This window comes from Vipera berus (genome assembly GCF_964194415.1).
Source record: "Vipera berus genome assembly, chromosome: Z".
NCBI classification, from domain to species: Eukaryota; Metazoa; Chordata; class Lepidosauria; order Squamata; family Viperidae; genus Vipera; species Vipera berus.
In genome coordinates this window covers 30654287-30798465 of record NC_138205.1, presented here as the reverse complement: position 1 = coordinate 30798465, position 144179 = coordinate 30654287, and the positions used below count along the sequence as shown (strand labels likewise).

The 144179-nt window shown below is 41.2% G+C and overlaps 3 protein-coding genes across 4 annotated transcripts in view; all 3 read left to right on the top strand.

Annotated features, from left to right (window-relative positions):
- Window positions 1-5856: 5856 nt before the first annotated feature.
- ARL5C (ARF like GTPase 5C) lies at window positions 5857-31349 on the top strand (the record flags this gene model as incomplete). Of its 2 annotated transcripts, XM_081344603.1 has the most annotated exons (6): window positions 5857-5902; window positions 14931-14991; window positions 16967-17114; window positions 26307-26390; window positions 28995-29146; window positions 31152-31349. In XM_081344603.1, the coding sequence occupies 6 exons, from the start codon at window positions 5857-5859 to the stop codon at window positions 31198-31200; spliced, it is 540 nt and encodes a 179-aa protein (XP_081200729.1). In that variant the 3' UTR covers window positions 31201-31349. The 2 variants fall into 2 exon arrangements, with proteins under 2 accessions (XP_081200729.1, XP_081200728.1); XM_081344602.1 differs by lacking the exon at window positions 31152-31349 and having other exon boundaries at window positions 28995-29337.
- Window positions 31350-39948: 8599 nt separating this feature from the next.
- Window positions 39949-114639, top strand: PLXDC1 (plexin domain containing 1). Its single transcript, XM_081345704.1, has 14 exons — window positions 39949-40106; window positions 59037-59200; window positions 81707-81850; window positions 89683-89752; window positions 92060-92182; window positions 93151-93269; window positions 93439-93529; window positions 95746-95841; window positions 99244-99325; window positions 102883-102943; window positions 105243-105381; window positions 108853-108885; window positions 111867-112030; window positions 114340-114639. Exons 1-14 carry the CDS (start codon window positions 40001-40003, stop codon window positions 114448-114450), a joined length of 1503 nt encoding a protein of 500 aa, XP_081201830.1. The 5' UTR covers window positions 39949-40000; the 3' UTR covers window positions 114451-114639.
- A 25855-nt stretch (window positions 114640-140494) lies between these two features.
- Window positions 140495-144179, top strand: part of FBXO47 (F-box protein 47) — a gene marked incomplete at both ends in the record, with an annotated part of 16677 nt that continues 12992 nt past the window's right edge. Inside the window, 2 exons of the mRNA XM_081345703.1 lie at window positions 140495-140672; window positions 143925-144092. Coding sequence (XP_081201829.1) covers window positions 140495-140672; window positions 143925-144092 — 346 coding nt within the window. The remainder of the gene's footprint in view (window positions 140673-143924; window positions 144093-144179) is intronic.

The following is a 144179-nucleotide window of genomic DNA, read 5'->3' as shown; positions in this document are numbered from 1 at the left end:
TAAGAAGATATCGAGCTAGGAAGGAGTTCTGCTCAAGTTCCTGTTTTGGTGCAACTTTGTCTAATGTTTATTTCTGTAGTTCTCAAAAACTTCCACATGTTTTATAACTCTGTAGTCCCAACAGAGTTACAATCCAACTGTTTTGTCCCCTTAGGAACCAACCTTTGTTTTTATAGGAAATACCACTTGATTCATGTACTTGCTAAACTTTAGCATAGTTGGTTGTGGCTTACTGTATTGCAGGTTCTCAGGTATTATGACTTGTAAAACATGATTTGTGGTTTAGTATTGTGCCGGAATCCAGGCAATTACTGCTTTTAAGCAACAAATTATGTTAAATTTGGTCTGGTTTTTCATAATTTGTGATTCCTAGTGTTCGGGTATACTATACTTCAAATCCCATGAATCTCAGCATGCATTGCCTAATTGGAGAGCTACATATGAAGGAATTTTGGATTTTATTTCACAGTATTGATCTAAGAGTTTGAGCTAAGAACTACTTGAACTGAAACCAGTTTGAAATCACAGTCTTGACACAAATATATTCCTAAATCTGAACATTTTTGGTGAATATTTCTTGTCCCAATCATTTATGAGTATGAAGCTGATTCTAAAGCATTGTAACTGAGTCCTTTTCTCCTCTCTTTTGTACGTAGTCAAATGTGTGCAGTCCTGAAACTGATTGTCCTCTGGGATTCTTCTGTGACCTCCACTTTGAGATCTGCCTGCCACTGAAGCGAGAAGGAGAATACTGTCGCCAAGATACCCATTGTGCCAGCGATTTGACTTGTATGTTTGGGAAATGCCTCCAAACTCCACCTGGGGGTCATGAAGGTAAGCCATAGAAGGGTGGGCTGTTCATCAGTGGCAGAGGAAGTCTGAAGACCCTAGGCTAAAAGGTATAAAATGAATAGCTTGTTACTGTAAGATGTTAAGAGTGCTATTCTTAGACCCATGCTCTTTTTTAAACCTTTCTGACCTGGAACTTTCCAGAGGTATTGGGACTATTGTTCCCAAGTTCTCCTTCCCATAAATTTTAATGGTCAGCTTGCTTTTCAAAATGAGTTTGCTTTTCTTCTTCTGTCAGTATGCCTGTAAACTTCTGCTGTGGTGCTAGTAAGCCCTGGGCTAAGGAGCCCTCATATAGTCTGTCTATTTAGGCATTAGGAGATTGGGTCAACTCAATCGTGTTTACTACAGTAAATCATATTTAGACAAATTATTGCTTAACCCAGTGCACAATACAGTCTTGGATTAGGGTTTCAAACTGTTTTCCTTTTCACCCTTCCAGAAAGTACTTTATCTGATAAAATTCTGCACATGCCACTGTAATCAAGATGCTCCTTAAGGACTACCTACTTGTTCACACTTTGCTTTTTCATTTTCTTTTATGCAGCCTTCCTTAATCGCCCATGCCCAGCAATTGTAGACATCAGGTTAGAGAGGGCTGGTCTAAATATGTCTGTTTATTCTTTGAGGTGCTAAGCAGGCCTCTTATTTCCATTCTTATCTTGATAACATAAATATATATTATCAAACCGCAAGCAACATTAATGAAGTAAGGTTGGATGTATGATTTGCCTATTATTTTCTCCCGAGGTTAGAATTCGTGCTAAACTTAATTTAGGAAGGGAGATTCTCAGATTCTTAAAAGGTTCCAAATATCAGTGGAAAATGCTTGAGAAAACGTGTGAAGATTTGTTTCATTTTCTGATGACAAATTTAACTTGACTATGCAAATTCTTACACTATTTAATTTTCACGTTTAAAAATATTTTATCCATGCTAAAATTGTGCCAATATTTAAACTAGTTTTGGATTGAAACCATTGCTGAAATCAACTTCACTGAATTTACAGTACACTAAATATGGCCAACACACAATGGGGTCAAAATCCTTTTCTCTCCCCCCTTGGCCCAGATCAGCTGCGTTCCCACATTCATGCCTCCTTGCTTGCCCCTCGTAGGTGCCCGCTGTCATCACAACCAAGACTGTTCTCCAGGATTCTGCTGTGCCCGTCTCCACGGTGAAATGGTTTGCAAAAAAAGGCTACTTTTAGATGAGAGGTGCCGTGTCCCACAAGGAGGGATTGCATTCAGCATGAACCAGGTGTGCCCCTGTTTAGAAGGACTGGTGTGCAGACGGATGCAGCCCAAGCGAGAGTGAGTATTGCGTCACTTGGAAATAGACATTCAGAGACTGTCTTGGTGCAGCAGAGATTATGGGCAAGCACAGGTTTGCCCATATTGTATTTGATCACACATAACTGCAGGGCCTATTTAGGTTTATTCCTTATGACCATTTTTACTTACTGGCAGTTGAAATCTTATTTTTTAAAAGTTCCTCTTTTTCTCTTTTTGCAGGAAACCATTTGAGTACGAGGTGAAAAAGGATGACTGGAGATGCCAAAAAAAATAGATAACTATGAAACAGAGTTTTTGAAACAGCTGTATTTATACCATGTAAATACTATTTTCTACCCTCTATTTTGATTGTATATTTGCAAATATCTGAGATTTGTAACCAATTCATGAAAAGATGGAACTAAAAATAATAAATGGATTGTTTTCAATGGTTGGGATCAAGAACTGTTTTTTATATGTGTATAGGTCTCCAAGAGAATATCCAAAGACACACTACAATCGGTGGGGTTGAACAATTCTGTGTGTGTGTGTGTGTGTGCACGCGTGTGCCTGTGCATGCATATATATGCATGTGCCTTTTATTCATCAAACAGTACTGCAAACATTGTACCTCTGAAAATCAGTGGTACCATCCAAAGTATCTGGAGGAGTGGAGTGTACATAGCCTATTGACTGTGGGTTAGCTTCTCCTGCATGGCTGGCTGGGGGATTCTGGTAGTTGAAGTCCACACTTCTTCAAGCTGCCAAGATTAAGAAACACTGGTCTGCTCTCTACCATATTACAGCTTCCGACATCTTTTTGGAGAAGAAAAAGATCAGTTAACCCTGGCATGGACAGCAATATTCCCTAGATGTGACCCCTGCAGACTCTTGCATAATAAGCAGATCTGCCCCCCCAAAAAGTCTATTTACCAACCTGCATATAACTTCCTGTCCTTGAAAATGGCCTATCTTTAAGGAGATATAAGGTAGCTTTTAATCTATTATATATTGGATGTACTATCTTTCATTTAAGCGCTATTTTATCATCTACATTTTTGTGTGTTATTTTAAATAGCTCTCTTTCAATCTTTTGACTTCCTAAGTCTTGGATTACAAATAATGTCCAGCTAATGTGGCTTTTTATTATAACAGTTAAGGCTTGTTGTATGTGGAGAGGATGTAATTTATTATTTTAAAATATGAATAACCATTCTTAACTAGTAACTTGAAAACAAAACAAATGAAACACTTGTTGTTCAGTCACTCCTTTTAGAGAAGAACATTCTTATCTCACATGAAAACTAACATAATTCACAGAAAAATCTTCCAGCTATATTTCAACACAATGAGACAAATGGGCGAAAAATGCCAGCAACAAACAAGCTAAACAGATGGGGATATAGCTCAGTGGTAGAGCATTTGACTGCAGATCAAGATGTCCCTATTTCAAATCCAGGTGTCCCTTTTTTCATTTTAAGAAATTTAATTTTTCAGGTAGCAAAGGGACCTATTTCTACTCCAAAAATAAACATTTTGCATCCTACAAATGGCATTAACCCCCTTCAGAGATGTGAATCAGACAGGACATACCATTGCTTAATTTTAAAAGCTCAGATTCTAAGTAACAGGCTGAAATGATAGGATGATTTAAGTGGGATCAAGGGGCTTAACCTTCCATCCCAAGATATGTTACTTTTCAATAATATGTTCAATTTCCTAAAAAAATATATCCATGCTATCTTTAAGTACCCATTACCTTACTGCAAAGCATTTGATCAGGCAACAAAAAACTTTTTGCTGAAAATTATATTACAGCAGCACCAGGAACAAAGAAGCAACGAGCTTCAAATTCAGAATTTCAGCCATGAATATCCATTGAATAGCATTTATAAGCTAATCCCTCTCAGTCTTCAAAAATCAGACATTTACAAGAAAAATAATATAATAATAATAATATTCAATAATAATAATAATAATAATAATAATAATAATAATAATAATAATAATAATAATAATAATAATAATAATAATAATAATAATAATAATAATAATAATAATAATAATAATAATAATAAATAGAAATAACCAAGTCTAAGGCAGTCAAATCAAAATGACTTGGTCTTTTTAGGTTTTAAAAACCGCAATTTAAGTTTTGGAAAATAAAGTTATGTTTCTTACAAGGACAAGATCTTTATATCTTGCAATTGGCCAAGAACTGTGGATTGTGTGAACATACCCCTTTGAGAGACTGTGGTTAAACAAAATAGTCTATCTAGGGGCATCTGCAATTAGATATCTCCATTGGATTACAGGGAATGGAATGCTGGTTTTCAGATCATTTAGATCACTCCCCCACTTTCAATAGCCCTCCTCAAAGTAGCACATGTTACCGGTATTAGGCATGTGAAGGTAGTCATAAAACACTAGGAAAGGGCCAATATACTTCCCACTACAATACTGGGAGGAAGTGTTAGATCTTCCCGCTTTCCTGCCCCTTCCAGGCCAACCTGCTTCTGCTTTAAGAGAAAACAATTGCAGGGGAAGAAATAATAAATCAAGGTAGGAAAAGATTCTTGGATTTTCGGAAACCTTCTTGCTAATGCACTTGGCAATCTTCAGATCTGTTTTTGGTCAGAGACATTTCACAAATCCTTGGCTGGAGTCCCAAGCATTTAAGTTCCCAAATGGGCAGACTCAGCAGCCTGACCTAGGGCTTATTTAGCCATGCTTTATCCATTGCCTGGATCCAGACTGCAAAGCACTGAACCATAAGCTAACTACCCTGATGATTAGACTCTTTCACACTGACATGTTAATGTCTCTTTCTCTGGTTTTTGAGTCAGAAGAAAGATATGCAAGCATATGTGCACTTTCCTGATAGCCAAGAACCATTTGCACCAGTAACTAGACTTACAAGTGAACCTATCCGTATCAATTTACTGTGGGGAAAATTAGGAAAGCAACTACTAGATTCCTGTGGCTTTGTTTCCCCACTCATCCCAAGTTACCAGCCAATGGGGAACCATCACCTGTGACATATTGTAGACTGTGGGACCATAACTTTATTCATCTTCTAAAATGATTCAGTGACAGGTTGCTGGAAGAAAGATGCTCCAGATTATTGATAACTGCCACATAGGCCGTTTCTGAAGGTGGGCTACTGGTCTCCCAGAAGTCTAATAAATCTGGGTAAATAACCCAGCTCAGCTGACAAGTCAGTGAGGCAGACATGGATTGTGGGGTGAAGTAAGAGGAAACTCATGTGGTCGTGGAGAAGATGGGACCATCTCCAGTGGCAGCTGTCCACTCTAAAACTAGCCTCAAAAGCTAGTTCAGCATCCCTTCCTGAACCTTTTCAAACACCGTCAGTTCTGCTCCCAAGCCAGACCAGCACCAAGCGCCAAGCACCCGCTTGCCTCCCTCCCTCCCGTTCCCCCTCCCCCTTTCCCACAGCGCTCCTCCGGAGTTCCTCGGAGTAAGAAAATGTGGCCTACGGTCCCAGCCCTGTATTGTCCCCAGGTCCTCCTGCCCGATTTCTATCCCGTTTCCACCACGCATTCTGACGTCACTCGAGGGCTCCGCGGAGTCCCCCCTGTCCCCCCCCTAGAGAGTTTTCCAGCCAGAGGGAGGAGCTCGACGGGGGAGGACTTCGCTTCTGACGCGCCACCTGCGGAGTCTATAAAGCGGGGCGGGGGCGAAGGCGTTCGCCGACGAAGCTGCGAAGCTCGTGATGGGTCTGTTTTTCGCGAAACTCCTGAACATTTTTGGAAGCCGCGGTAAGAAGTCTTTGAGCGCGGCGCGCCCGCATTTCCTCCTTTCTTATGACACAATTCCCGGAATGCTAAGGGTGGCTGTCAGTCAGATCGTGTTTACCTTCTTCTAGGTGGTTGTCCACCAACTTTCCCCTACTTTCCCCCTCTCTCTTTCTCTTTAAATCCCACTTTTACTTTGTCTCTCGTTTTGCACCGACCATGCCTTCACGCATTGCATCCTTGCCTCTCATTTCTTTTGTTTCTCATTTGTCTTTCATTTTTAAATTCATTTATTGTCTTTCTTTTCATATTCGATTCCTTTGTTCATTCTGTTTTTTACCTTTTCTTCCTTTCACTTTGCCTCAGCAGCATTTTCATTTTCATTTCCCAACCTTTTCTTCTTTTAAATCTTTTTTTTTCATTTTTCTCTCTCTCCCTTTCTCTCTTTTTACATATTTTCCGTTTTTCACCCTTTGTGTTTCTAAAGTTACAATTTTTATACTTGTCCCGGTCCCCTTTCTTCTTTGATTATTTTATTCGGAATTGTGCTTTCTTTGCTTTTAGCGATTTCACTCCCTATTTTTCCTTACAATTTCTCTGTTTATATTTCCTTTTTTGTTCTCTCTTTTAATTTCTTTTTTCTTTCAAACAATTTTGTGCTATGTTGGAGGGCTAAATTTGGGGTGTGGAGCCTGATCTTTTCAGCATATCAACTAGTAGCTGGTCAGGAAATCTTTTGTGAAGATAACCAGAATTTGCCGTTGTTGTGTGAGCACACAGCCTGTAGCGAAAAGCATTTGTGTACATGTGTGCTTTAGAATGACAGGAAAGAGAGATGGTGTGTGTTGAGGAAGACTGAAACAATGAGGGAAGTTTCTTGGAAAAGACTAAAGCAGTAGTGAATTCTAATGCTTCTTTTACTACAGCGTCTATAATAGGATATTTGTGTTTTCATTTGTAATGATCTTTCATTTTGTATATAGGGCATCAAAGATGACTTAGAAAGTCAGTCTGAAAAGTGTCTTCTGTGTGCACTTGCTTGGGGAAGTAAGTGAACCATCATTATTAGTTATTTCAGGGAGTGCTAGTAAAGGCAGAAGGCAGTGCCTGGGTATCTGATGTTGAAGGGCAAGGGGTGTGTGCTTGGGTGTGAGAACAAATGAATGGGGGGGGGATGTGTGTGCATAGAAATGGGAGAGTGATGGAAAAGTTAGGCTGTAAAGCAGCAACAGATGAGAAGAAAATGTTAAAAGCAGAGGAAATTAAAGCTGGCAGTAGCAGAAAGCTTAAACTGCTATAATATTTAAAGGAAGCGGCTAAGGGATAAATCTTTGAATCCTTATGGTTTGCACACTTTTTGTTTACATTTTCTACTACACACTGGTATCTGAGACAGTAACAATTTGGTCGTTGCAAATATTTTCTATAAATTGGTCAAAATTTGCCCCTTCCATTGTTCTCTGGGAGTCTGGAAATTGCAAAAGTTTTTGAGTGGGTGGGAATATTGAGGATGTTTATGTGGAATTTCTGCCTTTCTTTGGCATGGTTTGTTTGCTTAGGCAAATATTTGGTTGAAAGAACAGTTTCCATCCTTTGTTCTAACTCTCATATGTTCTAAGCAAAATACTTTACATTCCTTAAAGCCTGGAACTATAAAGCCCTGTGCATATATAGCCGCTTTTATATATATCCTGGTTTCACACTCCTAAATATTGCTGAAATGCATACTAGGGGTTTCTTTCTTGGTCTTGGAGTTTTGCTTCTAGAAAGAAAGAAACTCACATGAATATAATATGTACATTTGTACGTGCAGACATGTATATAGCTTCAGCATTGGTTCTCAATCATGTTTTCATGATAAGATGTAAATACAGTGAAAGCTGCCAATATATGAGGCCCCTGCTGGAGTCCCCTTTGCTCTTTGTCCCATGCATTCAACATACCAAAATACACAGGGGGGCCTGCAAACATCCAGGTGCCAGGCTAAATCTAGAGTTTTCTTTATTTTATTGTTGCAATGTGAACTAGTTGTTTAGATTTGTGTACTCTAGACATGGCATCCCATGCCTGGAGTCCCAATAAGAGCTATAGCTAGAGTCTGGGGAGAAGGGAGGGAAGGAGGGAGGGAGGGAGGGAGGGAGGGAGGAAGGAAGGAAGGAAGGAAGGAAGGAAGGAAGGAAGGAAGGAAGGAAGGAAGGAAGGAAGGAAGGAAGGAAGGAAGGAAGGAAGGAATCTCAGAGAGCGATGGGTGGTTGTTTACCATCCAGCAGTGATGCTGGGTGGGTAAGGAAATGAAACTTGGGGAATCCACCTAAAGGTTTCACTATTTTGTCCCACATTACAACCGTAAGGACAGCACCAGCCACATTATTCCAGTGGAGGGATTGGAAAATGTTACGCCAGCAAGTTGGACAATGTTGTGCTTCAGGGTTTAATGGCCGTGGTCTAGGGCTACAGATGTCCTGACATTTTGCTGGCAACCGTGCATCTTCAGAGGCAACGTATTGAGCAAGCATTGACTGAGCTCCTGTCTTTATAGCTAGGTGACCTGCTTGGGTCTTTAGCTCAGCTGATTTCTGATTGGTGCAGAGTCATGAACCCTAAAATGCAGTACTGTCCAACAGATACTGGCCATGGAAGCCTACATATTATGCCAGTGTGATTTTCTGTCACTGAGAGACTGGTGAAGAAAACTTTAATATGGCCAACTGGCTATGACATGTATGGAGAATGAAAACCAGGTTTTACCTCCAAACAGGCTATCCAAATACCGTCCCTTGTGGATTCTGATGTGTCTAAGCTTGCATATACAGCACTGGTTGCATTGGCCCTGCAATATGTAGGCATTCCTTCGTTACTTCCAAGGTTTTCTCCTTATATCAGTCTGGAATATAGCACCAAACTTCTTGATTTCCCGATACATTCATATACTATAAAAATGGCTAAAGTCTGGCAGATTTCTACAAAGAAATAACCATCTTTAAAAATTAGCTAAGCACCATGCAGATGTGTTTTGTTGTTATTCTTTTTTGACATATTCATATGTGCTAAGATGTAACTTACTCCAATGTACACAAACAGGAACAAGCAAAATCAACTTTGAGTATGTGTGTTTTTCTTCCCATCCTGCTATGGGGCCTAGAAGAGAGCTTTGGAAGTCTTAACCTACATTTACAATGGACCAAAACTGTGATCAGCATTAATGATGGCTTGTTTAAATTAAATGAGCTTCCAATTTCAATTTGAATATTATCACTAGTTTGAAATTATGGCTACTTACATCAAAAGTTGATCCAGATAATAAACTAGGTTTCCACAAGTGAGCTCTCTCCCAATGTGTAGGCTTTAACTCCCAGAATTCCAAACTATTCATAGCTACTGATAACCATAGGATGAGAATCTGGTTCAAATGGAAGTGACAGGAATCTTCACTTTTAGTCAAATGGGAGGAGAAATGGACAGGACTCACAATGAAGATTCATTAAGTCTCAACCTTGCTTATCTTATGCCATAAAATATAATACATATGTAGTCAGAAGTTGTATTTGGACATTGGTTGTAGGTGCTCTCTCACTAGAGGTCTCAAAAAAAATGCTCAACCACATGACTGTGATGGTATGAGATTGCTGCCTTGAGCAGGGGTTGGATTATTAGAAGATCCCCATGGTTCGTTGCAGCCTTGTGATTCTATTTTCTATGAAATTATTTTAAGGCAGTGTTCCTTAAACTTTTTGTGGGCAGGATCCCTTCCCACTTTTAAAAGTTATGGAGAACCCCAAAAGAGCTTTTTCTTGAATGGCTATATTTATCAACATATACTGTATTAAAAATTTAAATTGATGCATTCATAGAATATTTGCTGAATGCTGTAAAAATAACAATATTGAATCAATTCGATATTAAATAAAATCTATTCATGAAAAACATTTTTAACAAATAAAAATTATAATGAGAAGTATGAGATTGTTTTAAACTTTTGAAAATATTTTCAGTAATGGACAAATAATTTTGATTTTGCTGACCCCTGAAAGAGCCCTGGGAGAACTCCAAGGTCGTTGGACCACATTTTTAGAAATACAGCTTTTAGAGATAGATGAATGTATTTATCTTATTTTAGGCAGAGGTTGAAACCCAGAAAACAGTAGATAGAACTGGATCCAGCATGATTATATTTAATGTTGAATAAAAATTACATATGATTAATCTAACTGCAATATTTGAAATGCAGCCGTGTATTCAACCATTTCTCCTTTTGTATCATGATACAAATTATAATTTGCATCAAAGTTTTCATCAGCCTTAGGTTGTATATTTCTGTTACAAATTATACATTACAAATTAGAAGACTTCGTTCATATAGAATGAGCCAAAAATGAAGAAACCACATTATAAGTTAATGTTATATATACACACATTCTTTGAGTCCGTATATGGAATTTGAAACAATGCTTGCTAATGCTACTCTTTTGAGATCATCTTGGGATTTGTCTGTATTTAGAGGGAACAAATTATGCCATTGTGTTGTTTTTTTACATTTAAGTAGAGCTTCCTTCCTACTCTGCAAAGCAAGCAAGTTTCATGTAATGACGCTGCCAGCCTTGTTCTTAGAAGAAACAGATTATTTTTAAAAATAGGGCTGTTTGCCAATCGAAAAGGTAAGCTCATTATCTTATTTTCCCATATATGGAACTCTTAGACTACCGTAGGAAAGGAAGGGTTATGATATACAGGGCTGCAACTTGAAACAGTTTTTCTGAACCTTGACATGAATTTAAACAACTGTGTCTCAGAGAGGAAAAAATGTCTTTCAAATGTCCTGACCTACAATCTGTGTTTAAATCAAGTCCACTGCTTAGGTTTTTGTTTTGATTTCTTCCATATACAGGTAAACCTCAATTTACAACCAGCTATTTAATGACTGTTTGAAGTTGTAGTGGCACTGGAAAAAAAGTAACTTTCAACTAGTCCTCGCACTTATGACCCCCACAGCATCCTCACGGTCAGATGATCAAAATTCGGGCACTTGGCAACTGGCATCTATTTACAGTGGCTGCAGTGTGCAGGGATCACCTGGTTGCCTCCTCCACCTTCCCAGTCAGTATCTGAGAAACAAAATCAGTGGCGGAAACTGGATGATTCCCATAACAACTGCAGTGATTCTTTTAACAACCGTGGCAATAAAGGTTGCAAAAATGGGCGCAATTCACTTAATAACCTCTTTGTTTAGCAATGGAAATGCTGGTCACAACTGTGGTTGTAAGACAAGTACTGGGTAAAAAAATCCCCTGGGGAGAAGTGTAAGAAAAGAAAAAAACCCTTTGTTAACATAAAATGAAATGAAAGAGTACTTCATGATCTGTGCCAAAACTTAATTATTATTTTTTCATTCCAAACTGCTCTCTCTTTTTTGTTATATTGCTTGGAGGTCAGGGGGAATGCCATACTAGCAGTAATAGTGGTAGTGGTAGTAATAGTAGTACTAATAATAACAACAACAAATATGATGATGATTATATTTGCTTCTGAATTTTGCTTTGATCTAGCTTTGGTATGGATTCTGTTTGAGCTTCCTGATACCTATGCTTAAGCAGCATGCCTCAATATGGGAACAGACAGCGCAGTGAGCATAGCCATTTCAGCCTGCACAACAACAATGGAGGAGCAGAATGGGACACCTCGGTATGGCCAACTTGGCATGGCAAGGTCACTGCTGCCAGCTCGCCATTGCCAAGTCACCTCTGTTAAGTCAAAGCCTCCAAGTCATCACTCAACATGATCAATTTGCTACAGGGACAAGTTGCCACGGGGAACTGGAGGGAGATCTGGTCAGCGGGCGAGAGAGTGGATGGGCAGAGTGCAAATTAGCAGCAGCAGCAACCAGGGCTTCACTCCCTAGTGAGAGCCGGGCAGGCTCATGAATAAGCGAGTGGGCAGAAGAGCAATAGCGGAAGCCTGAAGCGTCCCATTTTCACACCCCTGCTGCCACCATTGTTGCCACTGCGCCGAGCTCTGGGCCATTTGGAGTTTGGGTCATTTGGCAGTGGTGGCTGTGTTCAGGCCATTTAGTGGCAGTTCCAGTGGGCAGGGCAGGTGGCAGGGTGCATCTCATTTTTACATCCTCTACCACTGCACTGAGCTCCCATCCTCCCACTGCTGCTGTGGCACAGCCCAAGCACTGCCAGCATCAACAATGGCAGCAGGAGTATGAAAATGGGACATGCCTGGCCCCTGCCACCTGCCCCTCCCACTGCCACTACTACTGAACAACCATCACCAGCAAACGGCCTGAACTCCAAATGACCTGGAGCTCAGCACAGTGGTGGCAGTGAGGTGTGTGAAAATGGGAAGCCTCCAGCTGCTGCTGCTCTGGACTCTGCCCACCTGCTCCACCTGCCCAACCAGCTGCAAGCAACAAGTTGTCCCCATTGTCCGAAGTTGTCCGAATAGGCTGTGTTGAGTTGTCCTTCTACAACTTGGCGGTTGTGAGCATGCACAGGTGAATTGGTCACGCCAAGTTATTGGTTCCAAATTGTCCTAGACCCTAGAGGAGTGAGTGTTCGGGGTGTGTGTGGGTGTGTGTGGGTGTGTGTGCATGCGCATGCGCGTGTGCACCCTATCTTTTAGATATCTAAGAAAAATCATTGTACATCCCTGGAGTCTCCCAGCACATACCAGGAATGGTGCTCTTTTAGCTTGCACCAGAAATCTTTCATTGGTAATTCCTACTGTATTCTTTTATTAATATAATTTGTATCAAGAATTCTAATTACAGTAGTAAAACCTAATATGAACTAAACTTAGATAAGGAGGAGCGAATGGAAGAAAAGAAAAAAGTATGGGGGAAAAAGAAAAATATAATAAAAAAAGAAATACATAAAGAAGAGACTTCCAACCTTGGTCACAACAAGTACAAGTGCATTTTATAAGTATTCGTCCCTTATAGCGGTGTTTCTCAATCTTGGCAACTTTAGGATGTGTGGCATTCCCCAGGCAACTATGACTATAGTCCTAGCTATAGTCCTAGCAACTATAGCCCATCTTAAAGTTGCCAAGTGTTGAGAAACACTGCTTTATAAGATTAAGCAGCTATTTTTTCGTTCCACATCACATCCCTGATCTATTCACAAACCCATAAAATCCCAGCTTTTCAATCCTGGGGTTAGCAGAAAGTCCATAAAGGGTTGCCAGAACATTTTCAAAAAGTCTAGACTTTAATTCAGTGAAATATTGTGGCAGGATATGATTTCTTTTCAATTCTTCTTTATTCTTTATCTTCATAGATATGCATGTATAGTCCTTGATGTACAACCATAATGGAGCCTGCTCATTATGGTTGTAAGTTGTGATGGTTGTAAAGTGGGTCATGTGACCAACCCAATTTTACAGTCTATTTTGCGGCAGCCATTAAGTGAATAACCACAGTCATTAAGTGAACACAGTGGTTGTTAAGCAAATGCATTGTTTGCTATGGGCTGTTTTTGCCAAAAAAACAAGTTAATGTTGGGTTTCAACAAACGCATTATAAATTGTGGTCATGTGATCATGGAATGCTGCAAATGGGCATAAAACTGGGCCTCTTGCCCAAAATGCAGTTACATGAACCTCAGAACCAGATCCTCAGTACCTTTTTGGAGAGCTGTTGTAATTTTGAATGGTTGTGATAAAACCTATATATGTGTGTATGTATCTATGTCTCCACTTTCTTAAGAACTGGACTGAGTCTTAACCTTTATTGCTTCGTAAATTTATCTGTGGTAATAAAGGGGTTCTACCTTAGGGATCACCTGCTGCCGGCATCAACTTCCCTCCGCCCTGTGTGCTCCCACAGAGAGGGCCTCCTCAGGGTGCCACCGGTCAGAGAATGTCACCTGGTGGCCCCCAGGGGGAGGTCCTTCTCTGTGGGTGCGCCGGAATTGTGGAACCGTTTGCCGGTTGAGCTCCGGATGGCGCCCGACCTTCGCTCAGTCCGATGTATGCGTATTTCATCTGCACTGGTTGTGATGGTGCTGCTCGGCTTGTGGCACTGCTCAGTTTGTGATTGGTTGTGTGGTCGTGCGCTGAGTGCTTACTGCAGGTGGTGACCATTACGTTTCATTACACAACTGACGTGTGGGTGTGTTTGCAGTGGTTGACTACGTGCAAAAGGTAAATAATTTATTTTAAAAAATCATTGGTGAATTGAAATTTTTTTTTTAATTTTTAGTGTAAAATTTACTATGAACATTTGCCTTAAATACAATAAATTAAATTTATGTTAATTGAATATATAATTTTTAAATAAAAGATTAACAAGATGTGGGTTCCGGCACCTTTTTTCTTACAAAAGAAGCACTGGATATGAGTAAGGATATATTACTATCAAGGATACTTTCTCCATGTTCTATACATGCTAGCGCACTGGCTTGAAACCTTCACCTGCCTAGATCTAGATAGTACCAAATAAGACATGGGACTCTTAGTCACATGGATATGTGATTCTAGATTTGTAGATTCTAAGAATCCTAATTACCTCAACTTGAGTTTGGAGCCTCTAGCAAGGGAATTGTTCTTCCAGGACATATTTGCCAGGGATGTCTGATATACTTGTCAATGAAAACTCCTCCAGTGTGAGGCAAGATGAAGGGTGAGATAAAAATATTAAGCTGTAATTAAGTCAACTTAATTGGTGTAGTTTCAGACTTGTAGGATTACTGGTGGTTTGATATAAGCAAGCCTTGAACTAATGGGTTCATAATACATGGTAAGTTCTAAACTAGGCCAGATCATTATTCCTGCATTGCTCAAGAATCCCTAATAAATCCACAAGCCAACCAAAGGATTTGAGAAGAGGTATGAAATATAGAAAGTATATCAGTTGCATGCATATTTGTTTAGGTATGGATGAAAATAACAGATTCAAATTATTTCAGTTGATAGTCTTGAGCAAACATTCCCTCCGTCTATTCCTCAATTGCATTGTTGCAGTAATAATTCAGTTTATAGGTGAATTAAAGAAATAGCAATTATATTTTTCTACATTAACTCTGACATATTGTACTTTCTCTTCTTCTAGAGCATAAAGTGATAATTATTGGACTGGACAATGCTGGAAAAACCACCATCCTTTACCAGTTGTGAGTGTCTCGTCTTTCTCCTTTCTCAGTATCCAGTGTCTAGTTTAAATAAATCTCTTGTTTTGTTCCCTTTGTAACAGAGTTTAATCCAGGACTAGGTGGCTCATATGCTGTAAGTTGCATACATTTTCAACCTTTTTTTTTCTTTGCAGTTCCCAAACTTTCCAGAGTCATGCCATCAAAAAATTGTAGCAAACCTCTTACAGTGCAACAAACTTAACAGTAAATCTATTAAAAATGAAAGCCAAAGCTCCAAAGTTAAGAAACACCCACCTCTATTCTCTAGTGATATCATTGTGTCACTACTGCATATGTCTTCTCCAAAGTTTTCAGCATTTGGAGAACTCATGTTAAAAAAAGAGTGACTTTGGCCACAAAAAGACCAATTGCCTTGCTTTAATCTAGAGTTGGACTTATAAAATGGAACCTTTTTAAATGCTGATTTGGGGAATTCTGAGAATTGAAATCCACATATTTTAAAGCTGCCAAGTTTCAAAAACACTATATTAGAACATACTTTGCATGTTACAACTAAATTGTGGCTCTTTTGTAACACAGTAGTCTAGGAAATATTCAAATTCTAAAACTATTTGATGGATTACAATTGAGTGTCTGTTTTATATATATATTGCCTTTAGGATACAACCATCAATCATGTATGAAACACATACAGTATGAGCACATTTCTCAATTTGGAGGGGGGGAATCCTAAAAAAAGATAAGACCTACTTTTTGCCATTTAAAATAATAGTAATAGCCCTGATGATACCACTCTAATGGCAGAAAGTGAAGAAGAACTAAAGAGCCTCTTGTTGCGGGTGAAGAAGGAGAGTGCAAAACTTGGGTTGAAACTAAACATTAAGAAAACCAAGATTATGGCATCCGGCCCTCTCAATTCCTGGCAAATAGATGGGGAAGAAATGGAGGTAGTGACAGATTTTATTTTCCTGGGCTCCAAGATCACCGCAGATGGGGACTGTAGCCAAGAAATTTCCTCCTGGGGAGGAAAGCTATGGCAAATCTAGACAGCACACTAAAAAGCAGAGACATCACCCTGTCAACAAAAGTGCGTATAGTCAAGGCTATGGTCTTCCCAGTTGCAATGTATGGCAGTGAAAGCTGGACCATAAAAAAGGCTGAGCACCAAAGAATTGAGGCCTTTGAACTATGGTGCTGGAGAAGACTCCTGCGAGTCCCTTGGACTGCAAGGCGATCAAACCGGTCGGTCCTAGAGGAGATCAACCCTGACTGCTCTTTAGAAGGCCAGATCCTGAAGTTGAAACTCAAATACTTTGGCCACCTAATGAGAAGGAAGGACTCACTGGAGAAGAGCCTAATGCTGGGAAAGATTGAGGGCAATAGAAGAAAGGGGATGACAGAGAATGAGGTGGCTGGATGGAGTCACTGAAGCAGTAGGTGTGAGCTTAAATGGACTCCAGAAGATGGTAGAGGACAGGAAGGCCTGGAGGAATGTTGTCCATGGGGTCGCAATGGGTCGGACACAACTTCGCAGCTAACAACAACAATATCCCTGATAGTTGGCAAGGACTTGGTAGATGGATAAAAATGCTAAATTTAGTTTAAACTCTGGCTATACGAGAAGGAATGGCAGAGCCAGGGAGAGGGGTAAAAATAAGGATCAGTATAGAGTTCTTATGTAGCCATGAATGAAATAGGTCCAGTTCCCTTTGATTGCTGTTGAATCTGATCTAGTTCTAACTAGATACTGACTGTTAGTTGAGAAGATTCCTGTGCCTAGGCTTTTAGCAATAAATCAGTTACATTAAACCTTCACATGTGGACCTGTTTTTCCACATCTGACATGGCTTGGCTGTGGAACAAACAAGAATCATAATGTTATTTGGGTAATTTGAAGCTTAACTGTCTCAAACACCTAGACCTTTATCTGAAGATGGAAATGTATGGGGAAGGTAGGACACTAACAAAGCAGCGAATGGTTCTGGTCTTCCATCAGCCTAATGAATGAAGTTGTGCATACATCGCCTACAATTGGAAGCAATGTGGAAGAAATCACCCAGCACAAGACACATTTCCTGATGTGGGACATTGGTGGTCAGGAAAACCTGCGGTCAACTTGGAACACCTACTATTCCAACACAGAGGTGGGTTGGCTATACTTTAGTAAATAAATATAAGGAAGTTAAATTAATTAATTAATTAATAATACAGTTGGAAGATATCTTGGAGGTCATCTAGTCCAACCCCCTGCTCAGGCAGGAAACTTTATAGCATTTCAGAGAAATGGCTGTCCAGTCTCTTCTTAAAAACCTCCAGTGTTGGAGCATTCACCGCTTCTGGAGGCAAGTTGTTCCACTGGTTAATTGTTCTATCTGCCAGGAAGTTTCTCCTTAGTTCTAGGTTGCTTCTCTCGTTGGTTAGTTTCCATCCATTGCTTCTTGTGCTACCTTCAGGCACTTTGGAGAATAGCTTGACTCCCCTCTTCTTTGTGGCAGCCCCTGAGATTTGGAACACTGCTATCATGTCCCCCCTCGTCCTTTTCTTCATTAAACATACCCAATTCCAGCAACCATTCCTTATATGTTTTAGCCTCCAGTCCCCCAATCATCTTTGTTGCTCTTCTCCGTACTCTTTCTAGAGCCTCAACATCTTTTTTACATCGTGGTGACCAAAACTGGATGCAGTATTCCAAGTGTGACCTTACCAAGGCATTGTAAAATGGTATTAACACTTCACATGATCTTGATTCTATTCCTCTGTTAACGCAGCCAAGCACTGCGTTGGCTTTTTTGGCAGCTGCAGCACACTGATGGCTCATATATAAATGATTGTCCACTAGGACTCTGAGATGCCTCTCACAGTTACTACTATTGAGCAAGGTACCACCTATACTATACCTGTACATTTGGTTTTTCTTGCCTAAATGTAGAATCTTACTTTTTTCACCACTGAATTTCATTTTGTTAGATAGCGCCCAGTGTTCAAGTCTGTCCAGATCCTCCTGTATCTTAAGCCTATCTTCTGGAATGTTGGCTATTCCTGCCAGCTTGGTGTCGTCTGCAAATTTGATGAGTTCCCCATCTATCCTCTCGTCCAAATTGTTGATAAAGATGTTGAAGAGCACTGGGCCTAGAACAGAGCACTGGGGCACCCCACTACACACTTCCCTCCATGTAGATGCAGTTCCATTTTGGACCAGATGCTGAGTACGGCTGGTTAGCCAGCTACGAATCCATCTGGTGCTGTCTAACCCACATTTTTCTATCTTATCAAGTAGTAGGTTGTGATCTACTTTATCAAATGCCTTACTGAAGTCCAAGTAAATTATATCCACAGCATTCCTCTCATCCACTAATTTTGTCACTTGTTCAAAGAATTCAATAAGAGTTGTCTGGCATAATCTGTTTTTGACAAACCCATGTTGGCTTTTAGTAATGACTTTGTTTGCCTCTAGGTGTTCGCTGATTCACTGTTTGATTATCTTTTCCAGAATCTTCCCAGGTATTGAGGTCAGGCTGATAGGTCTGTAGTTTTCTGGATCTATTTTTTTCCCTTTTTTGAAGATGGGAATTACATCAGCTCTTTTCCAGTCCTCTGGTAGTTCCCCAGTGCTCCAGGATCTTTGAAAAATATAGTTCAGTGATTCTGAGATAAACATCTGCCAGTTCCTTGAGAACCTTGGGGTGTAATCCATCTGGTCCTGGTGATTTGATATGGAATAGTGGGAAGGCTAACGATCCAGAGTTGTGTTTCTTGAGCTCTCATATTCTGCTCTTTGGCCATTGGTTAGTGGGACACCATGCACGAAATATACTGCTATCTAGATACAGGCTGTACCTAATCACAGAAGGGGCAAAGTCTATGCCAGAAAAGATAAACATGTCATTATGTATGTAAAGTTCACTTTTAACTGCTTAAAGTTTTTGTTCCAGGTGCAGATAGTCCTTGACTAATAACCATTCATTTAAGTAACCATTTGAAGTTACAACAGCACTGAAAAAGTGACTTATAATAACCAGTCCTTACACTTACAACTGTTGCAACATACCAAGCTCACATTATCAAAATTTGGGCATTTGGCAACCAGAGATGATCGTTGCAGCATCCCAGAGTCATGTGATCACAATTTGCAACCTTCCCAGGTGGCTTCTGATAAGCAAAGTTAATTGGGAGAGGTGGGGAGCTGAACTTGCTTAACAACTGTACATTTATTTAACAACTGCAGTGATTAACAACTGTGGCAAAAAAAGCCCCCAGACATGGCTCACTTAACGGCCTTGCTTAGAAATGGAAATTCTGGTGTCAAATTGAAGACCTGGACACCGTTTCAGAAATGCCCATCGTACATCCGCTGTTTCTTCTCCTGTTTACAACTAGCTTCATAAGCAGCACATAAGGTTGTAAGATTTGGGCAATAATTTTGGGAATGAAAGTTTGCGTAAGCATAATCCGCTTATGGTAAGTTAAAACACAAATGATATTACAGTCTTGCACATGGGTGGAGTATTTTTAAAAAGAACTTAAATCCCATTACCATAAATATATATAATTAATACACTACTCTCAGTCAATGCTTCATAAGGGTTAAATCTCAACTCATAGTTCTGGATCAAGTTTATATGAGTGCAATGCTTAAGAAAAAGCTCTAAGACCTGCCAATATTAACCAATATTGAACTGTCCAAAGTCTTGTGGCTATGTCAGTCCCCCTCCCTGTAAGTTGATAACAAAAGCAAAGTCAAAGGTTCAAAAGACATCAGCTTACAACAGGGGTTTTCAGCCTTGCTAACTAAGATGTGTGGACTTCCCCAGCATGTTGGCTAGAGAATTCTGGGAGTTGAAGTCTATACAGTATATCCTAACATTGCCAAGGTTGAGAAACGCTGATTCAGAGGCACCACTTTGGTGAAAGCTAGCATGGAATTATGCTATTTAGAAATACTGTTCAAGTAGTTTCTAGGGCAATGTTTCTGTGTTCAATGGACTTGCTTTTTAACAATATTTTTTTAGTTTCCAAAGGTCATTTGTATGGCACACATTATCCTGATATAAAAGGAGGTTTGTGTGCCTGTTCTCATGTTTGTTTTCAAATGTGAAAACCAGACAACTAGAAATCTAAAATTTGCCACTGAATTTCAGGGGAACTTGATTGGAAGAATATTCTTTGATCTTATGTTTGGTTTTCTCTAGTAGCTGTTTTCTGCCACTCTATTTCCTCTTATGTATTGATATTCTGCTATTTCATGCAAAGTTATTGCTTACGTGTGCATTTTGTGAGGGATGTGAATTACCCGTGAGTCTTGACTGTATCATAGTTTCTGTTTTGGTAGAACAAAGGCAAGCTGTGAGTCATTCTTCATATGCCAAAACTGCATTCTTGACAGTTTTACATATGAAATGTGATTTTCTTCTCTTACCTTTTCCTATATGCTTTCCAGACAGTACACCATTTGCCAAGTAGAAATTTATTCGTACATTTTGATTACTGTAATGTATTGGGCTTGCTTTGTTAAGGGAACACCACGTGGTAATTGCTGGAAGGCTGTTTGAGCAGGGAAGCTGGCTAACGGCTCCCAGATCCTCAGACAACCTGTCTCCAGCGCCACTATTGGTTGCCTCTAGGGCGGCAATGGGTTGCTTCAAACCTATTGGCCGCCACCTAGAGGCCAGGGTATGAATTGCTACATCTGCAGCCCTGTTCCTTAGTTCAGATCCTGCCAGCAATAAACCATGATTTTTGCTGAACTCACTCACCTCATCTTCATTCCTGCACAATGAACCCAGTACACAACACTGACAATGAAGGTGGGATTCTGCTTCTCCTTTGAAGCTGAATGTCATTAGGGGAGAGGCAGCGCACGCCTGGTAGGAAAGCAATACCCCCCCCTATGGTCGGCTAGCTCAGCCACACTAGCGACCACGCGCTCAGAGGACCAGTCCCTGGGCAACGGGGGAACAGGATTTGAAGACGCTGAGAACCATCCGCGAAGACCAGCAGAATGCCCAAGGTCGGAAAGCTGAGAGAATTCAACATCAAGCAGCCAGAAGAGTGGCCCTCGTACCTGTCCCAGGTTGAGAACTACCTTCGAGCGAACCAGGTCACTGGACAGACTGAAGGCCGCCACACTACTCTGTGTGTGCAGCACAGCAACATTTGATTTAGCCGAGAACCTGTTCACGCCAACACCGTTGGAGTCCATATCCTTTGCAGAGTTGAAAAAGAAGCTTGGAGAACATTTCCAGCCAAAGATGTCGGTGATCACTTGGCGCTATACCTTCAAGCAAAGAATACAGCAACTGGGAGAAACCGCATCCGAGTACATCGCGGCCTTGAGGCAGGATGCATGCCTGTGCCAGTTCTCCGACCTTGAGGAGAGACTACAAGACCAGCTTGTCTGTGGCCTCCACAACCGAGAGCTACAGCAGAAGCTTTTCGCCAGAGAGGTCCTATCATTTTCAGATGCACAGAAGGAAGTCATGGCGGACGAAGCCGCTGGCGGAGCCGTACAAGCTATTCGGCCTACCAAAACTGCACAATGCAAAGAAGCCATCCACCATGAGGACACCAAACACACAGAAGGCCCCAAAGAAGACACCAAAGTCAACAAATTACACAGACAACCCGACCAACAGCGTCGCAGCAACAAGCAACAAGAGACTATTTACAAGGCAGATCCCTTTCTTAGATGTCCAGGTTGTGATGGCCGCCACCAACGTTTGGACTTTAGGTTCCAGACAGCCATGTGCCAGGCCTGCAGGAAGACCGGCCACATCGCATCCATCTGCAGAGGTCGCCAGAGGGACCAGACTGCGAATCGCCAGTCAGAAGATCCGACCAGGAGAGGTACTGGGGCCCTGGGGCCGTATAGCGTGGGGTTTTGCTCCAGCCGCAGAAGCGTGTGCCGTACCAGGTCCCGCCGCCTGATTAAGCCCAAGTATAGACTTCAGGTGGAGCTGCAAGGGGTCCCCTGTAAGATGGAGCTGGACACAGGCTCTGCCATTTCTATTATTTCCCTTGAAACATTTAATTTCACTTGTAGTCACATTAAGAGATGGGCAAAGCTGAGGCCTTCTGACATTGTACTAACTGATTTCCAGAATGCCAAAGTCGCAGTCAAGGGTGAAGCCACTCTAGCTGTTAAATTTAAGGGGTTTTCAGGGCACCTGGATGTTGTTGTAGTAGGGGGCCAGAGAACGAGCCTAATTGGGCTCAATTGGTTTGATGCACTAGGCATCCAAGTAACTGGAATCAACCGTACACAAGTCGTGGGTCTAGCAACAGTATGCGAGGAATTTGCAGATGTATTTGATGCAGCTCTGGGAACATACACGGGCCCACCAATAGCATTCAAACTAGACTCGAATGTAGTGCCAGTCAGGATTAAGCCTCATAGGGTCCCATTTGCCCTCAAGCACAAAATAGACACTGAATTAGATAAAGTTGTTGAACAGGGCGTCTTGCAACCAGTAGATGGTGGGGAGTGGGAAACTCCTATTGTAACACCACTAAAAGCCAACAGGGAAGTCAGAATCTGTGCAGATTATAAATGCACAATTAACTGGGCCTCAAACAACATGCATACCCAGTTCCAGTAGTAAGCCACATCCTGGCATCCTTGCAGGGTGGCATCATTTTTGCGAAATTAGATTTGGCTCAGGCCTGTCAGCAACTGCCTGTTGATGAGGTCACAGCCACAGCACAGAAAATTGTAACCCACAGGGGGGCATTTAAAGTAAAGTGCCTGCAATTTGGGGTCAGTGTAGCCCTGGGCATTTTTCAGGGCATCATGGAACATACACTCAAGGACATTCTGGGGGTTTTCCCCTATTTTGATGACGTGCTTATTGCCAGAGAATCCACTGAAGTGCTAGCAAGGAGGCTCAGAGCCGTCTTGCAAAGGCTGCAAGAAGCAGGCCTCAAACTTAAAAAGAATAAGTGTGTCCCTTCAACTGAATTCTTGGGGTTTCACATTGATGCTGATGGCATCCACCCTCCTGAGTCTAAAGTAAAAGCCATTCAGATGGCACCTAGCCCTAAAACAAAAGGAGAACTGCAGGCATTCCTGGGCCTCCTCAATTTTTACCACGCGTTCCTTCCTAACAGACTCTTAGATAAAAATGCTCCATGGAAGTGGAATAGCATTCACGAAAAAAAGTTTTTAGGAATTGAAGTCACTTCTGTCGGTCAGTTCCACCATCACTCATTTCAAGGAGTCTAAACCAGTTTGCTTAGCGTGTGACGCATCCCCATATGGGGTGGGTGCAGTCTTAAGTCACTTAGAGGAAGATGGAACTCAAGTTCCAATTGCTGTTTATTCAAGAACACTGTCCTCTGCTGAGCGTAATTATGCTCAAATTGACAAAGAGGCATTGGCCATTGTAGCTGGGGTTAAAAAATTCCACGACTACTTATACGGCAGGGACTTTATGGTCTTCACAGGCCATAAACCGCTTTTGGGGTTATTCACTACAGACAGACAGACACCCCATATATTATCCCCTAGAATGCTGAGATGGTCCATTTTTTCATCAGCTTATACGTTTAAGCTGATTCACAAACCCAGCAAAATATGGGCGATGCAGATGGCCTGAGCAGGCTTCCACTGCCACAAATTGAACCATAAAGCATTGGCTAAAAGCTATTTATGGTGGCCAGGATTAGATAAAGCCATTGAGGCCCAGGTGCATGTATTGTGTAGTGGGTCCGACGCAAGGAAGAGACGCCAGCCGGAGTACGTGTTCAGCTCTTTATTGGAAGGGGGTAGCATACTGAGGAGTGAGGGTTACCTGGCCTCCTTAAATACCTAGCCAGGTGACTGGACAGCCAATGGGGTTGGCCCTAGGTTTCCCGCCGAAACTGGGTTTCCTGCCAAAACCGTTCAGGCCAACGCCCCCTGGTGGCTGTTGCTATGCAGGTGCCTGCATACATAACAGCATGGGTGTTATACATGTCAGCAATCAAGGCCTGAAATGCCACATGCTCCAGTTCACAGGTGGGAGGAGACTCTTTGTTATAGTGGTCGACAGCCCCTCTAAATGGCTAGAAGTTATACCAATTGCAAACATGACTACTGCTAGGACCATCCAGGTGCTTAGGAAACTCTTTGCCACACACGGGCTGTCGGACGTTGTAGTGTCCGATAATGGGGCCCAATTTGCTGCGGCAGAATTTCAGGCGTTCCTGAGAGCAAACCTCATTAAGCATGCAACGTCGGCCCCGTTTCACTCATCTACTAATGGTCAAGCCGAAAGCATGGTGCACACCACAAAAGAGTCGCTGAGGCGTATAGCGACTGGGGACTGGCACCACAGAGTGGCCGATTTTTTGCTTTGCCAACATTCCACACCATGCACGGCTACTGGGAAAAGCCCAGCAGAGCTGCGCTGGGGGAGGCGACTGATCACAAAACTGGATAGATTGCACCCAGACTGGGTAGCAGCAGAAGCCTCTCACCCCAAACCCCTGAGGGGTCTGCCAGTGGGTGATGGGGTGTGGGCCAGAAACTACAGGCATGGGAACTTGTGGGTGCCAGGAAAAATCACTAAAATGTCAGGCCCTCTCTCTTATGAAGTGGGCCTAGAGGGCGGGCGAGTTGTCCATCGCATATATCGATCAGCTTAGGAAGCGTTTTCCAGAAAGGCCACAAAGTGAGGACTTCGTCATAAGTCCTTACCAAGGGCCATCAACCGGCAGCCAGGCCGATCCATGCATAGACTCTGAAGGCTCAAACAGCCAAAGCAACGGGGAGTTGGCCGTAGGGGAGGAAAGCCTGGAAGTGCAACATGGGTCCCCTGATGGAGAAAGCCAACCTGAGTTCTACAGCCGCTGTGCTAACTCTGCTGAACAAACTGACTCTGGGGTGGGCCAACCTGAAAAGGCCAGCCAGAGATCACCGAGCCATCCTGAATCGCTTGAACTGAGAGACACTGGTCTACCCAGCTCAGCGGGCAAGCTGGTAGGCCAGGAAGTGCCTCGGTCCCCCAGGTGTTCCACAAGGGCTCGCAAACCTTCTGCTTATCTGCAAGATTTTGTCCTGAAATAATAAAGCTATAATGTTGTATGTACCTTATTGTACTGCCTGCTTATCTACAAGATTGTCCTGAATAATGAAGCTATAATGTTGTAAGTACCTTATTGAGCTGCTAGCTAGGAAACACCTGTATTAGCTAAGAGGAAACCTGTTTTCTCACACCATTGTTATACCTTTTGTAAAATTGTATTGCTGTAATTACTTTCTGTTGTTGCTATAATGTTTGTTCATTCTAGGGGGGAGGGTTGTAATGTATTGGGCTTGCTTTGTTAAGGGAACACCACGTGGTAATTGCTGGAAGGCTGTTTGAACAGGGAAGCTGGCTAACGGCTCCCAGCTCCTCAGACAACCCGTCTCCAGCGCCACTATTGGTTGCCTCTAGGGCGGCAATGGATTGCTTCAAACCTATTGGCCGCTGCCTAGAGGCCAGGGTATGAATTGCTACATCTGCAGGCTTGTTCCTTAGTTCAGATCCTGCAAGCAATAAACCATGATCTTTGCTGAACTCACTCGCCTCGTCTTCATTCCTGCACAACGAACCCAGTACACAACAATTACCTTTTAAAAATCCCCCTGGGAAGATGTTTAGAGAGCTCCATGTCTCTTTCAGTTGGTTCTCATTCCCTCTGCAGAAATGCCCTGACATTATTTTATTCTCTGGCTTGCATGAATTTTGATCTGATGTTAGGAATGTATTGTGATTATTTAATTCTGTTGTTCCTGTAATGAAGACAAGCTTAGTAGTTGTGCAAAATAATGAACCTTGGTTTAGTACACACTCATCAAACCTCTGCGCTTCCTGACCAATGTATTTAAGATATAATATTAACTTAAATCTTAGACGTTGGCAAGTAAGACATTCCATTGAGGGTGCTGCTGTTAGATTTCTAGTTCTAAATATTCCTGTTTAGTCCTATTTCCATTCCCTCTCCTGCTTGGTCTTTTACTTCCTCCCATCACACAGGTAGTTTTCTACAGCCATCAAGAATGCTTACTTTTCTTTCTTTTGAAGTTTTCCTGTGTGATGGGACCTTTCTTCCAAGCCTTCTGATATTTCCTCCTTCTCCAATGTTTGGAGCATACAAGGGCTGGAACTCAAAAACTAGGTTCACAGGAATGGTTTGCTATTGAGTAAAATAAAATTGCTTCGCTCACCCAATGTGCTGTATCACAAACATGGTTTACAAATCACAATTTCTGCAATATATTATGCTTGTAATGTGTTGTATGAACTCATCCACTGCTTCAATTCTGTTCACTTAGTCTTGATCAAGTTTATAAATGTGGTTCTTTTTCCTTTGATCAGTTTATCATCCTTGTGATTGATAGCACGGATCGTGAGAGGCTGACAGTGACAAAAGAAGAGCTGTATAAGATGTTAGCTCATGAGGTGAGTTGGCCTGCTACCACATGCAGAGGTATATGTTGTGTGAGATTTCAGATGTTGCTCCCCAGATGTTTTGTACCTTTTATGTTCCTGGGCATCTTTTATATTTGCTGTTACAATGCTGCTTGAATCAATTACAAGCTGGTCCAGCCACGGCACTAGAACTGGCTGAATTTCATTTCTAAGTGCTTGGATGGAAAAATCTCCCTCCAAGGAGAGAGTCAGCAGAGAACAGGCTATGGCAGAACATTTTATTTTTTATTTCTTTTTAGAGATTATTTATATGAGAAGTCATCAAAGTGGTATTTAGTACTTGAATTAATTCCATATATTCTACCACTCCTCCAATATTTATAGACCAGGTCCAATTATAAGATCTGTTGGCCACAAACTGAATCACCCAAAGAACCTCAGCGCCGTGAGAACACTAGCTGGATCTGCTTCACAAGCCACCTGCTAACCAGCTCATGTCTGAAACGTGTGAAACTGAGATTACTGCAGATCAGTAGCAACAACTGAATCCTAATAGATCTTCCATCATTACAGATAGACTTTGACTTACAACAACAGATCCCAGAATTTCTGTTGTAAGTCATGATGGTTTTAAATCAAGGCACCCAGGTGACAAGACCCAATTTTATGTCTTTTTGTGGCAGGCATTAAGCAAACACTATGATTATTAAGTAAATGTGGTGTTCATTAAGCAAATGCCACAGCTGTAAATGAATCCATGGATTTGTCTGTGCAGAAACTGGCAAAAAAGGTCAAAAACTGGCAAAAATCATTGTAAATCACAGCTATGTGATTGTGGAGTTCAGCAACTGGCCATAAAGATGAATCAGTTGTCAAGTGCCCAAAACAATGTACAGCAGCGGTGTCAAACTCGCAACGTCGCGTGACGTGGGCACAGTTTCAGCATGATGCATCTGGCCCCTGTTGTACAATCATGACTGTGAGATGTGTGTGTGTGGGGGGGGACTGGAACTTCAGAACTGGGTCATAAGTAATATTTTTAGAGCCATTGGAACTTTAACTGGTCACTACGTGGCTGGTCATTAAGCGAGGATTACCCGTATCTTCCTGGAGCTCTCAGTACACAGCACTAGCCTAGGCATCCATAGCTAATATTACAATGACACTAAAATAATGAATTGTGATGTCACAATGCAAGCTGTTCTGTTCCTTCTGAAGTAATCCTACATTTTCAATTATTGCCAGTGAATTATTTTAAATGTGAAGATTTTCTTTAAGTCTTTTCTGCCCTGAGACCAGGGAATTCTTACCAATATCTTAATTGTTCAAGATAAAACAGACAATTAACAACAATGAACATTCTAGGACATTCTGGACAAAGATGAAAGGTTTATCCTGCATATGAAAGTAAGAGCTACAGGCTATTCAATGAGAGCAACAGGGAAATTTCAGATGTTGATATCTGAAAGAAAAAGGATCCAGAAGTTGGAGATTTTGGAAGAAGACTAGAAGGAGCCTGATTACTAAGTTTCTGCCCCAGAAATACTGGTTAAGTGCACACAGCACAGGAAACCATGCTTTTGTTCATTAAACTTTGTTAAATGAACCACATTGTTTGGCCTCGCATATTTTATCATCATAAACCATAATTACAATGGTGGTTTGCTAAATAAAAACTAAATTACAGCTACATGATTCATATTTCACAGCAATCTATTTCAATGATGGTTTGTAGAATAATGGAATGTAGTCATGATGCTAAGCCATAATTAATGGTTTATTAAACCACAATTACTGGATTCCATATCATGCTTAAATTTGTTTTTTATTTGTCTTTTAAATTTACATTGCCACCCATCTCACTTGCATGTGACTCGGTGGCGATAATAATAATAATAATAATAATAATAATAATAATAATAATAATAATAATAATAATAATAATAATAACAACAACAACAACAACAATGTTGGAAGGGATCTTGGAGGTCATCTAGTCCAACCCCCTGCTCAGGCAGGAAACCTTATACCATTTCAGGCAAATGGCTGTACAGTCTCTTCTTAAAAACCTCCAGTGTTGGAGCATTCACCACTTCTGGAGGCAGGTTGTTCCACTGGTTAATTGTTCTAACTGTCAGGAAGTTTCTCCTTAGTTCTAGGTTGCTTCTCTCCTTGATTAATTTCCATCCGTTGCTTCTTGTCCTGCCTTCAGGTGCTTTGGAGAATATATGGATAAAGAAAACTAACAATTACAACCTACCGTTATTAAGATCAGTTAAAACTAATTAAAAAGTATGAAAGGACAAGAGGGAGTGCAGTCTAAATGAGTGCAGTGCAATTATTTATAGGATCCCCACTTCCATGGGATTCTCAAGCCCAATGGCATATCCAGGTTTTGAGGAGGGTTCACAAATTGCTTCTACAAATAAACTGACCATGTTCAATCCACAAATAAACATTGACCATGTTCAATGTCTGCTAAGCCACAGACATTGTACTGGGAATTACTTTTGTGACTGTCTTCTCTTCTGAGCTTTATGTGATAGCTTTATGTGTTACTTCTCTCATTTTGAATGAGTCATGAATTGATGGAAACTGGAGACAAACAACGTGTTCCCTTTTTTCTTTCCCCAGGACCTGCGTAATGCAGCTGTGTTGATATTTGCCAACAAGCAAGATGTAAAAAACTCCATGTCTACCTCTGAGATTTCGAAGTTCCTCACCCTGAGCTCCATCAGAGACCACCCGTGGCATATTCAAGGGTGCTGCGCACTCACAGGAGAGGGGTCAGAAAACCAGAATTACACCTCCTGTATACTAGGAACAGCTGGAGGCTTTTCCCTCTAGAATGGGGGCCTTAAACTCAAATAGGGTGGTGGGGAGCACATGACATTAAGTGTGCTAATTGGTGCCTTGCATTCAAATGTGCAACAAATATTAAATACGAATAGCTATCAGTTATGTCAATTTCATCAATAATTAAAATGGTTTATTATTTATAATTAATAATAATCTACAAATTAAATGCAAATGATGCTCTTGATGACACATACAGTAAAAGCAAAAATATGCTATCTGCTATAACAGTAAACTTGTATGCCTGTGGCTGCAATTGTCACCCCATGTCATCCCACACATTCCTGAAGCCAGCTAACAATGACGAATGGTCATTTCAGCAGCAAGAGTCACTCTACACCTGAAGGGTAATTACATGCCATCACCAGACCTGCGATGGTTCAAAACCTTCAAAAACCCACCAGGGCAGCTCACTGTTCTTTGCTGCTGCCTGGCCTGCGTGGGCTTTGTTGTGGGACAACAGTCAAACCATAAATTTGACACCCCTGCTATAGAACTCTTTGCTGTGTGAAATGAATGCCAATCTTAAAAGGTATCAGGTTTTTCTCTCGATAAAGGAACATAACTTGAAAGTAAGTTGGCTTAGCAGGCCAATAAATTCAATATTGCACAACACAGCTTTCTGTCTCCTTGCCAATCCTGGACTGGAGCCCTGGAACACTTTTAAATGGATTAAGGCTATTTTCTATGGTTGAAATACATCATGAATGGAAATGTTTGTGGTCAATAACTCATCTAATTTAAATTGATTGATTTTTAATAATGGTTCTTAGAAACATTGAAGATGGCCAACACTGTTTTAAATGTATGAATGTGGAAGGGGTGGGGAAAAGAGGAAAATATTTCCTTAAGCTGTATCTGATTAATATACTGCTCAAAAAAATAAAGGGAACACTTAAACAACACAATGTACTGTATTTAATAGTAGGATGTCTTATCTTGTGTTCCCTTTATTTTTTTGAGCAGTATATATCCATGTATAATTTCTCTAAAGAAAAACGTATCATATCATAAAGATTGTCCAATCAACCAGAAGTAATTGAGAAAATCATTTTCACTTTGGACAGCCTTAATTGTGCCCTGTTTAAAAGGCTGGTTTCTGGTTGTTTCTACATAATATGTGCTATCCTTTCGATTCAACCCAAGTTTAAAATTAAGGAATGCAGAAATACATCCTTTTGAAAGTTAAGAACATATCTGGACCCCTTAGAGCAGGGGTGTCAAACTGCCGGCCCGCAGGCCGGTTGCTTCATGTGGAAGCTGTGCCCACCCCAGCTCCAGCAATGTGAAAAAAGTCACAATATGTCACAACACATCACATGACGCAGTGAGTTTGACACTTAGACATATCTTGGGTACTCTTCCATAATTCTTGCTTAGGGGTTGATGGGGCTGGTCAGAAAACATCCATTTACCAGTAGGCAAAACAGTACAGTTACATTAGCCTTTTAGATGCTGACCATTAACCTCAGTTTATCTTTTTTATATCCTGAGCATCTGGTTCAGGGATCTCCAAACTTGGAAACTTTAAGACTTGTGGATTTCAACTCCCAGAATTCCCCAGCCAGCATGGCTGGCTGAGGGATTCTGGGAGTTAAAGTCTAAAAGTCTTAGAGTTGCAAGGTTGGAGATCCTGATCTAGTTGAAACCATCTACTTTTTTTCTTAGCTGATATCTTTCTTAGAATGCAAGTGGAGATCCAAGCAAAACCTAGAAAGTTTTTTGAAAATAAAGAGGCCAGAAACTGGAGCAGTATGTCAGGTGCCCTCCAATACAATTTTTTAAAGAAGTCAATTGATGCAACCTGTCTAGGTTCTCCGATAAAGAGAAGAAAATGTTTTTTTTGTTGAAAGGATCCAAGTTAATATCAGTTTTCTTCTAGGAATTGTGAATTTTGGGTTTTCCAGTATTAATCATTTCTTTTTCTCCATTCAGCCTTCCTGCTGGTTTAGAATGGATGATATCTCAAGTTGCTGCCAAGTAATCTCAGCCAAAACTACTTTGGGACTGGGGAAAAGCAAAACAACCCTTATATTTATTTCCACTTTGCAAAACGCTCAGGATCTGTTGGACCTTGGATGGCTTTTTTCTCTTTGCTAAAGCCATCAGTATTTTCAAAATACTTTCTGAGCACATGTCAAGTTATAGGAGGACATGCATTCACCCTGCAGAGAGATTCTTCCTGGACTTTGGATCTAATTGTATCACATTGGAAAGTCTGTTTACATCACATCACTGTGTGTCTTTGATTTTATACCTTTCCAGTCAGAATTGGACACTGCCATGAGAAGTGTTAAGTCCTATGAAGCAAAAAAGATTATGGAACATTTTTTGTTGAGCAAAAAAGACATTGCTGCTTTTTTTCCCCCCAGTGCTAAAATGTTTTGCATTATCATTGTGAAAACAACCAGAAAGAGGGTGGAATGTTATTTTGGGAAATGTTATTTCATGAATTTCACTTTGCCTGGACTGCTTCCCAAATGAAGAAGTAGCCAAGGAAATTTTGAAACAGATGTCCTCATTTCTTCTTCTTCTCCTAGGATTGTGGTCATTTCATCTGTCCTACAGTTCAAAGTTAGGACAGACCACAAAAAAGATACTTATGAATGATCTTTGCAGTTGCTGCCTCCCTCAGAGTCACACTATTGCATTTTGGGTGTTTGGCAACCAGATTGTATTCACAGTCGGCTGCAGTGTTCCATGGTCATGTGATTGCAGTTTTTGACTTTCTTGGCTGTTTCTGTGGTTTTTGCTGGTTTCTGGCAAAAAGTGCCCATGTGGGAGAATAGATTTGCTTAACCACCACATGGTTCACTTAACAATTATGTGATTCCCTTAACGATTGCACTGATTTGCTTTACAGAAAAATTCACTCTGGCCCTATGCATTACTTTATGACCACAGTAACTTATTACTGAGATTCCAGACTCCATTGTGGTCGTATGTCAAGGACTACCTATATATCCAATAAATAATTTGAGTGCTGTGTTGCTGTTTTAGAATTTTCCAAGTCCCTGTTTTTTGTCTTTTTTCTAAGTGTGTGTGTGTGTGTGTGCGTGCGTGCATGCATGTGTGCATGTGGATGCATGTGAGAGAGACCCATATCAGTAAAGAGTTCTTTCGGCTGCTGTTTTGGAGGATTCCTTTCAAACAAGTCAAGGCAAGTTTGAGACAAGAAAATCAGTTAGTTTAAGCAAAACAGTTTATATGAAAGTTAATATGAAAGTCCCTAACAAGAAAGATCTTTCTCTCAACCTATCTTTTCTTCTTTTAAGAGGAACAATGTTAGCTTCTGACATTATAACAGCTTAATCTCAAATATAACCTGAATACAATTGTACATGTTACTTCTGGTCTTGGAAATGCTCACTATCCATCTGTAGGACAGACAGTCCTGGGCGCAAAGGAGATCTGATGTTACAAGTCCTGCCAAAAGAATTCCTCCTTGTAGAGTTTATTATGTATAAATGCAGTTAATGCCATATTTAGTATGCTCTTTTGTAAAGCAGAATTAGTATAGCATAGTTGACTCTATAGTTTCAGACTACAGAGAAGGACCTTCCAAAAGTAATTTCATCCAAGATTTTTTTTTAAAAAAAGCATCCTACAAACAAAGAGAAAATTAACTGTTAAGATTGTAATGCAGTTCTTTTCTCTTTGCATGCTTTTAATATAAAGCAATGTTTCTCAAGCATGATAAACCTTAAGATATATGGACTTCAACTCCCAGAATCCCCTAGCCAGCCATATTTGAGGAACATTGATGTAAATAAATATTCAGAAATGTGATTCCCCAATATAATTTTTTGTTGAGTGGCTTTTTTCCCCTCTCACTATGCAGTCAACTCATCCCATTACATGTATAGATTAAGACACACGGAGGATGGAGGCAAAAATGTAATATAACCTTCTTCAACATAATTCAAACTATCTGTTTTGGAATGATCATTCCCAGGCTGTGGAAAATCGGTAATATCTGGGAAACTATAATATCTTCGGCAAAGATCAGAAATCTCATTTGAAGGTTGTATGCTAATTCATGAAGTTACAGGAATATGCGCTTTATCATTAGAAGGTTTGGTGCTATGTAAACAAATGTTATTTGTCTTTCTTATGCCCAAATGTATTTTTATGATTGTGGGATTTTTTAAAATATTTCAAGATATGGTCTGTTTGAACTTAAAAAATTAAAAGTATTAAATGTCATTTATTTTGCACCTCTTCCTGTGTGATGGCCTTGTGATCAGATATTATAAAGTCATGGGTGTGATGAGTTTCATCCAAAGGCTGGAACTGGGGCTGGTGCCACAAACTTTGGTAAAAATCTAGAAAATCCAAGAATCCCTTTGCAATTCCCTAAGTTTTCGCATCATTCAATATCAAGTTTCACCAATAACTTGCACTATGTAGTGGAGGTTTTTCTAACATCTCCTATCTACTACTTAACATTTAATTATCACATCAGCTAGAATATAGAACAAGCAGAGCACATCTGGAGGATATCAGATTTCAGAAGTAGGGGAAGATAGAAGTTTACCCTACTACCATCAGAGTTTGTTCCAACTTTGGAATTCTGTGTTGTTCTGAAAAAGAGGAAGCTGTTGTTGGCAGTTGGCACTCTTGAACTAGTCTGCAGCACTATATCAGAATTTATTACTGACTCCTGGAAATGACTGAACCTGGAGGCCATCTGGCACTTAAATATCGAACAGTACTCTGGTTGTAACATCCAGGTCCAAAACATTGTGAGAAGTCAAGATGACTGCTTGTATTCCTAATCTTCCAGTACTGTGAATGTTAACAAGAAGGCTTATCAGAGGCTTTCTTGGATATCAGTAAACATTCAGTTTCTGCAAAACTTCAAGCTCCATTAAGGCTATCAGACTGGACAGCAGAAATATCTATCTCTTTGCTGCCATCTAGTAATCATCTGAAATTTTTCAGTCCAGGTCTGGTAGCCCTAAACTCATACAAAATATATGGGCTAGATTTGCATGGCAGACATAAACAAATAAAATGATCTAGGGCAGGAGTGTCAAATTGGCGGCCCAAAGGTCAGATACATCACACGCAGGCCATGCCCACCCTGGCTCCGCAAAGGCAAAAAATGTTGCGATGCATCACATGATGCAATCAAGTTTGACACCCATGATATAGGGGCTGAATTTATATTTGTATAACATGCAAAATTTGACTGGGTTTCACTTTGGTTAGCTTGTTATGACTCAATATATGATAGAAACCAATCATGGTTTGTTTTATATCTCATATTGCACAAACCCATAAAATGGGTTAATTCAGTAGTCAATTGAAATATATTGTGCAAAATCACCCAATGGCAAAACTCCATGATTTAACAACAATCTGTATACACAGAAACTACATACTGAGCACTCAGCAAAGGTGAACCAGCAAATGTGTGGAAAAGCCTGAAAAATATCACTGGCTATAGCAGATCTCCCTCCCTTGCTGAAGAAAATCAGCAAAGGAATTTAGAGAAAATAAGTGTCTTGCAAGAAGCCAATGGCAAACTACTGTATTGTTTTGTTTTATTGTTATATTTATATCCCAACTCTCCTCCAGTTGTTCAGGACAGTCTGATAGCACTCCCTCTAATCTTCTCTTTTTAGAATATAATTGGGCAGAAATCTCTCTAGTGCTATTAAGAAAACTGTACAGATGCATTCATGAAGCAAACAGAGTTTAGATCAACTTGTATATGATTTTATCTTGTTCTTTCCCATCCAAGTACCAAGCAGGGCTAATCCTGCTTAGCTTTTCAAGGCCAGATAATATTGACTAGGTGCCACTGAAGTCACTAATCACATGGGCAAGGTCACATTACACATTAAGCTAAAACTTTATTTATGGTTCAATATATTATAGGAAAGGGATGCGGTGGCTCAGTGGGTTAGGACGCTGAGCTTGTCGATCAGAAGGTTGGCAGTTTGGCGGGTCGAATCCCGAGTGCTGCGTAACAGAGTGAGCGCCTGTTACTCATCCCAGCTTCTGCCAACCTAGCAGTTCGAAAGCACATAAAAATGCAAGTAGAAAAATAGGGACCACTACGGTGAAAAGGTAACAGCGTTCCGTGTGCCTTTGGCATCTAGTCATGCCGGCCACATGACCACGGAGACGTCCTCGGACAAGCGCTGGCTCTTCGGCTTTGAAACGGAGATGAGCACCGGCCCCTAGAGTCGGAAACGACTAGCACACATGTGCGGGGGAACCTTTACCTTTTTATATTATAGGAACAAAACTTCTCAAAGCCCTTATGGGAATGTTGTTGGGTTTTGGTTTTATGTTTTGGAATAAAACCAATTAGCCTGTTTTTATTTATTTATTTTTATTACATTTATATCCTGCCCTTCTCCGAAGACTCAAGGCGGCTTACAAGCTTAGCAGTAGCCTTCATTCTATGTATACGCCTGCTTATTAGGGCTTTCACACACACCCAAGCGGCATTATTACAAAGTCAGCTTATTGCCCCCAACAATCTGGGTCCTCATTTTACCTACCTCGGAAGGATGGAAGGCTGAGTCAACCTTGAGCCTGGTGGGATGCGAACCTGCACTAATTGCAGGCAGCTGGTGTTACTTAAGGAGGCATTAGCCCACTGCTCCACCAAGCTCTGTTTCAGTTAGACATTGCTTAAGTGCAAGTCAGTTTAAAGTTGTTGGATCACATGGTAATGTCTGGCAAATCATGAATAATCTTAAAAGTGAAAGAAAATCTGATGTGTTTGCAACTTGGATGGGAGACACAGAAGTGTGTATGTTGAACATACACAGATATTTAGGAAGACCAATTTCAACAAACTAAAGAAGTGCTAGGAAGGCTCCCATAGATATGAAATTTGAACAAAGGAAATTGAGGATTAGGAACTAGCCAGAAATCAGTTCTGAAAATAGAACTACAAACCACTCCAAATAGGAAAAAAATAGAGCAGACAGATTAGATTATTGGGGATACAGAGGAAAATTGCAACTGAACTAAGAATAAAAGGGATAGCTACGTACATGGTAGGAATCACCAAGGAAGTAAACAGCTGATATCTTCAGTAATACAGTTAGAAAAGCTAAAGCCAAAAGCAGCTTAGTCTCACAAAGGAAACTAAATGCCACAAAGGACCTTTTTCATTAAGTCAGCAGTAAAAATAGGAAAATGGAAAGGGTAGACAATTGGACAATGGTGAGCATCTGGGTCAGCTTTATACTAATAAAGGGCAAAAATTTTGAACAGATTATTAAACAGTTGGTTTATGAGCATTTAGAAAGGAATGTATTGCTTGGCAGAAACCAGCATAATTTATCAAGAATAAATCAATCCAAATCAGCCCAATCTCCTTTTTTGATAGATGACCCATTTAACCGCCTATGTGAATGTGGTGAACATAATTTACTTTGACTTCAACATAGTTTTCAACAAAACCATATTCTACTGAAGGTGGCAAAATATGGATTGGGTTATACTACCGTTCTATTAATACAGTTTATTTAGTGATCAAAATCAACAAAAGTACGTTGATGGCACCACATTTTTGGACTTGTCAAGTGATGTACCAAAACACTACTGTAGGCTTCAACATATTAATAAAGAGGGTGAGGGATTAGAGAATATGATTATCACCTTTTCAAATAGCAAAAGTTAGGGACAGAGGTAACATCTTAGTTTTTTTAAAAAATCCCATTTATATCCCGCCCTTCTCCAAAGACTCAGGGCGGCTTACAATCTAAGAAGCACAAATCAATGTGCTTAGCAACAGCCTTCATTCTATGTATATGCCTGCTTATTAGGGCTTTCCCCCCCCCCAAAGTGGCATTATTACAAAGTCAGCTTATTGCCCCCAACAATCTGGGTCCTCATTTTACCTACCTCGAAAGGATGGAAGGCTGAGTCAACCTTGAGCCTGGTGGGATGCGAACCTGCACTAATTGCAGCCAGCTGGTGTTACTTAAGGAGGCATTAGCCCACTGCTCCACCAAGGCTCTTGGTCTGAATCAAAATTCAGAGGGATTCTGAGCAGATGGAAAAATATAGAAACCAGCAAGATGAATTTCAATAGGGATAAATGCAAAGTCTTACAAGAGAGTAAGGAAAATCTAAAATATGAGTACAGGATGGGGCAACCATAATGGATAGTTCATAGTCAAAGGATTTGATATCTTGATGGATCAAATGATGAACATGAACAAGAAGTATAAAATGCCTGGTAGGAGGAAGGAAGGAAGGAAGGAAGGAAGGAAGGAAGGAAGGAAGGAAGGAAGGAAGGAAGGAAGGAAGGAAGGAAGGACCCTAGATCAATGGTCCCAACCTTTGTGGCTTGGTGGCCCAGCTGGAGAAGTCTGAGTGGAGCCTGCACGCACACTTGAGCACTAGCCTGGCACTCACAAAGCCCAGTTCCAAATAGGTCCGGTAATGGGCTGCAGCCTGGGGGGTTGGGGACCCCTGGCCTAGATTTCAAAAACAGAAATATCAAGAAAGATAAATCAGTGTTTCTATTCTGCACTCATTTGATCATATTTACAATATTACATACAATTTCATATTTTAGGAAGGACATTTACAAAATGAAGCCAGTCAAGAGGACAACAAGCAAGATAATATGGGGTATGGAAGAATTAAATATATGAAGAAGATGAAATCCAAATGACGAATGGTTGGAGGTACTGATTTTTATATTTTTTTTAGCCTGGAGAAAACTGTTGGAAGTCAAGAAAATAGCTTTCAAGGACCAAATGGCTACCATGCAGAAGATGGGGCAGATTTGTTCAGAGATGCTCCCGAAAAGAAGACAAAACAGTACAAGGAAGTAATTGAACATCTGAGAAATTCAAAAGATGTGATTTAATATAATAGTTAAAAAATGAAAACATTTTTTTTTAAAAAAATTATAAAATGGGAAAGAGAGGAATGACAACTATAAGAAAAACCATTCAAGCAGCTTTCTTTTTTTCCTCTTTTCTTTCTTTTTTTCTTTATTTATCAAATCTATATGACTGCCCATCTCACAAATATGAATCTGGGCAGTGTAAAATAAAACCAACAATTTAAACATTTTTTAAAAAACCATTTGAAACAATTACTGCCACTTATCTATTTTCATACTTTATTTTAAACTTCTATTATTATTTCTGTTTAGGCCATTTTAATTATTTTAAACCCTTTTTTTTTCAAAAGCCATATTGTAAGTGGATTAACATATCTTGCTATGTCACACATTTATAAGGGAGCCATTCCTGTTTCAATTTGATTAGAGTTCTGCTATGTAGATATATAGGCAATTTTTCCATTGCCATATAATCTCCAATTTTAGTATTTGAATCTTATATTGTCAGCAAGATTTGCTTCTTTCAGTGTTGTGCCCAGTTAATTCTTGACTCCATCAGTATATGTCTTAATAAGTTATGATGCTTTTCATTTGTACTCTCTGGGATACACCTAATGTAAATAGACTTTCATTTCAAATTTTATTTTCAGATTTTTCTGGTTGTTTTGGTGTATTTCTTTCCAATACCTTTTGAGTCTTTTTGTATGATTATCACATGTATGATTACCACATGTGGTAGAGTTCCTTCTTTGTTATGGGGTTTCCTACATTTAGTGCTGATTAATTTGCCCATTTTGGCAATCACTGATGACGTTGTATATATTATACCATCTATAAAACATTTTGTATCAATTTTACCTCAGACTCTGGCTTGGTGTAAATTTTATTGATTTTTCCCCTCTATAGTTCTTCCCAATGTCCCAGAGCTACCACTTCTTTAAAATTTGCAACAATTTTATCTTTTTTTGTTCTGCTCTATGTTGTATTTCAATAACAAGATGTAATATGGCCTCATAACTGATTTTGATTTTACGCAAGTGTTTCAAATGCTGCAAACTTTTTCAAGTCACCCCTGTTTCTCTCTGAGACCATGATTTAGTTTTTCAGCTATTTACAAATGCATTAACCACAGCAGATTCCTACTTTTGTCAAGCAAACAGAAGAAAAATGTCCTGATGCTAACAACTATTCAAAAATGAATTGTTTGGAACTGGTGAAGTTTCCTCTACTAGAGGTTTTATAGACACACAGGGTGGAGACATCAGCAATAATATACTGCTCAAAAAAATAAAGGGAACACTTAAACAACACAGTGTACTGTATTTAATAGTAGGATGTCTTATCTTGTGTTCCCTTTATTTTTTTGAGCAGTATAGATTCCCACTCTAATCAAAAGGTTTGAATTTATCACCTACCAAATCCCTTCCAACCCTAATGTTTGCATAATTTTAGGAAGTTTAGAATCCCAAGTTTGCAAATCGTTTCCCATGTGAAGCTCCACCAAAATAACTTTTTACTTTATTTACAAAATAAGGCCAGGATGAGGAAAAACACTCATTCCGCTTCTGGAGACTGTATTGTACTTGTACTAAATTCTACCAATGGCCACCAGAGGGCAGGCCGGCTCCCCGGTTCCTCTCCATCCTTCCCAGCCCCCTTGCTCTTGCCTCGCTCGCCCACCCCCCGCCCTCGGCTCAGCTGAGCTTTGACAGTTCCGTGCTGCACCAGCAACCTCCAAATGCTGTGTTTTGTAGCAGACAAGTTTCCGCCACCGAGCAGGAATCTTCCGGGAGCTACTCATCCCACGCCGTGGGCAGCCGAACGGAGGTGGTGGCTGCAGAGGAGAGAGCAGAACAGCCCGGGTGGGAACTGCTAGAGCAGAACAGCCCGGGTGGAAACTGCTTGCCAGGCGCACCAGAAAGTTCGTGCCAAGGAAAAGTGGTGCAGTGGAGTGATGGGGCACCCCGAATCGCGGAAGCTTTCCTGGGGAGCACTGGTGCTGCTCTGGCTTCTGCAGGAGGAGGCAGTGGGATCGTCTCTCCCGGAAAGGAAAGGAGCAGGTACCATCCGCACCTTCCACGGGGCGAGTGCGCAAAGAATGAACGAGGAACGGGCGGAGGGTTGGAGGTGCCAACGAACCTGAGGAAGGGCAGCTCCGAGAAGTACCATTCACCAAAATTTGGGGTATGAGATGAAGAGAAAAGGAAGCAGCAAGGAGGGACAGGTAAAGACAGGTGTGCATACAGGGATCAAGTGTGAGCCAGCCCAAAGAACAATGGGAATAAAGTGCAGAATGGTGTGTAAAATACACAGGTAACTCTGCTGGGACACCAAGTGTACAAAAATTAAGTGGTATTTTCATAGAAAAGCACAGATACCTGTCAAATGGCAACTTATATATGGATCTCTGTGGGCATCAGTGTATTGGTCCATAAAACCCTCCAATCACTTACAAATGCATGGAAGACTATTGAAAAAGAATGATTCATTGTGGCAATGCAAATACATAAACGTTTAGTGAATGTGAACAATTGTGGGTGACAATTCATATAGTGCTTCTAGTACTGTTTGTTTGTTAGTATGGAATTAACCCAACTGTCTGGGTTCCTATGAACCAGAAGTAATATTTGAACTATGTCACAAACCAGCCAGTCAATTTCTGACATAATATTGGGTGAATTGAGTTATTGTGCTTATGGTTTATGTTTATGTTTGTGTATATATGAAAATATGTAACATATTACACACCCAAATGCAAGCACCGAGGGTACATCCAAATGTGTTCCTTGTGAACTTAGTTCATCAAACTGTAGTTATACACTTCATATAATCTTCTCTCTAGATCACAAGTTTGTGAGAAACTGTTTCCACATATTTAACAGAGTTGCTGATTTGTATTAGGCTAATTGGGTCACAAAATCACTGATGTACTTTCCCAGTTCTTGTGTTGTGTCTCATTTTTAAACAAGGCTCTCCCATGAAATGCAATGAAGCCAAGCAGAGATGAATTGGGTGGAGAGATGCTCATATGGGTGAGCTCATGCATAGAAATTGAAGGCTTTCTCCTATCTTACTTCCAAGTTATGGAATCCATTCCGTTTGAAGAGGTTTTGCCTCCAAGTTTTTAGGGAAGAAGCCGTATGTACCATTTTGGCTGGTTATTTCTGTATATTTGTTTGTTTGTATCAGTTTTATATGCCAATTATCTCACAGTGCAAGGTGACATTAAGTGGCTATATATTTCAGTTTCATTTTATTATAATCTATCATTTGCCTTGAGCAAACTTTGGGTTTATGCACATGATAACAATTAGGAAAATAATCAATTTCAATGGCTTTAAAACTGAACTGTGGATGATAAGAAAGCATACAATTGGATGAGACCTTGAAGGCCATCATTCTAATCCAAACCCCAGTCCAGTGAAGGAAATTCATAGGTAGAATATTCTTAAAAGATGGCTACCGAGCCTATGCTTGAAAACCTTTAGTGAGGGAGAATCAATTACTTCTTCCTTTTAGGTCACTGCATCCCTTCATGAATTTCTCTTACTGTCAAAAATTTTTGTGCAAAGTACAAGCCCTTCCTTCTACTTTAGCCTTGAAAATGTATCCTGCCTCTTGTTCATAAGTTTCAATAGGTACTTGACTCACCTGTGCTTGTTTTAATTTTTCTAATCCAATATCATCCTTTCCCCACCCAAAAGGGCAGGCATGCTAAAGGTACAGAATTTGATGTCTCTGGAAAAGGAATGGCTGTTTTGGCAAAATAAAATTGTAAGGTCAGCTACAGAATTCCTCTGAATCAGTCTTTTATTAACTTGGTGTACTCCAGATGTGTTGGCTAGGAATTTTGGGAACTCAACACATCTGGAGGAAGCTGATATGAATATCAGTTACAGAAGACAGGGAGAAACAATTATTTTAGAAAAGGATCAAGCAACCCACAGCCATTTCAACATTGCTAAACTACTGTTCCCAGAATCCCTTATGGTTGGCTGTGCTTTGTAGGAATATTGTAAATTGGCATTCAGCAGCACCAGGAGTGCCACAAGTTGCCTACCACTGGTTCAGACCTTAAGAATAGGGTTATGTTGTAAGCTTTCACTGACAAGGAAACCTTATCTTCAGTGTGTATAAGCAATAAGACTAAAAGGCTATAAAATATTTTGCACTATATTGATAAGAAGTGTGTGATAGTGGCTGTTTTTTTCTTTTTTATACCACCACAAACACGGAGCCTAACAAAAGCAGCACAATTCACCAGTTCAGGTCTAAGGCTGGCAGCTGAGACCAGCCCATCCACTCAAAACACATCCTCACCCAATCAGAACACAGCCCCCATTCAAAACACACTCCCACCCAATCAGAAGACAGCTAAGCCCCCACCCAATCAGAGCACATCTCCACCCCATCAGAACACAGCCAAGCCTCCACCCACAGAACACACCCCCTCTGGCAGTTTAAAAAAGAAAAAACAGCCACTATCACACACTTCTCCCAGAAGTATGAAGCTGAAGACACCAGCCTGAGGATGACGGATGAGATTTCGTTGAAACGTTGCCCTGATACCTCCAATTTTACATGGGAAAAAACCCGAATGACCAAAGATCTACATTTGTGTGTGTGTGTGTGTGTGTGCATATATGTATGTATGTGTGTGTATGTGTATGTGTATGTGTATATGTATATGTATATTCTTAATATGTATATTAAGAACATCTGTCAAAGAACATCTGTCGTGAATAATGAGCTTTATTTTTTATGTACTAAGTCAAGATGGTTGAATCAAGATTGTCAAGATATTGAGAATCCTAAAATTTTAGAATTTGAAAAAGCTTTGGAGATTATCTGAACCCCCTTCTTGCTTAACAGAGACTTTAAAAGACAAGATGAAATTCCAGCAGAGGTGGAAAACCAGATCTTGCTCAAGGGCAGAGTGATCACCAGGCGTCCTTCTGAAAGCTAGGTGATTTTATTGCATCAGGACCAAACTTCACCTTTTGCCTTTCATTCAGATGCTGTAATGGAGGAGCTGTAAGGGGAGGGGGCACTTTCAAACCTATGCAAAGAAGTAGACTTAACCCATCCTTTACTTTCCTGAAGGATTGAGTATTTGATTCCTGAACATCCGTGGGAACAGTGCCTCCCATGAGCTTCTGTCTGGAATTAACACTGCCTATCTCGTACCTTTATCAAAGAGATGATGGGGCAGAGATTATTTTGGGGGGAAACAGCTACTGCCCAGAAGAAGGAATGCTCTGGGGAAGGGCTTTGGGAAAAGAACTTACATGGGCCTTACAGTGGTATTGGGATGAGATTACCAAGATGAAACACTTGGGCAGATTTTGGCCATCCTGAATTATATAGTTTACCTTTACCTATAACTATATAGTTGACAGATGGAGCCTGTTCTCTTCAGATATTTCCCAAAAATAAGAGTCTACCACTTTCTGAGAAAGTCTTTATCCCATGATCAAACCACTTTTACTATTAGGAAGTAGTCTGTCTATGTGTTGCTAAATTTGCTTTGTTTGTATTTTCATCTCTTAATTGTCCTGAGTGGGGATAGATGATAGATGATATATTGAAAAGTTTTCATTTAGAGCTCTAGGTGACAGTTGACAAGTATCTTCTCACTTTCTCTTCTCCGCCTGTCCAGTTGAAGTTCTGGCCTCATTTTGTCCATCTATTTCTTCACTTCATTTAAATGGAAACTGTAAAGATTTTAGAATATTGTATGTAAATCATCATGACGTGAATCCCCCTTGAAGGAATTGGAACAAGTAAGATTAGCATGTAATATTTGGCTGAAGAATTAGCCAGGTGGTATATTCTTGCAAGAATGTATTCTACCTGTGGCAGATAATCATTAAAAAGCTCAAATCAGATACATACAGAATATAGCCACCAGAATGGCATAGTTGACATGATATGATAAGGCTCAATTCTTGTCTAAGAGACCCGGTTATGCATTACCCCAAAATTTAATTTGTAGGCTTAACTATATGGTTATGATATAATACATAAGATGATATTCCCCCTCAAGCAACAGAAATTTAGAGAATGGTGTTTTGGGTTTTTGGCCTAGACTAGTAGCTATTTCTAAGCAAGTCCTCCATGAATTTCTGTAATCTAATTTTTATAGTAAATGTATTAAAGATTATAGTTACAACAATAAAAACTAATACAAATTGAAAAAAGAATAAAGTGTAGAAGGTGCAGAAAAGAATGAAAAAATGGGAAAAATAGAAATATAGTAAACAAAAAGAAAAAAGCTATATAGAGAAGCGACTCCCCACCTTCATCACAATGTATAAATAAATTAGAAACCTATCACCTTTTCTTGAAATACAACAAAATGATCTCTTATTACCATACCCAATTGTTTATCTATAAACAATTGATAAGCACTGTCATCTTAGTTCTGATGTCAGTGAAAGCCCATTAAGGGTTACCATATCTATTTTACATATCTATTTTAAGCTTGATTAAGTAATCCAACTTTATATTCCTTCCATTTACTTCTAAAAATCTCAGTCTTTACTACCTTCAAACACTATTATGTTATGAAATTTGATTTCTTTTTATTTTGTCTTTGTCCCTTTTCACAAAATTCTTCAAAACTTTAGCATGCCCCTTTTGTAAATCCAATATAGGAAAATTATCCAGGTCACTCTCTTCGTTTGTTATTCGTAATTCAGCCAGTTACTTTTGTAGGCTTTCCCTTTGGGAAAGGGCGGTATATAAATTCAATAAAATAAATAAATAAATAATATCTTTTTCCATGTCATTCTTATAGAAATCTAGTTTCAACTCAGTCTTGGTGTTTTGAGGTAGAAATTTCTGCTCATCCATAATATCTTATAAACACAGTCTATCTATAGAGGCAGACATTTTTAAAATTAACTTCTGGATCCATTGTTCAAAAATATCCTTCAATAGGTTTAGTGTTAAACACTGTGTTTCATTCAATGTTTTCCTTGTAATCTTTAGTTCTTTCTAATTCCCTCTGGGCTTCAATTTTTAGAATCTTATTGTTGTTATTTTTAATTACAACAGTAACATTTCCCATGGAAAGAATTTTTTATAATTAATTCTAAAATTTTACGTCAAATTTATCTGCACTTTTAGTCCATTTGTAATTTTCTAAAATCAAAGTTTTAATCATTTAATCAAAGTTTATTAAAAAAATAAGTTCTTAGACTTGTACTTCTTTCACTGATGATTGAAGAAAACTCGCTATACAATGTGTTGATCCAAAGATTTCTAATAATGGGAAAACAGTTAACAGGCAATTTCCAAAAGTGATAAGAAAAAGAAATATGTAAACTAATGTCCTTTCAGAGTTGTTGATCATTGTTTGAGCAAGATGATTATTCCCTCATCTCTTAGAGCAAACAGTCTCCTTGTGAGGAGCAGCTGTTTGGAGTCCTTTTAGGTGATCTCAAATCCTCTACTTGTCCAGAGAGGAATTATCAAAAAGCTGGCTCAGTCACTACCTCTTCATTCCACTGCGGTCACCAAGTCCACTTTTTATGGAGCTAACTTCAATCTTCTATCTCTTTCTTAGAAGTCCAGATTTCTGTAGTCTAAACTGATGCTGCCTTCTACATTAGTAGGAGCAATTTCGATTGTTATGAAAATAAAAACATTTGTGCAATCTTGAAATTCTTGGAAAAAGAATAATCTAGAAATGGGAACTATGGAAATTCCTTAAGATCTCATCAAATGCCATGACAGTAAATTTACTAAAAAGCACTTCTCTTTTGATGGTCCCAAATCTCCCTGCATTTAATTTCATTGACCCCTCCCCCCAACATTTTAATAGTATTAACAATGGAAAATTTCTATCCATGTTTTTTATGGCATGCATATGTAATATAATAATTCTTACCCTTACTTGATGATTTTTCTAAGCTACAAAGCTTCTAAAAGCTGTGCCCTATATGACCATATTCTATTTCCCTAAATTGGTAGGTTTTTTGTCCTTTTTCTAGCTGGCATTTGATTTCTTTTCAAATCAATTGTAATGCAGCCCCATACAAGAGTGACATTTTTCCTGAGCTATAAAGTTGTTTTCAACTACATCATTGATGAACTACAGTATATTAGAGCAAGTCTATAGCAAAAGCTATGTTGAAATAACAGAGGAAGAAAGCATTATTTTAAAACCAGAACATGGAGTCAACTTCAATGTGTTTCATCCATGGGCTGAGGATGAGACAAAGGCTACATCGTGAGAATATGGCTCAAAAGGGATTACAGAGCATATTTATGCTGCAGTGTGTGTGGGGGTGTCAAGATGAGCCTAGACAACATTTCTTCTGTATCTAGTTGTGCTACAAGCCTGCCCTGACAATTTCTTTCTCTTCTCTGTGACACAGCCGCCATCTTCTTCATAGGATATGTCTAGTTTAATGAAAAGAAGGACTAGGGGGTAACATGGTAGCAGTGTTTCAATATCTAAGGAGGTGCCATGAAGAAGAGAAGGTCAACCTATTTTCCAAGGCACCTGAAAGCAGGACAAGAAGCAATGGATGGAAACTAATCAAGGAGAGACGCAACCTAGAACTAAGGAAAAATTTCCCACCAGAACAATTAATCAGTGGAATGACTTGCTTCCAGAAGTTGTGGGTGCTCCAACACTGGAAGTTTTTAAGAAGAGATTGGACAGTCATTTGTCAGAAAGGTGTAGGTCTCCTATTTGAGCAGTGGGTTGGACTAAATGACCTCCAAGATCCCTTCAAAACTCTCTTATAATACCATATTTAATAGTAATGGAGTTAAATTAATAAATTCCCCTTTCGAGTAGGGAACATCTGTTAGGTTTCCCTATTCAACATTTTGGAGGGAGCTCATGTGTTTATAGAGATTTTAAAACAGAAGCCTTAGAATTAAAAAGAAACAGCCAATTTCATGCCAGTCTAGTTTTCTGCTGAATCAAAGATGGGTGGAAAGCACTAGCTCAGCTCTAGCCTCACATCTCAAGAGGAGTCTTCTAGAAAGCCCGATCTTCTATACGTGTTGTGGGGCTTTCTTGTCTTTAATACCAATAACACTTTTTATTAATTTTCCCAGAAGAGATGCTAAAATAAGCTAGTTTATGATTTCCTCCTTTCTACCCCATCACTTCTTTTTCAAAAAACTGGAGTTACATTAGCCAAAATATGCAAGTCCTCAGGAATGGATGTTGATTTTAGAGATAACTTGCATATTTTCACCAATTTGACATTTGAATTCTTCAAGAACCCACAACCAGATACCCTCTGGAATCAGAGAATCAAATAACTGCCTTCTAATATTGAAGTTTTGCCATCTTGGCTTTGCCATAAACTCAGTAAGTTTGCCACTCCCTGTGGTACTTGATCCCTTTATCTGTGACAATAAGAGAAATCTTTCAAAGATTTAACAAAAAGCACAGTTAAATTATAGGAAGCCCTTTAAATATCTGAAAGAACTATGTAAAAGCTCAGAATCATGAATAGTGTTTTGTATGATAAAAACTACTGTCAATTTAAAAAGTGAAGCAATTCTTCTCATTTCTTATTACAATAAATCATTATTGTGAAACTATTTTTAAAACACAAGAAGTCTGTCTTTCAAAATCCATGGAAAGATACCTATGGGGATAAAGAGATTAACAATTATTTTTATTTAATTAATGCAGTTCTGTGCTTCTTCCCATTTAAATAAATCTCAAGGCAATTTTACAATTACATTTATGCTTAAAAACAATAAACTATAAAACTATAAATTGAGTTGTTTTTTACAAACATACAGCATGCAAAAGTACAACAAATAGAAAATATGTAGACAAATATTGAAACAATGGAAGAATTTTAAAAGGCCATAACAAAATTAAAAACCACAACAGGATTAATAGGACAGGAGAAATGAACATGGACTGACTTGGCAGAGACAGTAAGGTTGTTTTGCATCAGCACATCACACTTTGCAAGACATTCCAAAATCAAGGGCCACCACAAAAAAGCCCACTTTCCGATAACCACTTGCCACATTTGGTTTAAATGGTTGGTGGGATAGATCATGGTGATGTCATGAAGTTTCTTGCTATTGATCAATAGCAAGAAGCTTCATGATCTTCCAAATATGTTGGCTAGGCATAATGGACATTGCAGTTGGACATATCAAAAAAGCATAAATTTTCCAAACTATAATAACAGGTTGGTTTTCAGGCAACATTTAAAACACATGTGCGCACACACAGAGAAATATACACACATACACAAGCACACACATACACGCACACAAACACTTTTTGCATCATATCTACAAAAACATATCTAGCTTTGGCTGTTCGCAAATCTAAATGTTTTTAATTAATTACATTTTAATTTCATTTCATTTAATTATCTACAGACCTCTTACATCCTCAGGACTCCACTATAGGACATTGCATGCCAAACCAACTAGACACAAAGAGAGTTTTTTCTCCCCATGACATCACTCTGCTAAGTACCTAATTCCCACAGTACTGTCTTATGCCTAATGATATTTACCTATGTAGTATGGCTGTATTATTATCATCTTTTTCATCTTTCCTATTACCTTCTCCTATTGGTATCTTATGAATATTTCACTTTAGTGTTTGTATGTACACTGAAAACATATGCACCAGAGACAAATTCCTTCTGTGTCCAATCACACTTGGCCAATAAAGAACCTATTCTATTCTATTCTATTCTATTCTATTCTATTCTATTCTATTCTATTCTATTCTATTCTATTCTATTCTATTCTATTCTATTCTATTCTATTCTATTCTGGTCTGCTCTGGTCTGGTCTGCTCTGCTCTGCTCTGGTCTGGTCTGGTCTATTCTTATTGGAAGTTAACATAGCTGCTTGATGAGACAGTTGTTAGAGAGCTGGATCTTCTTGAGCTGAAGATCAAATAAGATATAGGAAAATTACTTGTTTGTGTCTCCATTTCCCTGAGTCATAATATAGCAAGAACACAGTTGATTGGATCAAACACTTATTCTCTTCCACATTCTCTACCCACAGCAGTCAACTGGATTCTTTGGAAAACCCACAGGTAAGGTATGAGTGTAATAGCCTCCTCCAGATCATCTTTCTCAGAAAATTAATATGCAGGGAAGTCTCATCATCATATCCAATTAATGTTATAAGAAGCCTGAACATATTTAAATATACAACAAAGTTTTCCTAGATAAATCACCTACAATTACTTTACAGTATCCTAAACCCATCCAAACGTCTGTTGGCCTCTTCCCCAATCTCAGCTAGAAAACCATGTAAACAGGAAAAATCAGCAGTGCTTGGCCAGCAGGATGGACTCTTACAACCTTTCCAGTATTTGCTTGATTCATAAAGTGTCTCAACTCAATATTTTCATGCCAGGAAATTACGGGGAAAGCAGCCAAACCATAGACTAACTGTGCCAAATAATGGTTTCTGCTTGGATAGTCTATACACAAGGGAAAGAGAGACGAAGAGAACAATGAAACTTTAACCTGAACTGTTGAAAAGGGTTAGGGTTGTCTCTGACCCTCATCTTCCTAGATAAAAAAAAAGTGTGATACATTATTTGAAGTGGATCTGTACTGGAATTATTACTTCACAGTGACAACTGCTTCACTTACGGATGAAATCATACATCATCAGCCAGTTTTTGTTTTGTTTTGTTTTTTGACGGTTTCTGCTTTTAGGACAGTTTGGCAGGCGGGGGGGGGGATATAATTGCATGCATGAGGCTGAGTACAATATGTTTCAAAGTTAAAATGTATTAGTTTTACACATAGGAATCTACTAAAGCAAGATGGATGTCAGTTATATAAGCAGGGAAAATCAAACTGCTGAATGTTCTACCAGATGATGAAACTGACCAAGGGATTTATGAAATTGACTAGAGGAAAGCTGGCCCAGATCTCTGCTTCCCAAAGGAGTTGATGGACAGGGAAGGATTTATTTGCTAAAATCAGTTCAATATACGGAAACAAAAGAATGAAGGCTTGAAACAGAGTGAATTCTTAAAATAAAATTGGACTAATAAACACAGAAGCAACTGAAACCTGCATCTGCAGAGCTATTGACTGCCAAAGCAAATGATCTTTCTAGCACATTTTACTTCATTTATTGTTGCAGATTTTACAGGATGCATGCCTGACACTCGTATTTTAACACGATGGATATCGCACTATGTCATTTCTCCTTTATCTGCTGAACAGCAGCAACTCCATTTTGGAAAACTAACATAACCAATGGATCTGTGGTAAATCCTGCCTGTGTTCTCCTTCCCCTCCTCCTCCTCCTCCTCCTTCACTACCACCACCACCATCAACAGCACCTCCACTACTACCGCTACTACCATTATTACCACCACCATTATCACTACCACCACCACCACCACCACCACCACCACACCACGTCCTGGGTTTACTCATACCCTTTTGGAGGATAGCTCATGAGTGGGAATAAGGATATTACACTGGTATGTTTCATGAGGTGTTATTGAGGAACATAGAATATCCCCATTTATACGCAAAACTACATTGGCATCTGCATCTCTCATGGCACTTGGTATCCACTATTAGGTCAACCCAATGGAGAACTTTTGGCATTCACTATAAACAAAGTTCACTCACTCTCAGTCCAACCCACCTCACAGGTTTATTGTTGAGAAAATAGGAGGAGGAAAGTGTGTTGGATATGTTTGTTGCCTTGAGATATTTGTAACACAAATGAAGATGGGATATAAATAAATAAACAAATAAATAATACTGGCTGCATTTATTTCAGCCATCCCCCTTCTTCCTTTAAAATGTTGAATGATTAAAGGTTTCTTTAAAATAATTCAATTATTAGAATTCCCCCCAAAGACTAACCTATATAAAACTGACATGCACAAATAGCATACTAAGTTTTAAAAAGATACATGATGTATGCAAACTATTTTAATCTACATAATGTATCCTGAATTGTTATCTGCTAATATGGTGACTGTCTTCGATAAAGGATGTGCAGTTCTATTTATTCATATTATTCACAGTATTCCAATTCAAAATTAATTAACTGTCCAAAAGTAATGGTTGAAAGTAAAGAACCCTGGATTAAATGATGTTCTACTTTCTAGCACAATTATCCTGCCTCATCCATGGAAAGTTAAGGAGGCAGTCAAACCTACCATTATTCCCCAGTCAGTCATCTCAGATAGTAGATCCTGAGTGTCATGAAAGGGCACGTGTTTAATTATTTAATCGATTTTTTAATTTATTTGTATGGCCAAGAAGAAAGCTTGTGGAATTTACAACCTCAAATCCTCTTGGATGGATCAGGATCATGTTTCCAGCTCCAATGTATTTTGAGCCAGCTCTAAATATAGAAGGAGGGGTGAAGATAATAAAATAACTCTTTAACAACTTTTAATTGTGCTAGGATTTTAAAACCTAAGGCCCATGAGTCGCATGGAGCCGGCAAGGATGCTTTAAGGAAAGAGTAAACCCTGACTGGCATGTATCTTTTAGTTAAATCTACCCCTGGCATTGCCCCCTGCCCAATTTGGTACTGATAAATGCGGAAAGAACAAATTAGTTAGATGGATTGATGAGGACAAGTGGGGAGGGAAAAGCAGAGTACTCTCGCTGCATGCACAAGGAAATTAGGATGGCATTTTGCCAGGTGCTCAATGGGGCTGTAGCTGTAATGGTATGTGGAAATAACCTTGGGAGACAGGAAGAAAAATCACAGACTAGAAAAAAGTCAGATAAGAGGAAGCTGAACCCACAGAAAGAGCGGGAGCATGACAAATATATCTTACAAGGGACCCTCCCTAGTTTTTTGTATTGTAAAGGAAAGGAGGGAGAGATGTACTTTAGACTTGCAAGATTCTGTTAATGTAATCTTACAATAACATGAGAGCTTGTACTCCTGAGTGTGCTTTTGACTAGACTACCTTGTAAGGCTGACAGTAGCTGATGGCAAGAGACTGACCAAAATGTACTGAATGTACTGTTGCAATTCAATGACTTCATTATGGATGCTGAGGCCACTGGTTCTCATCATATCTTACAGTGTCAAAACCTGAAAGCAATTTATGTTCAGTAAAATCCAAAATAACAGAACAGAATTGTACAGAAAAGGAAAATCTAGATTTACAAACAATGTTTATAAATGGAACATGAAAACGCCCACCCATTTGTCTTTCGTCATACTTTCCACTCTAAGTTGAGAAGAAAGTGTGGGTCTGTGCCTAGGGAAGAGGCGTGGGTGAGCTACACTCCTAATCTCCTATTAAGTTTCTGTGACAGCAAGAGTCATGGATAAGGTCTGCTCTCTCAATTTCCCTGCCTCTCCCCACTACCGTCATTGCCATCTATCAGTGGGATATATGGCCAGTGGACACTCTAATGAAAAAGGCCTTTAGATCAATGTATGAAAACAGTTTAGTATTGTGACCCTCGGGCTAAGTATCTATTTTGTATATATAGCATGGGGGGGGGGGTGTTCTCCTGTGCTTTCAACTGTCCTTATCACAAGAGATTCTGAGAAGTGCTTCTTAAGGCATCCCTATGGAGTAAAGTATACACAACTTGGGAGCCAAGGCCACATGAATTCCCTTGTTCCTCAAAGCCTATGGTGCTCCTTCCCTGGTGCTCTTCTAAAATATCATGATTTTTTTTAACATGCCATCATCACCACCACATTCCCCATTGTTGATTCCCCTACCTGGTTTCACCATTTATTGTATTTTGGCCTCTATTATTTCATTGAGAAGGTCTGTATCTCTTGGTCTGAAAAAAGCTCTATGCTCTTTTTGTAGTGTCATCACTAGGAGTGGATTAACTTCGGCTGATATATGTATATTAGATTTAAACTTTATACTTTTGTTTAATACATTTCAGATGTATTTTTGCAAATGTGCTTGGAGAATTGCTATCACCATAATAATTTGCTCTAAAAACTCTACTTACAGAGGAAAAAAATATATATGTTTATTGGTGGCCAAAAATCCCTTATGAGACTTTTGCCCTAAAAAGGGGGGGGGGGAAATGAACATATGAGTTATAGTTTTGAAGATTAGATGAGGTATATTACAGAAAGAAGAGAATCATAATGTGATTTTAGAGACAGAGGTCAATTTATAATTATTGTACTTATGCAAAAACTGCTTCTAAAGAAGATTTGAAGCAGTTTCTTTGTATCTCTTTTCTTTCTTTTCTATTTTTCTGCTTTCTTTTTTATACTTTTAGTTTTTTTCTTTCATTTGACCCCTTTCTCTTTTCTCTTTTCCTCTATATTAGTTTGTATTAGTCTTATTCTTGTGTTTAATAAAATTATATTTAAAAAAACAAAACTGTGCTTTCAGATTAACAGAGACAGCATTAAACTGGATTTCAGTTTAACATGGAAATTATATTCATGTTAGGTCATTTTGAAATCCCTGCACCAGTTTTATGTAAGTCAAATGTCAGCCTCTCCAATCTGTCATTTAGCTTACTAAAATTACATGTTTTTACTCCTAAAACCTTTGCTATTTAAAATCAACATGTCCCTAGAGATTTTGAGTTGCACATGTTGATTTCATTCTCATCAAGATGCTTTGTGTTCCCTCTATAAGACATAAATAAATAAATAAGCCACCCCAAACAGGAAAGTATATGCCCAAGGCTGATTTCCATCATCTCCGCTAACCCAGTGTTTATTATACCAAACTTCCTTGGAAAACATCTGGCTTCCTCGGCCATTCATGCAAGCCAAGGCTAAATGGAGCTTTTGTGAGGGAAGCTGGCCACATGTACACTGATACAGGCATATGTTTTTCCAGAAAGCAAGCCCAGAATAATATGGTGTGGCTGGATGACATTTTTTTATTTTCTCCTTTTAGAAGACGCCTCGTTTAGAAGTGCCAGGTCTGGAATGTAAAAATCTGGATGGCCACTACAGTAGATAGTAGCAATGTCTCTCTGTTCCCATCGAATAGCTATATTTTTATACCTGAGATCTGGTAGCCCTATATAAATGGTTACATACTGGATCTGAATCATACCAGAGCACCCTGGGAGGAATCCTACTGTCTGTTTACAGTGTAAAGAGCTGTAAGAACAAGACTGAGGAATAGGAGGAAGAATCTCAATTGAGGCAATAGCCAGATAAAAGAAAATTGAGTCCAAAGCAGAAATGTAATTTGAAAAAATGTCTCAGACTTGACCATCTCTAGTTTTCTTAAAGATAAAGGCATGGAGTGGGAAGCAAATTTTAGACTTGCAAGATTCTGTTACTATTTTGTTGTTGTTAGCTGCAAAGTCGTGTCCGACCCATCGCGACCCTATGGACAATGTTCCTCCAGGCCTTCCTGTCCTCTATCATCTTCTGGAGTCCATTTAAGCTCACGCCTACTGCTTCATCTGTTACTATAACCCTATCCATAAAAGTAGCGTAAGCATTCATAACTTTGATTTCCTAGTCTCACCTACCACAAAGATTTGGCAGATGGGAAAAAGACTTCCTATCAAGGAAATAATCAGATAAAAGAACAACTTGAGAAAACCTTTCAGATAAGTCCTTTCCTATACTCCCAAGATCCTGTTACTGTAGCTGTTAAAAGAAAATAATAGTGACCTAGATGGTATTGGTTTCTTAGTTTAATCTGTCTTCTAAGGCTGACAACTATTGAATGCAGGCCAATAGTTTTCAGTAAATTCTTATTTGCAATAAATATGATTAGTTATGCCCTATATAAATGAGTGTTTTTGGATTCAAATTTGGGCCACTCTATTACTACCGTAGGATAGTATCTCATTATTACAGGGCAGATTGAAAAGAGCAAACATGGAATGAAGAATGAAGCTGAAAGTTACCCTTGGCTTTCTTTGTTAATTAATAACATCCAGCATTTATAAATATATCAGGATTTATCATCTATGGAGATTCTTAGTCATCCAGGTCGTGGTTTTCCCAAAGGTGCCGTTCAGTTGCCTTCTGAAAAAGCACCTTTGGGACTATCAGAATTTATCATTTGTATGTTGACTTTACATTGTTTATTTGAAAGTAGATCCTGTGCTAATACATCAAGGTTTGGGATCAGTTGCTTAAGGGCAACTGTGAATGTAAAAAAAACAACAACTCTATTTCTCAGATGCACTTCCCACTTATCAGATTGTTTTGCGCATTCTGCAAGGAGGTTCTATCTCTAAAAACTATTTTCTGACTGATGTTTATCATATGCAGTTCCTGTTAACAAAAAATAGTCAGAATATTGGACCAAAAAGAAGAACGCTCATTCTGAAAATATTTTGGTGTTGAAGTAATATTAAAACACACTACTTCCAGTACTTTAGGTCTTTTAGTACCTAGAATTGTCATGATTTGCATAAATATTTAACTTGTTGGTAGTTTTAATTGAATTTGCCCTTCTGAAATTTGCCACTACAGTGTCATCTTAGTGCCTAGATGATTTAAAGAGGTTACTGGCATGAAAAAAGGCAGGACAAATAATCCAATAAGCCAGTGACCACAAAAAACATTTAGCAGGGCCAATAACATATTAATAGCAAATGGGAGACTTCACCAACACTTGAAGTGAAGTGTTGATACCACTTTACAATGCTTTGGTAAGGCCACACTTAGAATACTGCATCCAGTTTTGGTCACCACAATGTAAAAAGATGTTGAGACTCTAGAAAGAGTACAGAGAAGAGCAACAAAGATGATTAGGGGACTGGAGGCTAAAACATATAAGGAACGGTTGCTGGAACTGGATATGTCTCTAGTCTATTGAAGAGAAGGGTGAGGGGTGACATGATAGCAGTGTTCCAATATCTCAGGGGCTGCCACAAAGAAGAGGGAGTCAAGCTATTCTCCAAATCATCTGAAAGCAGGACAAGAAGCAATGGGTGGAAACTAACCAAAGAGAGAAGCAACCTAGAACTAAGGAGAAATTTTCTGACAAGTAGAACAATTAATCAGTAGAACAACCTGCCTCCAGAAGCTGTGAATGCTGCAACACTGGAAGTTTTTAAGAAGAGACTGGACAGCCATTTGTCTGAAATGGTATAGGGTTTCCTGCCTGAGCAGGGGATTGGATTAGATGGCCTCCAAGGTCCCTTCCAACTTTTTTATTATTATTACATATAAATTCTAAGGAATTAATATTATGACCTTTTCTCCACTAATGATTATGAACGTACCCACAGTATTTTTTTAAAAAAGTATTGGATCAAATCCAGACTCACTCATAGTTAATAGAAGTCCTGTTGAAATAGGTGCATTTGAATTATAACAAAAGCAGATTCATCCACTGAATTAGCCTAGTTTTTCTGTTCTTTGGGAGAAAGATAGATAGATAGATAGATAGATAGATAGATAGATAGATAGATAGATAGATAGATAGATAGATAGATAGATAGATAGATAGATAGATAGACAGACAGACAGACAGACAGACAGACAGAACCTTACACATACATACATATTTCTTGCTGCTGTGACAAAGTAAAAATGTTCCAACCCTAAATAATGCTGCATTGATTTTAAATGCCTATTCTACCATATATTTCCCATACTATTTTATCAATTTCATGTTAATTATTTGTAATATTTTGTGGTTGTAAAATGATTTTATTAACACATTTTAAAATCATTTTGTTAAATTTGTGATCTACTCAGTAAACCCTGGGTGAAATTAGGAGTGTAATAACAAATAAAAAGGGATAGGCTAGGCTAGGCTAGGCTGGCTAGGCTAGGACAGGAAAATGCTGTAACACAACACTGTGGAATGGAGTTTGTACATTCAGTGTTGTAACCAATCATGAAAGACTTTGTCTACAAGATTCCATTTCTACTATATCTATCCTTCTTTCATTTATTGTAGTTCTTGACTTACAACCATTTGTTTAGTGACATTCAAAGTTACAACATCATTGAAAAAGTGACTTACAACCAATCTTCATACTTACAACTGCTGTAGCATTCCCCTGGTCATGTGATCAAAATTTTGACACTTGGCAAACACCATGTATTTATGATAGTTGCAGCACCTTGAGATCATGTAATCTCCATTTGCAACTTTCCCAACTGGTTTCCAACAAGTCAAATCAATGGGGAAGTTGGATTTGCTTAACAGGCATGTGATTCACTTAACTGAAATAATTCATTTAACAACAGTGACAAAAAGGTCATCAAATCAAGCATGACTCACTTAACAACCTCCTTGCTTAGCAACAGAAGTCTCAGTACCAACTGTGGTGGAATGTCAAGGACTACTTGTAAACTGCAGTTCCTGCAAGAATCAATCAGTGCCAGTTTCCCACGGTCACTGAAGTGTTCAATTTGCTTCAGATTGTTTTTCTGCAAACCTGCCTTGTTATGGATAAACAGTGATATTTTAGTTACATAAAAATGGAACATACCTCTCAACTTCAGAAATATTGGTGATTGAGAAACTTGTCTTTCCAATGCTGGGAAAATAATTTCATATATTTGTAGACCTAATTATGTTTTTTGTTGTAATTATTGTTGTGGATGCCAAGTAAATTAACAATTAGTGTGTCCTCCTTTCCAATTGTCTGTCCCCCTCTTTGCTTGCTCAGACATCTGGTAAACCTACTCCCACCCTTCCATTTTAATACCTATGTAAGAAACTACTGAGAGAGGATATCTGTTTGCTGTTGTTGACACCTCAAAACTAGGCCAAAGCGGCTATGGAAGTAGAACTTTTGACTTGGTGTCTGGAGGCTGAAGGGGTCTGGATGAGATAAAACAGGCTAAAGTTGAGCACTAAGAGGGAATTGCTTTTTCTTCAGAACCCTTCCTGCAGTGGTGGGATTCAGCCAGTTTGCACCACTTCAGCAGAACCAGTAGCTATTTTTTTTATTATTGAAAAGTTTTATAAAGATTACAATATTATCCCCTCCCCAACCCACCCTTAAACCCCCCTCCCCCTCCCCCACTTCCCAGAGCTGAGTACAGGGTTACAAATATAATAATCATAATCTAACTAACATTAACCAACTATATAGATAACCAAGTTCATATTGTGCTTTAACTCCCCTATAACATAAATACAAGTAAGATAAAAGTATCCAAGTTATTAAACAATACTAATACTAAAAATAATAATAATACCATATAATTAGAGCTAATAATAAAAAAAGAAAAATTTCCACTAGAATAATTTTTTTTGAGTTTGGCAAAACGGCTGAAGCCCTAGCCCTTTTTCGCAAGGCCCAGAATGGCACTCTGGAAGTGTGTGGATGCCACTTCTGGAAGTCTGTTCTGGGCCTCAGAGGCCCAGAGGAGGCCTCCCAGGCCCAGAACAACTAGCTGGAAGTGCATGGATACTGCTTCCAGAAGTCCATTCTGGGCCTGGGCTGATGGGGCCCAGAATGGACTTCCAGAAGCAGCATCCATGCAGAGAACTGGTTGTTCACATATTTGAATCCCACCACTGATTCCCTGTCTATTGTGACTTTAACTCGAGTGCATGTTGCCTTTCCAAAGGAGCAGATCTGCAACTTGGGAGTCCTCTCGGACTCTCAGCTATTGCTGGATTCATCATCTTTGTCTGGCCAGTGCATTACCGCACCTCTGCCTGGAATAGAAGAGATGGGCAACTCAATGATGACTCGACTTCTGCAATGTACTTTAACAGAGATGCCTTTGAAGATTATTTGGAAATCACAGTTGACAAAGACAGTAGCAACCTACCTGCTGATGAGTACATTGCTACAGGCTCTTGCACTTATATTGTGGGTACTGCATTGACTTCAGTAGATTTCTAGATACAATTCAAAGTAGGGTTTTTAGTCTATCAAGTCCTCCCAAGTTTAGCTCATAGTACCTTTGGACTGTCAAATTTTAGTGACATGATGTTGGAAGATTCCAGTGACCATCAAAAATAGATTCAGGGGCATAGATGACTCATCCTGGAACTATTCTATTCTGACTCTTAGAAATAGCTCATATATATTTATTTGTATATATAATTCATAATTTTAATTCTTTTCCTGAAGGTTGGATCCAGGGGTCTGGAGCTATCATTGGAGAACATTCTCAAATTGGGGAGCGAAAGACTCGGGAAACCACACCTGAAAATAAAAGGACACAGATCAGCCAAGATTTTTCAGGAAGAAGTTTGACTATTGACACTCTGACAGACAATGAAACCCAGATTGTGGTGAGTCTCATGTAAGAAATAATTCACATCTTCAGGAGGTTTTGATTGGACAGAAACCTTTAAGGAAATTTTCCTTGTAAAAGGGTGTGGAGATGGAGGAATTGGATCCCTTTAGGTGCTAGAAGACTTTAGACACCATTGTCTTCGACTGATGGCTGCAGGGGATAGAATTTTGTCTCCATTAGTATTTGGAATGCCACAGATTCTTCATCCTCATTATGAAACCACACCTACGTTACACAGAAAAAGAGATGTACACTAATCCCTCCCTGACTCAGCTCATATTTATCAAAGTCATGTAAAATTAAGACACCTGGGAATAAAATGTTCTTTTTAGCTCTCCATTTTCTTATTGGATCCTATCTAAATGCCATTTTTCCTCCATTATTTTTGTCCATTGAGGTCAGTGGTTCATAAGTGGGAATATATGGAGGAACCTAAAATCAGGGATTATTTTTAACAGATGGTTTTAGTTTCTTGAATAGAACATTTCTCACCCTGTATGATCAAATCAAATCAAATCATGTCAAATAATGAACTATGTTTTGAATGGGACCACTCCATGTGTAGGGTTTAGGTATTTGTTTTCCTAAAAAGACTCTAATTCAATACCACTAATTAATATCACTTTCTCTCTCTCCCTGGAGCAGTAGTCTGCTTCTCCCACATCCTTTTTAAAAGCTTAACCCCAATATCCATATGAAAGATGTGCAGGCCCTGTGGAGTTGATCAAACATAGCAGTGTCTGATTTGGTTACCTAAAAAGAGTATGAACTTGTTAGTCCTGATAGGGTCTTGAAGGCTGTCAACTCAGCCACCAGTACATTAGTCTTTGTTCCTCCTGGTCAGCTAAAGCTTCCTAAGAGATGACATACAGCTAGGTCCAAATGGGGATAAGTTAACCCTTGTAGGGATGGGGTCTACTGTACTTAGGGAAGCAGATTATTTGGACCCATTTCAGGCAGTTTTGGGCCTTGACAGTACCAAAACAGCATCGACTGCATTATGGAAGACCTCTGGTGGGAGTAGGAATAGGAATATATGGTGCATCCATTCTGGCTCTCCTTGATCTCTTAGTATCTTTCAGTACCATCAGTCATGGTGACCATCTGTACCTTCTCTATGTGGGGTTAAGAATGAGGGGGGTGGTGTTGCAGTGTTTTTCTTTTTTCCACCAGGGCTGGTTTCCAGTTAGCTTTGAGAGGGGAGGAAGCAGAGTTCCAGCCCCAGGCCTCTGCTCTGCAGTATTATTTCAGGGCTGCATACTTCTCCCCATACCTTTAATGATCTAAAAGAAGCTGATGTGGACTGATGATACTCAGTTGTAAATTCCTATCCCATGTGAACCAAGTGATATTATCAAGGTTCCTTCTTGGAGTCTGGAGGCTGTGCGGGTCTAGATGGAAAATAACAGGCTTCAATTCAACCTTAGTAAGTAGGTGACCTCTGAATCCAATGACTTTCCATCTTTAGTACTCAATGGGGTACTCCTCAGCCAGAACTGATGTGGAATTCGAAGATCCTCCTGAACTTAGGGCTCTGGTTCAAGGAGAAGGTGGCAGCAGGGCCAACAGGGCTTTTGCACAGATCCATCTCATGTGCCAGTGTCAACTCCTCGTCTTCGCCGGATCGACAAGCCCACAGGAAAAACCACGACGAAGTACGGATGACTGGAAAGAGTACCTTTAATAGCAGGATCTCTATACCTTAACAAAGTCAGCGTTGAGAGCCACACGCTCTCAACGCACCTTTTATTCTGAATCTGTAACTAGGTAGCAGCCCCACCCCTAGACTCCACCCCTCCCCCGTGCAGACCAGCATCCGCCTGGCCCGCGTAAATACTCCACCCCCCTACTCCTTCTACCCACGCCCAGCTCCCTCCACCGGCACCGTGCTTCCCAGCGTGAAGGTAAGTACAAGCCCACCCCCCTCCTAACAACCTGAGCGTGCTCCCCTCCACCAATGCATCTCCCCGCGCCACCCCCATGACCCCCTGGCAGCCCCCAAGGTCCGGATGCAGCTGTTCAGCACCCCGCGTCGCTGCCGGCGTGTCTGCAGTAACAGCCACCGGGTCCGTAAGGCCATCGCCCATAGTCACAACCGCCAGGCCGTCGTCAGCTCTAGAAAGTGTTATGCTGCTTCCGCGGCCGTCCGTGGCTGTTTTGGACCGTCGCTCAGCTGACCGAGCTGCACGAGTATCAGCGGGCATCCCTGGCCGCCCCTCAGTGCCTGCCCGCCTGGCAGCTGACTGTGCCGGCGCGGGCCGTCTCCCTGCTGGCTGCCCCGGCGTAGCCATCCTGCAGCCACTCACGACCGCCCTCAGCCACCTCCCAGATTGCGGCACGCCCGTGGGTCCGGCGCTCGCCCGCCGGACAGCTGGAAGGTGTGGGCGCGGCTGGGCTCTTGGCGTCGCACGGCTGCTCGCCCGCCGGACAGCTGAGGAGCTTGGGAGCGGCTGGGCCTTCGGCGGCGTGCGGCTGCTTCCCCCCCCGCCAGCTGGTGAGTTTGGGAGCGGCTGGGCTTTCGGCGACGATCGGCTGCTCGCCTGCCGGTCAGCTGGGGGGCTTGGGGGCGGCTGGGCTTTCGGCGACGAACGGCAGCTCGCCCGCCAGACAGCTGACGAGCGTGGGCGTGGCCGCTGCTGTTGCCGAGGGCTGCGAGCCGAATCCCCCTCCCGGCGAGTTTGTCGAACCCGAAGGGCTCGACAGTCGGCCCCTCCTACCAAGGCTCCTCCTGAAAGGCAAGGTAGAGAAGTCAGACAAGCACTAAGGAGAGCAGCAGTTTCCCCTCGACCCCCTCCCGAGGGTTTACCAGGGTGCTTCTGGTGGAACGCCTTAACCAATCTAGGGGCCTGAACGTTTGACTCCGCCACCCAGGATGCCTCAGTTATTGGGTATCCTTTCCACAGCACCAGGTACTGCAGTCGCCCTCTCCGCATCCTGGAGTCTAAGACTTCTTGTACCTCATATTGCCCATCACCCACAGGCCCCGGCCCGACTGGCTCCCCCCGAACAGGAACAGGGGCTGGTTTCAGCAAGCTGCCGTGGAACACGGGATGCACTTTGCCTAGAAATTTAGGCAGCCGAAGGCGCACCGTGACCGGATTGATGATGTGGGTTACCTGGAAGGGGCCTATGTACTTAGGGCCCAGCTTTTTACTAGGTATTTGTAACCTCAGGTATTTTGTGGATAAGTACACCCAGTCCCCAACCCCTGGGGTGTAGAACGGTTGGCGCTTCTTATCCGCTTGGGCTTTTACAATACTGGCTTGCTTGTTTAGAGCCTGTTTGGTCGCCGCCCATGCTTTTCTGACTTGTAGCATCCACTCCTGGGGTTGACAAGAGGAGGCCGACCCCTGGTCACACTCGGGAACAGGAGGGAAATCGTAGCCAGACACCACTGTGTACGGTGGGAGACCAGTACTGCTGTGCACAGCGTTGTTGTGTGCGATTTCTGCAAACGCCAATAGGTCAGCCCAGTCTGCCTGCTGGTACGAGACATAGCTGCGTAGGTATTGCTCCACTGCCGCGTTGGCCCGTTCTGCCGCGCCGTTTGTGCAGGGATGATACCCCGAGCTTAGTCCCTGGGATGACCCGATGAACTGGAGGAATTCACGCCAGAACCTGGCGGTAAATTGTACCCCTCGGTCCGAGATAATACGTCTAGGCGCCCCGTGTAAACGGTACACGTGGGTTATAAAAAGCCAGGCCAGACGCCGGGCCGAGGGTAAGCCCCTTAACGGCACAAAATGGACCTGCTTGGAAAACAGGTCAACTATGGTCCAGATGACGGTGTATCCCCGACTCTCTGGTAGGTCTACGATGAAATCCATCCCGACGTCCTGCCATGGCCGGTAGGGGTCCGCCACCGTCTGTAACAGCCCTGCCGGCTTTCCGGGCTGGGTTTTCGCCATGGCACAGGTGCGGCAGCGCTGGACATACTCTTTGACCTGCCGCCTCATCCCGGGCCACCAGAACTGACGTCTAGCGAGGTGCAGTGTTTTCAGGAACCCGAGGTGGCCGGCCTGCTTGGCATCATGACACCTATAAAGCACAGTGTTTCGCAGGGTTTCTGGCACGTATATCTTACTCCCATACCAGGCCAGGTCGTCCCGTCGTGTCAGGAGCCGCGAGTGCTGCCGTAACCAGCCATCTCCCTCCAGGGCCTTTTTCAGTTGCGGTACCAGTTCATCCGCAACCCCGTTCTGTACGGCCTGTACCTTCTCTGGGCCGAGAGGAGGGATAAGAGCTTGCACCACCTCCTCCCGCTGGTTGTCATACTGCGGAAGCCGAGAGAGGGCATCCGCCAGGAAATTCTTCCCCCCTGGGACGTATTTCAGGGTAAACCTAAACCGCCTGAAGTACAAGGCCCACCGTACATGCTTAGGGGCCAACTTACGTGGGGATTGCAGGGCTTCTAGATTCCTATGGTCCGTCCATACTTCGAAGGGCTTTTCTGCCCCCTCTAGAAGATGCCGCCACGTCTCCAACGCCCACCGAACGGCGTAGGCCTCCTTCTCCCAGATAGCCCAGGCGCGTTCGGTGGTTGATAGCTTTTTAGACGCGTAAGCACAGGGTTGCAACGCACCTTTACTGTTGTGCTGCAAAAGGACAGCTCCAACTGCCACGTCGCTAGCATCTACTTGCACGACGTATGGCGCTGCTGGGTCAGGGTGCAGGAGTATGGACTCTCGGGTGAACAGACCTTTTAAGGACTCGAAGGCCCGTTGACAGTCTACGGTCCACGATACCCGCAACCCAGGCCGTGGTTTCACCGCCAACTTCTTGGTTTTTAGCAAGTCTGTTAATGGAAGAGCCACTGCAGCAAATGATGGTATAAATTGGCGGTAAAAATTGGCAAACCCCAGGAAGCTCTGTAGCTGCCGTCTGGTCCCCGGGGCTTGCCACTGCAGTATAGCCTCCACTTTCTTTGGATCCATTGCAATCCCGGCTGCCGAGACCCGATAGCCTAAGTAGTCCAGTCGAGACGCGTGAAATTCACATTTTGACAATTTCACGTACAATCGTGCTTCTAGGAGTTTCCGCAGAACTTGGCGCACAAGGGCAACGTGTTGGTCCATAGTCTCCGTATAAATAAGGATATCGTCCAGATACACGAGCACCCCCCTGTATAAATGCTCATGCAACACTTGATTTATTAGTTGCATGAAAACGGCAGGGGCCCCCTGGAGACCGAAAGGCATTACGCGAAATTGGTAGCTGCCCAACGAGCAGTTGAACGCTGTTTTCCACTCGTCGCCTCTCTTGAGGCGCGTAAGTCCAAGCGGGTAAACACCCTCCCCTTAGCCAAGTGGGACAACATGTCTTTCATTAGGGGTAGCGGGTACAAATGTTCAACACATACTGCGTTGACCCCCCGGTAGTCCACACAAAGCCGCAGGCCCCCGTCCTTCTTTTCCCTGAAAAGAACTGGTGCTGCCATCCGCGAGCGAGCTGGTTGTATGAACCCCCGTGCGAGGTTCTTGTCAATGTAGTTCCGGAGTTCTGTCATCTCCCGTGGGGTCATGGCATACATCCGGGGCTTGGGAAGTTTGACCCCCGGCTCCAGCTCGATCGCGCAGTCCGTCGGTCGATGAGGAGGCAGGAGGTCGCATTCCTGCTCGCTGAACACTTCGAGGAATTCGGCGTACTCTGGTGGTACGTGTACTTCTGCCCCAGCCCTGCACCTCTCCTCCAGCTTCCCTGGCGGGCCAGACGGCCCTAGCTGCTCATGATCAGGGGGCTGTGGCCCAACCCCTAGGCGGAGGTGTCGACAACCCCCCTCCCACCAGATGGTCGGGCCCCACCTATCCAGCCACGTTAGCCCCAGAATCACCTCCTCCGTCATGGAGGGCACCACGATGAACCGTAACCGTTCCCAGTGCTCCCCCATATCCAGCCGCACGAGTTCTGTGACATGGGTGATAGGCACCCCCCCCAGAAGGGACCCATCCACCTGCTGGAACCGTATTGGATTCCTTAGCCGTACCACCCTAACACCCAGTTTAGCCACCACCTTCCGGCTGATTAGACACCTCGTGCTGCCCGAATCAATCAAAGCCTTAACCACCACCACCTCCCCCGTGGCGGGGTTTGTTAACGTAACCGGAACTGCAAATGGGCTAACCGAGGCACTTACCATGGGGTCCTCCTCTGGTCTCTCCCCATGCCCGTACAACTCCACGTCTACATCGACGCCACTGTCCCCTTCCGTTTGGCCGTCTCCTCCTGGTGTTAACTCCACGGCCTGCCGAGAAGCCCGGGAACGTTCTGCCAAGCGCCCGGGGGTTGTGCCCCTTGCCGGGGTTGCTGCCGCGACCATCCGGGACGCAGGTATTGGGCAGGCGGCCACGCGGTGCCCTGGTTGATCGCACCTGAAGCACCGCAAAACGGATCGCGGGGGCTGGGCAGTAGGACCCAGCGATGAAGGCGACGGCTTCTGCACCTGGCCCTGTGCCCTTGGCGGGACCTGACAGGAGTGTCCTACAGGCCGTACACAACATTGACAACTCCGTAAGGCCACATCCAGCTCAACCGCGACCCGCAGCCAGTCTTGAAGCCTGGAAGGAATTCCACGGACGATACAAGCCCGGAGGAGGTGATCATCCAGACCGGCCCGGAATTGGTGAACCAGCATCCTTTCTGGCCAGGAACTGAGCCTGCCGGCCACTTCACGGAAGTCCTGCACATAAACTGTCGCTGGACGGCCGTTCTGCCGCAGGCCAACGATCTCAGCCTCCGCTCGATGCGTGCGTGTCACATCCTCGAAGCGTATTCGCAGAGCTTCGAGGAAAAGGCCGACGTCCCCCAATTCACGGGCACGGTCGCCGTAGAGGTTCGCCACCCAAGCCGCCGCCTCCCCTTGCAATGCCGTAGTGATGGCCATCACCATCCCCCACTGGGATGTATACAAAGGACCATACTGGTCCAGATGGTGGATGGCTTGTCCAAGAAACAGGGCCAAACGATCGGGGTTGCCATCAAAGGTTACAGGCAACGGTGGTGGGCCCCAGCCTGCAGGCCCTCCCCAAGGACCTGCCGGGCCTCCCAGCCCCTGTGCAACCCCTGGTTGTTGCCAACCCAGTATTCCTGCGGGTACAGCACCCCCCAGTCTTGTTCTACCAGGTCCTGGGGGGCCCAAGTCAGGAGCAGCCGCCGGTCCCGGCAGCGAAAGGCCCGGGACCTGCGGGGTACCAGGAGCCTGCGGGGCCCGGAAGCGGGGACTCGCCAAGCGGAACCGGGTTTGGCTTCTGCGCTCCTGGTCGGCCCTGGTTTGTGCCCATCTACCGGTCTCCAGGTCGCTGTCACTAGGGGTCCACGGCCGAGGTTCTCCAAAATGGTCCCTCAGGATGTCCATCGTGTAGCTGCCAGGAGCCGTGGTGTAGCTCCACTCCTCTCCTCCTTCGTCGGTGGCACGACGCTCTCTCCACTCCCAGAGGGACCCCTTCCCTCTGGACGGTTGGTTCTGTCCAGCCACTGGCCGACTCAAAACAGGGCTGAGCCACCAATCCCCAGGCTTCTCCTGAGCAGCTGGTTCCGAGGCCTCAGCTTCCTTTGGCGCTGGTCCAAGGTCCCGGACCTTAGGCCGAACCACAGGTGGGACCTCTGCCAAGTCCCCCCCCTCAGGAGGCACAGCAACCCCAGCGGGCCCCTCCTCTCCTGCCACAGGCACCCCACCCTGGGTCCCTTCAGCCATGGAGGCAGGCAGGAATCAAAGCCCAACAGGAGGAGCGCTGTGCTAATTCAACGCTGACTTACTGTCAACTCCTCGTCTTCGCCGGATCGACAAGCCCACAGGAAAAACCACGACGAAGTACGGATGACTGGAAAGAGTACCTTTAATAGCAGGATCTCTATACCTTAACAAAGTCAGCGTTGACAGCCACACGCTCTCAACGCACCTTTTATTCTGAATCTGTAACTAGGTAGCAGCCCCACCCCTAGACTCCACCCCTCCCCCGTGCAGACCAGCATCCGCCTGGCCCGCGTAAATACTCCACCCCCCTACTCCTTCTACCCACGCCCAGCTCCCTCCACCGGCACCGTGCTTCCCAGCGTGAAGGTAAGTACAAGCCCACCCCCCTCCTAACAACCTGAGCGTGCTCCCCTCCACCAATGCATCTCCCCGCGCCACCCCCATGACCCCCTGGCAGCCCCCAAGGTCCGGATGCAGCTGTTCAGCACCCCGCGTCGCTGCCGGCGTGTCTGCAGTAACAGCCACCGGGTCCGTAAGGCCATCGCCCATAGTCACAACCGCCAGGCCGTCGTCAGCTCTAGAAAGTGTTATGCTGCTTCCGCGGCCGTCCGTGGCTGTTTTGGACCGTCGCTCAGCTGACCGAGCTGCACGAGTATCAGCGGGCATCCCTGGCCGCCCCTCAGTGCCTGCCCGCCTGGCAGCTGACTGTGCCGGCGCGGGCCGTCTCCCTGCTGGCTGCCCCGGCGTAGCCATCCTGCAGCCACTCACGACCGCCCTCAGCCACCTCCCAGATTGCGGCACGCCCGTGGGTCCGGCGCTCGCCCGCCGGACAGCTGGAAGGTGTGGGCGCGGCTGGGCTCTTGGCGTCGCACGGCTGCTCGCCCGCCGGACAGCTGAGGAGCTTGGGAGCGGCTGGGCCTTCGGCGGCGTGCGGCTGCTTCCCCCCCGCCAGCTGGTGAGTTTGGGAGCGGCTGGGCTTTCGGCGACGATCGGCTGCTCGCCCGCCGGTCAGCTGGGGGGCTTGGGGGCGGCTGGGCTTTCGGCGACGAACGGCAGCTCGCCCGCCGGACAGCTGACGAGCGTGGGCGTGGCCGCTGCTGTTGCCGAGGGCTGCGAGCCGAATCCCCCTCCCGGCAAGTTTGTCGAACCCGAAGGGCTCGACAGCCAGTTGCTCCAATTCTTGGGTCTGGAGGTACTCCTCATGAAGTCACTCATGCTTGCTTACCTCCCAGATGGACTGGTATACTGCCTGGTGGGCTATTACTACAGCCCCTCTGTATAGGGCAGCTCTTAAAAACAATTTGGAATCTGCAGTTGATACAGAACACAGCAGTATAGGAAGTTGCGGGTGTTTTAGCATCATGTCATACCGCTACTTCATGAGCTTAGCTGACTTCCAAAAGGTTTCAAGGTGCCAAGCTATCACCCACAAACCCTTCGGGGCATAGAAACAGTTTATTTGCAGGACTGCCTGTCTTCAACTATTTCTGCTGATCCCTCCAGATCTGATAGAGTGCCTATCTCCAGGTCTTATCTATTAAACAATGGCTTCTGCTAGAACTCAGGAAGTATGGAAGTATGCTTTCTCTGTTGTGGCAGCTCTCTGTTGTGGAACTCCCACTCCCCCACCCTCCCCACATGGTCCTGACTCTGCCAGGGTTGGGTGGGTTGCAAAACATTAAATATATGAATGTTCCCTAGAAGATAGGACCAAAATGTCAGCTGAGCATGTTTCATGAGTTTTAGTATTTGTGGAAATTGAGTTATGGACTGTGAATATGATTTACTACTTTCTACTGTACATTTGATATTGTAGGGTTAGTTTGTTATCATAATCACAAGAGAGAGTTGGGCAGCCATATAAATTGATGTAATAAATAAGTACAAATAAATAGCCTGCACCGCAGGGTTGTTATGAAGGTTTTAAAAATGTGTGCACATTGGGAATTGTTTAGGTCTCTGAGAGTGTTAAAAAATAAGTGTAATAATAGCTTTAAAATAAATGCATTTAATCCACTTCCAAACCATCTTCTTAATGAAAATAAATTCTGCAATGCAGTCCTGTTTATAAGATCTGTCTAGAATTATATATTTGATGTGAAAAGCTGTGAGTATGTGTGGAGCTCCTCTCTGTAAAGCAGTTAAAATGCTCCATACAATTAAATTGCTCGTGCATGCTTCAAGCACACTTGCTCTTGCTCTTGGTCACGTAAAGATGGTAGGTTATATACTCCTACTGGAGACACATAGATTGTATCTATCTGAACAGAAAGGCCAGGCAAACCACATACCTTTCATCAGATCGGTATCCAGCTATTTCTGAAAAAAGTAAACACATTCTATGCAACTGCTGTTATTACATGTCAAGAGCTGCTTAAAGCAATTTCAGGTTCTGTTTCTTAAAGATGACTTTAATGAATGGAAGCTTTAACATGAGAGATCCAAACTCAGACTTAAGAAGAATTTAATGACTGCAGATATTCTTAAGCAGTAGGACAGCCTGTTTTTGGGAGTTGTGGATTCTCCTCACTGGAGGGTTTTCAAGCAATGACTGGACAGTCATTTTGTCTGTGATAGTCTCAGGATTCCTGTTTTGGGCAGAGGGTTGGATTATATGATCTCCAAGGCCCCTTCCAACTCAGTAACTGTATGAACAACCCACAATAGTAACATAGTCTGAAATAACACAGTCATTTTTTATAAATCATAATGCTTAAGATCATCTTCTAAAGTAGAACCAAACAAACCACATGATTGCTTTATGTCAGGAAATCCCTCTCCTGCCTCTATGGTGCCTCATATACGTAGTTTTACTCCATTATTTACTTCTTTTTCAGTGCCAGTGAGCTTACTTTGTCTTTTTAATTAAATTCTATTTTTCTTACAAAATAAAGTTAAATATGTACAACTGCCATGGGCTGGATAATGGAGAAGAGATCCAATGGAACAAATAAAGGATATTTTTAAATGTGTGATCCTTGGAAGAGGCAAGAAAGTCAAGATATTCCTTAATCTAGCTTGAGAAATATTTAGAGATCTCTTCATGTGGTGAATGGAATGTCTAAGGAGGTGTGTAATTCTATCGAACAAAAACTTACATTATATACACACATCCTCCACGTTCTATTGTCCTGCCCCTAATATTGCACTTGAATGTTGCACTATACAGTAATATTTAATATGTTTACAGCTCTGGATAAAAACTATTTTTCAGCCTATTTGTCTTTGTTTTTATTATCCTGTACCATCTACCAGAGGATAATACTTCAAATAAAAGAATGTCCAGGATGAGATGAGTCTTTAAGAATGTTTTGACTATAATAAAAAAATTATAATGTTTCGACTAATATAAATCTTTACAGGGCATAGGAGCAAGTTATTTGGGAGATTACCCTCTCCCAAGTTTTTTGCCAGCTGATATGGGCCAGCAGAGTGAGTGCTCACGGGTCACTTTGATTCATGCCATATTATGTGACCCATGAAGCATACATTCTCCGTCATGGCACTTGACTTCTGGAATGGTGTCCCCTCATGACATTTTATCCTAATTAAGGAGGACTTAAAGGCTGACAGTCTTATCAGGCCTTGGTCTAGAGAGCACACAGTTCTTTATGGAATGTGTTTTACACATGTTGTTATGGAATGGGCACATTTTATCTTGTATGGGGTGATATTTAGTTTTTATGTTTTGCTATTATATTGTAATTTGGGAATTAGGTAGCACTCAAATTGAATTCACTGTGGCTCGATTCATACACTAAATTAGGTATTTTTCTTGTTTATGGCATAGTATACTGTGTGAACCCAACAATTGTGGTTTGTGTTGTGAATGATGGCTTTTTGTGTTGTGTAATACCTCTGAGTATGATTTAATCAAAACAGCTTAACAATCATGCATAAATTCAGTCTATGATGCAGATGAACATAATGTAATGGTTAGAGTGTTGAGATGAAATTTGGCAGGTTCTCCCAACTTAGCCATAGAGCCGTCTACGTGATTTTGAGCTGGTTGTGAGGACAAAATATGAAATAATCTTAAATATACCACTTAAGCTCCACAGACATGTGGAAGTGCATGAATGTAAGCAATACTTTTAAAATAAATTATGCTTGTAAAACATCTGATACATGCCTGCTGTTTTTGTCCCCTTAATTTCTGCCAGCCAGGAATAGATTCCAAAATTTAGGGAATTTGTCCCACAACTAGATTCTTGTTAGAAAAACATTTAACAACAAAAGTACCTTTCAGTTGACCCCAATTAGAAGTTAGAAGTAGTATGAGGGAATTTGCACTGCAGGCAAAGAATACCACAATACCACCTTAACTGATCTCTGAGGATCAGAGCCAAGTTTAGCAGCTTTTGCTGAGATGGTGGGGTGGCAGCATGTCAGAATCTTCAGGTGAACTGAGCCAAGTAGAACAAGGCTGCTTTCCAAAACTTAGTAACGGATGACTTAGAAGAGGCCATGAGTATCTCCGTAGAGAGGGAAGGGGAAAAAAGTGGGGGAAGGAGGGGGGAGTACATTACAGCTTGGTTGTAGAAGTGACAACGTCCTCATTATCATTTCTTGGGAAAAGCCTGGATCTCATCTCATCCTCACACTGAGTTCTGAAATATTCATCATTCTCAACCACGATTTTTCAAATCTTTCATATGCTATTACTTGCATGCTGCAGTCAGTATTGAAAAATGGTATTATACTTGGAGGGGGCTAATCTATAGATGTGTTAATGTGTCTTTTTTGGATTGTTGCATGAGCTGAGCAAATGCTGAACTGCTTTGTAAAATCTATCTCCCTATCTGATTCCCATACACATTGATATTTTTTTTATTACAGTCAACTCTTTAAAGTATGTTACTTGACAAGAGTAACATACTTTTCTCTCAGTGCACCTGGTGTTGCAAAATAATGAAATACAAACAGTGGTTCACATATTCCTGTCCAACTGCTGAATAGGGATAGTCATCTCATCTAGCTGCTGGCTATTTTAACAAAAAAAAATGCCAAAGAAGTTAAAAATATTTTAATTTAGTTCAATATCCAGGTATTTTTTAGAGATTAACCAAATTCTATATAACTAATTTTATTCAATGCCAACTGCTATTTGAAGTGAATTAACACTTTTTATTTCCTTTTTCCTTTTAAGGTAGCATTTTTCTTTATATGTCTGTTGAGTATATAGTGTTTGTGTGATTATTTGTTTACTATAATAGAAAATCAATATACATTTGGGGGGCATATGAAAGCACAGCTACATTCCTATTGCCAAAATCCCACTGCAAGTAATATATTCAGGATCATGACAACATATGTAAATAAATAATAGTTAATCATAGAATCCAACAGTCCCATTAGCCTCATGGCTACCTCAAGGAGAGAGGTGTTATATTGTGAAAATACCAAGCTCAGTTTCAGTCTGAAATGCCCTCACATTTTAGAGCAAATCTACCTCCTCCTGATCTTGTGGACAAATTGAGATTAATAAAGCAATGATTTTTTCCCCCTGAAAAAGAGATGTGACAGAAGTATTGCAAAAACCAAGTTTCACCAAGTACTCTATCTCTGCCTCCATTTTCATCCCCACTTCTGGGGGTAGGTAGGCAGGTTGGTAAAGGGCAGAATAGTATGAGAGTCAGTACATTCCCCAACTTTACCTGAACTGGCACTTGATCACCTATTTTCAGGGCTTTTTTTCTCATAGAACGCTCAGAACAGAGTTCCGGCACCTTTTTTGGATGGAACCTTGTAGAGTAGGCAAGGCGGGTTGTATGACGTGTGAGTTCCGGCACCTTTTTCTTTTACAAAAAAAGCACTGCCTATTTTTATTCACAAGAATCTAATGTTGCGACAGTTTCCCAGTTTCTTTTTCAATAGCTAGGAAGATTATTATTATTATTTTAAAAAAATGGCTGCTGATTATTTGAATCCACCATGGTTGTATATTGCTCCATAAGGGTGAATTGACTGCTCTGTGGAGCAACTTACTTGGCCAGTTAGGTCATGCAAACATGGAGCAGATATGTGGTTGGCCTACTCTTCATCAATTCAACAGGATCATCCGATGGGATCCAAGAGATTTGTCTTCTCTGTTCCAGTATCTGCTCTATGAAACATTTCCCTCAAACCCCTGAGATTCAGTTGGCCCTGACCTACCAGCCTTTAAGAAAGTTCTGAGGACTAAGTTCTTCCCCCAGGTATTGAGCAAAGATGTTTGATCAACCCACTATAAATATTGGTGATTTGTGGTTTGTTCCTGACACATTATATATTTTATCTGTTTACATACTGTGATGTTTTCTTTCAGAATCTCTTACCTGCAAAATCTCTTGATGATTTAGCAGCCATATGAACTAAATGAATTAATACTAAATGAACGAATAATAAATAAATAAATAATCTTAGCCCAACTTACATCATACATAGATCCTTTCAAATACTGGACTATATTTTGAATGGGGCCTCAAGCGTTTTCCCTCCTTCTTATCAAAGCTAAGTCTGCCTGGCTCCTCTTATCTCCTACCCTTTTGTAGAGGATTTTAGTTAGGTATACCTCTGTAAAAAAAAGGTATCCAAAATATTCAGCAAAACAATTAGATTACAAAACCTTACTCAGAATTCCTTCCTTCTCCCTCCCTTCAGCTTGTTTTGTTTCTGTTCTCTTCTTAAGCCTTGCTGTAACTAAATAAAGGTGGTGGATTGGGACATAATAAAGATCCAGTAATGAGGTCATGATGGAGCACAATCCGAGATGTAGAAGCAGCCAAGTCCACCCAGTCCCGGCATTTACTCTTTTCAATTGTTTTCCCTCACTTTATTGAGAACACATTTGGAAGCTCCTTAACATGTGAATCCTGAAATGAGAAAATAGACCAGCATGGGTGACAACTGTGGAACAAATACACTTTTGATGGTTCACATCACAAATGCTGGTAGCTCTGAAGAGCTTCTCTCAAGAGATTTTGAAAATGAAAATATAGTCCTGACATAACCTTGGGCTTCATTTATGCTGGCGTGTTCCAGTTCATATTTGAGAATTAGCTCTGAATAGGTGAACTGCTAATAAAGGAATAATAATAAAAGGGTTGCCAATGGATGCTGAAGAATACATTTCATGCCAAAATGACAGAGGGCCGGTACCCAAAGCAGTTGGATAAGAAATGTATGGTCTGTTGGCATCAGGCTTCTCTCCACAAACTGGAATGAACTCCTTAAGCATGCTCACAAGAAATTCAAGAAGGCATTCAGAGAAGGAACATTAGTTCAAGCAAGTAGGAAACTATTACCAAAAGAACTGCAGCAACTGCTCTAATTTTAAGAATTAACCATGTATGGGGAAGTTGTATAATAATTATTTTTTCTTTCTGTTCCACCTTGTGGACTATTTGCCTCCTTTCCATCTATCTTTTAATAGTCAAATTTGCTATAACCTTGATTTTCCTTGATATAACCTTGAGTGTGTTGTGTGAGTGCAACCAACTGCAGTTTATTCAGTGCAATATGATTGAACGAACCATGGCTAAGGTTAACGCATGAATCCAGAATAATTGCCAATTAATTTCTGCAGGGTTGGCTGAAAGAAACTAAGGTCTGGAGAGGAACTAGCTTAATAGCTCTGGGAAACAGAATTTCCTAGGAGGAGTATGATCATTGCAACATTTACTAACGAAAACCAGCTGATAACCCAAGGATTGAGGTATCTGGAAAGAAATGGAAAAGTGGAAATTCTACTCATGTTCCCATCATTACTGCATATGAATTGACCAGGAATATTACGCAGTTGTTTAAAGACCAGAGAACAGTAAAAGGAAGCCACTGAAATAAATCCAATGTGGGTCATATTCACATATTACCCTGGTTAACAACTTTATTTACTCAATTAACCCAAAAATACTCATACTGTCAGAAGAGTAAAAAACTCTATCAGAGGGGATGGATCGATGGTTCATTTTTGATGCATGATAAACAAAGAAAACCCGAAGCATATCTTCTACTATTAAACTTTTTAATTACAAAGAAACTTATAAAAACACAGAAAGACTCACGGCTACATGTTTATCTCACCAGAGAACACAAAGAAGAGGAAAGAGAAAGTAACTTTTGCTTTAGCATGCGCACACAGTAGTAAACTGGCTGAACACGTGACACTCACCATGGTTACAATGAATCCTGGACCAGTCAGCATCTTCCTCAAAAGTAGCGGATTGTGAAATCACTATTACATGATGAGAGTCAATATATTTGCTCCATTTTGAATTATCATCAATATCCATAAATCTCATTCTTTTTGCTGCAGGACCCCCTTTCTTTCTTTGAGCTAAAGGAATATTCACCATAGCGTATGAACCAAAAATATGGAGATGCGTGAGATCAGGCTTGTGTCCATATAACATGAAATAAGGGGTCTGATTTATTACACTACTCCAAGTACGGTTGATGATATGATTAGCATATTTAATAACCTCACCCCAGTATGGGAGACTGAGATTAGCATCTTCAAGTAGGCAACGCATCGTTTGCAGAACCCCGTTTCTACGTTCTGCCACTCCATTCTCAGCCAGAGTGTAAGGAGCTGAGGTCTGGTGTAGTATGCTATTCTTACGCATCCAGCCCTGAAAACGCTGAGACATGAATTCAGCACTGCGATCACTCTGAATTCTGGCGATGCTAACTTCGTATTGGGTATACACAAAAGCGGCAAAGTCTTTAAAGATCTGAAAAGTCTCAGATTTTTCTCTCATAGGAAATACATATCCATATCTAGAGTAATTATCAACAATTGTCAAGAAATATCTTTTGCCACCAATTGTTGGTGTAAAAGGACCCACTATGTCAGTGTGTACCAAATCAAAAATGCGTGTTGACAGGCGTGTAGCGCGTTTTGGAATTGCTGCTGCTTTGGATTTGGCTTTCTTGCAGGCAGCACAGTCCAAGAACACCTTACACCCCTTTAGATCCAAACCTCTAGCGAACTCTGGCATCTTCTTCAGAATACGGAAACTGGCATGACCCAATCTTCTATGCCACTTATGAATACACCTGTAATGCAAAGGTTTACCTGTTAGTGAATTCTCAACATTAGCATGTTTATTAGGAACCTCAGGCTTGCCGTGAGCAACCTGTGTCTTATTTGTCTTCCTGTTAGCTTTAGGAGCCTTTGAAAAAGCAACAGGATCTCTCTCTGGAACATCTCTCTCTGGGCCTGCACTCTCCCTTTTTGGATCTTGTATACTTGCCTGCTCTTGCAGCTTAGACTTTGGCTTTAAGTAATAAACACCACCAATCAACATGGTTTCAGCAACAATATCTCCATCTTTAACTACATAACTTGCCTTTTCAAGATGATGAACCTGGAATTTTGACACCCTAGACAAGTGACTCTGACTAAGCAAATTACTATTAGCTGATGGTACATAATAAACATCAGAAATGTATGCATCGAGCTCTTCAATATAAACAGTTCCTTTTCCCTTGACCTGAACAGGATGATTTGAAAAAGAGTAAAGTTCACGAAGTTCAGGTTTAGGCTCATGCATCTCTGTATAAAGCTCTTTTCTATAGGTAACATGTAAAGCTGCTCCACTGTCCAAAGTCCAAAGAAGTCGTCTGTCGTACTCTGGTTGAGGTTGTGAATCGTTGGTTAAAGCCAATGTGGCAAGTGGAGCTTGTGAATCATGCCTGGGACCACAACCATGACTTTGTCATCTGCCTCCACCTCTGCCTCCTCTGGAATCTGTTCCTCTGGGCTGGTATGTGGCGGGTGCTGAAAATCGTTGGGGACAATCCCGGGTGGAATGTCCCACCCAATTGCAGATGTAGCATCTTGGCATCTTTGGAACGTAGGCTCTTTCACTGAAGGAACGCCTCACTGGAGCTCTTGATGCAGGTGGTCCTCTCAAATGTGGCGCGGCTTGCATAAGTGCCTCTTCTTCGGTTAAAATTCTGCATACATGATCCACTGTGCGTTGAGCAATGGGCACTTGATTAATCTTGGTAATAGCATCTTTCCATTCATAGTTCAATGAGTTAATAATAATGCTGATCATTTGAAAGTCATCAATAGGATGGCCATTTTCACCCAGTTCTCTTCTTATTCCTTTAATTTTAGTTGATTGGTGGTGTTTATTATTTAAAGCCAAAGTCTAAGCTGCAAGAGCAGGCAAGTATACAAGATCCAAAAAGGGAGAGTGCAGGCCCAGAGAGAGATGTTCTGTTACAGAGTAAGTGCCTGTTACTCGTCCCAGCTTCTGCCAACCTAGCAGTTCGAAAGCACGTAAAAATGCAAGTAGAAAAATAGGGACCACTATGGTGGGAAGGTAACAGCGTTCCGTGCGCCTTTGGCGTCTAGTCATGCCGGCCACATGACCACGGAGATGTCCTCGGACAAGCGCTGGCTCTTCGGCTTTGAAACGGAGATGAGCACCGGCCCCTAGAGTCGGAAACGACTAGCACGCATGTGCGGGGAACCTTTAACTGCACTTGGGCTGACTGTTGCTTTGCTCTATCTGGGACAGGAACCTGGCTAGTAGCAGTATTAATAGGAATTCTAGCATCATCAGCTTGGAGCAATGATTGATAAATAGACATCTGTGAAAACGCATTTTGCATTCTCTTAATTTGCTCTTGCATTCCATATAATAAATCATTTCTATCTTGTAAAACAAATTCACCAGCAGATGGTGCTATAACATCAGATTCAGGCATTACTGTAGCCTTGTGTGCCATTTGAATTTTCTGTTCCCCTTTGTCTAACATAACACCCACTGGTGGGTGTGGCTTAGAAGGCTTGGAAGAAGAAAGCAATAATGCCGACTCTGGGCTTTGCATAACAGTAGAGTACCTCTTGTGCTGTTTAATCATTGAGGCATATGCTTTAGCCTGTTGTAGCCTTTGCTCAAAAACCTCAATTTGTTCAAAAAAACTTTTCTTAGAGGTTCAAGGAGAATAAAACATTACATCCTGCCCATATTCAGCATGAGCTCCGTGAGTGTGAAAACTTTCTGAGACGGCTGCATTAGAGCTTGTAAAAATAGAAGACGGTGTAACTGACCTTAAATCTTCTTCTCCAAGACCCGTGGCAGAAGCAAGTAAAATCTGTTCTTCATCAGACTCGTCAGACTCCTTTCTGTCTTCCTTTGGCATCGGCATTTTCAGTAAATTGAGGACAGCAGTAAATCAGCTGAACTAACTATTATCAGCATCAAAAATAAACAAAGATGTTGAACTTAATTACGGCAGCGAGACTTTTAGTAGCGCAATATTGGAAGAAGGAAGAACTGCCGACTATAGAAGAATGGACTTTAAAAGTCTCCAATCTGGTGGAAATGGCAAAGATTTCAGCGTACTTGAAAGATCAATCGCAACAGAGATATATTGTGGAGTGGAGAAGATGGATTGATTATATCCGGAATAAATATGGGACTAAAAAGTTTCATCTAGCATTTGAATAAGTACTGATGTGATATTTATATTGCTTGTAGTTATTTTATAAGAGTTAAAGTGCGATAGATTTAATATTTTATTGTTGTTTGCATAAGGTAGACTATGATTGCTTGTATTTTTATACCCTGTATTGAGCTCTGGGAAGTCGGGGAGGGGGGAGGGGGAGGGGAGGGAGGTGTTGGGGAGGGTTGGGGAGAGGGGAGGGGGTTGGGAGGGGTTTTGTCTTTTTAAAAAATGTATTGTAAAACTTTTCAATAAAAAAAATAAACAAACCATCCTCTGCTACCATGTCAGAAGAGTAAAAAACTCTATCAGGGGGGATGGATCGATGGTTCATTTTTGATGCATGATAAACAAAGAAAACCCGAAGCATATCTTCTACTATTAAACTTTTCAATTACAAAGAAACTTATAAAAACACAGAAAGACTCACGGCTACATGTTTATCTCACCAGAGAACACAAAGAAGAGGAAAGAGAAAGTAACTTTTGCTTTAGGCATGCGCACACAGTAGTAAACTGGCTGAACACGTGACACTCACCATGGTTACAATAAGATAAAGCTTGCAAAAATACAAACTATACCTTGCTTTACTGAGAAAACAGAAAAACGAAGTGACACATATGCTATACCATAATGACTGAGTTGGTACATCATATCAGGCTGAAATGAGGTTGGCCAGTTGTGGCACAGTTTGTGACATAAAAATATTTGTTCTGGAAAACATCTAAAAGATCATGCAGTTGAAAGATTAAGGGCAAAGGTTTTCTACATCAACACATTTTTGTAGTGGTTAGGTGCTATGAACTTACATGTAGCATAAAAGCAATTATTCTCTGACTGGTTTTCTTTAACAATTTGTCTTCCAGCTTTGTTAACAGACCTTGTTTAATTAAAAACGGGAGAGAATGAGCCCAGATCTCCACGTTAGCACTCTTGTCTTGAAGGACCACCAATTAAGTTCAAACCCTGGCCAATATCTTGCTAAGAATAACAGTCAAATCTTGGTGTTCTTTATGAAGATGAAATTCTGCCATTAGCAAGACTGCTATGAAATCCACATTATTTTATTGGTGCCATTCCAGGATAAAATTTGACTACAAGATTATTTAACTGGAGCCAGAACCTTCTGCAGCATAAAGTCAATAAGGATTAGGACAGTGTTTATGCAGACAAAATACCTGCACAAAAAATGGGTAATTTGAAAGTCCAAGCATATTTTTGCAGGGTTATGTAGTGTTAACTTTTGGAACTATTAAACAAAAAGGTGTTATAAAATAGTACAAGAATAAAAAGTCTTTAGCAAATAATGAATTAAAAATCTTGAGGAGAGATGTACTAAGGATTACTATAACTACCTGAATTACAATATCTATATTTAGAGATGTCTTACATTATATGAGAAAAGGTTCAACAAATTATTATCTTGAATGCTAATTTTTCTGTGGCAAAAGATTAACTGCTGTTGGAAGTAGAAGCAGCGGAACAAAATGATCCTACTAAATCAAGTGACATAGCCATTTTATGTTATTAAAAGGTTAAAGGAGGTGGAGAAGTGAAGTGAACTTGCAGTTTTTCAGTTATTGCTGAACTACAATGCCTAGCAATCTCAGCAATTATATAGTAAGGAAGGATGCCAGATTCAGTGCATTTTAGAAGACCACAAGTTCTACAGCTTTGGGTTAGAGGATATTCACATGAGAACCAAAACTAGCTACATTTTTGTTTAATTTATTGTAAAACCCCACCAGTGTGGGTAGGTAATACATTGTACTAATGAGAAATTCAGTTGAATTAACCATGGTTCAATGTTGTGCAACCATAATCATAGTTAGGCAACCTGGCACTCTCCAAATATTTTAGATTTCCTCCCAGCAAAGATAGTCAGGAGCAAGTGATTATGGGAATTGTAGTCAAAGAACACCTAGCTGGCATTAAACTGCCTATTTGCAGTATAGGACTTTGCCTGGAAAGATCAAATTTCCACTCAAAAAGAGTTTGGTCAATATTTTATTTGTTTTAAAAATTCAGTATTGCAATTGCTTGGGAACACTGGGTGGATATCTGCAAGAGGAGGGAAAGGAATCAATAATCATCATGAGTATCAAGATATCATTGCACAAACGATACAAATTACAAACTTACCTCATTTGCATAATTGCATCATGAATTATCATGGCATCTTTTGAACCACATAAGCAATACTGATACAAAGTTATAGTGGGATTATACATGGTACAAAGATTTTATCCTTATAAAGTAGGTGAGATAATTATGGTCCTTTTATGACTTGTGGACTTCAACTCCCAGAATTCCTGAGCCAGCCACACTCATTCAGGAATTCTGGAAGTTGAAGTCCACAAGTCATAAAGGGGTCATAGTTCCCCACCTCTGTTATAAAGGATAGCTCACATAGAGAATGCATTTAATAAAATTACTTGTTTGTTCACAGTTCTCCTTGATATAGAAATTAATTAATACATGTAGGAAGATAAAGACAAATGCCAAATATGATAGAATTTTTTCTTGTTATGCTTAGACAGCTTCCTACCCCCCACCCCCTACCCGACTTTCATTTGCCTTTCCTTCAATGAACAAAGATTTGCTAAAACAAGAAAGGGAAGCTTCTCCCATATTAAATATTACTTTATAAATAGAACTGCTGTCCTGTTCCATATCTCCAAACTTTTTTTAAAAAAGAAATCTCTTTGGGAGATATGACTAGATTACCCAAATTAAAGCTATTTTTGATTTGTTCTCTTACTATTATTTTTGTCCTTGAGCATTTAATTTGGAGTAGACTACCAATGATAGCTCTAGGTCAGACTTCCTCAATCTGTGGCCTCCAAAAGTATTGACTACAAAACCCATCACTCTGAAGCTGTTTTAAAACCTTGGACCTTATTCCATGGTTTCACTATCTAGTGAATACCTCCATTAGACTTTTTAGACACATAATAATGGCGATGATGTTAATACACAATTGAATGGTTCAATAAAAATTTTCAGGTTAAATGTACCGGGCAATTGTTTTGCAACAAAATAACTGTTAAAATTGTGTTTATAAAAGCTCTGGGGGACGGCCTATTTTTATAAAAAGAAATCTGTTTTTTAAAATAATATCAGTTGTTTCTTAAAAACAGGAAGTTGGCTTTTTGCTTGAAAAATATCATTTCTACTTGATACATAAAATATTTAACTGATGATCCTTTTAGGGAAAAATATGAAGTAGCAGGACATTAACTACATGTTATCCTTTTATTGTAGTCATACTGTTCAGAGATTGTGGAAGTGGAATCCAATGTGTTCAGGTAGTCTGGCTGAGGGAAAGCTGTTTTAAAATAATCCCATCTCTTTACCTCTGCACAGGAAGACAATCACAGCTACTATTTATCCCGAATTTATGGTCCCCAAGAGAATCGAGCCAAGGAACTTTGGGTCGAGGTGGCTGAAGCCAACAGGAGCCAAGTCAAAATCCATGGAATCCTGTCCAATACACACAGACAGGCTTCGGTGAGCAATCCTTACTCTTAATCTTGCCAATCCACCAGCATTATGTTGACTTATTTTCTTAACTTTTGCTACCTGAGCTCTGTAGGTACATTTTGTTTTGCAAGCCCCATTTTCTTTCTCTGCTGTACAGAATAGAAGGACAAGCAAGACAGCAAGAGCAATAAAAAAATAGTAAAGGAAAATCAGAGAAGAGCCTGACCAGAGAATCAATTTTATATGTAATTACAATGTCTTGGTAATTGTTTCAACTTCCAGTGATTAAAAAAAGTCAGTATTAAGAGGTTAATAGCCACGCATCTTTAATCCAACCAGTGAGGTCGTAATGTGTTTCTGGGAGCAAAAGTAACATAAGGATTTGATTTACACATGCCTTAAGCTATAAAGTGGTTTGATTTTGGTTTAGCCAACCATTGTGATTTGTAAGCCATAATTTATGTCTTTATGTGAATCCAGTCAATTATACTGTTGACTGATTGTTGACTATTGTTCAAGAATTAAATAAAGCATAATATACTTGAATCCAGTCAGTCTTATACTGTGTTGTTAAATACTCACAAATTTATTATGATCTACATTTCTTGGATGTAATCCATAACATTTTTTTAGATTGTAATAAATTTGTTGAACTTCTCAGTGTCAGAAGACTCTATTCTTTTAAATACTGGATCAGCATGAGGAAAAGTAGTTATTGTTTTTCTAGTAACTATTATTCTTCAGCATTATTTCCAATAACCTGTAGATGTGGCCAGCAAATTAATACAGAACATCATCTTATCTTAACTTTTGCAACAACGTAAAGCAGTTGTTTTTTTATAAAATTAGGTAATTATTTAAAAAAGAAGTGCCTCAGAGCTCAAAAATCTTCATCATAGTCTTCCTAAACTCCAGGAGGACTGCAAATAAAACAAAAATGCCAAAAAAATTGTAAGTAACTTGTTATAACTACAACATTAATACTGAGTAATTGGTTTGAAATTAATTTTAAACTGACACTGTGATTTTAACTTTTTTATCCAAATGCTTTAGTTATTCCACTTTTGAATTTTTGCCCAGATATACTGTGCTACAACCCACATTACTGTCACACTGGGAAGAAAAATGAGACATATAAACATCAGATAGAGAGACAGATATATATTGCAGATACCCCTGAGGTAAAGCCTCTTTTGAGTCAGACTTATCATTACGGGCATGTTCATGTTCAGTCAATATAAAAACTATAGTATATATGATTGAATCATACCTTGGTTGTGTTGATGGTATCCAGTTGGTTTTATCTCAGCTTCCCTCTTCATTACTCATGGATTTTATGATATTTTTTTCTTTTGTTTTTTTGTTCTCTGTAAGCCACCCAGAGTCATATGTTTGAGATGCTCAGCCATATACTGAACGAAATAAAGACCATTGCCCTCTTCCAAGATTTATTTATTTATTTAGGAGTGGTTTCCCTAATTAATTTTCTGTGGGTCCAGTTCTACTTATGAGGGGTCCTTGGTGCTCTCTGAGCTTGCTTGTTTTCTTGCAAACGTTTCAGTACCCTAACTAGGTAACATCATCAGTGCTAGTAAGGAGTGCTGTTTGCTGTCTTGTTTATATTCTGGTATTTTGCCTGTCTAAGTGATTGGAGGTGGTCTTAGGAATCTTTGGTTGGGCTGTTTACTAATGGCTCTTTGGCAGTTTCTTGATTGAGGTATTGTTTACTTGATTGTTCATCTGAAGTTGACCTTGGAGTTAACCACCCTCCACCCACCCAGACAGGCAAGACATCAGAATATAAACTGACAGCAAACAGCACTCCTTACTAGCACTGATGATGTTACCTAGTTAGGGTAATGAAACATTTGCAAGGAAACAAGCAAGCTCAGGGAGCACCAAGGACCCCTCATTTCAACCCTGAGCTAAAAATATTCTCCTTCTGTAATGTATTGGGCTTTGTCTTACTTAAGAATATCATGTGGGGTTAATTGCTGGAAGGTTGCTTAAGCAGGGAAGCTGGCTAACGGCTCCCAGCTTCTCAGACAACCCGTCTCCAGCGCTGCCATTGGCTGCTTCTTGGGTGGCAATAGGTTGCTTTAAACCTATTGGCCGCCACCTAGAGTCCAGGGTATAAATTGCTGCATTCGCAGCCTTGTTTCTCAGTTCAGTTCCTGAAACAAATAAAGAATGATTCTTGCTGAACTCACTCGCCTCGTCTCGTCAAACAAGCATCAAACCCAGTATATAACACTGGCAACGAAGGTGGGATCCTGCTTCTCCAACAGAGCTGAGAGTCACTAGGGGAGAGGCCGAACGCGCCTGGCGGGAAAAACAATTTCCCCCCCCCTACGGTCGGCCTAGCACAGCCACACTAGCGACCATGCACCCAGAGGACCAGTCCCTGGGCATACGGAGGAGCAGGATAAGAAGACGTCAAGCCCCAGCTGCGAAGACCAGCAGAAATGGCAAAGGACAGAAAGCTGGAAGAATTTGATATAGCTCACCTGGAAAGATGATCTTCGTATCTATCCAAGGTCGAGAACTATCTATGCGTGAATCAAGTCGCCGAGGGCAGTCTGAAGGCCGCTATGCTCCTGTGTGTGTGTGGCCCAGCCACGTTCGGTATCGCGGAGAACTTGTTCGCACCAATGCCATTTGAGTCCGTAACATTCGCGGACTTGGAGAAACGGCTTGGCGACCATTTCCAGACCAAGCTGTCGGTAATCGCTTGGCGCCACGCATTTGAACAGAAAGTTCAGCAACAAGGTGAAACAGCATCTGAATTCATCACAGCCTTGAGGCAGGCTGCACACCTGTGCCAGTTCTCCAACATAGAGGAGAGGCTCTGAGACTGGCTTGTCTGCGGTCTCTGGAATCGAGAGTTACAGCAAAAACTCTTCGCCAAAGAGACTGTCGTTCCCAGATGTGTTGAAAGAGATCATGGCGGACGAAGCCACCGGCAGGGCCATACAAGCCATGCGGCCCGCCAAAACAGCACAGCACGAGGAAGCCATCCACCAAGAGGACACCGAACACGGGGAAGACCCAGAAGACAACACAGAAGTTGACAAGCTACAAAGACACAACAACCAACAGTGTCACAGCGACAAGCAACAAGGGGCAACTTACAAAGCAGATCCCTTCCTTAGGTGCCCAGGATGTGGCGGCCGCCACCAACGCATGGACTGTAGGTTCTGGACAGCCACGTGCTGGGCCTGTGGGAAGACTGGCCACATCGCGTCCGTCTGCAGAGGTTGCCAGAGGGACCAGCAATTGAATCGCCAGTTGGACATTCCGATTAGGAGAGGTATCAGGGCCCCCGGGCAGTATAGTGTAGGGTTTTGCTCCAGCCACAGAAGCATTTGCTGCACGGGAGCTCACCGCCCTATTAAACCAAAGTTTAGACTTCAGGTGGAACTGCAAGGGGTCCCTTGCAAGATGGAGCTGGACACGGGCTCAGCCATATCCATTATTTCACTTGAGACATTTAATTTTGTCTGCAATCGCAGCAAGAGATGGGCCAAGCTGAGGCCATCTGACATTATATTAACTGACTTCCAAAATGCCATAGTCGCAGTCAAGGGAGAGGCCACACTGGCCGTCAAATTTAAGGGGTTTTCTGGGCACCTGGACATTGTCGTATTAAGAAGTCAGTGAACGAGCCTGATTGGGCTCAACTGGTTTGATGAACTAGGCATCCAAGTAACCGGAATCAACCGGACGCAAGTCGTGAATCTAGTGACAGTATGCGAGGAATTTGCAGATGTGTTTGACTCAGGTCTAGGGACGTACACGGGCCCACCAATAACATTTAAACTAGATCCTACTGCAGTGGTGGTCAGGATTAAACCTCGTAAAGTGCCATTTGCTCTTAAACACAAGATAGACGCTGAGTTAGATAAACTCGTAGAACAGGGAGTACTGCAGCCAGTAGATGGGGATGAATGTGAGACCCCAATCATCATGCCACTAAAAGCCAACAGGGTGCTGATTACAAATGCACAATTAATCGTGCACTCAAACAGCATGCGTACCTGGTACCAGTAGTAAGCCACATCCCAGCATCCTTGCAAGGTGGTACAATTTTTGCAAAATTAGATTTGGCTCAGGCCTACCAACAGCTTCCTGTTGAGGCCACAGCCATGGCACAGACAATTGTAACCCACAGGGGGCTGTTTAAAGTAAAACACAGGCAATTTGGGGTCAGCGTAGCCCCTGGCATTTTTCAAGGCATTATGGAGTGAACACTCAAGGGCATTCCGGGGGTTTGCCCCTATTTTGATGACGTGCTTTGTTGTGTATTAAACAGTTATTATTCCCCACACAGACTGTGAGGAGAAAAGCGCGGCAGCCCGCTGACAGCTGTCAAACGGGCTGCTGCTCGCTAACACGCAGGTGCGGCGACCGGCTGACAATGACAGCTGTCAAAGCAGCCGCGCAGGCGCAGCTCAATGACAGCTCTCAGGTTGCCGGTGGCTGCGCATGTGCAGTAGCACCTAGCTGTCAAATGTTGCCAGCTGAACGGAGGCGCGGCGCTTTGACAGCTTGCGGCTGTCAAAGCTTGCCACACCTGATTGGCCGCAGCCACGCGGCGGGAGAACGCCGCAATGTTATTGGTTATTTCTTGTCCAAGTTATGTATAAACAGCAGGGAGTCCCGCCGGTGTTTTAAGCCGGTGCTTCCCCTAAATAAACGTCTGAGAAACGTGCCTGCTGTCTCCTGGTCTTGCCTCATGCCAATCTATGCTCATTGCCAGTGAGTCCACTGAGGTGCTGGCAAGGAGGCTTAGAGCCGTCCTCCAAAGGCTGCGCAAAGCAGGCCTTAAGCTTAAGAAGAATAAGTGTAGTATTGGAGTCCCTTCAACTGAGTTGTTGGGTTTCCGTATCTATGCCGCCGGCATCCACCCTGCTGAGTCAAAAGTAAAAGCCATTCAGATATAAATGGAATTTAAAAAAAAAGATGGCACCCAGCCCCAAAACAAAGGGAGAGCTTCAGGCATTCCTAGGCCTCCTAAATTTTTACCATGCGTTCCTTCCTAACAAGGCCGCAGTGGCAGAGCCGTTACACCGGCTCTTGGACAAAAATACTGTGTGGAAATGGACTAGTGTTCACGAAAGAAGCTTTCAGGAATTGAAGACTCTACTGTCCATCAGTTCTACGATGACTCACTTTAAGGAATTGATGCTGGTATGCCTTGCATGTGACGCATCCCCATACGGGGTGGGAGCTGTCCTAAGTCACTTGGAGAACGATGGGACTCAAGTCCCAATTGCTTTTTATTCCAGGACACTGTCCTCCGCTGAGCGTAATTATGCACAAATTGATAAGGAGGCATTGGCCATAGTAGCTGGAGTAAAAAAATTCCATGACTACTTATACGGCAGGGACTTCACGGTCTTCACAGACCATAAACTGCTATTGGGGTTATTCACTACAGACAGACACCCCACATCTTATCCCCTAGAATGTTAAGATGGTCCATTTTTTTATCGGCTTACAACTTTAAGCTAATTCACAAACCCAACAAGGATATGGGCCATGCAGATGGCCTAAGCAGGCTTCCACTGCCTGAACGTGAGCCAGATCTGGCCCCAGCGGCCCACGTTTTGTCCATTCAGGACATGCCGGAGTTTCCCCTCCACACGGGGGACATAGCCGCAGAAACGGCAGCAGACAAAACTCTAAGCAGAGTGCTATCTTGGGTCCACATGGGGTGGCTAGAAAAAAGCCCTGGCCCGGAGTTCCAGAGCTACTTCACAAGGAGACACGAGCTCTCAGCTCATAAGGGTTGTATTCTATGGGGGAACAGGGTCATTGTTCCCACCTCATTAAGGGACAGGGTATTGCAATCGCTTCATGAAGGTCATCCGGGTATTGTTCGTATGAAAGCTTTGGCACGAAGCTATTTATGGTGGCCAGGATTAGATAAAGCCATTGAAGCTCAAGTACACAGGTGTTACACATGTCAGCAGTCAAGGCCTGAAATGTCGCACGCTCCTGCCCATAGGTGGGAGGAGACACACACACACTGGTCGAGGATTCATATAGACTTTTCTGGGCCCTTTCAGGGACAGCTCTTTCTTATACTGATCGACAGCCACTCTAAATGGCTGGAGGTTATACCAATCGCAAATATGACTACTGCTAGGACCATCCAGGTGCTCAGGAAACTCTGCAATGCATGGGCTACCGGATGTCGTAGTGTCTGATAATGGGGCCCAATTCACTGTGGCAGAATTTCAGGCTTTCCTGAGGGCAAACCTCATTAGGCATGCAACATCGGCAAGCCGAATGAATGGTGCGCACCACGAAAAAATCACTGAAGTGCATAGTGACTGGGGACTGGCACCACAGATTGGCCGACTTTTTGCTCTGCCAACATTCCACACCGTGCATGGCAATGGGCAAAAGCCCAGCAGAGCTGTGCTGGGGGAGGTGACTAATCACGAAACTGGACAGGTTGCACCCAGACCAGGTGGCAGCAGAGGCCTCTTGCCCAAGACCCCCAAGGGGGTTGCAAGTGGGCGACGGGGTGTGGGCCCGGAACTATGGGCATGGGAACTTGTGGGTGCCAAGGAAAATCACCAAAACATCGGGCCCTCTCTCATGAGAAGTGGGCCTAGAGGGTGGGCAAGTCGTTTGTCACCATATCGATCAGCTTAGAAAGCGTTTTCCAGAACGCCCACAAATCGAGGACTTAGTTCCAGGTCCCATCCATGGACCGCAAACTGGCAGCCAGGCCTATCAATCCATATGCTCTGAGGTCCCAAGCAGTCAGAGCAATGGGGAGGTGGTCGTAGGGGAGCAAAGCCCAGGAGTGCAACATGGGGCCCCTGATGGAGATAGTCAACCAGAACACTACAGCCGCTGTGCTAGCTCTGCGGAAGGATTAAACTCTGGGGTGGGCCGACTGGGAATGGCCAGCCAGAGAATTCCGAGTCAGCCAGACTCACTTGAACTTATGGACCCTGGTCTACCCAACCTGGCGGGCAAGCTGGTAGACTGGAGAGTGCCTGGCTCTCCCAGGCGTTCCACGAGGGTTCGCAAGCCTCCTGTGTATTTACAAGATTTTGTTCCAAAATAACTGAGCTATAATGTTGTATGCGTCATTGAATTGCTGCTAGCCAGGAGAGCCTCTGTATTAGCAAGTACGAAAAAATGTGTACGTTGCATACTACTTCTGTATCTCTGTAAAACTTGTAATTGATGTAATCATTCCTTTGTTGTTATAATGTGTGTACATTCTAGGGGGGAGGGGTGTAATGCATTGGGCTTTGTCCTACTTAAGAATATCAGGTGGGGTTAATTGCTGGAAGGTTGCTTAAGCAGGGAAGCTGGCTAACGGCTCCCAGCTTCTCAGACAACCCGTCTCCAGTGCCGCCATTGGCTGCTTCTTGGGCGGCAATAGGTTGCTTTAAACCTATTGGCCGCCATCTAGAGGCCAGGGTATAAATTGCTGCATTCAGAGCCCTGTTTCTCAGTTCAGTTCCTGCAACAAATAAAGAATGATTCTTGCTGAACTCACTCGCCTCGTCTCGTCAATCATCGAACCCAGTATATAACACTTTCATTCATTCTACTTATGTTTTTCAAGATTAACCAAAGCCAGCTAAGTGTTGCTATATGATCTTTTGTACACTGTCACCAGGTTTTAATTGATTCCTCTCTCTTTCCCCCCCCTCTCTCAATGTCTGTCTGTGTGTGTGTGTGTGTGTGTGTGTGTGTGTGCGTGTGTGTCTGTGAGTATAAGCCTAACTGACACTGTCTGTTCATCTTAAAGCATTAGGAAATATGGGAATAATTCACCCAAGACAACTCTTGGTTCTAATGTTGTTTTCCTCATTATTCTTCCCCAGAGAGTCATCCTGTCTTTTGATTTCCCTTTCTATGGCCATTACTTGCGACAGGTCACCATAGCAACAGGAGGTGAGCACCTTTGGTTACTACACTGGTCATAAGAGTTATTGTTTTTGCAAAAAGCTTACAAGACATGGAGAGTTAGCTGCAGCATGCATTTTGGCGCATTTTGAAAACATGGTTTAGACTGTGGTTCTCAAATGATTACAGCTACTTGACCTGACTGAGCCTGTGGGCTTTTAACTGCAGTCACTTAGTGGAGGCGGACGACTGGAAAGTGCCGGTTCACGCTTGCTCCAACCACTATATTGTTGCTGAGCAACAGGCCCAGGTGCTAGTTCCCTCTTTCCTAAAATAGAGAGAAAAAGGAGAAGGGACATCAATGTGATTTTGTGAAGTGATCATTCTTTTATTTTCATGTTTGCCTTAGCTTACCGTTCTTCCTCACCATTATAAATGTCATCTTCTTCTAAGAGACCAAGGTGATGTACATCATTCTCTGCCCTTTACCACCCACCATTTCATCCTCAAGACAACCTTGTGATGTGATTTGTGCTTATAGGTCATAATTTGCCCCAAATGCCAGAGCATTCAAACAGACTGGTCTTGCACAGTAGCAATACAATCTTGGAAATTACGTGTTTGGGTAAGGGAGGAATTTAGGAGGCAACAATGGATATAGCAAGGGATCCATAGTTGATTTTGTCCCACTTGTTGAGCACATTGGTGCAAATCTTTGGCTAATCTGTTCATCTGAGCTGCCATTTGGTTCTAATACTGGAATAATATGGTCAACAGCCACTGTGTTCCTTCTGGGTGCTTAAGCAGTGGTTCTCTTCCTGCAATGATAGGAGTAGTAGACAAAAAGCTGTCAGGCTCTCCCAACCAGAACCTGGAAATAAATCACAGATTTCAGGACACTTCTCAGCTTAGTTCAGCTCATCTGATAAATCTGACAGAAATCCCACAGATATGGCTCCACTAGTTAAGAATTTTGTTGCAGACAAGAATGGAGGTACAGTATAAAAGTTCACTGACCAAGTAATATCACGCCAGAATCCTGCCCTTCAATGATACCCAGAAGGGATAGAGTAAAAAAATTGCCTACAAGTTCTAGATGCTTAAACACAGAAATAGGCTTCCATGAGTGGAATAAAGGGGGTGGGGGAAATGGCAACAGTGTCATGATGTACATATGAGATTTGAATCTGACATTGAGACCCAGATGCAAAAGTTAGTACTGTGATACTGAAATGCACATTTTGTCATATTTGTACCCACTGAAATTTGTATTGGAGGCCTACTGATGGCACTGAAAAGCAGAATTCTCAGTGTTTCACACCTTCCCTTGCACAGCCTAAGCATATTATTGGTGCTATAAAAACATGCCTTGAAGTAAAAATAACTTTTTATCAGATTCTGAATGGAGAATGAGAGAGGGATACTATTTTATACTTTACTTCACACAGTAAAATAGTTTGGACTTGTATGAAGAAGAGACTCTGAATACAGCATTTCCCATAGATGGGGGAGGGCCCCAGCTAAGTCACCTTTGCCTCTCACTTGCAATTACTTTAAAACCAACATAAATTATTTAGAGAATTTATTCTTGACCTGCCTGCTTTCTTCTGATCTGACACCATTTCTGATTTCCATCATTCAGCTAACTTGCTTCTGGGGACATCTGCAATCTATTTCTGAATTATTATTTTTTTCATTTTGTGTGGAATCACCACAATGATCAAATTAGCACAGTTGTGTTCACAGCCAAGCTCCAAAGATTAGGATGACTTTCTTCTTGCGAGAACTAGTAATCCAACCCTACCTTTAGACAGAGTGATGTGAAGATCAATTGATTTTTTGGTGAATTAAAAGGACAGTCAACCATTAGCTTTCGATAATTCTTACCATTTCCACTATGAGGCAGTTAAAACAGATTACCGGTAAGTATTTTCACTCTTACATACCCAAATATCTGGATCAGGCTTTGGTAGATTGCAGAACCATAACCCAACCCACTGGACTGAGAACAGAAAATTGCACCCATTCCCCACAACAATACAGATGGAAGATGAGGATTGTGGGAGCTGCAGTCCAATATGTTTAAAAGGCATCAGCCTGGAGATTGCTAGTATATATCATATTGTTTTCCTTTTTCCACAACATCCTTGTGAGGTTAGGATGAGAAATGGAGACCAATGACCAATGATTAAACCACTGTCTACCTTCTATTATGCATTGAAGTGTACTGGCTCTGGGATTTGTAGGAAAGAGAAAGCTTTGGAACTATGGATTGTACCCAACATTTACAAAAAGCTTTGATGAGGTTATTTGACTTTGAATATGACGTGCTCCTCCCAATTGTTCTTTTGGCAGGTTTCATTTTCATGGGCGATGTCATTCATCGAATGCTGACAGCTACACAGTATATTGCCCCTCTAATGGCAAACTTCAATCCTGGCTATTCACGCAACTCCACTGTCAAATACTTTGACAATGGTGAGCTCTTATGATATTTCCCTCCTCTGTAACCTTCCCAGGACTAGATCACCATTTCTAGCCCAGATCCATGCAAGCTTGCTACTTATGCTGGACTGGACATTTATTTTGCAAAATGAAATTCAAACTCCGGAAAGTCTCAGCTTCCCCCCCCCCCACACACACACACACCCCTTCCTCTTTCCCTCTTCCACCTATATATGAAGGCTGGCAGAAATCTCTCCCGTACATGTTTTTACTTTATTTTTCATGCTTAGGATTTATTAATTGGGGAGTGATAATGGAGGATGGTTGGAATCAGGTTAATTAGCTGTTTTGTTCTTGGCTGATGATGACTAACTCATAAATGCCTTTTTATGATCATCTGTGCAGTTGTACCAGGTACGTTTGATTTATACTGAGGTTTTTTTTAGAAAGAGGCAAAAGTATAGAATTAGGAATAGGAGGTGCGTGGTGGTGGGGCAATAAGTGAGGGTCGGTTATCTGTGCTAGTGCCTGGAATCTGAGTTTATGTGCCTGTCACACGGTTGAGTGCCTGGGATGATTGTTACCAGGGTTACCACATAGTCTGTACTAGTGTTTTCATAAAGTATTTTCAGTTCGTTTTTTCCCCCACCTACTTTATATTTTGTTGATTAAGAGGGCCTGAAGAAACAGATTGTTCAAATCTATGAGGATTTTTTCAGTGGGAATTTTTCAATTTCCTTGATGGCCTGTTGGTTTCTCATTATTAAAAACATTTTGTACATGCTTGGAAGCATATTTCAACAAGTAGGAAAGCTATTTCCTTTTTTTAGTAAAAATCCTCTGGTACTTTCTATTCCTGCTCAAGTAGAAGGACAAGGAATGGGTTTTGGAAAGGCTCTTCCACTATATAGATTGGTCAGATCTATTCCTTCCTGGATTTTAAGTTCGAGTTCTTAGTTCCCATTCTGTACTTCATTTCTTTTACTCTTCTTCTTCCAAAGGAACCATGTTTGTTGTCCAGTGGGATCAAGTTTATCTAGAAGGGAAAGAAGACAAAGGCTGCTTCGTCTTCCAGGCAGCTTTGTACAACAGTGGCAGAATTGTCTTTGGTTATAAGGAGGTGAGTGTACGCAGTCTAGTGTAGAAAAGATGAGTTTCTCAAATGTTCATCAAGGTCCTGGCCATCAAGAATAATGAGACTTCAAGGATTGGCAGAAATGGACTGGCTTTCTGGAATTTCCTTGATACTAGTAATTGACATTTCTATGCCTTCTCTTTTCTGACTCCAGATCCCTATGTCAGTGCTTGAAATTAGTTCTACACAACATCCTGTCAAAGCTGGCCTTTCAGATGCTTTTATGATCCTTAACTCTTCCCCTGGTGAGTCTGCAGACAATGAGTGGAGGGGGAAAGAAACAGGATGACAGAAAACAGAAGTATTGTACATACACTAATTTGTTTCTGACTAAACCGGCTCTTATCTTCTAAGATGCAAAATTCTTGTTAAAAATATGAACATTTGGGACTGTTGTCTGACCTACAAAGCAGAATGAGATAGCAGATAGAGAAATCACATACTTAACCATTTCCTTGATTAAAATGCCCTCCTAACAAAAAACAATACCGCTGTAGTTTCTACCTGATAGGATTACTTTCTTTTTCAATATGTTTGCTTTCATAGAAAAATACTGATAAAGCATCCATTGGTTTTATATGATATGCTAATTAATCATGGACTATGTTCATACAACACAAACAATAATTCCATGATTTGCAAACCAAAATGAATTGAGCATGTCAAGTGAACCAGACCATCACATTACACCATAACATGGTTTGTTTGTTCATCTTAGCATATAATGTAAACCTAGCCATCATAATTTGTTAATCATGATTTAGAGTTTAATATTTTATATATGATTTGCTTCCCTTTGGTTTAGAATGTTATGCAAGCCTAGCCACTATAATTTGTAAACCATGTTTATGGCTTATGTTGCATTAATTTAATAGGCCTTAGAGTTGAAACCCAACCTTCTCCGTACTGATACCATTCAAACATATGAGTTCAATGTATCTGGAGAAGATTAGATTGAAGAAGGAAATCACTTCCTCCATCCAGGAAAGACTTCCTTCCTCTGCTTGAAGTATCTCAGAGTCATCCACCCTTATTAGTTCATTTCATTACTGAACCACTGTTACTCACTACTGCAATTTCTACCTTGTAAAGCCCATTCAACCACTTAGATCCCATTCTGGGCAGAAAGCCTGCTTAAGGCAGAGCATATTAATTTCCAAGCTACAACATGATAAAAAAGAAAAACAAAATCTTTGATTACAACGAAATGACTTCCATCAGCTGCAAGGCCACTCAATTAACAGTTTTGGTTAAAAGCTAATTTGAAGAACAGCCCATTTAAAAGGAATATAAATAGCGGCTACCAAACCTAAGAATCAACCAGAATTGCTGAAAATTTTAGCTTGCTGTTCATGAACAACAATTGTTTCTGTATTCCTAATTTGTTTAGACATTGACATGTTAAATTCTGGGGATGGATGATAGGGAAAGTTGCTTGCTTCCTTGTTGATTTCTAGTTGGTTTAGCTGCCTCAGTTGGCAGGGACAATTGGGAAGCACACAATGGACAATTCTCAGCAATTTTTGTTTATAATCAAATCCAAGTACAGAGCTACAAATAAAGACAGAGAAACTTTCCAAACAAGATAATTCCACAATGAAATAATTCTGCTACTGTTACCATTAATGACCAACAAATATTGAGTCTGACTTCAGAAGCAAATCTGTGAGATAGCTTGGGTTTTAGGAAACGTAAAGCTCTCTAGATATTTTTTAATTCCACCAAATGCTGTAGAGATAGTCCTTGACTTATGACCACGATTGAGCCCTAAATTTATGTTGATAACTGAGACAGTTGTTAAGTGAGTTTTGCCACATTTTATGACCTTTCTTGCCACAGTTGTTAAGTGAATTACTGTAGTTGTTAAGTTGATAACATGGTTGTGAAGTGAAACTGGCTTCCCCACTGTCTTCGCTTGTCAAAAGGTCACAAAAGGTGATCACATGACCCCAGACACTGCAGCGGTCATAAATATGAGTCAGTTGCCAAGCACATGAATTTTGATTCCATGACCATGGGGATACTGCAATGGTCATAAGTATGAAAAATGGTCATTAGTCACACTTTCCAGTGCCATTGCAACTCAAATGGTCACTAAACAAACTGTTGTAAGTCGAGGACTACTTGTAGAGTGGGGGCTAAAGGGTTATAGATACTGCAGTCTAAAAAAATTGGAAGGTACCAAAATTCGTGTCCTATATCCAAGCACTGATTATTGTGTGAATGTGGCTCCTTTAGTCTTTAGAACTAGCAGGTAGCTCGTTACATCTTATAGAGTCCTTGGTGTTCTCTGAGCTCGGTCATTTGTCTGTTTAATATCAGCTACATATATTCTCTTCTGTTAGTTTCATCTTAATTTTTAATTATGCAAACGTTGGTGGAAATGTGTGATATGGCCACATCCTGTAAGAGACAGTGTGGAGTCCTGACCTAATTTAATATTCTACCCTAACTATTTTAGAATCTCAGCATCGGACCATATATGAATACCACAGAGTGGAATTGGATACCAGCAAGATCACTAGTGCATCAGCTGTGGAATTTTTGCCCCTACCCAGTAAGTTCTCACCGCAAATTGCATTGCCTTGCTTTCTCTAGGCATTGTTCATTGCAAAGGCAGGAAGTAATCATCTACAAGCTTGGGGTGGGTGTATGGGAGGGAGGGAGGGAGGGAGGGAGGGAGGAAGGAAGGAAGGAAGGAAGGAAGGAAGGAAGGAAGGAAGGAAGAAAAAAATTAAAAATGTAAGAAGAACATTGTGGAGAAGATCTCACAATGTTTCCCTATAGTTATTAACACATTAGGTGAAATAACAAACAGATTAAACAATTTTTTACAAGGACAAATATTTTGGCCATGACAGCTCTGGATTTTACACCAAAAAAAATCTTGCTGGGTGCATGTTATGTCTTACAACATTACTTGCATATTTCTTACATACCAGGCTAGAACTCAAATTTCCCCTCAAACATTTATCTAATATATGCTTATGTTTGTTTGTAATCCTTGACAAATGTAAACATAATGATGTTATTTTCATGGAAGCTGAGCCTGCGGACTTTTCAGGTAAATAAAATTTTCCATGAACAATAGCCCTAACTCTTCCCACTTGCTGACAGTATCACTGAATGATTTGCTATCTGAAAAGATGCCATATGTCAGCTTTCAGCAAGGTTCAAAGAGAAAAATTTAAAACTGGAACGCAAACTGAACAGTAACTGGTATCTTTTTGCCTCTGGTTAAAAAAAGAACCGAGGAAGCAATTTCTCGCCTCCTTTGTTTGCTGAATCAGGCAGACTTTGATTGGTGGAGGGTTGTTTTTGTTTAAGAGCTATAGAGAAAAGTAATTTTTGGACTCTGGATCAAATGATAGGTCTCTGGCTAGCAATATGTGCATTATTTCCTTTGCATTTCAATGTTGCAAGCTCTCTTCCCCTTGTCTGGGGTTTTTCCTGCTCCTTTGATTGGGTGCTCTTCTGGGCACTTGTCTCAGAGCCTGAGCTGAGAGCACTTGGAGCTGAGAAAGAGCCTCTCCAATACATCATACACTTTCTCTTCTTTGGTGAAAAAGGTAGAGCAGATTGGCAGACATTATAACAGACAAAAATAAAATCCAGGATCCAAGCATAAGTGAAAAGAAATGGATGGTCAACAAGCAACGTGAAATCATCATTAAAGTATTTCTCTATAAAAAAGGGAGGATTATTAAAATTGCTGCCAAATGCAGGCTCTTGACTGCAATTTTCTTTTAATATTATTATTACAAAATAAAAAGTAGCATTTTGAATCCTAAACAGATTCACATCAAATATTTTTACTGAACTAATTCACTTACATATTTGGGGTTCAAAATATATCATCAGGCTAGGTTAAGTGGCCATTATCAGTTAAACATTAGGCTTCTTCCATATCACTGGTAGCTTCACTCCTTAACCCTAACCCCGTGGTGGCGAACCTATGGCACGCGTGCCACAGGTGGCACGCAGCGCCCTCTCCATGGGCACACAAGCCATCGCCCCAGTCCTAGCGCTTCAGCTGGGTTTTATAAAACCTTTTCGCTTTAGGCTTCCGCTGCCACATGCAAAAAAAAAAAGGTTAATCAATCAATTTCAACTTCTCGCTGGAAAAAAAAAGATCTTACAAAGTTGGAATTGATTGATTGAACTTTTTAATCCCACCCAGTCTGCCGTTACCACCACAGCCACACCCAACTAATGGGCCATGCCCACCCATTTGGCCACACCTACCCAATTGGCCACGCCCACCCGCCACCCGACGATACATAAGTGGGTTTTGGGTTGCAGTTTGGGCACTTGGTCCCTAAAAGGTTCGTCATCACTGCCCTAACTGTGCAGGGCTGAATCCAGCAGTCCCATGTCAGCCAATGGAGGGCACCCAAAGCTAGAAAAAACAGGCACTTTGTCTCCATCTTTGCTTTCTGTTTCCCCATATTTTTTGTAAGAAGGCAAGACAACTTTTAGAAGGCAAGCCATTGTCAAAGGGATGGCAACACCTTTCCAGCAGGGGAAAATAGGAGAAAGGAGAAGGAAATAACAAAAATAGAAAGCCGAATGTTTCCAATGGAAACACTTATTTATTTATCAAAGTTATACAATAATCTAATTATCTTGAAGTCCTATAAACCAAGTGTTTGGCAACTTTAAGATGTGTGGACTTCAGTTCCCAGAATTCCTTAACTTAATTAAAGTTAAGAAAAGTGACTTTTCAACATATATGGAAGCCCTAGATGCCTAGAACAATTTGAGGATGCATAAGAGTAGCGGTGGCTCAGTGGGTTAGGACGCTGAGCTTGTCGATCAGAAGGTCGGCAGTTTGGTGGGTCGAATCCTGAGTGCCGTGTAACAGAGTGAGCGCCTGTTACTCGTCCCAGCTTCTGTCAACCTAGCAGTTCGAAAGCATGTAAAAATGCAAGTAGAAAAATAGGGACCACTACGGTGGGAAGGTAACAGCGTTCTGTGCGCCTTTGGCATCTAGTCATGCCGGCCACATGACCACGGAGACATCCTCAGCTTTGAAACGGAGATGAGCACCGGCCCCTAGAGTCGGAAACGACTAGCACGCATGTGCGGGGGAACCTTTACCTTTTAAGAGTAGTTTAGATCTCAGATTAGAGCATTCCTTGATGCCTATATCAAGGTTTTTTTGGATGTGAAATCAGTTAGTGGCTATCAAATCTTTGTTGGAGATTACCCTGACTGCTAATAGTACAACGATTCCTTCATCAGTATTAAAAGAGAAATAGTTGGACTCTGTAAAGGATTATTTAGCCTACTCAAGTTTTACATTTAGTAATGAAGCCATCACTGTCAGAAGGACTTCAGGTGTAGTTAGACCAGGACAGGAAAAGAACGTCATATTTATTATGAATTCAACTTCAAGTGATTCCAGGTTCTTGCAAATTCTTTTACACTGTGTCAAGAATATAAAAAGAAGGACTTAATTTAAAACAAAAAGATTTACTTTTAAGATAGAAAACAATGCAGCCTTCCCAATTTCTCTGGAATTCTGGGGTTCATGCCAGGACAAGCACTAGCAGGAGGCGAGCCATTTATGGAGAGAAAAAACATTACAGAATAACTTGTATATTTCCAAACTCCTCACACATTCCTAAGGAATTTTCAGCAACAGCATATTATCAACTGACAGGGTCAGAATATAGTCCACTGTGTGATTTTCTGCTTCAAAAGCAACTGATGCGACAAAGAAAAGAAAAATAACCTGACCTATTATTTTAAATGATTACTATGATGAGAGCATACTGAGCTGGAATATAATGACCCTGAGCTAGTTTCATCTTGAGGACATGAAGTAACAGAGTTCTGTAGTCTCAGTCTGCCTTACTCAAGTTGAGGGGGAACAAGAACAGAAAGAATACCTTTCAAACCAGCTTTAGAAAGAAAAGATTGGAACACTCTTTATTCATTACATCTTTACTTGTAGCCTGTCTCCAGCTTCACAACTGTGAGACCTGTATGACATCTGGCCTAAATTTCAACTGTAGTTGGTGCCATGTTCTACAGAGGTAAGTCTTCTAAACCCAAGGGGGAATCTACATTCACTTCTCAGAAAAGTTAATATTGTCTGGCTCTTGTCTTGAAATTTAACTTGTAGAATTTCTGTAGTCTACCCCAGTCACATGTAAATGGGTAACTTTTAATATCTAGACTTAATAGTCTGAAGTCTCCACATACCACTCAAGTTTTTTGATGGTATGAGTCCTCTTCCTCCAAAGTATAAAAAATCGTTTCAAGGTATATAGAAGTCTATGCTGATAATTTACAAAAATAGAGGACCAAAGAAGAAAGAGAACATCTTGAAATTTATTTATGCTGATATGTAGCCATTACATATAAAGTTAATAAAATATTGAATTTTAGCTCAAGAATGGAATACCTGAATTGGTGAGCCATGGTTTCATCTGCCTTTTTTGTATCTGTTCCAGTTGCATTATAGAATTTCTTTTCCCAGCCTTTTAGGGGGAAAAAATACCTGTAAAATACTCTATGGCTAACATATTTCCAAGAATATCCTCTCCAAGGCCTAATGTGTTGACATCACTCTTATCTTTTTTGCATAATCACTCATTTTGTGTGTTTCCCTCCCCTCTCAGGTGCCCTCAGTTATTTAAAACTTATCACTTGTTATTAAATTAGAAATACAAGATAAATGGAGAATAAATCCTTAGGTTTTCATTCAGTCTACTATCTAGGCAGGACTGACCCTTGAGCCTCTTTCATGTGTGAGCCACTGTGGTGATGCAATTTTTCTGAAACTCAGTTGCTATTTATATGCTGTTTAAAATGTGCACAATGCCCACAGCAAAACAAAATCTTGCAGCTAAGATAGAAGTAGGAAATGTTGTAAAGAACAAACTGCAAGGAATGGTGCTGCCCATTCCTTCACATTTGAGAAGACTTTCAAAACATTACAATCATTTCTTGTCCAGAAATCCCTCCCTTCTCCACTGAAGAGCTAAGCAATTAAATTTTTGCCTCAGCTTGCCTATACGTACAACTTGCTTTCTTTAGTCCTCTTCATTATGCTGCTTTTTCAGCTCCAATCACTCATAGACATGACTTGTCCTCGCATCTATTCATGGAGGAAATCATTCATATCTAGAAGCTAACATATATTTGAAATATATTTTGCTTGGCAGAATGCTAGACCTCCCCCAAACTCTACAGCAGCAGAAAAAGCCAGGGGAGGCAGGGGTTTTTGGGAAGGCCTATGGTACACTGAGGGAAAATAGCAGCAAAATTACAGGCTGGTGAATGTGTCATGTGAATCAACAGACACAGAGATGTCGTAAAGTTGGAGAGAAATACTTGTACAGTGAAATGATTGACTTCAAGGCTCCTATTCTTTCTTTATGGTCCATAAAGCAGAATTGTACTAGATGTGCTTTGGAAGAAAAGCTGCATTTTGAGAGTCTCTTTCTTTCTGTGGAGTGAGGACCTCAATATCTGTTCTCCAGTTTTATTTTATTTTTTATTTGGAAAAATTTATATTGTCACCTACTCGCTCACGGCAACTCGAAGCAATTTACAGGAAATAAAAACACAATATAAACAAAATAAAAATAAAGATAATAAAATAATAAGCCCGACCCCCCCGGGCGACAACACACACTCATACTAGCCATTTAATGGGCTCCATCCGCAGGCCCACTGGCAGAACCAAGTCTTCAGCGCCTTCCGAAAGAATGTCAGAGTAGGGGCCAATCAAATTTCCGGAGAGATGATAATAAATATAATATAAATATAATAAAAACAGTGCTTTTTGTAAAAAAAAAAGGTGCCGGAACTCACACATGTCATACAACCCGCCTTGCCTACCCTACAAGGTTCCATCCAAAAAGGTGCCGGAAGTCCGTTCTGGGAGTTCTATGACAAAAAAAGCCCTGAAAAACACTAATGCATTTGTGCAACAAATCAAACCTGTAGTCATTTTTTCTGGTAGTAAATGCAGTATCTTTCTATACAGTACAGTACTTTCCAGCAACATTTTAGCTAGCTTAATAGGGTGCCCTGTTCATATGGTCCCAAGTAGTGTATACCTGATAAACTAGATACACTTTTGTAATGCACTCTGAAAAATGAGGAATTAATGTGCTCTATGACTAACTAAAACGAGAGATCCATACATTTGATTTATGCCCATATGATACATATGCAAGCGTTAACTTGAACTTGAATTATTCCAAGAAAAATTCAAGAAAATTCCAGAAAAAAAGTATACTTTCTTTGATGCATTCAGAAATGAAGATGGAAATGCTGAATCCTACCAATATCCACATCTGCTACAGGATACTCCCCAACATGCTCAACAGGCTGCCTAAAATTGTGGAGCTGCAAGGTAACAGCCTGAATCATGATTGCTCTGCAAGCATCAGAAATGAGGTTCTTTTCTTCCTGGGCATCTTTGTATCAGGAACAATCCACATCTGAACATGTGGCTCATGACTTTTGAGTGTGTTGGGAGAGACTGGTTTTCTGCTACATCTTCTGCCTCCCCAGTTCCTCAGAGTGCAGCAAATCACACTTAGTCTAATGAATATGCATGAGAAATAGGCTGGGTTTGGCTCCATTGGGAATCACGACCCCATTGGTTGTGGTGGGATTAGGGTTCTTCAAGGGAATCAAGACACGCTGTTATCAGTACAGACCCAAGACTCCAAAGTAGCTAAGGGAATATTTACATGCTTTGAACCTAGCTGCACTGGAATGGAATCCCTAGTTCCTTAAAGCAAGCTTTCTGTCTGTTTATTTGGTATCCATGTGTCTGGTGTACTAAACCCAGCTGGGAATTCTGATGATAAAACCATACTTAAGAAAATCACTTCACTCTCCCGCATAGATTGGACCAGATGATCCTAGGGCTTTCCTCAATATGCAGAGGATGGAGACTTCAAATTTTTACTCTGATGCCAGCATTTTTATTATGAAGGTAGGGCAGCTGTAGTTTGGTACAAGACATGCCAGCAGGACTTTTAGGCAAAAAGCTTACAGCCTCTTCAGGAACCTACAATTTTAGGCCTCAAGAATTTGGACAGAGAATGAGAGAAATAATAAAGACTTGATTCTGGCACTTTGATGTAGACTTCTTCAAGTTAAGTCCCTCATGTCTGGATCTTTCATGCTTACCTAACTGAAAATATTACAAATCTTAGTCTACGCAGTGGTGGTATAATTCCTCATGAGAAAGAGAGTGCTCTTATATGTTTTCTTCCTGCATTACACTTGCAGTTGTTTTCCAGGTGTACATTTGCTCAGGCAGCCCTTATGCAGCAAAGTGGAAGCATGAAGAAAGAGCTACCTAGCGGTTTGGTTCACCTAGTAAGTTAAACTGGGATTCTCTGCATATAATATACTGCATTCCCACAATACATTGAATAATAAACAGCTCCACTTTAGCTTAGCTAAGCTTTAGCTTACTTTAGCAACAGCCACAGAAGGAGACAAAGAATATCTTACTCTTTCCTAGATTTCTTATGAAAAACATCGCCAGTAAAAACATCTAACAAGCATCACCATATCATTTTTGTTTTAGTGTCAGCTCTTATGCTTTCTTTTTCCATAGGTGCTCCAGTGGGTTTGACCGATACCATGAAGAGTGGCTGGAATATGGTTGCGGCCAAGAAGTAAATGGTTATAGATAATGAAGATGTAAAAGATAAAATATTCAGTCCTTGCTTAATGCTTACCAACAGGCAACTCTGCATTCCCACTCTTCTCTCTGTCCAGCCTCAACTGCAGATTGAAAATGATCCACATTCATCTTTATTTCTATCAAACCAGAAATGTTGAGAACAAGTATCAAAAATCACTTTCCTCACCCCCACTCCCCAATAAAGGGAAATAAAAGAAAGGTTGAAAAAAGGTTCTTTGCATGAAGAGAAGAATGAAATTTGTCAATTTCATGTTTCATTATTTAGCTTCCTTTCTTGAGGGAGTGGGGCAAAACTATCACGTCAGCATTTCCCTTATAGGATCTAAAGTATATTGAAATTTAGAAGCTGAAATATAAATTATAAGTATAAATTCCTGCCTCCAAATAGCAGAACAATATTATTCCCACCTGAAGTTCCTTCAGTTGAGCCAGCATTGTAAAGATAAGTGGTGGCATGGAATCATATGAGAACAATGTGAACTCCTAGACATGTAGTAGCTAAGAGATTAGATGAGTGTAGGTCCACTCTCAGTTATGGAAGCTCTGTGGACCAAATGCTCTCTTTCAACTCAACCTTTTCACAAGTGACCATGGGGAAAAACTTGGAGGAGTGAGTGCTATGTATGCCACCTTGAGTTTCTGGAGAAAAAGTGAGATGTCAATCTAACACACATATTTGATGGGCTCGTGAAGATAGGAAGATGGAGTTTCTAATGACTCTTACAGATTATGCAAGAAAATTGTAGAGATACGTTTAAGGGATTCCCATGATATTTAAACTAGGAAAAGAAAAAAGGAAAACTATTTGACTGCATAAGTCCAGTAGAAGTTTGAAGATAGTGGAGCAAAAATGAAGATAGTGCAGAAACAGAAGAAGAGATTATAAAACTTTGAAGTAATAGGTAAATATATATGGTGTACCAAAATTCAGCCCCATAAACAGTTTATTATTACATACATTACATTTAAATATTTGAATTAATTACCATTTTCTTCCAAACATCTTTTTATTTTTTTGATGCACGATTTTGAATATTCCTAAGTACAATAACATTTTCTGAGGAAAATAACAATAAAGCATACAGGTAGTCTCAGACTTACAATCATTGATTTACAATAGCACTGAAAAATGTGACTAATGACATTTTTCACTTATGATTCTTGCAGCAACCCCATGATCATGTTATCAAAATTTGGATGATTGGAAACTGACTCATATTTATGACCATTGCAGTGTCCCAGGGTCATGTGATCACCTTTTGCGACCTTCTGATAAGCAAAGTTCAAGGAGGAAGCCAAATTCATTTAACAATTGTATTACCGGTACTTACAACTGCAGCGATTCAATTAACTGTAAGAAAGGTCATAAAATGGGACAAACAACTATCTCTCTCTTAGCAGCAGAAATGTTGGACTAAACTGTGTTTGTGATTCAAGGACTACCTGCATTATGATTACTATATCGGGTTTGATTTTTGGTACACACTGTATACACACTGTACAGTATAGCCCACTCAGCTAAAAATCTATTTGGGAGAATAAATGAAAGAATATTTTTACTTAATCATTTTACTTAATCAGCTCCAGATGTCCAGAGCATTTGATCATCTAAAGAACGCAGTATCAAAAAAAGGTAGCATGCACATCTCTGGATTATATTTCTGGACAAAGATGAAAAAACAAAAGACAGTGTTAGAAAAGTGGCTATAATTTGTCAACCAATGACCAGTCATTTCTAGGAACTAAAGACCATGTGAAAGAACCAATTGAAAAGATGTAAAATGTTGAGTCTACAGAGAAGTTAACACTGACACTACACAACTAAGAACAGATTGGGGGGCAGAGGGTAAATAATATATTCAGAGTAAAACAAATGTTAAAAAACATTTTATATTGGGAGTGAGGCAAGGGAGAAAGACTAAGCCTTTACAATTAGATCTCAAAGACTTCATATCTCTGTGTTTCCAGAATCTTATAGATAAATGTACACATATGGGATCAGAAAATGGGGTTTACTGGTTTAAAGTTGGTATTTAAAACATATTTTACCTTGCTCTTCAGCAAAGGGAAAAATTGGTATACGGTTTCTGAAGATTGATAGTATTATAATCCTTAGACTTATAATTTAAAAGATATGACCCAACAAAAGAAAAAGACATTAGGAAGAGGAGGAGGAACTGTTGCGGTTCTAAAGCCAATGAGATTAGTATAATTGCCATTAGTGAGAGGAATGGCTTCAGGTGAAATTATTTTTTGCATTGTCATTTCAGTCAGAGGAGAAGACTTGTGCAGATTTTGAAGAGGATGAACACTATATGTCTTCAACTCCCAATCATAGTGCCTTTACACCACTTCCAGAAGACACCATCACATCCTCCTCCCAATTTATAGATAGCTTGACTACAGAAGGTAGGCACTATCCGGGGTTAAAACATGCCATGCCATATAATTCTTGTGTGTTTAGGCCAGGGGTAGGCAACCATGGCTCTTTTATGACTCATGGACTTCAACTCCCAGAATTCCTGAGCCAGCTGGCTCAGGAATTCTGGGAGTTGAAGTCCATGAGTCATAAAAGAGCCAAGGTTGCCTATCCCTGGTTTAGGCTATCAGAGACTAATGTAATTAGAAACTATACACTCAGCTCTTTTAATTTTTTTACAGACTGTTCAGCATTATTCCAGCCCATAAAAGAAAGCTACAAGTCATGTATTAGCCTCTCTGAAATTGATTTAGGATTTGCTTGGGGTTTTTTTCCTCCTCACAAAGCTATGAATTCTCACCTTCCAAAACTGTCTTACTTGCACCATATGCAGACACAATTTCTGCTATTTGGGAAAACCATCACCTAGGATATGTAAATTTGGAAGAATTATAAAGTAAGCCTTCCTATGCAAGGAGGGGGGAAAACAATCAAGATGGCAGTCACAACCATGTGATCTAATTCCTGCTTCTTTTTAATATACACATACAAAGCAGGTAGGGTTAGACTGCATGGTTGTGGTTGCCATCTTGATTTTTCCTTTATATACTCACCCCTGCAATGTCATTTAGGGTACTTGGCTGTGCAGTATTTCATCACAGGTCCCAATTGTACTTTCCAATTTAACTCAGTTTTCCCCATTTTTTAAAAGTGACATTCTAGTCCTCAGGATTAGATGTGCAATGTGCCTAAATTACACCAAATTTTGTTCTCCTCTGAGATTAGTGATAGGTACTGATTAAATTGTGCTACATAATAGTGTCTGCTTCATTTGCTAATTAAAATAAACCAAAAAGATCATTAATATTTGTCCTTCAGCAATGAAGGAAAGAGAGGACAAATCCTTTTGAGACAGAATTGACTTTAAAAAATGAGGAAAAACTATAAATTTCTTGGTTCATTTTTTTAACTGTGGCAGGGAAGAAAAAAATGATGTATGTATCCATACACGTTTTATGCATAATGAATATCCACACACACACATACCTACACAAAACCTATATCTTATCAGTAAAAAGGCTTGTGCATGCATACTGTATGTATATGTATGTATGTGCAAATGTGTTCAGAAAGCTGTGCCAAGTCTTCATTTGTAAAAGAAACAAACTGTGGAATTTGAAAGACCTCAGGGATTCATTTGAGGCCAGAGATCAGGCTAGGGAGATATTATGACAGCTGCAGTCCAATACATTATCAATGATGGAACTGTTGTGCAATAGACTGAAAAGTGTGCACCCGTGAAAAGCTTTGTGCATTCTCAATGGTACATGCCCTTTTATTATGGTTCTCCTCCTACCTCTTGGGCCGCTCACAGTTTGTATTGGCAGGGGGGCAGAGATCTACCCCGAGGCCCCTCACTTGTGGGGTGCCTCAGGGGTCGGTTCTCTCCCCCCTCCTGTTTAACATCTATATGAAGCCGCTGGGTGAGAGCATCCGTGGCTTTGGGGTGAGGTATCACCAATATGCGGATGATACCCAGTTGTTCATCCCCACCCCGAGCCAACCCAGTGATGCCCTTGCCGTGATGTCCCGGTGCCTGGAGGCAGTGTGGGTCTGGATGGGAAGGAACAGGCTCAGGCCGAACCCCTCCAAGACCAAGTGGCTGTGGATACCGGCATCTTGTATTGTCCAACATGTTCTATCACTTTTGATGGGGGGAGGTATTGCCCCCCTCAGAAAGGGCCTGCAACTTGGGTGTCCTCCTGGATTCACGGCTTAACTTGGAGGATCATCTAACTGCTGTGACCAGGGGGGCCTTCATACAGGTTCGCCTGGTGCGCCAGTTGCACCCCTTTTTGGACCGAGATGCCCTATGCATGGTCACCCACGCCCTTGTCACTTCTCGCCTGGATTACTGCAATGCTCTCTACATGGGGCTGCCCTTGAAGTGCACCCGGAGGCTTCAGCTGGTGCAAAATGCGGCCGCACGGGTGCTTATGGGAGTTTCTCGATACTCACATGTTATACCACTCCTGTGCGAGCTGCATTGGCTTCTGGTTGCCCTCCGGGTGCAATTCAAGGTGCTGGTAATTACCTTTAAAGCCCTACATTGCTTAGGCCCAGGGTACTTGCGAGACCACCTGCTGCCATTGTCAACCTCCCATCGCCCGGTTCGCTCCCACAGAGTCGGCCTCCTCAGGGTTCCATCGGCTAAGCAATGCTTTCTCTGTGGGCGCACCAACCCTCTGGAATGAGTTGCCTCCGGAGCTGCAGATGGCCCCTGACCTTCAGTCCTTCCGCCGTGACCTGAAGACATGGATGTTCCAACAATCGGGCCTGGACTGACTATAGTTTTAAATTTGGTTTCATTGGGTTAATTGTTATGTATTTATTACATTTATCGTTTAACTCTTTTTTAAAATTTTGTATTTTATGTTTTTTAACTTTTTATTGTTGTGAGCCACCCTGAGTCCTTAGGGAGAAGGGTGGCATATAAATTTAATAAATTCAATTCAATTCAATTATTATTCCACAAATCTTGAATAAGAATTGAAAGCAGATTACCACCAAAGCAACACTAAGCTTAGTTTGGTTCAACTCCATTTTGGTTCAACTGTTATAGGCAACTCCTTCTGCATTTATCTACTGTATAAAAAAAAAAAACCTCGGCTGCCATTTAACAGTAAGCAATGTATAAAAAACAAATTCATGTTTTTGTTTCCTTTCAAAAACAAATAGATAAATATACTGATTAGAAGTAGTAGTTAAGATACTGGCCTAGAAACCAGGAGCCTGTGAACTCTAATTTCTCCTTAGGCATGAAAGCTGGCTGGGTGACTTTGGGCTAGTCACTCTCTCAAGGAGAGTAGGAATTATCAACATGTTTACCATCTTGAATTATATATAAAAAGACAAGATAAAAACTAAAAAAATAATAGGAAATGTCATAAAACACAACAGGAGTAATTACAGCCCATATGGGTCCCCTAAATGCAGAAATGTGTTCTGTGGAGCACAAATATTTCCAGCTGTTTTTCCAGCTGTTGGGGGGGGAGATGAAAAAGATAACTAAGAGGAGGAAGGTAGTACGTAACTTTCCTGTTCCTTGCAATAGCCTTGTTCAGAATCTCAAATGTCCTACAACAGGGTAACACCAATGGCCTGTCCATTCTTCCTGAAAATTTGGGGTTTGAGTCACACGGACGTCTCCTATTATATCTTCCACTGTGCAGTATTTAAAGCATTGACTAATTCAGTAGCAATTCAGTGACTTAGCTACACCACCTTAAAAGGAACACAAGCCTCTGCTAATTAAGCAGACACTTAATTTAAATTATAATGCTTTTGGATTTTCTTCTGGAAGGATTGTTAGCAGACAGCAGACAGGGATCTAAATTGTCAAGACAAGTTTGTTATGTTAGTTCATTTTTACTTTTTTTGTTTTTGCTTTGTTCTTATAGATGACACAAAGTTGAACCAGAACCCAGGAGAAGGTAAGTGCTTTCTTATGACCAAAGTTTGTGAAAATACAGTATATCTCAGTAGGACAGATTTTTGAATCTGACATTCTCCAGACAGATTATTTAGAGCTACCAAGATCTCCAGCCAAAATAGTTATTGGAGACATAGTCCAACACATGTGGAGACTACCTGGTTGAAGAAAAATGTCTTAGGAGTTTGACATAACACACACTGCTCTCAAATACTGCAACCATTTTTTGTCACCATACTACAAAAAAGATGTTGAGACTGGAAAAAATTCAGAGAAGAGCAACTAAGATGATCAAAAGCCTGGGGACTAAAGTATATGAAGAACGGCTGCAGGAACTGGGTTTGGCTTGTAGTCTAAAGAAAAGAAGAAATAGGAATGACATGATAGCAGTATTCTAGTATTTGAGAGGCTGCCAGAAAAAAGAGGGGGTCAAATTATTCTTCAAAGCACCAGAAGGCAGGAGAAGAAACAATGGTTGGAAACTGATCAAGGAGAGAAGCAACTTGGAATTAAGGAGAAACTTCCCAACAGTGAGAACAATTAACCAGTGGAACAGCTTGCCTTCAGAAATCATGGGTGCTCCATCACTGGAAATTTTTAAGAAGAGACTTGACAGCCACTTGTCTGGAATGGTATAAGTTCTCCTACTTGAGCAGGGGGCTCGACTAGAAGACCTCCATGGTCCCTTCCAGCTCTATTCTATTCTATTTAATAAAAGAGAAGGCATCCATGATGCCGTCACGAAGGAGGGAAGTAACCTAGACATTTTGTTAATCTGTGGCAGGAGGAGCTGATGCTCCCCTTTCCTTGCTCAAATCAAAATACATTGTATCCTAAACTAATTGAATTGCTTCCTGTCTATTAGAGTTTTTAAAAGGACAATCACAGATTGTATAAGTAATATTTTCCTATTCTTTTATGGCATCAATATCACCAAACAAGAGATAGTCATCTCACTCTACCAAGAGATAGTCATCTTCACTCTACTGCCTTCCGAGTGAAGTTCAAGGTGCTAACAATGACATACAAAGCCCTACATGGCATGGGTCCGGACTACCTACGGGAGCACCTTCTGCCAACGTCAACACCCCTCCGTCCTGTGCGCTCCCACAGAGAGGGCCTCCTCAGGGTGCCACCGCTCAAGGAGTGTCGGCTGGTGGCCCCCAGGGGGAGGGCATTCTCAGTGGGTGCGCCAACCCTCTGGAACTGCTTACCAACTGAAATCCGGATGGCCCCCGACCTCCGCACCTTCCGGCGCGACTTAAAGACTTACCTGTTCCAGCAGTCCGGCCTGGCCTGATAGCTCTAATTGGGGTCCCAGTTTGTTTTGATTATTGTTTTTCAGTATTGTTTCATTATGTTTGCCTACCTTACTCTGTACACCGCCCCGAGTCCCTCGGGAGAAGGGCAGTTTATAAAAACAAACAAACAAACAAACAAACAAACAAACAAACAAATAAATAAATAAAAACAGGCCCTTTATTGACACATGTCGTTGAATTGATGGTTTTGTTTTATCTGATCATCATCAGTGACCGGATGTTGGCAGCAGTTAGGGGCAGTTGACAGATGACAGAAACTTTCTTTTAGAAAGGATTTGGCAGCTATCTTTCAAGACCTTAGCAATCTCCTCTTTAGATTAATATAATATAGTGTTAACCTTTCCCAACACTCTGAAAGTTGCACTTTATCCTTTTTATTTTACCAATGGTTAATGTTCCAAATAGCACCATACGGTCCACACTTCTGCTGTGGTTTTTGCTTCTGCCTTGCTGCAGCTTATTTACACTATGTCATTTGTCCTGTTAGCTTCTTGGGTTTTAATGCTATTGTTTTAAAGGTTGGGAAAGAATATCATATTATTTTGGTAACAGACTTTAATATTTTTGCCAATTATTGTACCTATTGCCTCCTTTTTCCACTTTTCCTTTTCTGTTCTATTTCTGAATTCATTCCATGAAAGAATGGATGTATAGCTACAGAAACATACCTATATTTAAAACAGTTTGCAAATTTACTATATGAGAAACTATTTCCCATAATAATTTCTGTCTTGCCTTGCTGCTGCAAGTGCAATTTTCCGCATCTACAGCTTATTCAGAGCAGTAATTTTATACCTCAAATTTCATTGCTACATTGTATTAGCTGAATATATGCAAAAGTTCTATTAATATGAGCTACTAGAATGTTGTTTATTAGATTCACCTTTCCTCCAGGAACTTAAACTCAAATTCCCTCTGCCTGACCAACAAGATTCATTTGGCTAAGAGATAGTGATGTCCTACAGATGGTCAATCAGCTTGCATTTCTAAGGGTGTACCTAAACCTGAATCTCCCAGTTTCTTAATGCATGGAATTTGTACCTCATTAAGAGAGAAATTTGTTAATTTCATGCTTAATGACACCATGACTAAGATAGCAATTCAGTAAGACAGCCCACTTACACAAGATCCGGAGTTGAATTCCACATATTATGGAGTTATATCTGCACAGAATGGAACCAATATCCCAACCACACCATTTTTAATCCCTGGCATTCTGTCCAGTTAGTAGTGGAACAAAATCTTGCCTAAAACTATAGGAAACTATTGTCAGTCAGTGGTTGGGCTCATACATCATGCTAACCGTAATATGTTTGCTTTGTCTTCACTTTGCACAATGTAGAAACTACACCAAGTGCATATTAATTTATTGATTTCCAAGATTAATATCCTCTACTAACAGACTCTAGGATTAAAACACCAAACACATAAAAAAAGAAAACATAAATCAGAGTAGATAGAGAAGGATGCCCTTGAACAATATCAATATCTCATTCAAACAGAATAGCTTTAACTTGTTTATGAAAAATAAGCAGCATTAGAGCCCACTATACCTCATGGGAGGGGAGAAGATATTCCAAAGGGTGGAGGCCACTATTGGAAGGTGAATTATGAAGCCTCACTCTGTCTCTTTTCCCATTTCTTATAATAATCTTTCCAGAAGTTTTGAGAGATCATGTTCCTACGAAAAAAGGGGGAACCCAAATCCATACAGGAACAATTGTTGGAATCCTCCTTGCAGTTCTTCTGATTGCTGCTATTATTCTTGCTGGCATCTACATCACCAGTAATCCTACTTCAAGTGCTGCTTTGTTCTTCATTGAGGTGAGCTTAAGAGAAGTCTCTTCTTGTTTATACTTTGTCTTGTTAAAAAGCTGGACTTATTAAGATTTAGAAATAGAGCAGGAAAAAAAAGACTATACATCCCACAGGATATATGCAATTTATTAGCACCCCTTTGGTGTTCCCCAGAATCTCTCCAGAGCGGACAGTATAAAAACAAACTTCTTTTTTCATTTTGCAAAGTTGGGGAATTTTAAAGGGAAAATGAATGTCCAGTATTTTAAAGGCTTTATCACTTAAACTGGCCCCCAAAAGGCTCTGCTTTGTACCGTGTCCCATCCACTTCAATTTGCTGAAAAAACTCACTATGTCTTCAGACCAATAACAATTTTGTAGTTTGAATCACTGGGTGCAGGTATATGGTGTGCAAATTTAACAGCGCAAAGTTACTCTAAATTAAAACAGGACTTGTTTTAACCCTTCCTTCTACCTCTGTTAGAGGTGTATGGAGAAATATTAAAGAAGGGGAAAAAGTGACAGCACTTTGTGATTCTTTCAAAAGTTAAAGAAGGAAAAAAGAATCTGGAAAAAAGAATTTGGAAGGAAGCAAAACTAGAAAATAAAATGGCCAAGAGTATGTCAGTAACTGCAGAAACATTTTATCGAAGCTCTCCTCAAATCTAATAGCACCCCTGATTAAGATTTTGTGTTGTACAATAGCTAGAAGAGTATTCAGTTAGGATGCAGGGAAAGTGCAGCTTCAGATGAAGTTTTCTAGAGGACGTTAGCCTGGTCTACCACATAGTGTTGTAATAAAGATAACATTGGAGAAGAAATACTTCCTAATGTTTTTTTTTTGAAGAGTAGTACAGCATTTAACACTGGAGGGTGAGAACTGCAACTAGTAAGCCATGATAAAAAGCAGGCAGATAGAAGTTTGTGTGTGTGTCTCTCTCTGTGTGTGTGTGTGTGTGTGTGTGTGTGTGTGTTCCTGATCCTAGTCCTATTAGACCTCTCAGCGGCGTTCGATACCATCGACCATGGTATCCTGCTGCGGCGTCTCAGGGGATTGGGAGTGGGAGGCACAGTTTTTCAGTGGTTCTCCTCCTATCTCCTGGGACGTTCGCAGTCGGTGTTGGCAGGGGGGCAGAGGTCGACCTCGAGGCCTCTCGCTTGTGGAGTTCCTCAGGGGTCGGTCCTCTCGCCTCTCCTGTTCAACATCTACATGAAACCGCTGGGTGAGATCATTCGTGGTTTTGGAGTTGGGTATCATCAGTACGCTGATGATACCCAGCTTTTTATTTCGACCCCAAACCACCCCAGTGATGCCCTCAACGTGATGTCCCGTTGCCTGGAAGCGGTTCGGGTCTGGATGGGGAGGAACAGACTTCAACTCAACCCCGACAAGACTGAGTGGCTGTGCATACCGGCATACCGGGGTATTCAGAATATTCCATCTCTTTCTATGGGGGGTGAGCTATTACCCCCCGTAGATAGGGCTCACAACTTGGGAGTCCTCCTAGATTCACGGCTTACTTTGGAAGACCACATAGTGGCTGTGACTAGGGGGGCCTTCGTCCAGGTTCGCCTGGTGCGCCAGTTGCGGCCCTATCTAGACCGGGATGCCCTGTGTATGGTCACTCATGCGCTCGTGACCTCTCGTTTAGACTACTGCAACGCTCTCTACATGGGGCTGCCCTTGAAGACCACTCGGAGGCTCCAACTGGTACAGAATGCAGCCGCGAGAGTTGTGTTGGGAGTCTCCCGATACTCCCATGTTACACCTCTGCTCCCTGAGCTGCATTGGCTCCCAGTTGTCTTCCGAGTGAGATTCAAGGTACTGGTAATGGTGTTCAAGGCCCTACATGGCATGGGTCCGGAGTACCTCAGGGATCACCTGCTGCCGGCATCAACTTCCCTCCGCCCTGTGCGTTCCCACAGAGAGGGCCTCCTCAGGGTGCCACTGGTCAGAGAATGTCGTCTGGTGGCCCCCAGGGAGAGGTCCTTCTCTGTGGGCGCCCCGGATTTATGGAATCGGTTGCCGGTCGAGCTCCGGATGGCGCCCGACCTTCGCTCCTTCCGACACAATCTGAAGACTCACTTATTCGAACAAGCCGGCCTGGCCTGATGGGGGATGGGTTGGGATTTTATTGTTGTTTTTAATATATCTATTTATTGTTTTAGTTTGGACATTGTGTTTAATTCTTTTTTAACTTTTGTACCTTTGTATTTTTATATGTTTGCCCTGTTCACTGCCCTGAGTCTCTCGGGAGAAGGGCAGTATACAAATAAAATTATTAATTAATTAATTAATCTCTCTCTCTCTCTCTCTCTCTCTCTTTGCACTACAGCGAAGACCACATCAGTGGCCTACCATGAAATTCAGAAACCGCTCACCTTACACTGAAGTAGAACCATCTGGTCAGGAAAAGGACAGTTTTGTTGAAGCAGATCAGTGCTAAAGAGTATACCTCCTTTATTGCTCCTATACCTTTAAAACATCAAGTGTCTCCTGTCTACTATTTTATTTTGTGATGGACACAATTGAAGAGGGGAGTGAAAAACAAACAAAATTAAAAAGAAGCCCCAAGAGAGGATTGGAATGGGATGAGCGGCAAATTAATTTCATAGTAAATAAATAAATAAATAAATAAAATCAAAATAAATCAAGCCTAAAAATATTAAAAAGAGAGGCACACGTAGCATAGGGTTGCTGGATAACCCATCAAGAAAAATTATGACTTCACTGCAGAAGTAATAGTACCTGACCATCTTGCATGAATATTGCCAAGTATAGCCATCCATAGATATTATGGACTATAAGAAACATCCTTTGCCCAACCCAGCTTTTGTAGGCACTCTAACCATAAATGTACAGTGCCAAAATGCAGATTAGGAAAGAGAGAAATCTTCTAGTTAAGATTGAAGATTTCCTGCTAAATTTTCTTTCAAAGATATGAAGGGTTTTTTAATTAGAGAATTTTGGAACAGCTGGTCTGACTTGACTGTCAACACCTCAGCCATGTCACCAAAGTTACATGGTTATTGTTATTGAATGAAGCTATTGAATGAAAGTTATTGAATGAAGCATCTCAGTTTGGGCTGGGCCTGAAATGCAGCCTTCATATTTATATACAATGGTGGCATACAATTAGCCAAAAAGGGAGGGGGGGAGTTAATTAGAGGTGTTTCCACTGACAGTAATTTTTTCTACCTGATATTGAATAAGTCAAGATAAAATATGTATCAACTCTGTACCAAGCAAACTCATATGACTTCTGCTATGAATTGTTCTATGATTTAGTTATCTTTTGTATTCTTTTTAAAGACTTAAAAGACAAATATGGTCATTGATTTCTGTAGCAGAACCAAGTGGGGAATTTTCTCAACAGGATGTAGACCTGTTTTATTTTCATGAAGGAAATACTAAATTTGCAAAATTTATTACTAGATTTTTTTATCTCCATTTCTTCATTTTTCTTCTAATTCAATTTCTGATTCAATTAACAATGACACTGAAAAAAGGAATCAGGCCTGCAAGTATGATAATTTCCAGGCTCATTTTAAATTGTGGATATTTCATTTTTTAAAAGTTTTGAAAATTGTGTGATTCTTTAGATTTTGCTCAATTTCCCTATTTTCCCTTGTTTAACAGGATTATAACTGCATCTCTAAAAGGATAGAATAGATCTTAGTGCTACAACTATTTCTCCCTTAAACAATTTGTTGTTCAATGAACAATGCATTCCAAAAAACACTACAGCCAGATGGGAATCAAACTCAGAACATGAATCAGATTGACTCTGCTGTACGTAAGGCACTGATGCCAGTGGTTTAGCATTGGACAAAGTAGTGGTTTCTTCCTGTAACATTCCCAAGGTTTTGCCAAGAAGGGAATTCCCATTTACAAGTAATGAATGTTACCGTACAAACAGCGCTATCTTGCCGTGCACTGGTTTTTTATACAGTCATTGGCAGGAATGTCCTGTCAGAACTGGGGTAAAAAGACTTACCACAGTATATAGCAGAATAAGCAACCCAGTAGCTTGTCAACACCATAAACACATGAAATTCCCAAATTTCATTCTTTTTATACAGATGCAATATATATATATATATATCTTGCTTTATTTTCCTTGCTGGCTGGCAAAGAAACACTGATTGTTTAAGACATTTTTAATCCATCTATTGCTACAGAAAGGCTTCTGATTTTTCTCCCTGATTTGCAAAAAGTAGTCTATACTATTTTCGTGTTTTCCAATAGTCAGATCTGTTCTACTAAATACTGTTTGTTTTAATTTTAAAATATGATTTAGGGGATAGAATGTACATTGGCTATCAATCCAGGTCTTTTCTCCATCTATCCCATGTCAGCTTCTGTTGCTCCCACCAACTTAATACAGATTGCAACCAGAATTAGGGAGCATCAATATGAAACACTGTCTAGCTACAATACAGTAATACAAGTTAGTAGACCACAACCCACATCTCCTCCCTTTATTCCAGGTAATATTTTATATGGGTATAACTTACATAAAATTTTGAATTTCCCATTTATGCTTTGTCTATTGGTTGCTATGTGCAGGGGAAAGAGAAAAGGCAGGGACAGCAATTAAACATACAATGGACAGGTAATCCATTACATGTTAATTTAATTAAAGACTACCAGAAACTTAGCCAGAGTTATTTGTCGTGTATTTGTCATGCATGTAAGTTAAAGATAACTTGCTGTACTTTATCCCCAGATATATTAAATACTCTATACCAGACATGTCAAACACAAGGCCCGAGGGCCAGATCTGGCCCGCAAAGTGGTTTCATGTGGCCCACGAAGCCATCCTGGAAACAGTGAGGGAATGGCCCCCGTTGCCTTGGCCCCGGCTGGCCAGGAGCCAATGTAAATTTTGTGGTGGTCATCTATGCTGAAATACATTCAGTCTTAGCTCCACAAGGCCATCTCTGGGAACAGCGAGGGACTGGCCCATGCCGCGTCAGCACTGCCCCCTAGGCGCACGCTGGGGAGGTATCACCCTTTGTGAGGAATGAAGAAATGCACCATCGCCTGGAAGTGGCCAGCACATGGCCCTGCCTACTTTGGGCAGGCTAAGGGCTGGGCAGCATTGTGCTTCGCTTCAGATTCGTGCCACCCAGCTCAGCCTCTCAGCAATGTGAGGAGAGCGCCCCACTGCCTGCCCAAACCGGGCAGGCTGGGGGCTGGGCAGCATTGCGCAGGTAACATTGACTCTTACACTGCTCAGGGCATCCCCTTCCCCAGAGCCCACCAAGCTGGATATGTGAAGTAGGCGAGGGCCATGTGCTGGCCACTTCCAGGCGATGGTGCATTTCTTCATTCCTCACGAAGGGTGACACTTCCCCAGCTGCGTTTCTCGCCTATTTTTCTTCCTCCCTCATCTCAAATATTTTCCCACCACTGTGTTCTAGGAAGGAAGGAAGGAAGGAAGGAAGGAAGGAAGGAAGGAAGGAAGGAAGGAAGGAAGGAAGGAAGGAAGGAAGGAAGGAAGGAAGGAAGGAGAGGGAGGGTCTGAGGAAAGTCCTGCCTTAATCCTGCCCTGCTGCCCCTTCACTATCCCCTTGCCCCCTCCTCTTGGCCTATCATGGGGGGTCTCCCATCCTATTGCTAAGGAAGCTTTGGATACAAAGCCAGGTCTCCTCACATGGAGAGGGACTGGGCCTCCCTCTTGACTTAGCCCTCGTACCCATCATGAGCAACCTGGCTAAGGAGAGAAAGCACAGCAGCAGCAGCTTTGAGGAGGAGGTAAATGCAGCTGGGTGCCCCCTTGGGGAAATGGGGCTGGGCTTAGTGCTGCGGGTTCTTGAGGGCTAGGCTGGACATTTGACCTCCGCACCACCATCCAGCCCCCCCCCCACATGGCCTGAGAGGAAAAGTGAGGCTCCTCCAGTGGGACATGCCTTGGCACTTGCCCCGGTCCCATTTCCTTCTGCCAGAGACCCTCAGATCTGTCCCACTCCTGCCCAGGCCCCCATAGGCACCCTTGACATGAATGATGTAGAGCTGGCCATGCCCACCCAGAAGGCCACACGCACTCCAGCCATGCCCACCCAGTAGGCCATACTCACCCTGGCCACCCCCACCCAGCCCTGAGGACAACCGCAATGCTGATGCAGCCCTCGATGAAATTGAGTTTGACATCCCTGCTCTATACTATCCATATTGCATGGAGAGATTGCACATACTGAAAATAAATGTGTACAATAGACATGCTCCCTTAACTGAAGGTGGGACAAGAGAGTTCATCATCTCTAATTTTACATGCAGGGATGCATCCTACATCAGCCCCTTTGCACACAGCTCCCTGATTCTGAGGTTAGACTGAGCATTTCTCAGTTTTGAAGTTTCCTGAAGAGCAAACTTTAGTTGTAAATGAATGCACAGCAATGCAAAATTGAAGAAAGTGCTACAATGAAATTGGAGCTATTACCAGTATTTTATATATCTTTGCTGAACATTTTTAAAAAGAAAAGATAAAAGAAAAATAGCAACAAGAAAAACCAAATATGATTTAACATATCTCAAAATCACATCTTGGAAAATATTTATAAAGAATTCATTATTAAATATATTATTTAATCACAACTGTTATAGTAATTCTGCAAAGAGATATATTAGGAAGAGATAACACAGGCCTAAATAATTGCACACAATTGTTTTTGAAAAGATGTCTCACAATCAAAAGAATGCAATTTTAAAAAAAACATTTTTCTTTAACCCTATTCCATACTGGTTTACATGGATATTTTATAAACCTATTTGAGGGGCAATTTCCTGTTTCCAAGTTCAAAATGTAAAATCAAATACATTGTTCCTTTGCTAAAACATCACACTAACTCAGTTTGTTTAACCACAGTTCATTAAATAAATCACAAAATGCTAAGCCATAAACCACAATCTACAAATTATAGTTTGCGTTCATAGTGTGCAAAATCAAAAATATGCATTTTGATTTAGTGCGACATGTGAGTGTATGCATCATAATATTGACCAAAGAGTCTGTACTTATTCTGGGATTGGTTTCACACATCATGATAAAAGTTGGCTTTTGCTTAGCATGTTGTGTGAACTCAGCCATAGTCATCTGCAGATCATAATATTTAAGTTTAGGATGTTATGCAAACCCAGCCAGTTGTAGTTTAGTTACATCATGGGTTAGCATAATGTGTAAGGCCAGACCATGCATCTCTTGGAACATATAGGTAGCTAGAGATTGGGTTCATGGAAATTGCCAAATTTAGATGTGTTGAGCATATCTGATCTATAAAGAATCCTTGCAGCAATTTCCTATGTATATAAAAATTTACTTTCAGTTATTATTATTTATCTCATAGCAATGCAAGACCTAATTTCTTTCTACATACTTGAATTTATAGTATATTTCTGTTTTAGGAAAGATGAAGTAGGAAAGCTTCAGGCAAAGCATTTAGTATGGATTGTTTGCATGGAATGCAATGTTGATACTAATACATAATATTAAGTACTAAAATACTTTTCAGATTGCTTCAAGTTTCAGGATAAAAAACCAAAATTGTGACTGATTTTTGGATGGATTTGTGTTAAATCTATAAGATTGCATAGGCATTCTGTCATTCATTATATCTGTGAATAACTTCCAATGCAATTAAACTAAACCCTACACTTCAGCCACTCTTTTGCATACTTTTTATTATCAGGGAAACCATACTTTGATTTATCCGCATTTTCATGAACAAGATTTCTTTCTGGCCAATAGTGAACTGTCACCTAGATTTCCTTATGAAAAGTGCTTGCTTGGGAAAAAGGAACTGATCTTTGTTAGATGGAAAAAAAGGAAGGTTTTAGAATAATAAGCATAAAAATAGGGATTCATCTAGAAAACAATAGTGTAGTGTATGCTATCTTGCTTAGCATGCTCCAAGCTATGCAGAAATTCTTTCAGGAGAAAAATGACTTAAAAGGGTCAATACAAGGCCAATTATCCCAACAAGTTACTACCCTCACAATCTGCCACACCCAGTTTTCAGCAAGTATTCCCTGGGTTTAACCTGATGGAATTCACTGAAGTCTTGTCTGCCCATTTTTGTGATACATGGTACACCAATAATAAACACACATATTAAAGCATACCAATAATGACAAACATACAGATGAATACCCAATTTTTTACACACACACCCATTCCACTAACCTAATATTGTATGAGTCCTAGTATGAATTCAGTCAGTTGTATGTCTGTTCAATGGCAGCAGTCTCATAGCTGAAATGTTGGTTGGTCTTGACATCTGTTATAATTAGCAGGAAGAGATGCAGTAGAAAGTCAGACAGGCCGTTTAGTTGGTGAAGGCTAATCAAATCCAATACTGTTTAGTTTGCTTTAGCTTCTGTTCCTAAAGTCACTGCAATTTCTCCTGATAGGTTCCTGTTGAAGTTTATTGAATCAAAAGACAATCATTAGCCATTATTGTTGGGTAACCAGAGTTCTATTAACACTCAACATACATCTATTCCTAGTGATGTCATTAGGTATTTTTCAGGTCTGTTTATGTAGCTCTCAGTTATTTCCACCAGCAAGAAAGCAGGTTCTTGTATACACACCTCTTTTGGGTGCAAGAGATGGAAACCAGTCTCCATAAATTGATTTAATAGTTTAAATTATTTGATTAAAATTAGCCACAGTTGGTTTTTGAGCCTTATTAGGCTTAATTACATTATGCAACGTAAGATGATGCTATTAGGCTGGGGGTTTTTTTCTACCGTAGAGAACATATAACAGGAGAATTAGCAAACTGTAGCAATGCATAGGAACTCCTGCGTGAAGGGCCCTATTCCAGAAAGTAGGATACCATTGTGATAGGATTATTTGCATTCACATATACCTTAAGGCAAGAGTTGGGTCATCCATTACTTGAGCTGCAAAGGTATTTAATACTTTCCCATTTCTTAATAATTTCCCAGAATGAGAACTTAACGAGCTGAGAGAGTACACAAAAATGTATGTATTTCCTGAATTGCTTCCAGAGCCAAAAGTTGAGGGGGGAAAAATTCTTGTTTTAGACAGACCTGTCCATAGAGCTCTAATATATATTGCCAAACTTCTATTTTTCCTTCCTCCTTTCACTCAGATGCCATGTTAAGAGACAAAGATGAAACCCAGTAAATGTGCTCTCGTGGCCCATTTAGGAATTTTAAAGTAAAACACAGAGGTAAAAGGTAAAAAGTCACATTGCCTTAATTTTTTTTTCTTATTAGCCTGCTTTGTGACAACAATGCTAGAATGTTTTTGTGTAAGATAGATGATGGAATTATTGATAGAAGTTGAAATACAAATTTGTCTTGGAGGCAACACAGCGGGTTAGGCAATAGGAAAGCAAAAATGTGCCTTCTTCCTAGGAGTGAGAAAACAACTTGCACAGAATCATCCAGTTGGCTTTTATGCCTAAGGTAAGATTTGAAGTCATAATCTCCAGCTTTCTAGCCTGGTTCCTTAATGAGTAGACCAAACTGACTCTCTTCACAAATTTGTTTACCTTCCTTTCCTTGGCTTCAACAGAAAACTTTAGTATACATCATTTAGCAACAACTAGTCACCTCTTTTAAAGTTCCAAATGCATTATTAAGGATAAATCCACACTGAAATGCAAAATCACTCACATTTTAACAAACAACATATGGTACTTTCAAATCTTCTGAATCACATTTCTTAATAGACTATATAAAAAGTTTCTCTTCTTTCCTTCTTCCATCTTATCTAAACCACTCTAATTTCTTCTAAAAATTGCATTCCTTTCTCAAATCTCCATTTCTACATACAAATCATTAACTTTCTTTACAATTATAAAAATCATAGTTTTATGCATGGCAGCTGTGCATGTCATTCATTAATTACAATACAGGTTTTTACAATTACAGAGGCACAATAGAGCTACCATTAACTTTAATATTCTTTATAGCAGCTGTTCTTAACTGCTTCTCTTTTCCGTAATGTGAGGACTACCTCCAGCTTTTCCTCAAACTTTACCAAAGCTCAGAAAAGGTGCATATAAATTACCCACAAACATTGGTAGATTTGGGTACAATTGGGGAGAGTTTTTTAAGTTCTAGTGAAAGCAACAGCATAATGTGCTCAAACACTGTAAAGTTAGAAATTGGGAAATGAGTCTCTGTTGAGTTGTGAGTTTACAGTTTTCTCTTTTAATTAGCACATGTGATAACAAACAGCAAACAGTAAGTTAACCAGGAATTAATTGAAGAAACCAGCTAGGTAAAGTCAGGATTGATTAAATTATGCCCAGGATTGGCTTCCCCTTCTTCTGAAGGTTTCCTTCCAACAGAAAGACAGAAAGACTTATTTGACAAAACACATAAGATTTTCAAAATAGAACTCTTGTCCCTTTTCAGAATAACAGAATTGGAAGGGAGATCTCTTTGTATCTTGAGCCTATCTTCTGAAGAGTTGGCTATTTCTGCCAGTTTGGTGTCATTTTCAAATATGATTACCGTAATTCCCCTTCTATCCCCTCATCTAAATCATTGACGAACGTATTGAAGAGTACTGGTTGTGGTAGCCCACTGCTTATTTTCCTCCATGTAGATGCAATTCCATTGAGGAATACACACTGAGTACAATTGGTCAGCTAGTTACAAAGCATCTGGTGCTTTGTAAAGCTCTCTAACCCACATTTTTCTATCTTATCAAGTAGTAGGTTGTAGTCTAACAAAAATGTCTTACTGAAGTCCAGGTAGATTATATCCATAACATTTCACTGGTCCACTAATTTTGTCACATTGTCAAAGAATGTAATAAGATTTGTCTGGCATGATCTGTTTTTGACAAACCCATGTTGGTTTCTGGTTATGACTTTGCTTGCCTCTAGATGTTCATAGATTCATTCCTTGATTATCTTTTCCAGAATCTTCCCAGGTATTGATGTCAGACTGATAAGATCTGTAGTTTCTTATGGATCCTTTTTTATTTTTGAAGATGGGAACCACATCAGCCTATTCCAGTCATTCCAATCACAACAGGAAAAGGGCTGATGTAGTTCCCATCTTAAAAAAAAGGTCCACAAGAAACTACAGAGCTATTAGCCTGATATCAATATTGAAAGATTCTGGAAAAGATAATCAAGCAACAAATCTGTGAACATCTAGAGTCAAACAAAGTCATAACCAGAAACCAACATGGATTTCTCAAAAATAGATCATGCCAGACAGATCTTATTGCATTCCTTGACAAACTGCTAAAATTAGGGGAGCAGCAAAATGATGTGAATATAATTTACTTGGACTTCAGTAACCCAAGTAGACCATTACCAGCTTCTTGATCAGCTAGAAAAATGTGGGATAGACAGCACCACCCAATGGTGGGATTCAAATATGTGAACAACTGGTTCTTTGTGTGGATGCCTTTTCTGGAAGTCCATTCTGGGCCTAGGCAACAAAAAATTAGCTACCGGTTCTGCTGAAGTGGTGCAAACTGGCTGAATCCCACCACTGGCACCACCCCAAATGGATTTGTAACTGGCTGACCAACCACACTCAAATTGTATTCCTTAATGGAACTGCATTTATATGGAGGGAAGTATGCAGTGGGGTACCCCAAGGCTCTGTCTTAGGACCAGTACTGTTCAATATCTTCATCGATGACTTAGTTGAGGGGATAGAATGGGAATTCATCAAATTTGCATATCTAACAAAATGAAATTCAGTAGTGAGAAAAGTTCTACATTTAGGCAAGAAAAAACAAACAGTACAGAATAGGGGATAACTGGCTCAACAGTAGTAACTGTGAGAGGGATCTTGAAGTCCTAGTGCACAATTACTTAAAATATGGCGCAGCAGTGTGCTACAGCTGCCAAAAAAGCCAACAGAGCCCTAGGCTGCATTAATAAAGGGATTGAATCAAGATCACTTGAAGTGTTGATACCACTATATAATGTCTTGGTAAGACCACACTTGGAACATTGCATCCAGATTTGGTCACTGCAATATAAAAAAATGTTGAGACTCTAGAAAAGTGCAGAGAAGAGCAACAAAGATGATTAGGAGATTGAAGGCTAAAAGATATGAAGAATGATTGCAGGAACTGGGTATGTCTACTTTAATGAAAAGAAGGACTAGGGGTGAATGATAGTGTTCCAATATCTAAGGTGTTGCCGCAAAGAGAGGATGTCAACCTATTTTTCAAAGTACCTGAAGGCAGAACAAAAAGCAATGGATGGAAAATAATCAAAGCGAAAACCTACCTAAAATTAAGGAGAAATTTCCTGACAGTGGGAACAATCAATGGAACAGCTTTTGCCTCCAGAAGTTGTGGAGCTTTCTAAGAGATTAGATAATCATTTCTCTGAAATAATGAAGAATCTCCTGCTTGAGCAAGGGTTGGGCTAGAAGACTTCCAAGATCCCTTCCAACTCTGTTATTCTGAAAAGGGACAAGAGTTCTATTTTGAAAATCTTATGTGTTGTAGTCAAATAAGTGTTTCTGTCTATAATTTCCCAATGTTGAAGGGATACCTTCAAAAGAAGGGGAAGCTAATCCTGGGGATAATTTAATCAATCCTGACTTTAACTAGCTGGTTTCTTCAATTAATTCCTGGTTAACTTACTGTTTGCTGTTTGTTATCACACCTACTAATTAGAAGAAACTGCAAACTCACCACTCAACAAAGGCTCATTTCCCAATTTCTAACTTTACAGTGTTTGAGCACATTATGCGGTTGCTTTCACTAAAACTTAAAAGAAACTCTCCCCAACTGTATTCAAATCTACCAAAGTTTATGGGTAGTTTATATACACCTTTCCTGAGTTTTGGTAAAATCTGAGGAAAAGCTGGAGGTAGCCCTGACATTACAGAATTACCTTCTTTCAGAAGTTGTGGGTGCTCCAACACTGGAGTTTTTTAAGAAGAGATTGGATAACTGTTTGTCTAAAACGATATAGGGTTCCCTGCTTAGGCAGAAAATTGGACTGGAAGACCTCCAATGTCCGTTCTAACTTGTTATTCTGTTATTCCATTAATCCAGGGGTAGGCAACCTCGGCTCTGTTATGACTCATGGACTTCAACACCCAGAATTCCTGAGTCAGCTGACTCAGGAATTCTGGGAGTTGAAGTCCATGAGTCATAACAGAGCCGAGGTTGCCTATCCCTGCATTAATCCATCTAGTCCTGGTGATCTGAACTCATCTAGAGTGGATAGCTGTTCTCTTACCATTTTCTTGCTCATTATGATTTGCATTCCTAATCTGCATTTTACAGTGGGGTATTTTTTTTGATAGGTTGGATTGTTTTTTCGTTTTATGTAAAGACAGATGCAAAACATGAGTTAAGAAGTTCTGCTTTCTTTCTGCTTCTTGTCACCTTCTTGCCATTTTCTCCCATTAATGGACTAATTGTTTCCCTGACTTTTTTTCTTGTTTTTTATATGTTGAAATTTCTTGGGAGAAGGGATAAGAAAAGGAAGGAAAAGGTGAAAAGAGATTTCTCGCACATTGCTTTGCTGGCTGAAGAAGCTTCTTGAAGGAGAAGCAAAATGTTTTCAAAGGAAAAAAAAAATAAAGTCCAATTGCCTTTTAGAAAAAAAACACCTTTGGGACAACCATGACCTGAATCTCTGTAGAGATTATTCCCCATAGCTTATTTCAGTCATTTCTTAGAGATTTAGAAGTAAGAAAGGCTTAGCAGTTGCAGTCAGAATAGGCTGCAGAATGAAATGTGATTAAAGAGCCCCCCCCTTTTTTTTTCATTCCTGCCTTGGCAGGTAAGTTTTTCTCCTATCCCGGGTATCTAAGAATCTCCCCAATGGGCAAACTGGGAAAATCTCCAAAGCAGAATTTCCCATTTCCTATCTGATATGCATATCCCTGAACTGCCTTGGGTGGGCACAGCCATCCCAGGAGACCTCCCAGTGAGGTAAGCAGTTCCCCTATCTTTTCCTTTCCCATCTCCTTCGGGAGGATTTTCCCCCCCAAGGATTAAGGGCCCCTCCTTCTACTGAAAGTTCACAAGAAAGAGTAAAAGTGCAATGTCGCGTGGTTGTATGGAGAGGCGGACACTTGAGCTGGGTAGTATTTCTTTATTGAGTCAGAAATGAAGCTGGAGCAAAGGGGGTTACCTGGCGTCTCTTTATACCTGCCCAGGTGAATGGTGACCAATAGATTTAAACCTGGGCTTCCCGCCAGTGCAGGTGGCCAATGGATTTAAACCCTGGCTTCCCGGAGCTGACCATGCCCTGGGGCTGTCAACGACTCGCTCTATTCAGGCTTTCCCGCCAAAAGCGGTTATAGCCTGGAGCTGTCCAGCCCCCTGCTGTGCTGACATTTCCGTGTATGCTTTACAGGCATACACTACACCCCTTCCCCCATAGTGAGGAATTACCCTCTGTCATTCTGTCTCCATATACACTTATTTACACTATACACAAATTTACATATACAAGAGTTTACAATTGTTATTCCTCAGTTGCTTCTCCACCCCCCTAAGAACGCACGTAGTCCGCAGGGTAGCTTGGAGCCTTGTGTGGCCTGCTTGATCTTCTTGGGACTGGTTCACCTGGTGGTGTGGTGCTATGTCTAGGCTCTCTTCCTTGTTGTGAATGTTGTGGTAGATTGGTGTGTGTGTGTGTGTGTGTGTGTGTTGCGGTGCCCGGGTTTTGTGTTCTGCTGGGTTCTGGTGACTGCCTGGTTTCTTTGTCAGTCTCCTGCCTGGGGTGGGGTTGCCACTGTGCCCCTCTGGTAACCCTCCTGGGTGTTTGCGTTTGCGTTGGCTCTTCCTCCTCCGCCCCCAGTGTGTCCTCTATAACCCTTTCAGGAGCCCTTTTCCTCAGCTGATCCAGGTGCCTTTTCTAAAGGAGTCCCCCCTCCACCCTTACTCTGTAGGAAAGGGGTCCTGTTTGCTCTAATATCTCCCCTGGCACCCATGGGTGACCTGTGCTATAGTTCCTAGCCCAGATAGGGTCTCCTGTGTTGAAGTTTGTTTTGATGTTGGGGGTCCCGGCGTCTGCTGCTACCCTGTCTGGGTAAAGCCTGTCCAATGTTGTTATGAGGCGTCTGCCCCAACTGAGTTCCGCTGGACTTTTGCCAGTGGCGGTGCAGGGTGTTGCATGTTGGTGTAGGAGAAATGTGGCTAGTCTTTGCTTCCAATTTCCCTGTACTATGCGCTTGAGGGCATCCTTTGTTGTCCGCACGAATCGTTCTGCCAATCCGTTACTGGCAGGGTGGAAGGGAGCCAAGGTGGCGTGCCTAATCCCCAAGGTCCTCAGGAACACCTGGAAATCCAAGGAGGTAAATTGTGTTCCATTATCTGACGCAATTACATCAGGCAGACCATGTGTAGCAAACATCCTCCTCAATGCTTGAATGGTTCCTGCTGGTCATGTTGCCCACAGGCACCACCTCCAACCATTTAGAATGGCTATCTACTGCTACCAGAAATGTGTGACCTTGGAATGGGCCTGCATAGTCTATATGCACCCTGGACCATGGTGAATGAGTTTCTTCCCACTTGTGGACTGGTGCATGTGGTTGTTCTGGCCGTGTCCTCTGGCATGTGTAACACCCCACTACTAGTTCTTCTATCTCCTTGTCCAACCCTGGCCACCACAGGTAGCTCCTTGCCAGGGCTTTCATCCTTACTATTCCTGGTTGGCCTTCGTGTAATGACTGGAGGACTCTTTCTCTGAGCCTCGTGGGGATGATGACTCTACTTCCCCACAAGAGGCATCCCTTGTGTGTGGACAGTTCATGCCTTCTGGAGAAGTACGCAATGAACTCTGGCCCTGGTGATTTGTCCTGCCACCCACTGCTCACCCATGATTGTACCCTGCTCAGAACCTTGCCCTTGGGGGTCTCTGTGGCTATGTCCCTTGCGTTGAGGGGGCATTCTGGCAGTTCCTGTATTGCCAGTATTTGGACAGCCGGCGCTGGGTCTGGCTCAGTGTCCCTTAGGGGAAGTCTGCTGAGAACATTGGTGTGCCCCATCTCTTTGCCCGGCCTGTGTACCAGTTTGCATGAGTACGCGGACAGGAATATGGACCAGCGTAACATCCGGGGTGACACGATCTGTGGTGTCTGCTTCTCTGTTGTGAATAACCCTAATAATGGCTTATGGTCTGTATAAATTAGAAATTCCCTACCATAAAGGTAGTCATGAAATTTCTTTACCCCTGCGACCACTGCCAGTGCCTCCTTGTCTATCTGGGCATAGTTCTGCTCTGCAGCTGACAGGGTCCTGGAGTAGTAGGCGATGGGGGCCTGAGTTCCATCCTCCCTTAAATGGCTGAGAACTGCCCCAATCCCATAAGGGGATGCATCGCAAGCAAGGCAGATTGGCTGGTCCTCCCTGAAGTGGGTGACTGTGGCATTGTCTGCTAACAGGTTCTTCAGTGTTTTGAATGTGTTAGCGTGTTTGTCAGACCAGTCCCAGGGTGCTTGCTTGTCAAGCAACCTGTGTAGGGGTTCTGCTATCGTAGCCTTGTGTGGCAGGAATGCGTGATAGAAATTGAGGAGGCCCAGGAATGCCTGCAACTCAGACTTGTTTTTGGGAGTAGGGGCTTCTTTGATTGCCCTGACTTTGGATGCAGATGGGTGGATGCCTTGAGCATCAATCCTGAACCCCAGGAACTCTGTCTCAATTACCCCAATCTTGCATTTCTCCCTTTTGAGCTTCAACCCTGCACCCCTGAACCTCTCAAGTACTGCCTTCAATCGGGCTGCCAGTACGTCCTCGGAGCTGGCTGCAATCAGGACGTCATCGAAATATTTATTTTATTTATTTTATTTTAATTCCATTTATATCCCGCCCTTCTCCGAAGACTCAGGGCGGCTTACAAGCTTAGCAGTAATAGGGGCAAACCCCTGGTATTCCCTTGAGGGTCCTTTCCATCACCACCTGGAATATTCCAGGAGCCACACTGACCCCGAACTGCAACCGGTCTACCCGGAACGCCCCCTTGTGTGTGATGATTGTTTGTGCTCTAGCAGCCCCCGGGTCTACCGGCAGCTGCTGATAAGCTTGGGCAAGATCCAGTTTAGCAAACACCGACCCGCCTTGCAGGGACGCCAGAATGCTGTTTACCGCAGGAACCGGGTATGAATGAGCGCTCAGAGCCCAGTTGATTGTCCCCTTATAGTCGGCGCAAATTCTAATTTCGCCGTTTGCCTTGAGCGGTGTTACGATGGGGGTTTCCCATTCCGCTCCATCGACTGGTGTTAGCACCCCCTGGTCTACCAGCTTATCCAATTCCCGCTCTATCTTGTGCTTTAGTGCGAATGGGACCCTCCTAGCCTTCATTCTTATGGGTTGCACCTGGGGGTCTAACTTAAATGAGATTGGGGGACCTGTGTACCTTCCCAGCTGTCCGTCGAACACGTCCGCAAAATCCTTGCAGACAGCTTCAAGGGAAAGGCAGCTCTGCCTCTGGTGAATCCCCGTGATTCCGATGCCCAGCGTGTTGAACCACCCTAACCCCACGAGGCTGGTCCGCTGGCCTTCGATGACCAGTACACTTAATTTGCCCTCGAACCCCTTGTACTGAACCCTCACCAACGCCTCCCCCCGGACGTTAATGGGTGAATTTTGAAAGTCAGAGAGGGTCAGTCTGGATGGCCTCAAGGGAACCTGTTGGCCGCTCCGCTTGCAAATCTCCTTAAACGTTCTGGCAGAGATGATGGACACGGCTGACCCTGAGTCCAGCTCCATCATGCAGGGGACCCCTTTGCTGCTTCACCCTCAATTTTATTTTCGGGGTTAGCGCCGCAGGGGCCCCTGTTAGATAAACGTCCAGCCGTCCCGCCGTGTGGCTGACCGTCAGTCCCGGCAACCGCTCCTCAGTACCTGTAGCGAACTGGAACTCTGCCTCCACCTCGTGCAGGCTATCCCGCTGCTTGCTCCTGCAGACCGCCGCGATGTGCCCGGTTTTCCCGCATGCCCGACACTTGGCCGACTTGAAACGGCAGGTAGACCGGGGATGCTGTCCTCCGCAGCTGGCACAACGGGTAGACCGGGAGCTGTTCGTGCCGCAGCCGGAACACTGGGTAGACCGGGGTTGTCCGCAGCCGCTGTGCTGGGTAGACCGGGGCCCGCAACCGCAATGCTGGGTAGACCGGGGCCGATTTGCGCTGTAGCCGTGGAGTTGGGTAGACCGGGGACCGTTCGCTCCGCACCTGCACTCCTGGCATCCTGCGTCCGCCGCAGCTGGTCTTGGCTCCCTCACGTTGTTTTGGTTGGAGGTGATGGGTCGCTGTTGTCGGTGGATGGCGTCCACTTCCAACTCTGCCCCGTCTGCGTCGCCGCAACCGCTCAACTGGTGCATGGATCCGCCTTCTCTCGCGTTGGACTCCTTGGCCGCGTCCCAGGCTAGGAATTCCTCTTGGACATCCCTCAGGGTCAGCTTCTGCTTTGCAAAAATTTTCTGGCGCAGCTTCCTGTCCCTCAACCCGCAGATGATCCGATCCCGCAGCCGGATCTCTAAATTCTCAAAATTAGAGGTGAGCTGCCTGCCTCAGGGCGGCCATGTATTGCTTGGCAGACTCACCCGGCCGCTGGTCCCGCTTCTCGAAACGATACCGCCAGGCGATCTCGGACGTCTCGGGCTTGAAGTGCTCAGTCAGTTTTGCCAGCAACTCGTTGTACCCGACGGAGTGGATGTCGTTGGGTGCGCAGAGACCGACCGCCAGCTGGTACGTTTCCGTGCCGCAGCTGCAGAGTAGCGCCGCCGCTCTCTGCTGGTCATCTTTCACCCTGTTTGCCTGTAGGTAGCACTCAAGCTGCCCCACGAAGGCTTCCCTCTCCTCTGGGAAGTTGCTATTAAAAAGGGGATACTGACCCAGTTGTGCCATTCCGCCGTCTCGGTCGTCCTGCGTCTAGGTCCGGGGCTGCTGATTGGATTCCGTCCACGGCTAGCGTTGTCCGGTACAGGATCCCACCTTCGTCACCAGTGCAATGTCACGTGGTTGTACGGAGAGGCGGACACTTGAGCTGGGTAGTATTTCTTTATTGAGTCAGAAATGAAGCTGGAGCAAAGGGGTTACCTGGCGTCTCTTTATACCTGCCCAGGTGAACGGTGACCAATAGATTTAAACCTGGGCTTCCCGCCAGTGCAGGTGGCCAATGGATTTAAACCCTGGCTTCCCGCCAGAGCTGACCATGCCCTGGGGCTGTCAACGACTTGCTCTATTCAGGCTTTCCCGCCAAAAGCGGTTATAGCCTGGAGCTGTCCAGCCCCCTGCTGTGCTGACATTTCCGTGTATGCTTTACAGGCATACACTACAAAAAGTAAGGGTCCTTCCACCGACAGTGCTGGGGAGGACTCTTCTTATGCAGAGTAAGGGCCCCTCCTTTCTAAATTATGGCTTTTTTCAGAGATCAGGCTAGTGACTGCAGAGGTAAGAGCACAGACTTTGCTCACACACTTAAATCTTTCGTGACCTCCAGGAATTCTGTGAACTCTTGTCACATTCCCTTGCTTTCCTGGTCACAGCAGGGTCGGCAGTTTGGCGGGTCAAATCCCGAGTGTCGCGTAGCAGAGTGAGCGCCTGTTACTCGTCCCAGCTTCTGCCAACCTAGCAGTTCGAAAGCACGTAAAAATGCAAGTAGAAAAATAGGGACCACTACGGTGGGAAGGTAACAGCGTTCCGTGCGCCTTTGGCGTCTAGTCATGCCGGCCACATGACCACGGAGACGTCCTCGGACAAGCGCTGGCTCTTCGGCTTTGAAACGGAGATGAGCACCGGCCCCTAGAGTCGGAAACGACTAGCACGCATGTGCGGGGGAACCTTTACGTTTACCTAATTTATTTGGGAAGTTATTTGGTAATTTATTTTCCCTTTTGCTATTTTTATGTGATTAACTTAGTTTCAGCTTGATTGTCCATTATCTAGGGAGACTAAATTCTGTTAATGTTTAAGGAAAGATAGAGACAGTATAAGAAATATATTTTAATAAAAAAAATATTCACTACAGCATTCTTGGCCAATCATTGTTCAGTCCAAGCAATCCAATAGCTGAAAGCAGACACTGCCAGCAAAGCAATGCTTATTCTCTCCACCGCAGACTATCTAATAACTAAATTTAATGTCCCAGTCCAGATACCAGTATTTTTTTCAAATAATAAAGTGTTTTGGCTTTTCTTCATTCTGATGTTGATACTGGTTCTCTTCCCCTACCTCAACCAATACACATACAACCCACATATTCTAGTTTGCAAAAAGCATTTCTCCTGATAGGAAGCTGTAGAGATATTATTTCATCAGAGCTCTCTAAAAGGAAAAAAAAGTGCCTACATACAGACAAAAACCATTATAGAGCTATCCTTCCCTGAAATGAAATATTAAAAATTGGTTTTCAAAAACAGCTAGAGAACTGGGCAACATATTGCAACAGAATATTGCCAGCATTATGAAACGTTCATTGATAAGCATAGTTAAATTACCATGAAGTAGAGTTCAACATATATAGTATTTTTATAATATACTGTATATAGTACACAGTGAGTGTGGGGACACTGAATATAATAGAATTTTGGGTATTTGCCATTAAAGTCTGATCTTCACAATATAGATAAGTGAAAATGTGCATTGCAATGGCTTTAACCAAGATTTCTCAGGACCTCCAAAAACAATTGTTGATGCTCACTAGGATTGAAAAAATTACAAACTATTTCCAAAGAGTTTGGATACTCGCAGTCCATTGCCAGGCACACTACGTACAAAGAAGGCAATGCAACACCATTGTTACCTTCCAGGAGAGGTCAAACAATCAAGATCACATCCAAAGCAAAGTGTTTAATACTTCAGATGTCTCAAAAAATCCCAGGGTAATGTCTAAGGAACTAAAGGTTTCTCTTGGGTTGGGAAATGTCCATATTCATGAGACTACCATCAGAACAACACTGAACAATGGTATTCATAGCAGAGTTGCAAGGAGAAAGACAGTACTCTCCAAAAAGAATGTCACTGCCAATCTATAGTGAGCAAAAACTCATGTGGATACACCAGAGAACAATTGGAAGAATGTTCTGTGGAGTGATGAGATCAAAATAGAACTTTTTGTCTTGTTGAAAACATTTAAGTTTGGCAAAAGGCAAATACTACATTCCAACTTAAGAACTTTATCCCATCTGCAAAGCATAGTGGTGGCAGTATCATGTTTTGGGCCTGCTTTGTTTAAACCAAGATGGCTTGCCATCCTGGATTAATCCAGCAAATTGTACAGGGAAATGTTAGGGCATCTACCATGAACTGAAGCTCAAGAGAAAGTAGATCATGCAGTTCTACAATTAAAAAATAGTTAAAGCAGAAGAGCATTAATTTTTTGGAATGGCCAAGCCATTTCTATCATCCTATAGAAATATTATGGAAGGATCTGAAATGGGCAATTCTTATGAGAAAGCTGTCAATATTCCTAAACTGAAGCTATTCTGTAAGGAGGAACAGGAGAAAATTTCTCCAAGCAAATGTACTGGACTGATCAAGAGTTATAAATTGATAACTGATAAAACAATTACATTTAGCTTATATTTTACACGTTATACATCATATAGAAATTGCAATAGTGTGATAGTTTTATTGCATGAAGTCATAGAAAATGAAGTTCTTTGTGTAGTAAACAGCCATTTAATGAGCCTGCAGTGAAATAAGTATTCACACAGAATGTTGAATAACTGATGTTTACCTGGGAAACATTAATCTTCTGTGATATAAGATATGTGCTTACTATGATTCAGGGATTTTTCCCCCCAGGCATCTGTGTTATGTTTCTGATTTGTGTTGAAAACTTCTAAACTAAAGAATCAGGACAAGAACAGACAAGGAAAATATCCAAGAGTTGTATGGGCCAGCTTAATTGCTAAGAGATTCACTTAAACAGCACTGGCCAAGTACATAAGCACAAAAAGGAGATTATCAAAATAACTAAATAACTAAATAATCTGAAAATTTAGCCAAATGCTGCAGTAAATCTGACCATCTGAATCAACATAGCAGATAATAATCCCAATGATTAATTGTCAGAAACAACATTCCATGGTTTTAAGATATAACATGGATTTTTTAAAAAAAGCAATGCAAATATACTTCTATAAATTTATCTGCATTTTAATAAAAAGGGGGGATGCTGTAGAAATTCTTATCAGAATCAAAAATTCTGTGAAACCTGTTTACATAACAAGCATAAATTTCTATGTGTGTATTTATGTTAGAATAATAATAGAATTATAGAGTAATAATAATGAACAGTCTTTGGAAATTCAATTGGTGTCTGGCATTGTAGCATAAGTTCTTGCCTAAAACGGAGTCTTTACTTTGCTTTCAGGTGAATAAGTTCTATATATATTTTTCTAAGATCAGAGATTGGCTTTCTTCTGTTGTTTTCAACCACAAGAATGATATTAATATAATAAGAATCAAAGGTTTTGGAATGTCTCCCAGTCAAGAACATTGTGCATCTGTTGGGTTCCTAGAAGACCGGATAAGAAATATTACTGAGTTATTTGTTTTAACTTAGTCTGAAAGGCAACATCCAGTCCTCATCTGATTTAAGTGTTTTCATTTGCAGGAAAATTATGCCTAAATTTGGCAATCAAATTCCTATCCATTATTCAATCCAGCATTATTTTCGGTTTGAAGGGACCTCTAGTGTTCTTGTAAAGACATCTACAAATCATTGTGGAAATGTTAACGCTTACAAAAATGCTCTATGTGCTATACAGTACTACTGTAGATAAGTCTTTTCAATACTTATCATATTTCTCTAAGCCATGCTTTAGGGTTGAAGGGGGGCGCGATGTCTTAGGGGACCCAAGAAAAACGTGCCTGGAAAATCTGGGTGTGCGTCTTCAACAGACAATTCCTGATTATTTGCAATTTACTTTCACTGCTACAAAAGAATCTGTTCCATACTTGCAATGAATACCAGAAGACAGATAATTCAGCAGGTGAGGTCAAAAGAGAAAAATTAGATGCAATCTCTATTCTCCATCCACGTGTTCATGAAATGTCTGGAAAACGCTCCATTATGTCGGCGCAGTAGTACAAATATAGGAAGTTGTTTCTTGTCATGAAGCCTGAAGTGACGTCAAGACCAATCCGTCTCTGACTGGTGCAGATATGTTGAGCAATGGGCACTGTAGTCCGGCAGCTCTGAAGAAGCCGGCTGAGGAAGGCTATTTCAGACCTAGTTGTCTGGCAGGCTTTCATTTCCCTGGTCCTAGTTTTTAAGATGAAAGAAACGCCTGCTTCAAAATGCAAGAACACCATGATTTGATGAAAGCAGGCACGGAAGAGGCCATTTGGCGCCCTCTGGAAAAACAAGCCTTCTTCTCATGAATTATTATTCATATGGGAAAGGCAGCCAGTCAACTCCGCCATTCTAAATCAAAAGCACACGACAAGCCAACATCCTCCAGGCCTTGAGGAGAGCGACCCTGTTTATTATTTATGAGCGGGGCGGGGCTAAGTAGGAGGGCGGGAGATTTCCGTAAGACCGTGCAATTGTACGAGGCTCAATGAAGGCGGGGTGGGGGGGTGGGAGCGGGAAATTTACAACTCGCAATATAAAGGAGAATTAATAACACATTTTACTATTTCAGATGAATTATTGTTGAGAGAAATAACGTTCCTGTGGTAAATAAATGTCCGCAGTTGCGTGAATATTCAATCCCAGGATTTTCAGTATGAGGCCATTCTTTTTAACAAAACCTTTGTATTTAGGCACATAACATTCTGGAAGCCTTTGAAGATGAAAAGTGAGATGCATATGATTTCAAAGAAGAAATTCATTATTCTGAGCATCTCTTGAATAGAAACAAAATGAACATTCTACAAGAAAAGAGGATACTTAACATGTATGGGAAAACAGTCTAAATTTCTCAGTGATATTTTATTCATTGTATTTCTAAGAGGAAGTAAATGATCCAACGTGTTGCAAATAATCACAGAATAACATAAAAATGACGAGGTTGTAGGAGAGGAGGTTTTTATGAAAATATTGCTGAAAAGGTTGCTTTATTTCTTTTTAGTGCTATATAACTTCATTAATTCTGAACTAAAGATTGTGCTTTGGGATTCTGAGTTACATGCTATGAAACAACAAACTTCACATTTTAATTTATCCTGTTAAGTTCATATTACTTTAATTATCAGAGAAGCATACTTTTATAATTCTGGTTAGAAAATGCAGATTGTTTAAAATATTATAGAGGAATTTGGATGTAAATTGGTTCAATATATATTAAAATTTTAAGATAATCCACTATGTTCCTCTCCCCTATTTCAGAAGTTATGTGTTTTTGCCTCATACAAATTAATGAACCACATTCCACCCTGAGGGAGAGCTTTCAAAGTAAGATTAAAATAACAATGCTAAAATATTTGTGTATATTATATACATTCCATTATATTTGGTGATGCTGATATTTTCTCTCTCATTTTACCTGCCCAATTTTCTTGGTAGGGCTGAAAAATAACCTATGGTTTGTGAACACTGCTAAATTCAGTCTCTCTCAAAAAAAGGAAAGCTCATTTTAGAGGCAAAAACCAATTTTTGGGATGATGCTGTAGCAGGAACTGCAATATATAATACTAACCAAGTGTTCTAATATATATATATATCCCAAACAGAAACAAATTGAAAATGAAAAAATGCCCCTTTTAAGTATCAACAGAATAACCAAATTTTAACCTTATAAGACTAGCTCATTTCTCAAATAACTTTTTTAAAAAACCAAATGTGACAGTGACATCTTTTCCTATTGATTGTCCTGAACAGTTTTATCAGCAATCTTCAATATTTGCTATAATATCTTTCATCAATGTCTATTGGAGAGCCAAAGAGGGGAATAGCATTTGACAATACATCCATTCTAACAGATAAATTCCACAAAAATGGGGATAAAAGACACCTCATGCAATGGGAGTTAATCAATATGGAGCTGCAAGGTTTCATCTCAAAATATAATGCAGGGAGATAATATTTGAAAATTTGTAGTTCAGTATTACCTGTAAATTAATGATATTCCCTTATGTCTTTTTTAAATCTTGACAAGGTGGTGGAAACTTTAAACAGCCTTTTGGGTATCAACAATGAGCAGAATGAAACCTGGTAAACAGAAACAGAAGATCAGGCCACCTGACACTGAGACTTTAATGGTAGGTGGCCTGGTCTCTCTCTCTCTCTCTCTCTCTCTCTCTCTCTCTCACACACACACACACACACACAGACACACACACACACACACACACACACACACTGGGGGGGGCAGCTAAATAGCTAAAATACTTCATATATATGTATACAGAACACACATATGACAGTGTGTCTAGTAGTTAAAGTGCTGCATTGGAATGGAGAGATGGATCATCTATATCTTCCTTAGGTGTGGAACCTAACTTTGAATCAGTTATTGCTCTCAGTCCTGGACTGGTAAGTCAAAGAACATCTGTCTACTTAAGTGTATTAGACCAATGTGTTACATTACAGCCCATCTATAACCTTCAATGAAGATGCCTTCATCCTGCAATCAGTTTATTTAAGATTCAATTGAAGATTTATCAGATTAATAGTAATATTGTTATTAATAATAATAATATTAATAATGTAATATAATAATATAATCATCATCATCATCCTTGGTTAGGACTTGAACTGTTAAGTTTTTATCAGTCCCAGATTGTGAATTGAAGATAATAATAACAACAACAACAGAAAATTAGTGCAAAGATCGATGGCACAATGGAAGACACAGTTGCAGGTCAATGGTGAAAGACTAGGAGAGGTTAATATCAAGAGAGGAATATTTCAAGGAGATTCATTATCACCACTATTATTTGTTATTGCACTGTTTCCTCTGTCAACAATACTGAATAACTCAGGACATGGCTATCAAACATCAAAAACATCTGCCAGACTATCCCACCTCCTTTATATGGATGATCTGAAGCTGTATGGAAAAACATCATCTGACATAGAATCGCTGCTGAACACTCCGTATATATAGCCAAGATATTGCGATGGAGTTTGGCTCGGACAAATGTGCCACACTTACGGTACTCTCAAATAAGGAAAAATAGTGAAAACTGAAGGAATAAAGATGCTCCACGAAAATAACATTAAGAGTCTGGATGAGGAAGATTACTACAAATACTTGGGTATCCTTCAAACTGACAACATCAAGTACACTGAAGTCAAGATTAGAGGTGAATACATCAATACAGTGAAGAAGATCTTAAAGTCCAAACTCAATGGAGGAAATACCGTGAAGGCAATCAACACCTGGGCAATTCCAGTCATTAGATATAGTGCTGGAATAGTGGATTGGACTCAAGCAGAACTAAAAGCAATGGATAGGAAGACCAGAAAAATAATGACAATGAATCATGCCCTTCATCCACGCAGTGACATTGACAGACTTTATCTACCAAGGCAAATAGGTGGGTGTGGAATGCTGCAAGTACATCAGATGTTTGAAGAATGGCTTTGGAAGAATATCTGAAGGACAATGATGAAGATGCACTGAAATTAGTATATCAGGAAGGCTTACTGACTACTGGAGAGACCAAACTGGCCTATAAGAAAAAACAAATGAAGAACAGAATAGAAGCAGGGGAAGGCAAAGCACTACATGGCCAGTATATTTAAAAAATAGCTGGGAAAGCAGATAATAACAAGATCTGGCAATGGCTAAGAGCAAGAAAGTTGAAGAAAGAGACCGAGGGACTAATTCTGGCTGTACAAGACCAAGCCTTAAGAACAAATGCATACAAAGTCAAAATTGAGAAAACAGCAACAGACAGTAAGTGCAACCTATGCAAAAAAAGCTGAAGAAACAGTGGACCACCTGGTAAGCTGCTGCAAGAAGATCGCACAGACTGACTACAAGCAGCGGCATGACAAAGTAGCAACAATGGTGCATTGGAAGATCTGCAAGAAATATCATTTGCCTGTAAGCAAGAACTGGTGGGATCATAAAATAGAGAAAGTCATAGAAAATGATAAAGTTAAACTGCTCTGGGACTTCACAGACAAGCACCTGTAACATAACACCCCGGATTTAACAATTGTCGATAAGAAAGACAAAAAAGTCAGGATAGTGGACATGGCAGTGCCTGGAGACAGCAGAATAGACGATAAAGAACTGGAGAAGATAACAAAATACAAAGACTTACAAATAGAAATAGAGAGACTGTGGCAAAGGCAAGCAAGGGTAGTACCAATAGTAATAGGTGCCTTGGGTGCAATCCCAAAACAACTGGAGCACCATTGGCATTGAACAATTTGCCATTAGTCAATTGCAAAAGGCGGCCTTACTAGGAACTGCTTCCATCCTGTGACAATATTTGTAATACCATCAAACATCCACATCTGCCTATCCCAGGTCCTTGGTAAGGACTTGATAGGTAAACAAAAATGCCAAATCCAGGCTGAACATCTGGCTCACTGTGCAATGATAACAACAACAACAATATAACGATAACTAGAAGATGGGTCTTCTCTGCAGTAGCCCCTGTTTTGTGTAATATTCTCCTCTTAGAGATTAGAATGGCCCCAACCCTGTTGGCCTTTCACAAGGCTCTAAAACATGGCTATGTATCCAAGCCTGAGGCTTGGAATATATTGAGGTCTCCATTTGTTGACTTTACTGTTAGCTGGCTAACTACCTTGGCTACTGTACATATTTATTTTTGAACTTTTTTACTATTTTATTGTTTTTAATCATTTTACCTGGTTTATAGTTTTAGGATTGTAAGTTTCCCCATGCCACTTGATTGAGATAGGTAGCTATAGAAATTGAATAAACAAATAAAACTTAAACTGACATAATTGAAAAGGAAGAATATTTCATCAATCATAAATGTTTTGGGGGAAAATATTTGGAAGGATTTTTTACAAATTAAGGGTGGTTACTGTTTACTAGGAGCTGGTAACATTTCAAATTACATTTTCAAAAAGTGCTTCAGCACATCTGTCTTCTAGCCACATTTTTTATCTCAGCAGCTCTGTCTATGAGAGATAGCGCAGCTGCTTTAAAGTCTTCTAAAGAGATGCTATGTTTGCTCTCACTATGTACATTTTTTGGGATTAAATAAAAAATGCTGCCCAGCTGTTTCACTGATTATCATTATGAATTGAAGGAGTGTTCTCCTTATTTGCATCATTTCTTCAAATTAAGTAGTTAGAATGTATTGATTTGTGAGCAATATTTCCCTTGCTTCTAATTATCTGAGGTTTTAGATTTCTAATGAGAAGTCTAAGACTAAATGATATCAACTCTATACTAAATCTGTTTTTCAGGGTTTTTTTTGCAGGAATCCAAGAAAATATTAATTTTATGCATCATTGTCATAACATTTATATGTGCTGTATTTATGCATCAACTAAGCATAATTCTGCCACTTTCCTGCCTACTTCTATTGTTTTATTGATTTAATTTTCCTATTTTAAAATAATTTTTATTTTAATTGTTTTTCTTCAGGATATATCTGCGAACCAAGAAAAGATGATGACATCTACGAGAAGTAGCTGTACTTTGATTCCTAATCAAAAACATCAGTGTAGTTATCAACATTCCAGCAAATTTAGTAATACCCTGCAAACAGATTTTGCATATCTGTCCACTCTTGGGGATTTTAAATCCCTTCCTTTGGAAATATTTGAAATAGTTTTAGGATATCTTTCAGGTGAGTCACTTCTATCCCACATGCAAAATATGGCAACCACATTGCCATATAGAACTAGGATCTAAACTGAGGGTGGAATTCTAAGTCCCTGAAAGGACAATCAAGAAGCCGTAGGATTTTTAAACTTCTCTCTCTTTGGCTGGAGAAGAAGTATCTGTGAAAGCTGTTTTAACTGTAAGCATAGCTATTCCACAAAAAGGACGCGGTGGCTCAGTAGGTTAGGACGCTGAGTTGGTCAGTCAGATGGTCGGTAGTTTGGCGGGTCGAATCCCGAGTGCCGCGTAACAGAGTGAGTGCCTGTTACTCGTCCCAGCTTCTGCCAACCTAGCAGTTCGAAAGCACGTAAAAATGCAAGTAGAAAAATAGGGACCACTAAGGTGGGAAGGTAACAGCGTTCCGTGCTCCTTTGGCATCTAGTCATGCCAGCCACATGACCACGAAGACGTCCTCGGACAAGCGCTGGTTCTTCGGCTTTGAAACGGAGATGAGCACCGGCCCCTAGAGTTGGAAACGAATAGCACGCATGTGCGGGGGAACCTTTACCTTTACCTTATAGCTATTCCACAATCACTGTTTTGATAAATATCAGCGTGAAAAAGTTGCATCACAGAATGACTGGTTAGTGACTAACCAGAATACACTTTAGAGCAGGGCTTTTCAACCTTTTCACCCATTGTACCACTTTTAGGATATGGCAACATCCAAGTACCACCAGTCGCCTAGCAAGGTGTCAAAAACATGTTGACCATAAAAAAAAGGGAAAAAAGTGATGAAGTACAGGTAGTCCTCAACTTACAACAGTTCGCTTAGTGACTGTTCGAAGTTACAGTGGCACTGAAAAAAGTGCCCCCCAAGCCACAGCTGAGCAAGACACCTGCCTGCCCGCCTGGTGGCGCACTTCCTCCTGTCTGAGGTTTTCACTGTTGTGAGCATTTCTGTTGAGGATTGGCAGTGGGGGTGGGGTGGGGGGTGTTTGGTTTTTATCCCCCCCTCTGCTGGGTGGTTGCAGCAGGTTTTGGTCACTTCACATGATCCTGGGACATTGTGACCGTCATAAATATGAATCAGTTGCCAAGCATCTGAATGCAAATCACAAGACCCTGGAGATGCTGCAACATTCCATCTGATCGGTGCTTCTTCTGGGCTCAGCAGAAGCACCAGGATCAGTGCCGAGCTCCAGCTGGAGCCTGGTGCTGATGCTGGTGCTTCCGCTGAGCCCTGACAGCCCTGCAGCTCCAGACGTCTCTCGCTCAGGCTTGTGCAGTGCTGCCACCGGTTCAGCTCATTCCCCTCCCCCACTACCATTTTGTAGGTTTGTTCTCCTTTTAGGTACATCAGTTGTTTGCTACCTGCTTCTGTCTTAGGAAGTTCAGCAACTAAAATTCACACCAAACAAAGAATTACTAACCTCTCTTAAATCTAAATGAATATGTGAAAGAATAAGTAAGGCTGTGTAGACTTTCAGCTTCAATCTCCAGAGTGAATCCAAGTGGAAGTATGAACATAGCACTCTTTCAATCACAAGTACTGCTCAGCCTTAAAAATAAGCTTTTGACCATGTGAAGACATGGAACAAATGCTTAAGCTGTAATATGTGAGGAGATAGAAAGCAAACCCTTGTATCTGAATTAACTCCAGAGCCACCAATTGACTCAGTTTAGGACCTTTGTGTGCATGCCAACATAATTTTCACTTCCTAGGCCCTTAAAAAACAACATGCCAGTTCAGATTTCTTCTTATCACAGCCAGTCTTAGATTGCTGGGTTCTAGTAGCACTACTTGAGAATTGTCTTCAAAGCTTTTTTACTTGTTAATTAGACAGAGCTAAATTGGCTCAACTATCCATCAAAAAAGACAATATGGAATCACAGAGGGATGGAGTGTGAAAATCTACACATGGTAATATGAGGGGTTTTTTAACCAATTTCCCCAAGTTTTTTTTTAGAGATTGGTTCCCAACCTGATAACAGAGGAAACTGTTGAACAAACATCAAATGTAGATGACTGTAAATAATGCATTGGATGCATTTGAAGATTAGGCTTGGGAGAAGCAGTGGGTGGAGCAGTGGTGGAGCAGTGGGCTGATGCCTCCTTAAGTAACACCAGCTGCCTGCAATTAGTGCAGGTTCGCATCCCACCAGGCTCAAGGTTGACTCAGCCTTCCATCCTTCCGAGGTAGGTAAAATGAGGACCCAGATTGTTGGGGGCAATAAGCTGACTTTGTAATAATGCCGCTGTGGTATGTGTGAAAGCCCTAATAAGCAGGCATATACATAGAATGAAGGCTACTGCTAAGCTTGTAAGCCGCCCTGAGTCTTCGGAGAAGGGCGGGATATAAATGGAATTTTTTTAAAAAAGTAGTTTGCCTAGTGAATTTTAACTGTTTTGTAATAATAAAGAACTCTCCTGTTATCTTTCCCCATTGGCTATTATTCCTCTTGTAAAGTTACTTCCTTCCATTACTTCAGTTCCCTTTCTTTATTCTAACTGCCATTTTTCCTTTTCTCTTTTCCCTCCTGTTTTTTTTTTCCTTTTAACTGTTTCTGCTGTAAGGATGTTTAAGTGGCTGCTGTTAACCACAGTGACACAAAAATTACAAAATGTGACATCATGATGCAAGCTCAGTCCTTTTGTATTTGTGTTGCACCGTTGCACACAAGTACCTAAAGATTATATTCTGATACAAGTTTTGTCACTTGCTCATAGACTCCTATTGAAGGGAGAGGAGTGCATGTTCTTCTATGTTTCTGTGTTTGGGAATTTCTTTTTCTTAAAAAAATGTATTAAGAAAACAAGAATATAACTTGTGAGAAAGGGAATGGTTGGTATATACAGATGGAGATGAACTACATTTGTAAATGGGGCATTTTGATTACATTATTTATTTTTTGTATTGGCCCTGTCCTTTTTTATGAGTATGGCTCATAAAATTAATTTGATTACATTAACTTAATTTTTTTGTATTGGCCTGGTCTATTTTTATGAGTGTGGCTCACCAAAAAATCTTATTTGGGATCTCATGGGAATATCAAAAACATAAAATATTTTGTTATTCACATAAGATTTAACCTTTTTTAAATAAAATTGAGTTCCTACATATATATGAAAAGGTCATACATACACCATTATGTGTATGACCATGTGTCTATGTTGGCTTAAGAGCAGTCCCAAACTTGTCTGATGAATGAAAGAAAAAGAACCACCAAGTGAATAAAACCTAAGAATTACTTTTCTTTTTTCTTCTTTATTCAGTGATAGATATCAGCATGATGAGTATGGTATCAAAGACTATCAGCAACCGTGTTGTTAATTACATCTCAGCTCCTTCTGGAAATAGGAGATTTTTTCCACAGGATTTCCATAACCATGAACAATCTGGCAGTACAGGATCCTTCATTCTGGAACACTACAAATCATTAGGTGATCAAATCCTTGTCCTTTTCAGATATTCCAAAACAGAAGTCTAACCACATGGAAAAATGTACAGGTCAAATCAATGTCTAGATT

What these genes read in the sequence shown, in the direction of transcription:
- PLXDC1 (XM_081345704.1), top strand. Translation starts at nt 40,001, where the DNA reads ATGGGGCACCCCGAATCGCGGAAGCTTTCCTGGGGAGCACTGGTGCTG. An exon ending in ACAATGAAACCCAGATTGTG is followed by an intron (nt 59,201 to 81,706) that starts GTGAGTCTCATG and finishes ACCTCTGCACAG; the next exon opens with GAAGACAATCACAGCTACTA. An exon ending in GATCCTTAACTCTTCCCCTG is followed by an intron (nt 93,530 to 95,745) that starts GTGAGTCTGCAG and finishes TAACTATTTTAG; the next exon opens with AATCTCAGCATCGGACCATA.